General features: G+C 27.3%; 5 protein-coding genes across 6 annotated transcripts in view; all 5 read left to right on the top strand.

The window, feature by feature from the left end:
- LOC113389719 (E3 ubiquitin-protein ligase sina-like) overlaps window positions 1-12287 on the top strand; it is a 15088-nt gene extending 2801 nt beyond the window's left edge. Inside the window, exons 2-5 of the mRNA XM_026626733.1 lie at window positions 5449-5751; window positions 5829-5948; window positions 7933-8019; window positions 11365-12287. Of these exons, the coding sequence (XP_026482518.1) occupies window positions 5449-5751; window positions 5829-5948; window positions 7933-8019; window positions 11365-12287 (1433 nt within the window). The remainder of the gene's footprint in view (window positions 1-5448; window positions 5752-5828; window positions 5949-7932; window positions 8020-11364) is intronic.
- A 14711-nt stretch (window positions 12288-26998) lies between these two features.
- Window positions 26999-27813, top strand: LOC113389361. The gene is made up of 3 exons (XM_026626413.1): window positions 26999-27138; window positions 27200-27412; window positions 27479-27813. The coding sequence occupies exons 1-3, from the start codon at window positions 27087-27089 to the stop codon at window positions 27697-27699; spliced, it is 486 nt and encodes a 161-aa protein (XP_026482198.1). The 5' UTR covers window positions 26999-27086; the 3' UTR covers window positions 27700-27813.
- Window positions 27814-29709: 1896 nt separating this feature from the next.
- Window positions 29710-45526, top strand: LOC113389155 (translation initiation factor IF-2, mitochondrial-like). 2 transcript variants are annotated; one of them, XM_026626208.1, is made up of 13 exons: window positions 29710-29833; window positions 30113-30203; window positions 30770-30901; window positions 33369-33542; window positions 33654-33840; window positions 35910-36107; window positions 37322-37371; window positions 39555-39769; window positions 39835-40045; window positions 42234-42338; window positions 44159-44514; window positions 44731-44879; window positions 45270-45526. In XM_026626208.1, exons 1-13 carry the CDS (start codon window positions 29802-29804, stop codon window positions 45500-45502), a joined length of 2133 nt encoding a protein of 710 aa, XP_026481993.1. In that variant the 5' UTR covers window positions 29710-29801; the 3' UTR covers window positions 45503-45526. The 2 variants fall into 2 exon arrangements, with proteins under 2 accessions (XP_026481993.1, XP_026481994.1); XM_026626209.1 differs by having other exon boundaries at window positions 33369-33518.
- Window positions 45527-46296: 770 nt separating this feature from the next.
- LOC113389320 (UPF0454 protein C12orf49 homolog) lies at window positions 46297-47147 on the top strand. The gene is made up of 3 exons (XM_026626366.1): window positions 46297-46442; window positions 46514-46664; window positions 46731-47147. Exons 1-3 carry the CDS (start codon window positions 46341-46343, stop codon window positions 47054-47056), a joined length of 579 nt encoding a protein of 192 aa, XP_026482151.1. The 5' UTR covers window positions 46297-46340; the 3' UTR covers window positions 47057-47147.
- Window positions 47148-54983: 7836 nt separating this feature from the next.
- Window positions 54984-95242, top strand: LOC113389720 (probable G-protein coupled receptor Mth-like 1). Its single transcript, XM_026626734.1, has 9 exons — window positions 54984-55611; window positions 61905-62117; window positions 62188-62431; window positions 62493-62681; window positions 68469-68547; window positions 92696-92892; window positions 94247-94385; window positions 94603-94774; window positions 95060-95242. Exons 1-9 carry the CDS (start codon window positions 54997-54999, stop codon window positions 95240-95242), a joined length of 2031 nt encoding a protein of 676 aa, XP_026482519.1. The 5' UTR covers window positions 54984-54996.
- Window positions 95243-144179: the final 48937 nt, after the last annotated feature.

Below are 144179 nucleotides of genomic sequence, written 5' to 3' on the forward strand. Positions count from 1 at the left end.
ACTCGTACTGCTTTAACTGCATAAAGACGAAACATCAAAGCGCGTAACCGCCGCGTCGCCGTCTAACGCGTAAACATTGGTACGGAACCTATAGGAATGCAACAAAATTTATACTTATTGTTAAAATCTCTATAAAATATCTGATACTCTGATGTGCATATGTCTAATGATTATTTTTGACCGCCAAATGGCATTTTTTTTTACTTTTTTTACTAGATCTCCGAAACCGCTAGACCTGCTTTCATGAAAATTTTATCAATTCTTCATCTTGTCAATACAAGTAAAATGTTTTTGAATTATTAAAATCGAACGCTCCGTTCTTTTAAAAACTGAGTTACCGTTTTTGGCACTTTTTGCACCGTGTCTTCGGAACGGCTAGACCTGCCTCCACCAAAAACTAATCAGCACATCTCCTTATCAATACGAATCGAATGGTTTTGAATTATGCAAATTGCTTCATCCGTGTTCCCCAAATCGTCGACGAAAATTTGTATCCGCAAACACATACATACACGCACACACACACATACATACATCCATTTTTCTAAGGTATGCAAAAATGTTCAGAAGGTCTTGAAACGTAAAGATATATAAAAATTTTCATTTTCGATTTTTTTGCGATTACTATAAATTGCCTTACGGGAAATTAAAAATGTCAATTCCATACATGTATCTTTATTTATATTTAAAAACCTCCAATTTCATTTATACGTATAGATAAAAGAATTAATTAAAATTTGTTTATACCACCCAGAATTTCTTATATCAACTTTTACCAACAAACATGAGCTGATAATCATCCTTTGCAGAAATTTGTTTGTCCCACCATTATCTCGTGTATCGGTTTCCGACAACAAAAAAACATAAACACGAGACGATAATTATCGTTTTTAATTTTAAATCTAGAATTACAATTGATAACTCTTTTCTTTATCTGCTTGTATTATTTCATTAAGACATCAGACCATTGTGCAGTTGGCGATGTTTTGGAATTTGTTGAAATAACATCCCATGCACAAAACTTGTAAAAATACGGTTGACAACAGGATGTTTAGTATAAAGACAATATGGAGATATTTGCTTGTTGATTGTTTTTGAATTTGGCAAAAATTTTCCATTATTTCCAACATGGTAGTATAGGTAGAATTAGTGGTAGGGGTGGTAGTGGTTTCAATGGTTATAGGCAGTTTGTAAGAATATCTTCGAGGCATTAGTGAATCAGTTACTCTAGTGGAAGGTTGTCCAAATGGAGTATGTATACGGTTAGTGAGTTGAATAATTTTTTTTTCTACTTTTATATTTTTTTGGTTGTGAATTAAATTAATACTTTGTTAAGAATAGTGTTACATTTCTTTTTCATCGTTTTTACGTTTTATTTTTAATTTTGCTTTATTAATTTTTACTAATTTTAATGTGTGTCGTTACACTTTAGAAGTCGTTTTGGGTTTGTATCTTTCCTATTTTATTTTATTAATTTTTTTCTAATTTATGGCGTAAATAAATTCTTATTGTCTGAAATTGTTTTTTAGATTTTCTGAAAATGTTTTAAACTGTCGAAAACATTTTCAGATAGTCTACAATATGTTCAGAGAATTTGAAATACCTTTTCGGACATTTTAAATCAATTTCGGACATTTTGAAACGCTTTTTCGGGCACTTTATAACAATTTCGGACATTTTGAATTAGTTTCCGACATTTTGAAACACTTTCCGACATTTTGAAACACGTTCCGACATTTTGAAACGCTTTCAAAAGAGTTGGAAATAATTTCAGACTGTTTGAAATACATTTTCGGGCATTTTGAAACGCCTTTTCGGACATTTTAAATTAGTTTCGGACATTTTAAATTAGTTTCGGACCTTTTGTATTAGTTTTGGACATTTTGAATTGGTGTCGGACATTTTGTAACAATTTCGGACATTTTGAAACACGTTCCGGCGTTTTGAAACGCTTTCAAAAGAGTTGGAAACAATTTCAGACTGTTGGAAATACTTTCAGAATTTTGGAAAGGTTTTCAAAAGAGTTGGAAACATTTTCGGACTGTTCGAAACGCCTTCGGACATTTTGAATTAGTTTCGGACATTTTGTATTAGTTTCGGGCATTCTGAATTAGTGTCGGACATTTTGAATAAGTTTCGGACATTTTGAATAAGTTTCGGACATTTTGAATAAGTTTCAGACATTTTGAAATAATTTATGACGTTTTGAATAAGTTTCGGACATTTTGAAACACTTTCCGACATTTTGAAACACGTTCCGACATTTTGAAACGCTTTCAAAAGAGTTGGAAATAATTTCAGACTGTTAGAAACACTTTCGGACATTTTGAAATGTTTTCAAAAGACTTTGATACATTTTCGGGCATTTTGAAACGCCTTTTCGGACATTTTAAATTAGTTTCGGACATTTTGAATTAGTTTCGGACATTTTGTATTAGTTTTGGACATTTTGACTCAAAAAAAAAAAAAACAGTTTGAATTATCTTCGGACATTTTGAAACGCCTTTTCGGCCATTTTGCATTAGTTTCGAACATTTTGAAACATTTTCAAAAGAGCTGGAAACATTTTCGGACTGTTCGAAACGGTTTCCGACATTTTGAAACGCTTTCCGACATTTTGAAACTGTTTTCGGACATTTTGAAACATCTTCGGACATTTTGATTTTAGAAGTCATTTCGCGCTTGTGTCTTTCCTATTTTATTTTATTCATTTCTTTTTAATTTGACTGACATTTCTTTTAAGACTGACATGGAGTAATTCTTATTGTCTGAAGTTGCTTTAAACAGTCGAAAATATTCTTATATTTTGAAATATTTACGCTTTAACGCTTATAGACGCTTTAAAACATCTTTGGATATTTTCGTACATTTTGAAACATTTTCGGTCATTTTGTAACGCTTTCAGACATAATGACTCAAATGTTTGAATTATTTTTGGACATCTTGAATTACATTCGGACATCTTGAATTGCTTTCGCATATTTTGATTTGCTTTCGGACATTTTGAATTGCTTTCGGAAATTTTGAATTGCTTTCGGATACTTTGAATTAATTTCGGACGTTTTGAATTAATTTCGGACGTTTTGAATTAATTTCGGACATTTTGAATTAATTTCGGACATTTTGAATTAATTTCGGACATTTTGAATTAATTTCGGACATTTTGAATTATTTTCCGACACTTTGAATTATTTTCCGACACTTTGAAATAGTTTTGTACATTTTCAAACGCTTTTTCGGACATTTTGAATTAGTTTCGGACATTTTGAATAAGTTTCTCAGACATTTTGAAAGGGTTTCCGACATTTTGAAGCAGTTTCCGACATTTTGAAGTAGTTTCAGACATTTTGAAACGCTTTCAAAAGAGTTGGAAACATTTTCGGACTGTTCGAAACGCCTTCGGACATTTTGAAACACTTTCCGATATTTTGAAATAGTTTCGTACATTTCAAAACATTTTTGGACATTTTGAAATGTTTTCAAAAGACTTTGTTACATTTTCGGACATCTTGAAATGCCTCTTCGGACATTTTGAATTAATTTCGGACATTTTGAAAATCACTCTCGGACATTTTGAAACGCCTTTTTGGATATTCTGAAACAGTTTCGGAGATTTTGAAACAGTTTCGGACATTTTGAAACTGTTTTGGACACTTTGAAACTGTTTTGGACACTTTGAAACTGTTTTGGACACTTTGAAACTGTTTCGGACACTTTGAAACTGTTGCGGACATTTTTGAAACACTTTCGGACCTTTTGATTCGTATTTAAAAGACTTTGAAACATTATCAGACGTTTTGAAACGCTTTCGGACATTTTGTAACGATTTCGGACATTTTGTAACGATTTCGGACATTTTGACTCAAAAAACAGTTTGAATTATTTTCGGACATTTTGAAACGCCTTTTCGGATATTTTGAATTAGTTTCAGAGATTTTGAATAAGTTTCTCGGACATTTTGAAACAGTTTCGGACATTTTGTTTTGTTTTCAAAAGAGTTTGAAACGTTTTCTGGCATTTTGTAACGATTTGACTTGAAAAAAAAACAGTTTGAATTATTTTCAGACATTTTGAAATGCCTTTTCGGACATTTTGAATTAGTTTCGGACATTTTGCAACAGGTTTCGGATATTTTGAAACAATTTCGGACATTTTGATACATTTTCGGACATTTTGTAACCGTTTTGGACATTTTGTAACCGTTTTGGACATTTTGTAACCGTTTTGGACATTTTGTAACCGTTTTGGACATTTTGTAACCGTTTTGGACATTTTGTAACCGTTTTGGACATTTTGTAATCGTTTTGGACATTTTGTAACCGTTTCGGACATTTTGTAACTGTTTTTGTACTGTTTGACATGTTTTTAGACAATCTGATACATTTTTCATATGGTTTGAAAAATTTTCAAGGCTGTTTGAAAAAGTTTCAAGGCAGTCTGAGACTTTTCAGGCTGTCTCAGACGTTTTCCAGCTGTCTTAGACGTTTTCAGGCAGTCTGAGATGTTTTTAGTCAGTGTGAGACGTTTTTAGTCAGTCTGAGATATTTTTAGTTAGTCTGAGACGTTTTTAGCCAGTCTGAACGTTTTCAGGCTGCCTGAATAACTTTTGACTGTCTGAATGTCTTTCCTTGGCTTTTATGAATGGATTTTAGACTGACTGAATGGATTTTAGACTGACTAAATATCTTTTAGACTGTTTGAATGGATTCTAGCTTGTTCGAATGAGTTTGAGATTGTGTATGTCTGACTTTCTTATTTTTGGAACGTTTGTCTAAGCTTTGGACTGTCCGAATAAGTTTTAGACGGTCTGAAAATGTTATTGATTATTTTAAATATGTAGAAACTTAGGCAGTAAGTCCAAAACTTAGATAGAAGACAGTCAAAAACTTCGATAGAAGACAGTCTAAGTCTCGTCTAAGTCAAAAACTTAGACGAGACAACCCAAAACTTAGACAAAACAGTCTGAAACTGTCTTGAAACATTTCGGTGTAAATGTCTGGTCAAGTTTCTAGATTGTCTGGATAGGTTTCTACATTGTATGGACTCGTTTCTGGATAGTCTGGACAGTTTCCTGGATTATCTGGAGGAGTTCAGATATTGTATAGGTAGTTTTTTTTAAGTTAGGCCATGTTTCTAAATATCTAGACTGATTTCTAAACGTTGTAAATGGTTTTAAGTTAGTCTCTAAACGTTTTAAATTGTTTAGCCTGGGTTTCCACGGGTAGTAGTTCGTTACCTGTGGAGATTGGATTGATTTATAAATTTCTAAAAGAGGGGTAAAAAGTCTCGGCATCTGTCTAGATGCCTAGGCATATTTCTAAATGTTTAGGCATATTTCTAAATGTCTAGGCTGGTGCTTAAATGTTCTGAATCGTCTAAGACTATAGACTATAAACGTTCTAATTTGTTTTAAAATGTTCTGTTTCAAACTCTGTTTTCTCTCAACAGAGCTAGCTTCGAGAAGAGAGGGGCGATTGTACATGCTCCGTAGACGAGCCCGCGAATTAGCACGCTCAGTAAATGATATGACGGATTCGCCTGAAGACCACGATGATTCCATCGGGTTTTTGCTCCATCACGATTACGTAGATGTACCAACAGCCATCATGAGCCAAAGTGCTTTGGAGGAAATCAACGCGAATTTTCGAACCGCCGGCGACGATATCTTCATCGACACCGTGCTAAGTATCGGCGATTTTCCGGACAGAATTTCGACTGATATTGTGGCCTATACATCACTTACTCGCGAAGGTTCGTCATCGGCACCAGGTAAATCGATACAAGATAAACTATTGAGTTTTAAATATTTTATTTTTATCAATTTTCAGAGAGGTCGTCGAGACCTGAGAGTAGAGCAGCTTCGCCAGGACGTGTTAGAAGATTGAGACGGAGGAGAAATTTGTATAACCACATGGTCGGGAATAGAGTTCGATTGCCGCCGACTCCAGGTGAATAAATTTTAATCGGCATCCAATTCTGGGGTTTTTCATCCGAACTAGGGAATGCAATACCGGTATACCGGTATACCGAATTACCGGTAAACCGTCCGATTTTTCGACGGTATTTTTGGTGTTTTTACATTAGCGCTATTTGATACATAATACATTAAAGTTTAAATTTTTCGGAACAAATGTATCTTTAAATTCCATAATCGCATAAACAGCTATATCTTCAAGTGATTCTATAAGATAAACAAATGTCAAATATTATCTCAACTCGTCATTAAACTGAATATTTATTGCTTTCCAAAGGGCTTCATATCGTGTTACAATAAATAGAATTGGACTGATAGATAATGATGTTTGTTTCATCTTATGCAAAAATGTTAAGTGATATTTTCGTCAAAATATTTTATATCATACAGATTACCCCTGCGTAATCTTTATTTTTTTTCTAACTTTATAAATAATAATCATGATAATTACTAAATATTTTTGCTTCTTATTACAATTATAAAATATTATTTTTCGAAAACGTTTCGAAGTTTAAAAATACTATAGAAGACAACAATTACAGTAGCTTATTATTTATATCGACAAAGTATTCGATCTTAAATTTGTGTAAAAAATATTTTATTAAAATATTGGAGAATATGCTAATTTAACACATCGGATACAGACAATAAAGTTTATTATAATAATGCAATATGATCTTTTATGAGTTTTTGATCTTTCTTACTCATAAGTTTGTTTTTGATGAAAAGTACCTAATATACTCGATAGTGACAATGAATTAATTAAATTGGATATAATTTTGTTAAATTATTATTTAAAAACATAAACTTATTGTTTTATTTTGTTGTTTAGTTGAATATAGTTGTAGTTGTGTATACATTTTTTTATATTTGTACTAGTAACTTTCAATTTTGTTTACGTTTGTTTAAGATAATAAAAATACCGGTAATTTACCGGTATTCCGGTTTTAAAATAAAAAATTACCGAAATACCCGTATTGAAATTTTACATCGGTATTACAAAAAATGAAACAAACATCATTATCCATCAGTCCAATTCTATTTATTGTAACACGATATGAAGTCCTTAGCAAAGCAATAAATATTCAGTTTAATGACGAGTTGAGATAATATTTGACATTTGTTTATCTTATAGAATCACTTGAAGATAGAGCTGTTTATGCGATTATGGAATTTAAAGATAAAGTTGTTCCGAGAAATTTAGACTTTAGTGTATTGTGTATCAAATAGCGTTTATGTAAAAATCCTGAAAATACCGATATTTTTGGAATAAATACCGGTAAAAATACCGCCGAAAAATCGGACGGTTTTCCGGTAATTCGGTATACCGGTATTGCATTCCCTAGATACAAACTTATTAAGGCGTGCACATATAAATTAGCCAGCTCTTTCAATAGCTTATAAATTCAGCTTATAAATAAACTTCCACTCAATATCCTAAACTTAGACAGCAAAAAAATCCATGCTTTCCTAGTTAAACTTTTTTTAAAGAATTTGCTTTTTATAACATTACTGAATTTTCTCAATTTGATTTCATAAACTATTTTCTTGCATAATCCTCATACTTTATCTATGTGGTCTGAGCATTTGATCGCCTGTACAACCATGTTTTTTTTATTGCTATTTTATTAATTTAAATTTTTTACGGTTTTAATGAGTATAAGTTTCAACCTTGTGCAAGAATTTTGAGCTTAACTCGTGTCAAATAGACTTTAATATGATGAACATTGTTTTTAATGTTCGAATGCTTTTTTTCAGCTCTTTTTTTCAGAAGCGAAATTCGTGCATCTACTATGATTATTATAAAATTACTATCCTTTTAATATTAACTGCGAATAAGCTTGACAAGAGCTTGAAATAATATCTATTATTATGGATTACGATTTGCTTATGAATAAATAAATAAATAAATCCATACTTGAGTTTATCATCAGTCTAATCATGATGTTTTTTTGCAGAGCCTCCAACGAGTGTGTCGCCGAACATCAGTGCTGAAAATGATTCTCAGGAGGAGGAAATCATTATTCGCAGCGATGGGACTCTTGGTAATAATTTATCTTTATTTATGTAGTATAAGTTCAACCAACCGTAGATCTAAGGAAGCGTCCATTAGTCACGTGATCGATTTTTCATGGATTTTTGGACTCCCCCCCTTGGTGATTCGTGGTGATATTTATATTGAAAATGAACAATATGCTTCACGATTTCGGTGACGTGCACACGTATAAAGTCACGCACACCAAGTATAGAGATATCGTCGAGAGCGAATGACGAATCATTGGTCACTCGACCTTGCCGTAACTCACTTCCGTTACATTTGTACGGATTTACACCCTAGCTGCGCCTAAAGAAGATCTACTTTAAAAAATTTATTTTAGATTTTTATGCTATTACTATAACATGACCTGCGTGAAGTTATAACTTGGTGTGGCTAGTGTTAGAAGTATCGAGGCAAAAGATCGATATTGAGTACTTTAAAAAGTATCTAATCAAAATATCGATGCCAAAAAAATATCGTGGCGAAAGTATCGATAGTACTCAATATCGAATCTTGAGTACTTTTCATAAAAATCAAACATAAGTGCAAGAAAGATCTAAAACTCATTAAATATCATATCACAATATTAGAATGAATTGTATTGCTTGTATCTGATGTGTTAAATCAGAATCATTTTCAACATTGTAAAATTTTAACAGTAATTTTTCAATACTAATTTCAAATTCTATAATTTTTCAAGAAAAAGACTAGTTATAATAGTTGAGTATTTTTGATTAAAACAATATAATAGTCTGATACTATATTCAAAAAGCAATACTTTTTAAGTATTTTTAAGTACAATAATATTTTTATTATTTTTAAGTAAAATAATATTTTATAATTGTTGAATATTTTTATATAAATAATTTTAGCGAGCATGCAATATGAAGCTCTTTGGAAAGCAATAAACATTCAGTTTAATGACGGTCAAGACACTTGTAGAGAAACATCCCTTCGGAGCGATGGTATTTAAAGTATAAATGATTCCGAGAAACTCAAACCCATATGTTTGCATGTTGATATTCAAAAATTTCAATAGATGAGTATTTTGCGTAAAAAAAGAATCAAAATATTATTATTTCAAATAATAATTCTCATCCAATTTAATATATTAGTATTTTGTGTAAAAAAGAAACGAAATATAATTATTTCAAATAATAGCACTCAACCATTTCAATATATTAATATTTTGCGTAAAAAAGAATCGAAATATATTATTTCGAATAATAATACTCATCCATTTCAATATATTAATATTTTGCGTACAAAAGAATCGAAATATAATAAACGCAAAATACTAATATATTGAAATTGATGAATATTATTATTTGAAATAATTATATTGCGATTCTTTTTTGCGTAAAATATTAATATATTGGAATTGGTGAGCATGATTATTTGAAATAATCATACTTCGATTATTGAATATGTTTTTATAAAACATTTAAGGTACTTTAAAAAGCCATTTCATTTTACATAAGAGTAATAAATAAACATCTTTATTTATTAGTGTGGTCATATTCATTTTGGGTTTTTGAGCAATAAATTCTGAGACTAATGACCCTTCGGGATCATTTTTTGACACTTCTTTGAATAATTATGACCACCTAGAGGGACTATTGCTTTGCATTTGGCAATGAGTGGTGTCAATAGTTGGTCGATGAGTGGTGTTCATAGACTACGCTGTCGATTCTTTTTGAGTACTATCGACGAAAAGGCAAATAGATCGAGCTAAAAAATCGATACCAAAAGTACTCACTAGGGTTTATACAAAAACCGACATTTCAGAAAACCGGTTTTCGAATTTTAATTTTGCCAGAAAACCGGTTAAAACCGAATTTTATATAGAAAATAAATTTTTGCTGGAATATTCTGTTAATAACAAAAATTTATCCACAAATTTAGTGCGATTTTAAGCAGTATTTGATTGAAATTATTTATTGTTAATTTTTATGGATAGTAAACAAAATTATTTTAATTTTAATTAGTAGATAAAAAAATAATAGTTTATATGGATTAAATAATTTTGAAAATAATTATTCGTTATTCATGCATTATTTTAACATATAAGAATGTAAATATTTCTATGATAGTGAAAGGAAAGTTTTCGAATAAATGAAACAATTTAAAATAAAACAAAAAACATTTATTAAATTAAAAAAAATATTAGATATTATCATTGATAATATCCTTGATAATATCAATTTTAGTTTCAAAAACTAAATAATATAATAATAAAAAATAAACAAATTTTAAAAATCCTAATTATTTTTTTGTTTGATAAAATGTGATTTCAAAAATATTTAATTATCTTCGATTTCCTTTACTAGTCTATTCATCTATAGTTATAGAAAAATTTTGTCCTTTATTTTTCATATAGTTTAATTCATTTACAGTTTCATGTTTTATAGATTCGTAAAAGTTGTTAATAAGTTTCAAAACCCTAGAATTATTCTGTGGTAAGCAATAATTCGGTTTTTGTAATGACTCTCTTATAAACGAGCTATTTGTTATGCAATTAATTGATGGTCCATCTAATACAGCGAGCTTTGACACTATTTCTTCTAAACTAGTTTTTTTCACAAAATTAAAAATACGTGGTTGTGTACATGTTTGTAAAGTCGAGCGGGCATCCGACAATTTTTTTCGTTTTTTTATCGTGTACTGTTTTCAAATGATTATGTAAATTGCTTGTGCTTGATCCTTTGCAAGAAAGCATTTTATGGCAATAAATACAACGCGCTTTTTCTTTGTCTACTTTTTTGAAATAATTCCACACGTCTGACATTTTGGACTACAAAAATATAAATAGTTTAAATAATAATATATTTTTTATAATAATAAAATATGTTATCTACTAACATTTTGTATTATATCTGTATCAAATATCGATCAATGGCACTGAACACTGAATGCTGAACTTATAAACTGCACATAAAGAAACAAGAAGTCCTTCGATCTGAATTAATACAAACACTCGTATAAACATTAGAATTAATATATACATTAGCCAAAAGATAACACAAAACCTTTCTGGGAACCATAGCAGACTGATAAGATTCCAAACGCTTTTGAACCGATATGATTCCAAGAATCAAAACGCTGCATCGCATTTTATATTAGGCTATATTTGTCATTTTCCATTTATACAGTAAAAACCGACTTTTTTTTTAATAAAAAACCGCTTTTCGAATTTCATAAATTTCGTCAAAAAACCGGTTTTTAAAACCGGTTTTTGAAAACCGACAAACCCTAGTACTCACTATCGACCGCAAAGTATCGATATTTACTCAGTACTCGATATTTTGTTCTAACACTAGGTGTGGCCTGTTCAAACTATCTTTTCCTTTAGGTTTGTCGGAGGAACCAGAGGTTGTTGATCGGCCTCCAGAAGTAGAAGAAGCAGCCGACATCGAAGTCGTGCAGCAGCCGCCAGCTTCCGGCAGCAGCAGCCCCGGGCCAATCAGATCCGGCCATTACCGCCAGCACGAGCAAAACAGCAGCAGATTGAGCTCATCCAGGTTAAACCACAGTTTATTAAACATCCTACTTTGCCCAGTTTGCTGGGAGTACATAACCCCGCCGATAAACCAATGCAAAATGGGTCATTTGATTTGCGCTTCTTGCAAAGGGCGTCTCATGACCTGCCCAACTTGCCGCAGCAGTTTCGCTGCCAAACGCAATTTGGCCATGGAAAAAGTTGCCAATAAGTTGATGTTTCCTTGTACCAACGACCAGTCGGGATGTAGGGAAAATTTTAGATATAAATACAAGGCCGATCACGAGGCCAATTGTGTGCACAGATTATACAAATGTGTCTTGCAGGCTGGAAGTTGCTCCTGGACTGGAAAGTACGCGGACATCTTCCCGCACTCTTCTGCATCGCATAGCGATTTAATACTAAAAAGTCACAAATTTTATGTCATGTATAAATATGCTGACGAGCGTAGATCTAACGATTGGATAATCTGTGCTCACAAAGAGATTTTCCATTTGAATTTCGCTGTTAACAGAAACCGTGATAGGATTTATGGCACGGTGCACTTTTTGGGCCCAAAGAGACGTGCCAGCGAATTTATTTACACCATTAGAGCCAGTAGCGAAATTGCTAATGTTAACAGAGTTTTCGAATACTCTAGAACCACTCATGATGATCACACTATAGTTCATTCTTTTCATGCCCTCGATGACTGTTTTGTAATTCCGATAAATACTATTCGTTTGTTTGGACACGCTCCTGAAGTTCGATTCGATATCGAAATAAAGAAAAAATGATTTGGTGAAATATATTTTCTGATAATAAAAAGTTCTAATAAAGTAAAAGTTCTAATAATATTGCATTTGTTTTGCACGATTTATGAATATATAGTTTTTTCTTATTTATCATTAAAATGCTCTAGAGCAGCCCCTTATGCTCATAAATCGATATTTAATATTCATTTTGCATGGTTTAATAGAATTTTTATAGTTTGTTGTTCTAAACGATAAGCCTAAAGTTACTGAAACTTTGTAATTTTCAGGCAAGTTATTACATTCTTAGACAATCTGGAACATTTTCGAACCAAATACAACATTTTCAGACAACTTACGGAATTATCAAAGAAAACACATGATTTTCAAACCAAATGTAACGTTTTTGAACAATATACAATTTTTTCAGACAGTTATAAAGCTTTCAGACAATCTGGAACATTTTCGGCAGTTGTTTTTGGACAATATACATTTTTTAGGCAGTTTATAACGTTTTCGGACAGTTTAAAACATTTTTCAACAATTCCCAACGTTTTCAGACGGGTTACAACATTTTTAGAGAAATCTGGAACATGTTTAGATAGGTTACAATATTTTTAAACAATTCCCAACGTTTTCAGACTGTTTACAACTTATTCAGCCAATATGGAACATTTTCAGATTGTTTACAACGTTTTCAGACAAGTTAGAATATTTTCAGACAGTTTAAAACATTTTCAGACAGGTTACAATATTTTTAAACAATTCCCAACGTTTTCAGACAGTTTACAACTTTTTCAGTCAATATGGAAGATTTTCAGACTGTTTACAACTTTTTCAGACAAGTTAGAACATTTTCAGACAAGCTAGAATATTTTCAGACAGGTTTCAATATTTTTAAAAAATCCCTAACGTTTTCAGACTGTTTACAACGTTTTCAGACAAGTTAGAACATTTTCAGACAAGCTAGAATATTTTCAGACAGGTTACAATATTTTTAAACAATTCCCAACGTTTTCAGACAGTTTACAACTTTTTCAGCCAATATGGAAGATTTTCAGACTGTTTACAACGTTTTCAGACAAGTTATAACATTTTCACACAGTTTACTATATTTTTAAACAATTCTCATCGTTTTCAAATTGTTTACAACTTTTTCAGACTGTTCACAACGTTTTCAGACTGTTTACAACTTTTTCAGCTAATATAGAACATTTTCAGACAAGTTAGAACGTTTTCAGACAAGTTAGAACATTTTCAGACAGGTTGCAATATTTTCAGACTGATTAAAAATAAAATATAACTATATTAACTTGCAACGTTTTCAAACTATCTACAATGTTTTCAGACAGGTTACAACGTTTTGAGACGGGTTAGAACATTTGCAGACATTTTAAAACATTTGATTTTGCAACATTTTTATTTGATTCTGCCACATTATTTGAGAGGAGTTGAAACATTTTCAGCTTAGTTAAACCAAACATTTTCAGCCTAGTTAAACCAAACATTTTCAGAAGATTTAGAGAATTCTCAGGCAAGTTACAACGTTTTCATTTCATTTTACAACATTTTCATTTGACCTTGCAACATTTTCGTTCGACTTTAAACTTTTCATTTGACCTTGCAACATTTGCCTTCGATTCTAAAACATTCAGATTTATTTTGCAACATTTTTCTCCGATTCTGCTACATTTTCATTCCACTTTGCAATATTGTCTTTCGACTTTGCCACATTTTCTTTCGACTTTGCAAGATTTTCATGCGACTTTTCAACATTTCCTTAATTGTTCTTCTAGATTAGATTCTTAAAAATTAGGTTTTTATATATTAGGTTCCTATAGAGTAGATTATCGTAAATTATGTTCTTATAGATTAGGTTCCTATAGAGTAGATTCTTATAAATTAGCTTTTTACAGATTTTTATAACTAGTTTATAATTAATTTGTTGACAATCTTTCGCAACAACAAAAATGCCCTAATGAAACTCATAATGCCCCTACTAATAAAATATTTAGAATAAATAATACTATATATACTATATAATCTTAATCTTAATTTTTTCAAAATTTCTTATCATACTTTATTACGAACTTTAGATTCAATTTAATTAATATATTAATTTTAATTTTACTTAAGTTAATCTAGGTATAGGTATGCTTTATAGTTATTTAAGACTTTATTGCAACCCGATTGACTATTAATCTTCTTTAATTATTAAAATATTAATATTATAAATATATATTACAATTTATTATCACGGAAACTTAGAGAGAATATAATTAAGTGCCTTAAATTCCAATTTGGAACGAAACTTTTCAAAATTTTGATATCACCCATTTTTTTTACATTTAAATTCTTTAAGGGGCTACCACTATTTTTTCTTGGGATTTCTTTAGGTTAAATGTACCCTCTAATGAATTTATTTAGTAATATAGTTAATAATTAATATAATTAGTATTTAAAATATTTTGGGACTGTTTGCATCATTTGCCGACGATTTGCCACGCTTTTAGACGTGTGTTTACACGTGTTTAGGCGTGTTGATACGTTTAATGCGTTTTGACACGTTTTTAGACGTGTTGACACGTTTTTTAGGGGTGTTTACGCGTTTTATAGACGTGTTGACACGTCTTTAGCTGTGTTGACACGTTTTTAGACGTGTTTACATGGTTTTGCACGTGTTGCAACATGCTTCTAGACGTGTTGCAACATTCTTATAGACGGGTTGATAGGTTTCAAGGCGTGTTGATACGTTTTTAGACGTGTTGCAACATTTTCGGACAGCTTCAGACATTCCAAAGTGCTCCGACTAACTAACTCGTTATTTGTCTTAAAGTATCTTTAGATTAATTCTATACATTAGTGAATTTATTGAGCAATATAAGTATTATAGTTATAACTGGTTTATAATTAATTTGTTGACAATCTTTTGCAACAAAACTTCCTAAATGAAACTCGTACTGCCCTCAATAATAAAATGTTTAGAATAAATAATACTATATATACTATATAATCTTAATCTTATTTTTTTCAAAATTTCTTATACGTATTATCAACTTTAGATTAAATTTAAGTAATATATTAATTTTAATTTTACTTAAGTTAATCTAGGTATAGGTATGCTTAGTTTATAACTGGGCCAATTTTCGGTTATTTAAGACCTTATTGCAACCCTATTGACTATTAATCTTTTTTAATTATTAAAATATTTATTTTTAAATGAATATAACAGAAACCTAGAGAGAATATAATTAAGTGCCTTAAATTCCAATTTGGAACGAAACTTTTCAAAATTTTGATATCACCCATTTTTTACATTTAACACTATTTTTCTTGTTTTTTTTTAGGTTAAATGTACCCTCTAATGAATTTATTTAGTAATATAGTAAATATAATTAATATAATTAATATTTAAAATATTTTGGAACTGTTTGCAGCATTTACCGACAATTTGCCACGCTTTTAGACGCGTTTACACGTTATTATGTACGTGCTGACACGTTTTTAGACGTGTTGACACGTTTTTAGGAGTGTTGACACGCTTTTAGACTCATCGACACATTTTTAGGCGTGTTGACACGTTTTTATGTACGTGTTAACACGTTTTTATGTACGTGTTGACACGTTTTTATGTACTTTTTGACACGCTTTTAGGCGTGTTGATACGTTTCAATGCCTGTTGACACGTTTTTTGACGTGTTGCAACATTTTCGGACTGCTTCAGACGTTTCAAGTGCTCCGACCAACTAACTCGTTATTTGTCTTAAAGTATCTTAAGATTAATTATAAACATTACTGAATTCATTGAACAATATAAGTATTATAGTTAGCATCCAAAATGATTTTGGATGATGTGCAACATATGGATTTTACGACATTTCTAGACGAGTCGCAATATTCCTAGACGGGTTGCGACATTTCTAAAACAACTGACGAGACGTTTTTGGACGACATTTCATTTACAATTTACTATTCTATTAAGGTATCTTATGTTATTATGTTATTATAGTAAGGTAATTATTGTAATGTAATTTATTATATTTTTAAACAAGTGTGACATTTTTGAACGAGTTACTACATTATTCTATGAAACGTTACAGTTTTTGACAGGTTGCATTTCTAGACTAGTTTCGGCATTTCTACACTAGTTTTGACATTTCTAAACGAGTTTCGACATTTCTAGACGAGTTGCCACATTTCCACATTTCTAGACTTGTTTCGATATTTCTAGACGAGTTTTGATATTTTTAAACGAGTTTTAATATTTTTAGACGAATTGCAACATTTCTAGATAAGTTTCGACATTTTTAGACGACTTGCAACATTTCTATATAAGTTTCGACATTTTTAGACGACTTGCAACATTTCTAGATAAGTTTCGACATTTTTAGATTTTCTGTAATATTTCCAGATAAGTTTCGACATTTTCAGACGAGTTTCAACATTTTTAGGCAGTTTACAACATTTTCGGACAGCTTCAGGATATTTAAAACTTCTAAAGACAATTTGAGACGTTTCACTAAATTTCTAGACATGTTGCGACATTTTTACACAAGACAAGTTTCTAAATTTTTAAAACAAGTTTCTAAATTTTTAAAACATGTTTCTCATTTTTAAGACGATTTTTGGCATAAGACAAGTTTTGGCATATTTAGACGACTTGCATTATTTCTAGATAAGTTTCGACATTTTTAAGACAAGTTTCGACATATTGGACATTTTGACATTTTCAAGACAAGTTTTGACATTTTCAAGACAAGTTTTGACATTTTCAAGACAAGTTTTGACATTTTAAGACAAGTTTCGACATTTTTAAGACTTGTTTCGACATTTCTAGACGAGTTTCGACATTTTTAAACGAGTTGCATTATTTCTAGATAAGTTTCGACATATTTAGACTACTTGCAACATTTCTAGATAAGTATCGACATTTTCAGACTATTTGCAACATTTCTAGATAAGTTTAGACATTTCTAGATGAGTTTCTACATTTTCAAGACAAGTTTCGACATTTTTGGATAAGTTTCGGCATTTTTAAGATAAGTTTCGACAATTTTAAGACAAGTTTTGACATATTTAGACTACTTGTAACATTTCTAGATAAGTTTCGACATTTTAGACAATTTACAACATAGTTGACAATTTAATATGTTTCCGGGCAGCTTCAGACTTTTTAGGACAAGTTCGGACATCTTTAGACTTTTTAAACTTCAAGACCTTTTTAGATAACTTACGACATTTCCAGACGAATTTTCAATTTGTTATTTTGTTAAAGTAGTTTAGATAGTTTGGTAGTTTAAGGTTTGTTTTGGAGAATTGCATTCACTTTTATTAGTAATATAATTATTATAATTACCATTTAAAATATTGTTAGATAAGGTTCGAAATTCTTTGGTAAGTTGCGACACTTTTAGATCTTTCGATTAGATGAGTTTCAACACTTTTGGACGAGTTGCAACATTTTTAGATAGTTTATAACATTTTAGGATAGCGTCAAAAGTTTTAAGAGAACTTAAGACATCGTAAGACATGTAAAGACAATTTATTGACATTTTTGAACAACTACGTTCATTTAAAATAAAATACTATACATTATTTTTTTTAAGGTATCTTTAGGTTAATTGTATGCATTAAAGAATTTCATTAGTGATATAAATATTGTAACTAGCATTTAAAATATGTTCGGACAAGTTTATTCTTGCAACACTTTCAGACAAGTTTCTACATATTTAGACAAGTTTCCAAACTTTTGGGCAAGTTTCGAAACTTTTTTTAGACTTTATGAGACATTTTAGGACAACTTACGACATTTTCAGACAATTTACTATACATTATTTTAGTTAAGGTATTTTTGGATTAATTATATTCATTATAGAATTTTATTAGTAATATATTTATTATAACTAGCATTTAAGATATGTTCGGACAAGTTTATTCTTGCGACTCTATCAGACAAGTTTCTACATATTTAGACAAGTTTCCAAACTTTTGGGCAAGTTTCGAAACTTTTTTTTAGACTTTTTGAGACGTTTTTAGACAACTTACGATATTCTCAAAAAATTTATTATACATTATTTTACTTAAGGTATCTTTAGGTTAATTGTATTCATTATAGAATTTCATTAGTAATATAATTATTATAACTAGCATTTAAAATATGTTCGGACAAGTTTATTCTTGCCACACTATCAGACAAGTTTCTACATATTTAGACAAGTTTCCAAACTTTTGGGCAAGTTTCGAAACTTTTTTTAGACTACTTTAGACGTTTTTGGACAACTTACGACATTTTCAAAAAAAATTACTATGCATTATTTTAGTTAAGGTATCTTTAGGTTAATTGTATTTATTTTAGAATTTCATTAGTAATATAATTATTATAACTAGCATTTAAAATATGTTCGGACAAGTTTATTCTGGCGACACTATCAGACAAGTTTCTACATATTTAGACAAGTTTTCAAACTTTTGGGCAAGTTTCGAAACTTTTTTTTAGACTTTTTGAAACGTTTTTGGACAACTTACGACATTTTCAAAAAAAATTACTATGCATTATTTTAGTTAAGGTATCTTTAGGTTAATTGTATTTATTTTAGAATTTCATTAGTAATATAATTATTATAACTAGCATTTAAAATATGTTCGGACAAGTTTATTCTGGCGACACTATCAGACAAGTTTCTACATATTTAGACAAGTTTTCAAACTTTTGGGCAAGTTTCGAAACTTTTTTTTAGACTTTTTGAAACGTTTTTGGACAACTTACGACATTCTCAAAAAATTTATTATACATTATTTTAGTTAAGGTATTTTTGGATTAATTATATTCATTAATGATATAATATTAGTAATATAATTATTATAACTAGAATTTAAGATATGTTCGGACAAGTTTATTCTTGCGGCATTTTTTAACAAGTTTCTACATATTTAGACAAGTTTCCAAACTTTTGGGCAAGTTTGGAAACTTTTTTTTAGACTACTTTAGACGTTTTTGGACAACTTACGATATTCTCAAAATTATTTATTATACATAATTTTACTTAACGTATCTTTAGGCTAATTGTATTCATTATAGAATTTCATTAGTAATATAATTATTATAACTAGCATTTAAAATATGTTCGGACAAGTTTATTCTTGCGACACTATCAGACAAGTTTCTACATATTTAGACAAGTTTCCAAACTTTTGGGCAAGTTTCGAAACTTTTTTAGACTACTTAAGACGTTTTTGGACAACTTACGATATTCTCAAAAAATTTATTATACATTATTTTACTTAAGGTATCTTTAGGTTAATTTTATTCATTATAGAATTTCATTAGTAATATAATTATTATAACTAGAATTTAAGATATGTTCGGACAAGTTTATTCTTGCGACACTATCAGACAAGTTTCTACATATTTAGACAAGTTTCCAAACTTTTGGGCAAGTTTCGACACCTTTTTTTAGACTTTTTGAGACGTTTTTGGACAACTAACGTTATTCTCAAAAAAAATTTATTATATATTATTTTACTTGAGGTAGCTTTAGGTTAATTGTATGCATTATTGGCGTTAGTTTAGTAATATAAATATTATAATTAACATTTAAACTATTATTAGTAAAGTTTTGACGTTTTTGGGCAAGTTGCGACATTTTTAGACTGTTTATAATATTTTAGGATAGTTTCTTAAGGTTTAAGACAACTTAAGACATCTAAAGTCAATATGAGACGTTTTTGGGCAATTAACGACTTTCCCTACAATTTTCAATTTATTATTTTACTTATGGTGATTTTGCTTAAGATGTTTAGGTTAATTGAATTAATGAATTAAGAATTAGTTTTATTAGCAATATAATTAATATAATTAGCATTTAATATTCTGTTAGACCAAGTTTAGATATTTTTAGTAAAGTTACGAGATTTTTGGGCAAGTTGCGAGATTTTTGGGCAAGTTACGAGATTTTTAAGCATGTTACTACATTTCTAGACGAGTTAGGCAGGATTCGACATTTTTTGTATAGTTACGACATTTTTTGGGCAAGTTGCTACAATTTTATACAAGTTTCGTCATTTTTGGTCGAGTTTCCTCATTTTTGGGCAAGTTTCGTCATTTTTGGGAAAGTTTCAAGATTTTTAGTCGGGGTGCGATATTTTTTGAAGAGTTATGACATTTGTTGACAAGTTGCGACACTTTTTAACAATTTACAATAGGTATTTTCAAAACAACTTACAATTTTTCATGTTAACTTATGATATATATTTTCTAAACAATTTGAACATATTTTTTTCAAGACAAACTTACTTTTTTCCAAAACAACTTTCAACATTTTTCCATGATTACTTGTAATATTTTTCCATGACAACTTGTAATATTTTTCAATGACAACTTGTAATATTTTTCAATGACAACTTGTAATATTTTTCAATGACAACTTGTAATATTTGTTCCTGACAACTCACAATATATTTTTAAAATAACTTACAATAAAATTCAAGAAAAACTCACAATATTTCCAAGAGAAGCTTACAATATATTTCAGAACACACATACAATATTTCCTAGACTTACAATATATTTCAGGACAACTTACAATATATTTTCAAGACAATTCACAATTGTTTGATAACAACTTACAATATATAAACTCGAGACATTTTACATTATATTTTCAAGACAATTTAAAATATAATAGTTTTTCAACACAACTTACAATATATATTTTCTGGGAAACTTACAATATGTTTTTTGTGGGCAATTTAACATATATGTTCAAAACACACCTACAATACATTTTCAAGACAATTTACAATATTTTTCCAAGATAACTTAAAACATACTTTTTCAAGACAACTTACAATATATATATATATAAGACAAACTTACAATAAATATTCTCAAGAGAACTCACAATATATTTTTTTACGAAATACTTGAAGAAATCTTTCATTATATAATTTCAAGACAAATTACAATATACTTTCAAAACAACTTACAATAATATCAAGAAAACTTACTATAATTTCAAGACAAACTTACGATATATATTTCCAAAACAACCTGCAATAGATATTTTCAAGAAAAACTTACAATAATTCAAAACAACCTACAATATTTTCTCATGACAACTTATAATACTTTTTTTAAGAAAATTTACAATATATATTAAAAACGACTTACAATATATATATTCCAGACAATTTACAATTTATTTTCATGTCAAATTTACCATATATTTTCATGACAAACTTACAATATTTTTTAAACTAAACTTACAATATTTTTTATTACAAACTTAAAATATTTTTCAGGCAAGTTACAATATATATTTTAACACAAATTACAATATATTCTAAAGACAACTTACAATATATATTCACAAGACAATTTACAATATATATCTTAACATACTTTTTCAAAACAACTTACAATATATATTTACAAGACAATTTACAATAAATTTTCATAAACTTACAATATTTTTTATGACAAACTTAAAATATGTTCATGACAATTTACCACATATATTTTTAAAACTACTTACAATATATTTTCTCAAGACAAACTTACACTATATAATTTCTAAAGAACTTACAATATTTTTTATGACAAAGTTAAAAAAAAATAACTTAGTTGCCAGACAAACTTACAATATAATTTTAAAACAATTCAAAATAATAATATGTTTAAAGCATCTTACAATAATTTAAAACATTTTACAATATATTCTCAAGACAACTTACAATATTTTTTTAAGACAACTTACTATTCTTTTTCAAGACAACTTGAATTATTTCTTCAAGACAACTTACAATATGTTCTCAAAATAAACTTACAATATATATTTTTCCAAATCAATTTACAATATATTTTTTCAAACAGCTGAAAACAAACAATTTCAAAGAATTCATAATTAATAATTTTTTAATGTTAATCTCTAGGTTTAACGTACTTATTAATTAAGTTAGATTAATAATCATATAATTATTTATAATTCTAATTAAAATTTAAGAAAAAACTTACTATGTCTATCGGCTGTCATTTTATTTTAGTTATTACTAGTTTATTCTAGTTATGAAAAAAAATTTACTTTTATATTTATAAGCATTAGTTATAAATTTAATATATAAGTTTGAAAATTTATTTTACTTTACTAAATGTTTCCATATTGTTTTTCAAAAACAAATCAATTCTTTATTTATAAATATTTAAACGTTTCGGTGATGCTGTATGTACCCTTCTTCAGGAAGAAAAAAATATTCAATTTATTTTACAAGAAAAAAAATTACATATATATATATATATATTAATTTAAATATTTATTTATTAGAAAAAAATCTTTAACAAGTATTCAATATACAAATTTGTTTATTTATACAGTTAATTATTTACTAATTTATCTATTCATTCTTTTATGTATTAATTTATTTACTGATATATTTATTTATTTTATATTTTATACTGTATTAATTTATTTTATTAGTTTATTTATGCATTAATTTATTTATTCATTTATTTATATATTACGTAAGAAATATGAAACTGATGTAACGTAATATTTACACAAATGTTACGTCAATGGCTTGTAAAAATCTTACGTAAGATATAGTGGTTTTTGTTACATATATGTTACATATAAATTTCAAAATTTGGAAAAAATCCTGATTTTTAATACTTCTGAATTTTTTTACAATTCTGATGATAGATTTATGTAGAATTGTACGCATTATTAATTTTAATTTATTTATGAATTAACTTGTTTATTTATTCATTCATGTATTACGTAAGAAATATGAAACTTGCATTACGTAACACGATGTTACCTAATATTTACATAAATGTTACGTCATTGTCCTGCAAAAATGTTACGTAAGATTTTGTGGATTCTGTTACATATATGTTACACATAAATTTCAAAATTACTCTTACTACTTTTTGGAAAAAAAACTGATTTTTTAAACTTCTGAATTTTTTTTTACAATTCTGATAATAGATTTATGTAGAATGGTATGCATTATTAATTTTTATTAATTTATTTATTTGTTCATTTATTTATTTATTTATTAATCTTTTCACTTATACATTTATATACATTTACTCAAATTATTTATTTATTTATGTATCCATTTATTTACTGATTTTTTTATTTATTATCTTGTCAACAAAATATTGAATAACTTGAAATATTTATTTTATCAAGTATTTTGTATAAACAATTAGTTTTTTTTTTATTTAAAAAATGTTTGGATTGAACAAAATAATATTTTTACTTGTAATTTTGATTTATGAATTTATTCTTCGTTTTTGATAATAACAAAATACCTGATGATGGAGCATGTGTAGTTCCGAAATGTCGTAATTGTTAATTTTTTTTTAATATATATATATATATATATATATATATATATATATATATATATTGTACTCTTATTATATAAAAATTTTATGTGATGGCGAAAATGTCAGGGACATATTTTTGCATAAAGACTTTATTTGTTTGTAGATATTAAAATAAATATAAATAATATAATCTTAATTTAGCTAATATATATATATATATATATATATATATATTAGATTTTTATATTAAATATATAGCTTTGTAATTAGCTTTTCTATATTTTATATAATATATAATAAAATACATACATACATATATATATATATATATATATATATAGTGAATAATTATATGAAATTATATTAATGTTATTATTAATTAGCATAATATGAAAAACCTTATGAAAATTATAAAAAAAATATAAAATTTGTGAAAAATCAACCAAATATTTCAATTTTTGAACAGAAGGAAAGGAGATGTTTTTTTACAGGACACCCAGACAGGAAATTAACCAAGTACAAGTCATTTTATTTATATAAAATCAATTGATATATGTATATATCAATATATACTTTTATAAATCCAATTCCCATACAAACTGAGACATCTAGTATATATATAATCATGTATAAATCAATATATACATTTATATATCCAATTCCCATACAAACCGAGCCAGCTAGTATATATATAATCATGTATAAATCAATATATACATTTATATATCCAATTCCCATACAAACTAAGGCAGTTAGTATATATATAACCATGTGTAAATCAATATATACATTTATATATCCAATTCCCATACAAACTAAGGCAGTTAGTATATATATAACCATGTATAAATCGATATATACATTTATACATCCAATTCCCATACAAACCGAGACAGATAGTATATATATAATCATGTATAAATCAATATATACATTTATATATCCAATTCCCATACAATATGGGACAGCTAGTATATATATAATTATGTATAAATCAATATATAAATGTATATATCCATTTTTCTAATATGCTGACCCCATATATAAATGCCTAGTAGTGTATAAATCAATATATAAATGTATATATCCATTTCTCTAATATGCTGACCCCATATATAAATGCCTAGTAGTGTATAAATCAATATATAAATGTATATATCCATTTTTCTAATATGCTGACCCCATATATAAATGCCTAGTAGTGTATAAATCAATATATAAATGTATAAATCCATTTTTCTAATATGCTGACCCCATATATAAATGCCTAGTAGTGTATAAATCAATATATAAATGTATATATCCTTTTTTTTAATATACAGATCCCATATATAAATGCCAAATCGTGTATAAATCAATATATAAATGTATAAATTCATTTTTCTAATATACAGATCCCATATATAAATGGCAAATCGTGTATAAATCGATATATAAATGTATATATCCATTTTTCTAATATACTGACCCCATATATAAATGCCTAGTAGTGTATAAGTCGATATATACATTTATATATCCAATTCCCATACAATCTGGGACAGCTAGTATATATATATGAGTCGTTGAGAACTGTCAAACGTTTGCCGACGGTGGCGCCATCTAACACAGAACCACATGAACCCGGTAGTCACTACGTAGTTCCTCACGATTTGGGAACAATTTAACATAGAGGCGCTGCATGCAATCTCTTTAGAAATGTAGGAATCTTAGTGGATTCCAATTGGATTCTTTTATACGCTATTAGATATACAAATTCAAAATCGTTTTATTCAAAACTTTTCTATCGGAATGTATATATTTGTTTTAAAGGAAATGTTCTAAATTTTATCTAGTTTCACCCCATCTAACTAATAAAAGGTAGGTTCATATGAAATTTTTGAGTTATTTGACAAAAACTAAAAATGTCCCGAATTTTCTATTTGTTGCTAAAGAATGAAAAATCTATTTATGGTCCCGGATTAGGAAAACTATCAATACATATTTTTTTATCTTTTTATTTATTTATTTATTTATTTATATATTATTTTCAAAACTCAGTCAGACAGGGGTATCTGGTATGAGAGATTATGAAACAATTTTCTTATTTTATATATACATATCATTTGGCTATTTCATTATACTGCAATATAATATTTATTATAATTAAAATATCTATTCAATCTTCAATTTCCTTATAATATTTTTTTATTTTTCTTTTATACATACATTTATATATACTAATTTCTTCTATAAAGAGTCCATATATAAATTTATAATTTTGTATAAATCAATATATATTTATATATATATATATATATATATATATATATATATATATATATTTATATATATATACGGTTTTCTTATAGAAAGTGTTTATATTTAAATGTATAAACATGTATAAATCAATGTTTACATTTATATATACTAAAATCTTTTATACCAAGATTATATATAAATTTATAAAGGTGTATAAATCAATATATACGTTTATATATACTAATTTATAATCGTGTATAAATCAATATATACACTTATATATACTAATTTCTTCTATAAAGAGTCCATATATAAATTTATAATCGTGTGTAAATTAATATATACATTTATATATACTCATTTTTCATAACACAAGTGCATATATAAATTTATAATCATGTATAAATCAATATATATATATCTATATATACTAATTTCCCTTATAAAGAGTCCAGATATAAATTTATAATCGTGTATAAATCAATGTATACATTTATATATACTAATTTCTCTTATAAAGAGTTCATATATAAATTTCTACATGTGAATAAATTAATATATACATTTTTATATACTAATTTCTCATATAACTAGTTCATATATAAATTTATAAACGTGTATAAATCAATATATACATTTATATATACTAACTTCTCTTATACCAAGTTTATATATAACGTGTATAAATCAATATATACATTTATAAATACTAATTTCTCCTATACAGAGTTCATATATAAATTTATAATCGTGTATAATTCAATATATACATTTATATATACTAATTTCTCCTGTGAAGAGTCCATATATAAATTTATAAACGTGTATAAATCAATATGTACATTTATATATTCTAATTTCTCCTATAAAGAGTCCAAATATAAATTTATAAACGTGTATAAATCAATATATGCATTTATATATACTAATTTCTCCTATAAAGAGTCCAAATATAAATTTATAAACTTGTATAAATCAATATATACATTTATAAACACTAATTTTTCTTATACCAAGTTTATATATAAATTTCTACATGTGTATTCTTATATATATACATTCATATATACAAATTTCAATTACCCTGGGTTCAATTTAAATTTCAAAAATCGCGCCCACCAACCGGCGCTAACTTCACTACCGTTATCTAGTAGCAATCGCCTGAACTACGTCACCAACTGTCAATTTGAAACGAACTGACATTTCAGCTTCTGTATTTTATTTAATTGCATTTTATTTTTCGACATTAATTGTGCAGCATTTAAACAAGCAACATGGCCAGGAACTTAGAAGCCACCAACAGATTTAGCAGACAACTGGAAAATGGTAAGTCTATTGTAATATTTAACTTTTGTGTAAGGATGCTCCAAGCTTTTGGCATTTGCAGAAGGTGCACGTTCTGGCAAAGCCTTCTTGACCCCTAAAAAAATCACAGGGGCTTTATCTGAGGTGCAGAATACACTCAATAAGAAGTTTACACCCTTGAAACCAAATCTGCTGAACAGCCCTAAAGTACCACTAACAAAGGTCATAAAAACAGAACCTAAGGAAACCCTGTCACCTGTTTATGATGAAGTCTACCATGAAGTACCCTTTATAGGTAGTAAATGATACATGTTAAATTTGATTTTTAGTTTATTTTGATAACCTATGTTGTTTTATCCAGATGATTACATCGACTTGTACCCTGGCGGTCTCGCAAAGTTAACAGAAAAGCTGGTGGAAAGTCTTGATTATCGACCACCTACACCAGAACCAGAATGTGGTGACGATTCAGGTTTTGATTTTGTTGACGATTTGCCTGTGGATGATTTACCTGGTGCCTTTGATGATTTAGATGATCATCCTGATTTCGAGCCGATGTATATTGGAGATTTTAGTTTTTAAGTGCTTTTATTGAAATGTTTTATTTTTATTTTTAATATAAAACTATGTGTACTTTGAAAATGTTTTATATATAAGTTATTTTAATATATTGTGTAAAATCTGTAAAACGTAATACAAGACGTAATTACTAATATGTGACTTTGTTTTAATATAAATATTTAATATAAATAAATGTTAATATTGATTTATACACATTTATAAATATATATATCCACTTGTGTTGTGAGAAATGAGTATATATAAATTTATATATTGATTTATACATAATTATAAATTAATATATGTACACTTTATATGAAAAAACTATATATATATATATATATATATATATATATAAATGTATATATTGATTTATACAAATGTATATATATATATATATTATATATATATATACATTTGTATAAATCAATATATACAATCAATCTATATAATATATATATATATATATATATATATATAAGAGAAGTTAGTATATATAAATGTATATATTGATTTATAAACGTTTATAAATTTATATATGAACTTGTTATATGAGAAATTAGTACATATAAATGTATATAATGATTTATATACGTTTATAAATTTACATATAAACTTTTAAGATAAGAAATTAGTATATATAATTGTATATATTGATTTATACAAATTAATAAATTTATATATAAACTTGGGATAAGAGAAATTAGTATATATAAATGTATATATTGATTTATAAGAACTTGGTATAAGAAAAATTAGCATATATACTTTTATATATATATATATATATATATATATATAGATTTACACACATTTATAAATATATATATATATATATATATATATATAAACCTGGTATAAAAGAAATTAGTATATATAAATGTATATATTATATTATTATTATATATAAATTTATATGAGAAGTTAGTATATATTGTTTTATATGTTATATATAAACTATGTATGTATATAGCGATTTATACACGTTATATATAAACTTGGTATAAAAGAAATTAGTTATTATATAAATGTATATATGGATTTATACACATTTATAATTTTATATATATAAACTTGGTATAAGAGAAATTAGTATTTATAAATGTATATATTGATTTATACATGTTTATACATTTATATATATGAACTTGGTATAAGAAAAATTAGTATATATAAATGTATAAATCAATTTATACACGTTTATAAATTTATATATAAACTTAGTATAAGAGAAAATTAGTATATATATATATTTATATATATTTATATATATATATATATATATATATATACATTGATTTATACACATTTATAAATTTATATATAAACTTGGTACAATAGAAATTAGTATATATAAATGTATATATTGATTTATACACATAAATTATTGTTCTAATCTTTCTAAACATGAATTAACATTTAAGTAATTTATTATTAATATTTTATGTAACTTGTTTATACTGATAGAAGAAAAATTAGTATATATAAATGTATATATCGATTTATACACGTTTATAAATTTATATATAAACTTAGTATAAAAGAAAATTAGTATATATATATTTATATATATATATATATAAATATATATATATATATATATATATATATATATATATATATTGATTTATACACATTTATAAATTTATATATAAACTTGGTACAAGAGAAATTAGTATATATAAGTGTAAATATTGGTTTATACATGTTTATAAATTTATATATAAACTCTTTATATAAGGAAACAGTATATTTAATGTATATATTGATTTATACACATAAATTATTGTTCCAATCTTTCTAAACATGGATTAACATTGAAGTAATTCATTATTAATAATATAAGCAATTTATATTTATTAAAAAATAATTCTTGTACATGTAGATAACAATAATAATAAAATACATATATAAAATATTTATATAAATTAATTTCAAACTTTCCGCTCTATTTCAATTACAAATTCTCACTACTGAGAGCGCGACGATCAAACGTCAAAACTTTAACCTCAAAAAAGCATGTCTTATATTGTGTAATAATGTTAAAGTAATATATATTTAATATAAAATATTAATAATGTATTAATTTAAATTGTTTATATAATAATATAGATGTGAATAAAATGGCTATAGTGTTACGTTTGGGAATGCTGAGGTAATAAAATATTTATATCATATTTAATATATATTAACAAAGTCTAATAGTTGTACATAATATTAATAAAAATCATGAATTTATTAAAGAAAATATGATAAAATTCATACGTTTTGGCTTGGGATTGTAGCCTTTATTTAGTGGAACTACATTTAATTTAAAAACTAATATATGTAACCATAAAGTTTGAACAATTGCAAGTAAAAAGTACTTACATTTTGTATATATATATATATATATATATATATATATGTATGTATATATAATTGTTGTTTACAGGATTGGACAAAGTCCGAGGAAAGTTTGTGCATTCCAAACGTTTTTCACAGGACCCACTTCGTATAAACGTAGAAAAACATCAGAAGAAAGAGTAAGGATAATTTATAATCTATATATTGTCTATTGTTATCTTTGTATCGATTAGTAATATAAGATCTTAGAACCAGATAACTTCTAGATATACTTTCTTCAATTATATATTATTTGTATATTTTTTCTACAATTTAGTGATAAATTTGAGTTTGATGATTTATTTCGTTATTGATCAGTGAGCAGTCTATCATATCTTCTTAGTATATTTCTAATAGTTGTTTGACGACATTTTGGATTGGGTTGTCCTGCTGTTTTTTCATACTTCTGTTTAAAGACAATTTGTCTGTAGATTTTGCTGGAGTCTTCTTGAGTAAATCAATCATGGAATACTACTTAAAGTCGTCCAAGTCTTTTTAATTTGTATACATAAATATTAAGCTGCATTATCTATTCTTTTCTGTAATTAAAATTTAATTGTATTTGCAGTTTTAAAAATATTCAATATTTATAAATTTATATTTGAACTATTATATATACAGTATTTATTATTCTTAATAATGATAATTTGGTTATATATACATATATATATATATATATATATATATATATATGTATATATTTTAGAAATCTCCAAAATTAATAGAATATTCACCGAAATCTAAATTAAAGAAAGATGGGCCAACAATAGACATATGGAGAAATATGACAATAAATGATTTAGCAAAAAGCATGGGCAAAGATTTAGAACAAGTTCAGGTAAACAGCTCTTTATATATATATATATATATATATATATATATATATATATACTGTATAATTTTAAATTAAATCTTAAACACACTTATCAATAAAAAAAACATGTAATTCTTGAAGAGTTTATACTAAAATCTATATGTTTTGCCTATAATCCTAGTCTTTAAATTTACCAAATCAATTGCTTAGACTGTGCTTTAATATATATTGGTGAAACTAGCCAAAATTTAATAAACTATTTCAAAAATATTGAACAAGATACAACTATGTTTGCTCTGAAACAATTTAAAACTTTTTTAACCAGACTATTCTTTATTCTGAAGAATAAATTTCTTATTTTGAAGAATGACGTTTTGCAGAAGGTTTTTTCATTCAATTACATAAAAATAGACCGGGATTTGCACCTTGTGTCCTGGGTTTTTCTAAAAGCAGTATTTGTACCGGATTTAGATCTTTTGTCCCGGATTCTGCATATTTTCGAAATATGGAGAAAACCCCAAAATCCAGAAACGCAAAAATTTAAAAAAAGCCAAAAATCTAGAATACCAAAGAATATAGAAACCCAACATCTAAAAAATTCGAAAATCCAGAAAATAACAGAAAAATTCAAGAAAACGCAAAAATCTGCAGAAACGCAGAAATGTCAACAATCCAGGAAACTAAAAATTCAGAAACTCAAAAAATCCATGAGCCTAAATATCCGAAGACCTAAAAATTCAGAAACTTTAAAATCCAAAAACTAAAAAATCAAGAAACTCAAAAATCCAGAAACTTAAAAATTCAGAAACTTAAAAATCCAGAAACCTAAAAATCCCGAAATGTAAAAATCCAGAAACTCAAAAACTCAGAAACGCAAAAAATTAGAAACCTAAAAATCCAGAAACCTAAAGATCCAAAAACCTAAAAATCTAGAAACCTAAAAATCCAGAAACCTAATAATCCAGAAAATCAAAAAGTCCAGAAACTCAAAAATTCAGAAATCTAGAAACTTGAAAATACAGAAACCGAAAAATCCAGAACCTTCAAAAATTCAGAAACTCAAAAATCCAGAAACTCAAGAAATCCAGAAACCTAAATCCAGAAACTCTAAAATCCAGAAACTTTAAAATCAAGAAACTCAAAAATCCAGAAACATAAAAATCGAGAAACTTCAAAAATCCAGGAACAAAACCCAAAATCTCTAAAAATCCAGAAACCTAAAAATGCAAAATCCTAAAATCCAGAAACTTTAAAAATCTAGAAACTAAAGATCCAGAAACTCAAAAATTCAGAAATCCAGAAACTTGAAAATCCAGAAAAACAGAAACTCCAAAACCCAGACACCTAAAAACCCAGAAACTCAAAAATGCAGAAAGACAAAAATACAGAAACCAAAAAATCCAGACACGTCAAAATCCAAAAACTCCAAAATCCAGAAAATTTCAAAATCCAGGAACTTCAAAATCCAGAAACTCTAAAATCCAGAAACCTAAAAATCCAGAAACTTTGAAAATCTAGAAACCTAAAAATACAGAAACTTAAAAATATAGAAACTCAAAAATACAGAAACTCAGAAATACAGAAACTCAAAAAGTCCAGAAACTTAAAAAATCCAGAAACATCAAAATCAAGGAACTTCAGAAACTCCAGAAACTCAAAATCAAGAAACTCAAAAATCCAAAAACTCAATAATCCAGAAACTTTAAAATCCAAAAACCAGAAATATATATTTTTTAAAATGCTATAAAGAAACTACTAAATATTTTGTAAATTAAAATAAGCAAAATAATTTAAAAATTAAGCAAAAACCAAAGAACTATATATTTTAAGAACGAAATTAAAAAAAAAACATTATGTATTATAAATGTATATATGTATATATATATATATATATATATATATATATATATATATATTAGGGTGGTCCTTAAAATAGTCATTTTTGAATTTCCTTGCTCCCAGGGACTCAAATGGTTTCAAATAGATAAAAAAACAATTCTCTGAAAGTTTTAGCTCTTAATATTATCGTTTAGATAGAGCGCAATTCAATCAAAGTTTTGTATGGAAATAGCATAGAAAAATTTTCAAAAATTTAAAAAATGTTTTTTAGATGTAATTTAGCGAACAAATGAATGAATAAAACTCATTCATTTGTCGCTAAGTTATACCTAAAACATTTTTTTTAAATTTTCAAAAATTTTTCCATGCTCTTCTCATACAAACTTTGATTGAATTGCGCTCTATCTAAACGTTAATATTAAGAGCTAAAACTTTCAGACAATTGTTTTTTATCTATTTGGAACCATTTGAGCCCCTGGGAGCAAGGAAATTCGAAAATGACCATTTTAAGGACCACCCTAATATATATATATATATATATATATATAATATGTATATATTATTATCTGATGGAGGATCCAGAATATTTAGAAGATAATTTATTTAATGAATCGAATTTTTAATCATTTTAAATGCCCTTAAAATATTTCAGGAAATAGGTTTATACGTCGAAGGCTTACAAGACATACATAAGAATTTTAGGCTTGACAATCCAAAAATCACAAAAGAAATTGTTTCTAAAGCTGGTTTCAAATCTAGAATTGTGCCGGTGCCCCAGACGAGCACACACACTGAAGAAAAAGTAAGCAGGACACCAACCATCATAGTAATTTATTCTATATACTTTTATATTGTGATGCTGAATGGGATGTTTCACTCGATGATGCATTCCAATATCGACAACTAGGTAACTTTTTGTGGTGCATTTTTTATTTAGGTACGTGATGTCTTCCCAAGACCTCCTTTAGCACCAGACGATCCTTTGTTAAAACCTCGTCCTCCTGTTGTGACTGTAATGGGACACGTCGACCATGGTAAAACAAGTCTTCTGGATGCTTTGAGAGGCACCAGTGTTGCTGCAGGTGAAGCTGGTGGCATCACTCAACACATTGGAGCCTTTACAGGTAAAAAAAACAACAGACAATTATTTTATTGACTCCCAAGTAAGAATTCACTAGTGGTGTATGGCATCGTGCCTTAAGGCAAATTGCTGGTACTTCCCGAACCGTAATGAAATATTCGAAAAATTTTAAACGTTTTCAAATATATTATTACAAATACTGTAACTTTCATTATTTTTGCTATCTTGTTATATCTGAATTTTATGGCGGGCCGCACGTAATTTATATATATATACTAGCTGACCCGGCGAACGTTCAGCCACAGGAAATATTTTTAGAAAATCATTAGTAAAAGAAATGACTAACTAATTCTGAATGTATAAATATGTGGTATATAAATAAAAGGGGCAGCTAACACAAATTACATTGATAATTTACCCACTACAAAGCTAAAATACTAACATACATATTTGAATTAGCTTATTGCATAGCGAAACGAGTGAGATTTCAATAACTCTGAAAAAAAAAATCAGTTTTCTCTCAAAAACAGTTTTATTTTCAGATTATAATATTAAATTTCTAATTTTTTTGCTAGAATTGCTCTTTCTGCAAGACATTCAAAAACTATGTACTTCTAATGCACATCGGGAAATATATGTACGGTAGGATAAGCCTGCAAATCAGATGGTTTTATCGGAGGTAACCATTTCGTTGCCAATATCTAAGAATTGTTTTTAAAATATTGCAGCGAATAGAACGGATAAATTTAAACTTTTTTATAAGCTCAGAAAAATCTTCATCAAATTTCTATTAAAAACATTCACAAAAAAGGCGATAATAGTTAATCGATAATTGATCCATTACCGAGCTAAATAAAAAATGACTACTAAAATGATTATTATAAAATAATGAAAATTTGGAGTTGTATGTAGTTTTCTAATCCGCATTAGGAAAATTAAAATAAAGAATAAAATTTAAAAATAAAATTACGTTCGTACAACCCACGATAAAAATAAATTGCTTTTTCTTTTAATAAAACTGAAGGCTTTTTCATAAACTCAAAAGTCTGAACTAAAATTAAGTCAAAAGATTTGTTGACTGAGCGCGGAAATAATGTAATTGCAACAAAATTAAAAATTGCCACAAGAATCACATCTAAAAACTGGCATTTTGTAGCATTTTTTCTGAATGAATGAATTATTATCCAGCGACTTTTCTTTTGTGGACCTGGGTAATTGTTTGCACCCATACGTACTTCCAAAAATATAATTTATCATAATTTGATTTGGGTTTTTTTTTCAAAAGCAAAAATTTCTTAGGGTTGACATGAGATTTATAAAAAAAATGCGATATTTACTGACAAAATACATTTTCTAAATTTGTATTATTTTGCATGGTAAATGGCGAAGAAAACATTTACATGGGAGCAGCTGTTTTGTTAGCTTTGAGTATTTGGAATCACAATAAAAATTTGTTCACATTTTCATTTTCTAAAAATGAAATGTGAAACACAAGATAGTGCAAAAGATATTATTCTTTATTACCAAAATGACGAAAGTACTACAATTGTTTTTTCATATCCAAAAATAAAGATTTAAAGCTTCTCAATTTTTCTTACAATATTGTTAAGCTAATATTTAAATTAATATTTATTTTATTAGGAAATGCTATTTCTGCGAACAAGAGTTTTTACCAGTATTTGACTGATATCAAAATTAGCCTTTACAACTGTATTTGATATAATATCTAGAAAAATAATCTGTAGTCGAGAGATGCTTGGCGGGCTTAGACTGTGCTTAGCCTGGATAATTTTATCAATTTTCAATCCAAAATTACAAAAATTCTTTATGGAAAATAAAAAAAGATGTAATAATTTTTTATCCACACACACACACACATCCATTTAGTTTCTGAGGTATGCCCCTTATATTAGGTTGTCAAATATCTCCCTTCCGCCTTTTTGCTATTGGTTTATAATACAAAAAGGCGGAAGGGAGATATTTGACAACCTAATAAATGTTCAGAAACGTTCAAAACGTCGAGAAATGCAAACATTTTCATTTTCGATTTTCGGCCCATTACTAGAACTACCCTACGGAAAGTTAATAATTTGTTCTCTGTCCTTTACCCAGTGGCTCTGGACCACAAAGACCCTTCATCGAAGGAACTGGAGTGCGTCACCTTCCTGGACACGCCAGGACATGCGGCTTTCGGGGCTATGCGTGCAAGAGGCGCGAACGTGACGGATTTAATCGTCCTGGTGGTTGCAGCCGATGATAGTGTTATGGCACAGACGAAGGAGGTCATTGCTTTGGCTAAAGAAGCTGATGGTATGGTATGGACAGATGATGACTAGTAGGGAATGCAATACCGGTATACCGAATTACCGGTAAACCGCCCGATTTTTCGGCGGTATTTTTACCGTTATTTACCCCAAAAATACGGGTATTTTCGGTATATTTACATAAGCGCTATTTGATACATAATGCACTAAAGTTTAATTATCTCGGAACAAATTTATCTTTAAATTCCATAATCGCATAAACAGCTATACCTTCAAGTGATTCTATATGATAAACAAATGTCAAATATTATCTCAACTCGTCATTAAACTGAATATTTATTGCTTTCCAAAGGGCTTCATATCGTGTTACAATAAATAGAATTGGACTGATAGATAATGATATTGTAAAAATGTAACGGTTTTTTAAGTGATATTTGCGCCAAAATATTTTATATCATACAGATTACCCCTGCGTAATCTTTATTTTTTTCTAACTTTATACATAATAATTATGATAATTACGAAATATTTTTGCTTCTTATTACAATTATAAAATATTATTTTTCGAAAACGTTTCGAAGTTTGAAAATACTACAGAAGCATCACAATGTGATAAATAATAATACTCAACAATTATAGTAACTTATTATTTATCTCGACAAAATATCGGATCTTAAATTAGTGTAGAATTTTTTTTTTAAATATTGGAGATTATGCTGATTTAACACATCGGACAATACAGTTTATTATAATAATCTAATATGATCTTTTATGAGTTTTTGGTCTTTCCTACTCATAAGTTTGTTTTTGGTGAAAAGTATTCAATATACTCGATAGCGATAATGAATTAATTAAATTGCATATACTTTTGTTAAATTATTATTTAAAAAAAATAAACTTATTGTTTTATTTTATTGTTTTTATTGTTTAGTTAAATATAGTTGTAGTTGTATATACATTTTTTTTATATTTGTACTAGTAACTTTCAATTTTGTTTGCGTTTGTTTAAGATAATAAAAATACCGGTAATTTACCGGTATTCCGGTTTTAAAAGGAAAAATTGCCGAAATACCGGTATTGAAATTTTCCATCGGTATTGCATTCCCTAATGACTAGTATTTTTTTTTTTAATTTCAATAATTATTACAACTTTTAAATAATTAACATCTAGTAATATTGATAAATAATAAAAATAGTAAAATGGATCTGAGATTATAAGAAGTTTACTGGACAATATGTAATTTTATTTTTGTTTTTCAGTTCCTCTGATAGTTGCCATCAATAAGATTGATAAGCCGAATGCTGATGTTGTGAGTAATAAATTGATTTTGTTTTTAGTCTAAGCAACCAACGTAGAATCAATTTGAGCTCTATTGCTATTATATAAAGTTCATATTAAATCACAAGCACTCACTGTATACTCCTCCTAAACGATTATTCGGATTTTGATAAATCTTTCTGAAGTTTGTTAGGAAATTTTCTAGTATGTATGTGATTATAAAACACTGGGATGTATGTGCAATATTGTAGAAATAAATGGAAAAAAATGCAGAAAACGACATGTCATTGTTCGCATTGAAAACAAATGAAAACTATCATCTGCCAAAAATTTCAGTTTACTTATGAACCTAGACAATGTTAGAATATGTATAATAAATTTATGATTATGAATAAGAAAAATGAAATGTCACATTATTATTATTATATGTTGGCAGATTGAATGATACACATATGAACAGGATATGACAAATTAATTCACTTAAAATATGAAATTAAGTATTAATTAGGACCAGTTCTATCTTTAGGTAGGCCGACCTTAGGACGCGTCCATTAATTATATTTATATTTATACTAGATGACCAGACAGACGTTGTCCTGTACCCATGTCCATAATTTTTTAATTTAATACTAATATTTACCGTTTACTTAAAAATAATAATTATTGTTTTTTAAATTACTCTTCACGCCAAAATGCATATACATTTATAATATGAGCGATGTTAAATGTAGAACTGCTTTAAATAAAATGATGAATCTCAATTCCCACACTAATATTGGAAATTGAAGTATTTTAAACGGTATAACATAACCATAACCATAACCATATCATAACACTGGTACTTCATGTTGGATTAAATTAATTTAATTGTTTATTATTTATGATATCCAAAATTGCATCTTAAACTTCTCCTAATCGATATCGTGAGGGCCGAATTGTATGTATTAATCTTTACTTTCCCATTTGTTGTTATAAAGTGATTTTTTTTCGAATTTTAAAAATATTGTGAAAAGATTAGTAAAAGATGCAAAGAAATTATATATTGAAAAAAAAAACTATATTGAAAATTTAATATCCGAATCTTGTGTTGGCGCCCCCTAAGGCGTGCGCTCGTATTTTTCGCAAGTGTCGCATTAAAGGTAGAACCGGCCCTGATTAATTTCATAATTTCATATTTTAAGTGAATTAATTTTTCATATCCTGTTCATATGTGTATCATTCAATCTGCCATACGTATACTGTATCTTATATTATTTTAATTTCTGGCACATCTCATCTGTTTTTTAGCAATAATAATGTAGACATTTCATTTTTCTTATTCATCATAAATTTATTATACATATTCTAATATTGTCTAGGCTCATAAATAAATTGAAATTTTTGGCAGATGATAGTTTTCATTTGTTTTCAATGCAAACAATGACATGTTGTTTTTTGCTATTTTTTTCATTTATTTCTATAATATTGCACATACATCCCAGGACTTCATAATCACATATATCTTATAAAATTTTCTTAACAAACTTCAGAAAGATTTATCAAATCCGCATAATCGTTTAGAAGGACTATACAGTGGGTGCTTGTAATTTAATATGAACTTTATATAATAGCAATAAAACTCAAATTGATTCTACGCTTTAGTTAGAAAACATTTGTATGTAAAAAAAGGCTGTTTTTAGGTTCTTCCTGGCAATTATTCGATTTTTTCTCGGCGTAAGAACCATCCTTGGACATCAACGAGCATTTTAAAAAAAGAATTGGCCAAATCGGTCTAGTCGTTTTTGAGTTATGCGCTTACCAACACATTTTGCGATTCATTTTTATATATAAGATTTATATTTATATTTTTATTTATATTTATATTTATAGGCAAAAAATCACGAAAAATCTCGCGGAGGAGGAAAGTGTCTAGTAAGATATCACGTTTGTTTACTTCTCATCTGAACTTTTGAATGAAATCCAAACATTTTCAAAAAAAAAAAAAAAAAAATTGTACGATTTTTTTCGTAAATTCGAAAAATTCGTGTAAAAAATTTTACGTAACTAAAAAGCAGTGCAAATTATTTTCACTTTTAAACTTGAGTGTAAGATTAGCCTATTTCCAAAATTTCATGCAAATTGGAGCACAGTAATAAAGTTCAGAGGTTTCACCCTTTTTTCCTCATCATCTACTGCTGTAGTCTTAGCAACCAATATGTCATTATTTTGTTTTAGGAGCGTGTCAAGAGAGACCTGCTAGCCCACGGTGTAAATTTAGAAGGCATGGGCGGCGAAGTACAATGGGTTCCAATTTCTGCAACCAAAGGAACCGGTCTTGATGAACTTGTCGAAGCCCTCAGTGTTCAGGCACAAATCATGGGCCTGAAATCCGATTACACAGGACCTGTCGAAGGATGGGTGATCGAAACTCGAACCGACGAACACAAAGGGTAATACCAAACTTAATAATTAAACTAAAATTTAATTTTTTTACCAATGTGTCCTTTATCTTTAGGAAATTGGCGACAGCTCTGGTGACCAGAGGAACTCTTAGGCGTGGTAATATTTTAGTTTCCGGGTTGACAAGTTGTCGTGTTCGGGCTTTGTATGATCACCATGGTGATCAGGTGACGCACATTCCTGCAGGCCCCGGAATTCCGGTGGAAGTCGCTGGTTGGCGAGATTTGCCTAAGGCTGGTGATCAGATGATCGAAGTCGAATCGGAGGTAAGAAGGAACTAGTGGTGTATGGCATCGTGCCTTAAGGCAAATTGCTGGAACTTCCCCTACCGTAACGAAATATTCGAGAAATTTTAAACGTGGTATTGCAAATACTGTAAATCTCATTATTTTTGCTATCTTTTGTTATATCTGAGTAAAGCAAATGTAAATCACAAAATCAAACTATCTCCAGAACATTAACAATCGTCATTTCATTACGAATTCAATTTTAAAAAAATGTTTAGTTGCCTAATTTATACAAAATTGAAACAGTGCTCGCTATAGTCACAGTCTAAACGCATTTGCAAATAATTCTGTGCGACATTTTCACTTATACTGTGCTTAACTTGGCTGCATTTTCACATTTCTCAATAGTTTTCACAAAATTGGAAAACTGCTCCAGTTTATAAGCAGTCTAAACGCACTTGGGTAAACATTTGTACCAGAGCGGCGCTTAGACTGTGCTTAGCCTGGGTAATTTTTTGAATTTTTAATCCAAAATTACAAAAATATTCTATGGAAAATAAAAAAAGATGTAATAATTTTTTATTCTCAAAAGCAATTGTTTTGTCAATACAAGCAGAAAGTTTTTTAGATCATTCAAATCGGACGCTTAGTTCACTCAGAAACTGCCGTTTTTTGCACATTTAGCTCTGTATCTCCGAAATGGCGGAACCTGCCTTTGCCAAAAACTAATCACATCTTCTCCCAATCATTACAAATTGAATGTTTTTTAGATCATTCAAATTCGATACACCGTTTTTTCACAAACTCGATTTCTATTTTCTGCACTCTTTGCTCCATATCTCCTTAACGGCTGGACCTGCCTTTGCCAAAAACTAATCAGCACATCTCCCTATCAATAGGGATCGAATGTTTTTTAAACCATTCAAATCGGTTGATTCGTGCGCCCGAAAACGTGGACGAAAAAAAACACACACACATCCATTTTTTCTGAGGTATGCCAAAATGTTCAGAAACCTTCAAAACGTCGAGAAATGCAAAAAATTTCATTTTCGATTTTTGGTCCATTACTATAACTACCCTACGGGAAGTTAAAAAAGTCAATAGTAAAAAGTTTGATGGGATTTTTATATTTTTTTATTTCTAAAATCTTTATATTTACTTCACTAGAATCTTATCATATCTTCATTTGGAATATATTCTTGAATTGGCATTTTATCAATACATCAATTCATGTAATGTAATTAATTTAAATGGATTTGAAATGAATTGACTTACATTGACGCACACAGAGATTCAAATAAGATTTATTATAGGAAAATAAGATAAAGTGATAGTACTGCATTTTTCTGATGACACATACACACAAATTTCATTCGTGAAAAAATCAACTTTCAGAAAATAATTTTTATTTCCATCTGTGTAATAAATATTTTCGAATTAATCACAAATCAAACTCAATAAACAAATTATAAAATAAATCAAGTTATTAAATGTAATCGTATTATTGTTATTGACGGTAATTTACCGCTGTTTATATCCATATAAACTGATTCTAAAATTCATCACATTTTCGATGATAAATGTATTTATGATTTATAATTTGACCAATTAAATGTGATTGACGATAATACTCGTGTAAAACCCTGACAATTTGCAATTTAAAAAAATAATTTGCAATTTTTACTTAATATCATATTTGAAAGCAAAAATCTGATATCATTACATCGCAATATCACAGTATCCCTATGGTTGCGAGACCAAAGCTCGTACCCTAGCGCCACGGATCTAACTTTGCCAAATCTTAACATAAATAAACCGGTTTTTTTTTGTACAAAAACTCTTGAAGAAACTAAACATATAAAAAACCAACTAAAGTAATTTTTTGTTAATAGTTGGATATTAGAAAACAAAACCAGTAGAAGTCATTTCTAATCGTGAAATTTTTCAACATTCTTTTGATTTTTGATGTTATTGCAGCAATCTAAAGGTTCTTTTTTAACTCGACATCATATTTAAAAGTAAAAATCAGACACACACTCATCAATTTTTTCTGAGGTATGTCCCTTAAAATGTTCAGAAACCTTCAAAACGTCGAGAAAAAATGTTTATTTTTGATTTTCGGCCCATTACTATAATTACCCTACGGGAAGTTAATAACGAAATTGGACCAGCTTTTTTTTTACCAAGGACTATTATAAATTACCTAAACTATTTTTGGCGTTTTCAGAAAATGGCTTCGTCTGTGCTTCATTATAGAGAGAATATTGTGCAGCAAACTGTGATACAACAAAGTCAAAGTATTATTGAGGCGAAGGCCAAGGCTCACGAAGAGGTACCACCATTTTTTTTATTATTTATTTATTCATTTGATATAATTCGTACATACTGTATTTCAGTCAGACAATTGTTCTGGTATGAGAGATCACAGCAATTATAAAATAATAAATCTAAATTTTATGTAACAGACTTACATTAAGACATCTATATATTTTTTTTATTATTGACCATATTATATATATATATAATATATATATATATATATATTGTATTGAAATTGTTTTAGTTTTAAATTTATAAAAAAGTATTCCTATAAAAAGTCAAGTGTAAAACAGGCCTTACAATCCTAAAGCCGCCATCACACTCTACCGGCGCCATGTAAAGTCATAATCAACCGTCCATATACAAAATGTCAAGTGTTGATACGGCCTTATGCTAAGGCGTGTAACACACTATGCAATTTTAGAAAAAAACTAGTGGGGTGGGTGGCATCGTGCCTTAAGGCAAATTGCTGGAACTTTCCGTACCGTAACGAAATGTTCGAGGAATATTGAATGTTTTCAAATAGATAATTATAAATATAGTAACATTGTCTAATATTTATAAGAATTATATAAACTGAATTGCAAAGTTGAAATTATTTGTTTAAGTTATATTAGAACTTTAGTCAGAATAAAAATAAAGTCTGAATTATTTTCGATATACAAAAAAAACTAAAAAAAAAAAAAAATCAAAATCAATTATTTTGTTAACACAAGCAGAAAGTTCTTTGAATCAATTGAATCGGGCGCTTAGTTCTCTCAAAAACTGCCATTTTTTGTACATTTAGCTCTGTATCTCCGAAATGGCTGGGCCTGCCTTTGCCAAAAGCTAATAAACGCTTCTCCCAATCATTACTAATTGAATGTTTTTTAGATCATTCAAATCGGATGCTCCGTTCTCTCAAAAACTCGATTTCTATTTTCTGCACTCTTTGCTCCTTATCTCCGTAACTGCTGGACCTGCCTTTGCCAAAAACTAATCATCACATCTCCTTATCAAAAGGAATCGAATGTTTTTTAAACCATTCAAATCGGTTGATCCGTACGCCCGAAAACGTGGGCGAAAATTTGTATCCATACATACATACACACACACACACACACGCATCCATTTTTTCTGAAGTATGCCAAAATGTTCAGAAACCTTCAAAACGTCGAGAAATGTAAAAATTTTCAATTCCGATTTTCGGCCCATTACAATAACTTACCCTACTAGAAGTTAAAAATATTTTAAAAGGTGTACATATATACTAGCTGGTCCGGCAAACGTTGTTTAGTCACAAAAATATTTCTAGAACACTTTATATATAGTATAGTATATATAAGTATTTATAGTACATATGAAACATTTTAGAAAAGAAAATTACTAAATGGGAACAATTTATCAAGAAAATGAGCAAAACTACATTTATTTATTAAATAATTTATAACTTTTAAAATATTTGTAATATTTAAAAGGTGTCTTTGGGAAATTTGTGAAAAATCAAATAATAAACAGCATTGTCTAACAATACAAGATAATTTTCACTTATTACTATTATATACACATATATACACAGAACGCTTGCGCACATACATGCGTACTTATACTTAATTGTAATTAATATTTTTACAGAACAGAAGTAATATAGTGTTTAAAGTAAGGAATTTTATCTCATTTGTTTCATTTATTTCTTATGTAATTTTTTAATTTAATTTTGAAATTGTTTTGGTTTATCATTGTCTTTAGTTCGTCCGGTAGTTTATTGTAAATGTAAAGGTTGCTTGTACTTTTCAGAGGACTTGCAAGTCCTTTACTCATTTTACAGTACACTACATTTATTTTTTTCCCCAGGTTTACAAAGCAGAAAGAGAAGCCCGACGCAAAAAAGGGTTCTTCAAAAATCGCCGAACCGGCCCTAGGCCCAAAGAGTACGTCGACGACAAAAGTGGCCCCCCAAGTGTCTCTATTATCATCAAAGGGGACGTCCATGGATCAGTAGAGGCTATTTTAGATGTCCTGGACACTTATCACCATGAAGACGATTGTATTTTGGATTTGGTTCATTATGGAGTCGGAGATGTTACTGAGAATGATGTCGTTGCTGCCAAGACTTTCAATTCTGTTATTTATGCTTTTAATGTTAAAGTTAAGGAGCACCTTAACATACCGGGGAATGTTAAAGTGAAGCATTTCGATATAATTTATAGGTAAATAGAAAATGTATTAGAGTTCATCGTAATTTTGGTTTTATAGATATCTCATGTGTTCTCGCGAATTTAAAGAAACTTTGCTTTTTATTATTATATTCCAAGCTTTTCCCATAGGCTTTGTTTCGATTATAAACTCTAAAACCTTGCAAAGTTTTATCAGAATCTTTGTTGAAGCCAGTAGCAGCTTGTAATTTTGTTTTTTTCAATTTCCAGGTTAGTCGATGATCTCAAAGAAGAAATATCTAACAAACTGCCATTAAAACCTGTCGAAGAGATTATTGGAGAGGCAACAGTTCTGCAGACATTTGCAATAAACGAAGGCAAGCACAAAGTTACAGTAATGGGTTGCAGATGCACGCAAGGTAAAGATAATAATAAATAATTCGTCAAAACTAATTGCCATCGAATGTAAAGTTTCTACGCGGTTTTGAAATAATTTCTCACCTTTTGCACAACCTCTGGATTAGATTAAATATTTTAAGACTAAAAGTGGCCGAATCGGTGCAGCCGTTTTCGAGATTCAGCTAATCTTACATAATTTTGAGCTCCATATATATATATATATATATATATATATATATATATATATATAGATAGATATATATATATACATACTAGATATATATATATACATACTATATATATATATATATAATATATATATATATATATATATATGTATATATACATATATATATATATATATATATATATATATATATATATTTTAATTACAATTATCTATTTCCCAGGTTCATTAAAGAAAAGTTCACTGTATCGTCTGGAACGAGACGGTGAAGTAATCCATCAGGGTAAATTAGTGTCCATGAGACACGTCAAGACAGAGGTGGACACCATAAAAAAGGACATTGAGTGCGGTTTGAGGTTCGAAGACCAGAGTATTGAAATTAAGCAAGGTGATCGTGTAGTATGCTATAAGGTTAATCATGTACCACAATTCACTGAATGGAATCCAGGGTTTTAGTAGAATAACTATTAGTATTATAATTAGGAGATAAATTTGTAAATTAATAAAATGATTTTTATTAACAAACGGAAATGATTTCAATGAAAATTCGCCTAGATATACCTAAAATATTATAGGCTTATGGGTAGTGGTTTAATTATATAAATTTATTGAAGTTTGCAAGGTGCTTTTAAGGCATACACAGTATTAGTTTGTTTAGCAAATAAATACTTTGCATTATTTTATATCATTATAACACCCTACAGCAACTCTACATATTTATAAATTAATTTATTGATTTCTACGTCTATTATTTAGGCATATCGAAAAGTTTATGCATTTTGCCTTAAGGCAAAAAGCCTAAGAAATCTAATAAACCAAGAATTTTAAAAGTTACATTTCAAATTTAAAAATGCCGCCAACTATTTATCAACTGTCACCTATCTTTTTGCCAACTTCACACCAGTTCTGCGTCCATTTGGCTGTCAAGTTGACAGTTGACCACAAGAAGCTGCGCTTTGCATTTTTAATAATGATTAACCAAACAAAAATAATTATGCATTAAATTTATAAAACATTTGTCAAAAATGTAATGAATATGTTACTTGTAAACGCTTATTTAAACCAAGTAAATCTGAAAATGTATATATTACATTTCAAATTTAAAAATGCCGCCAACTATTCATCAACTTTCACCTATCTTTTTGCCAACTTCACACTACTCGTGTGTCCATTCCTCCTGTCAAGTTGACAGTTGATCACAAGAAGCTGCGTCGTTGCATTTTTAATAATGATTAACCAAACAAAATTAATCGTGCATTAAATTTATAAAACATTTGTCAAAAATGTAATAAATATGTTTCTTGTAAACCTCTTAAGGTTTCTGCGTCGACGACTAGTTTTAGGAATCATATTCGCATTTTCTTTGATCTACTGTGTTGTCAATTTAGTACAAGAGGTTAGGAGAATAGAATTGTAAAATTTACCTTGGTTTGTGGTTCTTGTTTATGTGGTTGTTTTTGATTTTAGCCAGGAGCTACCAGTAATGTCGATGTTGAAATTAAAAGACAGTATCCGTTTGTATGGAGAGTTGATGAGGTGATCAATTCCAATTCTTCTGACTTGTCGTTGGTTTGTAGAAATTCTGTACAAGGGCGATATCTTATAGTGGATGATAGAGGTAAGATAATAGACATATACATATATATATATATATATATATACCCATGTGTCATTTATCCCCCAGGTGTGGTTTGCCAGCGTTCAGATCTACTCCCAAACAACTGCTGCGCCTCAGGGCTCCAGTACAACTGTGAGTCCTGCAACAAGAACCACTGCTGTGCAATATACGAATTTTGTGTATCCTGCTGCCTTCGTCCCGAAAAGAAACAAATCCTGGAAAAGATCTTCCAGAAGGCTTCGGATCGTCACAGTGCAGTATTAGCTTCGGTTAGAGATCAGTATGAATTGTGTCTCACCAAATGCAGGACCAGTTCATCGAGTGTGAAATTTGAGAATACTTATCGTAATCCAAGGTTGAAACATTGTTATGCTGATGAGGAATTGAGTTAGGAGGAGGAGGATAGAGGTTTTAGATAACATGCTATGTACCAAATTTATATTTTATCTAGTTTTAAGGACAGATTATGACAGTTTTATATACTCAGAGTAATAAATATATATTGCATCTATATATATTTTATAATTTACATGTTTATATATATTATATATATATATATATATATATATATATATAAATGAAGCATGAAGTTTTTTTAGAGGTGAAATATATATATATATATATATATATATATATATATATATATATATAGTTCTTGAGCATCCTTCCAATAATTAAACAAATTTATTAAAGAAAAATGTGAAAACTAATTTATCTAACACATAGTTATATAACAAGATTTTATTTAATAATTAAATATTAAATTAGAATAAATGAAAAGATTTATAAAACTTAAACCAAGTCTCAAAACGTTTGCTACTATAAAAAAGACATTTTTTTATTAATTTTATTTAATTATTAGATGATGCCCAAGAATACTTATATATATATATATATATATATATATATATAATGTTAATTATGAACAATACAACACTCAGATTTTGAACGCACACTTTATTTGGTAATTGCAAACGTTTCGAGACCATGGTATGCCTCATCTTCAGTGTAATTTCAAAAACAATAACCTATATATTACACATTTTTTAATATTTCATTTAAATTACATTTAATTTTTGAAAATACAAAAAACACCAACTATCACTTACAGAGCTTGACATAGCACTAAAACATGTGAAATATTTTAAACAAATGTGGCGATATCAAGCAGGCTGGTTTTGATTTGTAAAAAACAATGGAACATGTCATGTATATTTTAGGATATCGAAATATTTTCATAGTTAATAAATTTATATTTTTTTTATTATGTTGGGAGTTTCTAATTTTATTTATTATCATAACATCACTACTCCCACATTGGTGACTCACGACGATGGAGATGAAGACAAAAAAAAGGAGTTTTATTTTTCGAAGATTTAAGAAAAATTGATTTTGACGCAGCACCATAATCACTGGTCTTCAGTGACGACCTATACGGTATGTCCAGTCCAATCCATCATAGTTAACGCACTTACTATCTGGATCAGACTTCCGAGGTTACTCATTTGGTATACCCAGACCTCAGTGTTTATTGCTGACAGAAAAAATAATTTGGAGCCTGAACTTTTCATTGGAATGCAATTCAACCTCTCTTTCTCTGTTAACTCAATAAATCGTCTTATAATGCTACCTCCCATTATCGGTGACAACGACGAATCAAAACAAAATTTGACATAATTTATTGGATTCCACAATTTTGGACTCTTATGTCAAAGAAACCAATGATCCTGATTTGGATAAAGAGCCAACTTCTTTCTCTGATCGGAACTCATCAGATACGAATGCAACGCTTGCAGAAATGGAAACTGTACCCATAAATTATGCATTCTAAACATTAAGTTATTCTGATATAACTAATACCCATTAGATCGAGAACATTATGCAGAATATGGAGTTGATGGCAGGTCAAATCACCACATACGGTGGATCTGCTGACGAAACATGGAAATTGGTAATTGACCAGTATTACAACACTGGTCTGCTATAATCTGCTTTCCCACCACATTTTTATAACGTGTTTCCCTGTATTTTTTTTTAAACTGTGAGATCAACACTGGGCAGGGAGTGTGTGGCGATATCAAGCAGGCTGGTTTTGATTTGTAAAAAACAATGGAACATGTCATGTATATTTTAGGATATCGAAATATTTTCATAGTTAATAAATTTATATTTTTTTTATTATGTTGGGAGTTTCTAATTTTATTTATTATCATAACATCACTACTCCCACACAAATCTTAAGTATCGAGATGAAGAGACAGGATGGGTATTATTATAATGTAAATAAATGGATTTTCAAAAATTAAATATAATTTAAATAAAATATTAAAGAATGTGTAGTATATAAGTAACTGTTTTGAAATTACACTGAAGATGAGGCATACCATGGTCTCGAAACGTCTGTAATTACCAAATAAAGTGTGTGTTAAAAATCTGAGTGTTGTGTTGTTCATATTTAACATTTAATATATATATATATATATATATATATATTGTTTTTTTATTAATTATTAATCCAATAAATTAAAAAACAATTCGTTTCTATTACGACGTTTCGGAACTAGATACGTTCCATAATTTTTTTCTCTCAAAAACATTTTTTTATATATACTAACAATATTGATGAATACTTTGATTATTACAGAGAATGTTATAAAACTTATAAAAAAAAGGATTTATTTACATTTTAATAAAAAAAAATAATAATAATATTAGAAATTGAAAAACAAAAATTATTATTTACCTGCAATTTTCATCTATAAATTTATATAATTAATTATCTTATGTTAATTAATTATAGCAGGTAAATAATGTTTGCTTTTGAATTTGTAATATTTTTTAATACAAATTTTCTTTAAGGCAAAATGTACATAATTTATAATTTGTTTTGGCATTCTATTATCATAAATATATATATTCATCAATATTGTTTCACATTTATAAAAAATCGGTTTTGACTGAAAAACCTGATGATGAAACTTATCGAGTTTCGAAACGTCGCAATTAAACATCCACAAAACAACTTATTGTTTTTTTAACTTCCCGTGGTGTAGTTATAGTAATAGGCCGAAAATCGAAAATGAAATTTTTTGCGTTTCTCGACGTTTTGAAGGTTTCTGAACATTTTGGCATACCTTAGAAAAAATGAATGTATGTGTGTGTGTGTGTGCGGATACAAATTTTCGTCGACGATTTCGGGAACACGGATGAAGCGATTTGAATAATTCAAAAAACATTCGATTTGTATTGATAAGGAGACGTGCTAATTAGTTTTTGGCGGAGGCAGGTCTAGCCGTTCCGAAGATACGAGGCAAAAAGTGCCAAAAACGGTAACTCAGTTTTTAAGAGAACGGATCGTCCGATTTGAATAATTCAAAAAATATTTTATTTGTATTAGCTGAGTGAAGAACTGTTCAAATTTTTGAAAAGGCAGGTGTAACGACTTTGAAGATATGGAGAAAAAAGTAAAAAAATGAGCCATTTGGCGGTCAAAAATGAATATTAGGCATATGCACATCAAATAATTAGATATTTTATAGAGACTTTAACAATAAGTATAAATTTTGTTTATATTTCTATGGGTTACGTACCAATTTTGACGCGTTAGACGGCGACGCGGCGCTTACGCGCTTCGATATTTCGTCTTTATGCAGTTAAAGCAGTACGATTGCTTTGATAAAAAGTTCAGAATTTCGAAAATATAATAGTCAAAATAAATGATTTAAGATAGAATTATTTAAGATGATTTAATATGGTTCGAAATTCTATTAAAAGTTTCAAATCAATGATCAACTTTTATTGATCATTATTGATTATTTTTAATTAACGGGAAGTTTCAGCAATTCGCCTTAAGGCACGATGCCTTAATTGCCTTAAGACAGAATTCCACTTACAGCTAGTTTACATTTGATTTGCTCAGATATAAAAAGATAGCAAAAATAATGAAAGTTACTGTATTTGTTATTAATGTTTAAAATTTCTCGAATATTTCATTACGGTACGGGAAGTTCCAGCAATTTGCCTTAAGGCACGATGCCATACACCACTAGTTTATATTTATCTAATTTAAATTAACCGCTCTTGCCATCTACTCGACAACAACCAAACTTTCCTTCAGCAAAGACTCGAACTCTCAGCGCACCTGAACCAACTCATCGACTTCTTTGCAACTTTACCAAACGAAAACGACACCTAAATTTTGCCAATAAAACCTAAACCAATTAAAAAACATATTACCATATATCCATTACCATATACCAATACCATTTACCATTTTTCTACCTACAAAAATACCGTTAATTCAGTGGTGGGGCTAAAACATCTGCCTTGAAGAAGAGAGGGGCTAACGTTCTTGCTGGCCTCATAGGAACATGAAACCTCTTTTAATGTTAGTTTGAAATAAAATACGGAAACGTGCACATGGTAAAGACGAATTTTGTACGAAATATTATAAAATGATTAATAAATAGTTTTTTTTAGTTATTTTGTTAGTTATATAATAGTGCGGTGAAAGTTTGCAAAAAGTAGTGCAGAGTTTGTGTTAAATTTTGAGGTCAAAGTGGATGGTTGATGGAAGTGGATATATAGTTATTTATTTTATATATAAAAGTGGGTTTTATTTTATTTTTAAAAGTGTATATGAGTGTTTTTATTTAATTTTGGGTAAGCAAAAGTGTTGTGGTATTTAAAATTAATTTTATAAATTAATTTGCGGTGTTAAAAGTGCAGAGTTAATTTTTTTTTATTTATATATATAGTCTCTCAGACAGAGGTGTCTGGTATGAGACATTATGAAAAACAGTTTTCATATTTTATATATACATTTCATTTGACTATTTCATTAATATAATATCTATTATAATTAAAATATCTATATATTTAACTCTCCAGTCTTCCTTGTCTTCAATTTCCTTATAATAATATGAATTTTCATTTGAACTGTTTTAAATACTTTCAAATTTTTTAAATATTTCAAATTTTTTCAAATTTAGATGAATTGATATGAATTTGCATTTGGATTTGATTAAAAGGTCTTGTCCTTTTAATTTTGTATTTAATGAAAATATTTTTATTCTTTTTGGTATTTGTTTTATAAAACCATAAAAATATTTTTAGGCAAAAGTGTTGTGGTATTTAAAAATCAATTTTATAAATTAATTTGAGGTCTTAAAAGTGCAAAGTTAATATTATTATTATTTTTTTTTATTTATATATATACATTATTTTCATATTTCAGTCAGGCAGAGGTGCCTGGTATGAGAGATTATGAAAAACAGTTTTCATATTTTATATATTCATCTCATTTTACTATTTCATTAATATAATATCTATTATAATTAAAAAATAATTTTGATATAATTCTTCAGTCTTCTTTGTCTTCAATTTCCTTATAATAATATGAATTTGCATTTGAACTATTTTAAATATTTTTTTCAAATTTTGATGAATTGATATGAATTTGCATTTGGATTTGATTAAAAGGTCTTGTCCTTTTAATTTTGTACCGAATTTTTAATGAAAATATTTTTATCCTTTTTGGTATTTGTTTCATAAGACCATAAAAATATTTTAGGCATTTAACTTTACTTCAGCATATCAAAAAAATTGCTTATTAATTTTAATTAATTAATTTTAAATTTGGTGCTGTAAATATATTTATCTTGAATATCTTAATTTATTATTATTATTATTACTTTTAGTTTTTTATCTTGAATATTTTAATTCTTCTAATTATTAGTTTTTGTTTGTTCATTCAGCCCAAAATAATATTTTAATCGTTTGCAAAAAACGTGCAAAAATTATTTTGCCCTGTAAATATTTTTTACTGATTGTCTTTTAGACTAATTAATTTAATTTGTGGTTCAAATTATTTTGGTTTTGTACATATTTTTTTCAATCGTTTGTACTGTAAATATTTTTACTGGTTATTTTGTCTTTGACTAATTAATTTAATTCGTATTTCAAATTATTTTTGTTTTGTACTTATTTTTTTTAATCGTTTACAAAAAACGCGCAAAAATTATTTTGTACTGTAAATACTTTTTACTGATCATTTTGTCTTTTAATTTTAAATTTATTAGAATTTAATTTGTGGTTAAAATTATTTTTGTTTTGTACATATTTTTTTTAATAGTTTACAAAAAAACGTGCAAAAATTATTTTTGTTCTGTAAATATTTGTTAAAGCCTAAATCCTGATCATTTTTTGTCTTTTACAAATTAAAAATAATTAATTTAATTTGTTGTTCATTTTAATTAAAATTAGTTTTGTACATATTTTTATTTTTAATATTATCTTGAGATTTAATTATTTCAGTAAACCCAAAATTTTTTTTAAAACTTTTGTGATTTAAAGAAAAAACGTGTAAAGGCTTTTTATTCGTGTTAAATTTTAAATAAAATTATTTTAATGCTACTGTAAAATTTCAAGTTGCAAAAGCTTTATATTTGAGATATTTATTTTATTTATTTATTTATTATTTAATTTTAATTTTGTTAGATTTTTTTGCAAATTTTTTCACATATTTATATATTGATTAAAAAAAATTAATAATTATGAAAGCTATATAATAATTTAGACAGTTTTGATTTAAAAAAAGTTGCAATAATTGATTTCTGGCCCAAAAAGTTAAAAAAAATGTAATAATGTAGTTTTTAAAATATAGTTGAATGCACGTTTTTTCGTGAATATTTCAGAAATATTTAATAAATTTGAGAAAACATGTTGTTACTTGAAATTTTAATACTTTTATCTTTTTACGGAGAATTGAAAAAAGAACAAAAATATTATAAAATTGATTTGTGGCTTAAAAAGTCTAAAAAATGTACAATGATGTAGTTTTAAAAATATTGTTGAATGCGTATTTTTCCATAAGTATTTTATAAATATTTATCAAATTTTAGAACACTTATTACTTAAAATTTTAATATTTTTATCTTTTTATCCGTGCATTATTATATCTCGTGTAACTTTTAAACCGTTTGCCTAATTTAATTAAAATATTTGGCAAATTCGTACAAAATTAAATAATCTATAATATTTTTTAACATCATGATGCCCTAAAGCAACTCGGTATACTTTAAAAATGCAATTGAACATAAACAACTTATATAACAGTATTCAATCCCGTTTTGTTCCCAAATGCAATTTATCTAAGCATTTATTTACTATAACCCTTGTAACTTTTTAACAGTTCGTTTTATATAAATAAAATATTTGATAATTTTGTACAAAATTAAATAATCTACAATATTTTCTAACATTATAACGCTCTACAGCAACTCGGTATACTTTAAAAATGTAATTGAATATAAACAATATATATGAGTATTCAATCACGTTTTGTTCTCGAATTGGCATGAAATTCATTCATGCATTTGTTTGTTATAACTCTTGTAACTTTCAAACCGTTTGTCCAATTTAATTAAAATATTTGGCAAATTTAATCAAAATTAAATAATCTATAATATTTTCTAACATTATAATGCCCTAAAGCAATTAGATTATTTATTATAGATTAGATAACAGTATTCAATCACGGTTTGTTTCCAAATGCAATTTATCTAAGCATTTATTTACTATAACCCTTGTAACTTTTTAACGGTTCGTTTTATATAAATAAAATATTTGACAAATTTGTACAAAATTAAATAAACTATAATATTTTCTAACATTATAATGCCTTATAGCAACTCGGTATATTTAAAAATTGCATTTGAATATAAAACAATTATCTAGGCTCTTGTAGACGTTGTATATAATATTTTATCCTCTAAAAAGTCTATTTCTAAATCTAAAAGTCTTAATAATATAATCTTAGACGAACTTGTAGATTATTAGATAATCTAGTTTTAGATTATTTGTTAATCTGAAATTTTATCTAACATTAAAACTATCTTCAACCACCCTAAATATTTTTTAAAATTTATGCAAACAATCTAAATTTTTTCTCACTTTTTGTATTTAATTATGTAATTTGCCAATTTGAAATTAAATCTTAATACAATCTTAGATAAAATTATAGATTATTAGATTATCTAAAATTTTATTTAATATTAAAGTTATATTCAACTACTGTAAATATTTTTAAATAGTATTCCAAGAAAACGACAATGGTCGTCATATTTAGACTTAATGGTCAACATTTTTCCTGAAAAATCATATTTGCTCTTACAATTTTTACTGGTCCTAAATCCTTTGTGAATACTTCATCAACACCAATTTTCCTTTCAGGATTTTCAAGAAAAACCAAAACAAACTTTAGTGCTTTGACTTTAGTGATATAAACTACATGTGACTTTACAGTGCAAACCTTCCCATGTAAAACCCGAAAATGCGTCTTCTTCCAATCCTGGTTCTAATATTCCTGCACCAATCCTGGTCAAAACGTCTACCAACAGTTGTAGTGCAAAAATGCTGTCGTCTTGGGGAAATGTTACAACAATTAGATCCATCAAATCTGGCCAACTCCGAAGACGACTTACAATGTATTCCTGGTCTCGGGGAAAACTGGTTACCTCAAATCTATGCACCAGCCCGAAAAGTCTTCCTCAATAGTAAAATTATCCCTAGCAATTGGCAATTGAAGGAACTCAGTAGGCCCTTTTGTGGGTTCGGGATTAAACCAAAATTAGTTCACCTGGCTGTTCCTTATCTGAATTACTACATGTTGGCAAATGGGAGTCTTTTTGTAGAAGAGCACCATGTTTTGTATGACCCGAAGGATTTTTGTATCGATAAATTGTCTGCCATGGTTTGTGACCTGGACAGTCAGGCTGGTGCCAATGTTACTGAACAGGTTGAGGCCTATATCGATGCCAGGTTGGTGAATAAAAAGAAAATTAAAATCAGGAAGTGTTGTGGTGAAGGTGGTGCTTATAGTAGAGACAATGCTACTTGTGTGGTTGTCCAGGGTGCTTTGGGGCAATCTAGGAGTTTCGATGTACAGGTAATAAATCTTATGTAACTTTTTTTTTATTTGCCTAAAATATTTATTTATTTTATTACCAACCAAAATAATATGCATTTTTAAGGCAATATTCTGGGTGTAAATGTATTTAAAAGATTATCTTCTATGAGATATCTCTTTTTTTTTAAATTTTTTGACATTTTATTTGAGATCGTAACTTCGAGTAGGATATTCCGCGCTTAATTCTTTTAGATATTTGTTTGGGTGACCTGGTAATTTTTCGTGCTATTTTTGCTCCTTTCTTTTATCATTTCATTAATAGTTTCTATTTTTAAATATTTATGTAGAGTGTCATTTGTAATATACCAGGGATTGCGCTCTTCGTATTATTTTTATATTTGAATTGCCTGCGCACGCCCATAGCTCAATGCCGTATGTCCAGATTGAGATAATTATTGTTTTATATAAATGGAGTTTTGATGTAACTTTTGAACGGTTTGTTTGATATAAATGGAATATTCTGGAAATTTGTGCAAAATTAAATTGTGTATAATTTGTTTTAACATTATAAAGCCCTACAGCAACTCGGTATACTTTAAAATCGCTTTTGAAAGTGGACTATTGATTCCATGACTGGCTTGAAAACTTAATTGGTTGTTAGGACATTTATATATTACATCTCTTGTAACTTTTAAACGGTTTGTCGAATTTAAATAGAATATTTGGTAAATTCATACAAAGTTAAATTGTCTATATTGCTTTATTATAGTGCCCTAGAGCAACTCGGTATACTTTAAAATTGCATCTGAATGCAAACTATGCAATCCAGAAACGCAATAGGGCTTGAGGACATTTATTCATCTCATGCAACTTTTAAACGATTTGTTCAAAATAAATGAAATATTCGACAAATTATACAAAATTAAATTACCTACAATATTTCTTAACATTATAATGCTCTACAGCAACTCGGTATACTTTAAAATATAAACAAAGCTATTTAAATCAGAAAATTAATCAAAACTCGATTAAAGTGCAATCATTTTTTAAATTGTTGATAGCGAAGTAGGATTTAATGCTCATGTTCAATTGCATTTTTAAGGTATGCCGAATTGCTGTACAGCATTATAATGTGAGAAAATATTATATAATATTTAATTTTGTACAAATTTGTCAAATATTTCAGGTATTTTACACGAACGGTTTAGGAGTTACATGAAATAAAAAAAACGACTGCATCAATGTTATTTCAAAATGATGGTCTTTCAAAAGCGATTTTAAAGTATATTATAATGTTAGAAAATATTATAGATTATTTAATTTTATAAAAGTTCATTTAATTTTTATTAATATTACATATGCGGTTATAAAATAAATATATAACAATCAAATTAATTTAACCATTAAGTTTCTGCGAATAGTATTATATTTGTCGCAATAGCAATAGCAATATATATATATATATATATATATATATATATATATATATACATATATATATACATATATATATATATATATATATATCAAAGAAATTTAATCGCTAAATAGAATTCCATGTCGTGGCATTTTTCGTCAGAATTATTTATAAAATATTCTTATTTTGTTTATATTATCGATATCGAATACGAAACGATTAATATATTATATATATATATATATATATATATATTAAATATTTTCATTCCGATTTGAATTAAATTGAAAATACAACTGCTGAGAACTAAAATGTTTAATAAAACTGTATCTATATCTGGTGGGTGTTGTATCTTTAAAACTATTCGTCTTAAAGACATAAAATATTTGACAAATTTGTACAAAATTAAATAATCTTTAATATTTTCTAACATTATAACGATCTACAACAACTCGGTATACTTTAAAATATTAATTGAAAATAGATATAAATCTAAACACCTACCCAGGATTTCAATAAGTGAATTTATGCATCTATTTATCATATCTCTTGTAACTTTTGAACCGTTTGTCCAAAATAAATAAAATATTCGGCAAATTTGTTCAAAATTAAATAATCTTTAATATTTTCTAACATTATAACGATCTACAACAACTCGGTATACTTTAAAATATTAATTGAAAATAGATATAAATCTAAACACCTACCCAGGATTTCAATAAGTGAATTTATGCATCTATTTATCATATCTCTTGTAACTTTTGAACCGTTTGTCCAAAATAAATAAAATATTCGGCAAATTTGTTCAAAATTAAATAATCTTTAATATTTTCTAATATTACAACGATCTACAGCAACTCGGTATACTTTAAAATATTATTTGAAAATAGATATAAATCTAAACACCTACCCAGGATTTCAATAAGTGAATTCATGCATCTATTTATCATATCTCTTGTAACTTTTGAACCGTTTGTCCAAAATAAATGAAATATTCGGCAAATTTGTTCAAAATTAAATAATCTTTAATATTTTCTAATATTACAACGATCTACAGCAACTCGATATACTTTAAAATCGACATTGAAAGTAACTTATGTATATATTAAAATAGTTACAAGCTTCACAACTATTAGTATTATTATTAGAGCTAGTAGTAGTTTAACTTCAAAAAAAAAAAATGGGCAGTTAGTTAAATTTATTATCCAATTTTTATGATTTACTATTTATTATCCAATTTTCATAATTTAATATTTATTATCCAATTTTCCCGGGGAATTCCTAATTTCCATACACGAAAATCTACTCCGGTGATGTAATTAAATTAGGCAAAGTTTCGACATTAAATTTAATACTAAAATTGCACTCTGGGGATTCCATTAAAATTTTAGCAAAACTGCAGTTTAATTTCTGGCAAGAGAATGTAATGATGGAATTTGGAAATTGGGAAATTAAATAGTTTTTTTTTTTTTTTTTTTTTTTGGCCTCGCTTACTCGAGCATTTAGCCACCTACATTATTCTATACAATCATATACAATCTTCAATTTTATACTATCTTCTTCTTCATATAATCCTATTCTTCTTCTATACTTCTTAACTAACTTATCTTCATTCTTCTTTTACTATCATCTCACTTCATCTTCTAACCACTATTTCTTCTTTCTTCTATACTTCTCATTACTTCTTACTTCAATTCATTTTTAAATTCTACTTATCTAATTTTTATACATTTTGATTTTACATACATATTTTATTAGTACAATTTATAATTCTATTATTATTCCAACTAGTTAATATTATTTTTCAAATTCTGGCCGGAGATTCGAACTCGGAACCTCCAGCATGTGAATCGGGAACGCTACTCTTGAGCTAATCCCGCCACTAAATAGTTTATATAAGAGTCTTAGACTGTGTTTATAAAAGGAAACTGGGTTGGAACCTCTAATTGTTGCGAAAGGGTTTTGATGAGGTACTTTGTTCATGGTATTTGGATTTTTTGGGAAATTTTGTATGAAAAGTTACAAATTTTAGTATTCACTATGAAAGTATATATATTCAGAAATGATATAGTAAAATTACAGATTTCTTGTGCATGCAGTTTGTCCTGAAGAGCTCCTTAAATATAACTTTTGTTTTGTGTCTCATAGTATCAAATCAATTTTGATGAGTTGCATTTAATGCCTAAAGAAGTATCTACTTCAAAATTTCAAGTATTTTCTTTTGCAAAATTATTTAAAGGCATGAATAGAATAAATATAATAAGGTTTTGTCAAAGAAATATGATTTATGCTAATGAATTCGTTCGCCAAAAGTCAAAAGTTGCTTATTCGAGTCACGTACTGGTAAATGAGACATTGTCGAGTTGGAAAAGTAATAAAAATTTATTTTAAAATAGGATATGATGGGTTTTAAATAGTTTAAACCAGACGTCATTAAAATTTACATATTTCGTAATTAAATTTAGTATATAAAAGTATTAAAAAAATAGTTATGTATGTGGAATTAATAGTTGTTTGGGTGACGACACTTGGGTGCAAAGTTGCTTATTATTTAAAAATGAAATTGAATTGGTAAAATTTTAGTATTGGGTATTTAAAGCACATATTGGGGAATAACATATTAAAGTTACAACCATCTACTACAATTCTTATGTCCTTACGAGCTTCTTAAAAATGACTTTGTAAACTATACTATGAAAAAGGAATTACTTCGAGGCCGAGTGTAGTACATATTTTGATGAAATTACTAATTATTCCTAAAACATGATAAAATTTTAAATTTTAGAATTTATTATTTATCAATATATATTAAATAATAACATTAAAATTGTGCTTTTCTAGTACATACTTTAGCATTTTTACGAGCTCCTTAAAAACAGTACTTTATAAAGTTAATAATTCGAAAAATGTTCACCCAAGTTTCTTTTAAAATTTTTAAATAAAATTACCACTTCAACTTTTTTCCACTTCAACTAATTACCTAAAATTACCTGTTTGGCGGATTATTTTAAAAAGATTTTTATCTGTCAGGTAACACCTATTAGGACAGGCGCCTAAAAACAGATGGGCCTGGAATACCTGAAAATCAGGTAGCAGGTGCTATAAAATTTTTGGTAAAAGGCAAATAAATTTGCCTTTGAACCATATTTAGCCGCAAGTTGTAAAATTCCAACGTTTCCTATATAGTTTACTATTAATTTTCTGAAGAAGTTTATTTTCACCAGTTTTTGTTAACAAAAATGACATATTAAATGAGCTCTTCAGGTCAAACTATATGTGCTAGAAATCTATAATTTTAATATATCATTCCTGAATATATATACTTGGATAACAAATACTAAAATCAATGACTTTTAATACAAAAATTACAAAAAGATCTTAATAATTTAAATGAAGTACCTAAAACTCATCAAAATTAAATCGTTATTCTGCGCCAAAATGTGATATTCAAGGAACTCTGCAGGACAATCTACATGCACTAGAAATATACAATTTGAATATAATATTCTCAGATATATATACTATGACAGTGAGTACTAAAGTCAATATCTTTACATGCAAAATTTTCAAGAAATTACTAAAAATATGAATAAAGTAAAACTGCTCTGTACCTATTAGAGGTACATATTTTAGTACTACGCCCCCATTTCCACATTTTTATGTTTTCAAAAGAAACGGCTTGACCGATCTGTACACAAAATTTATAGTTCATAGTCGGCATACATATGTATCGAATGGTGTTTAAATTATTAATATCCGTTAACTCGTTCTTGAGTAATCTTATTTGGAATTTACAGCATCTATAAGCAAGTACTTTAGTTTGATGCGCATTTTTCGTAGTTCGTATTTTTTCGGCAAAACTTACAGTTTGGTGTAAGTTTTTCGATATTATAAAGAAACGGCTTGACCAATCTGTACATAAAATTCACAGCTAGTAGTCGGCATCCAGGTACATAGAATAAAATTTAATTTAATAAAATCCGTCAACTCGTTATCGAGTAATCTTATTTGAAATTTACAATATCTGTGGGCAAGTACTTTAGCTTGATGTGCATTTTTGACAGTTTATTTTTTTTAAAGAAACGGCTTGACCGATATGTACATAAATTTGACAGTTAATAGTCAACATTCATATGTATCGAATACTTTTTAAATTATTAAAATCCAACGACTCAGTTTCGAGTAATCTTATTCGGAATTTACAAAATCTAACACTCAAGAGTCATACAAGTACTTTTGTCCATGTGTATTTTCCTAAATTAAAAAGAAACGGCTTGACCGATCTGCATACAACATTTATAGTTCATAGACAACATCCATATGTATCGTATGGTTTTTAAATTATTAAAATCCATCAAGTCAGTTTCGAGTAATCTTATTCGAAATTTACATTATCAGACGTATTAGCGTCGGCAAAACTTATAGTTTCATGTAAGTTTTTCAATGTTATGAAGAAACGGCTTGACCGATCTGTACGCAAAATTTATAGTTAATAGTCAACATCCAGGTGCATCGAATAGTGTTTAAATTATTAATATCCAGTATTCGTTCTTAAGTAATCTTATTTGAATTTTACAGTATCCGTTGGCAAGTAGTTAAGTTTGGTGTGCATTTGTTGACGTTTGTATTTTTTTTTAAAAGAAACGGCTTGAATGATCTGTACACAAACTTGACAGTTAATAGTCAACATCCATGTGCATCGATTGATGTTTAATTCACTAACATCCTTTCACTATTTAGCGAGTAATCCTAATTAGAGTTTACCATATTCTACCATGTTTGCTTGTTTGAGGTACACTTTTCGCCTTTTGTATTTATTACTACAAAACGTCTGGACCGATTTTGACACAAAACTCATAACATATATTAATTCTTCTCATTATCTCTCATTCTCATTAATCCTTTATTTTTTCAGCTGGAAGACCCTTCAAACACAACAGTATCCTTCGTCTCAAGTTTCCCAACGTGCAAAATAGGACACGCAGGCTTTGCCATCAATGCTTTACCTTCAAATATTGTAAGGGTGCAAAAGGACGGGTCCTTATTCATCGAAACAAGCCCTTCGGATTCGACAACACTGCTGCCGTCGGCCTTTTGCATCGAGAGAGCATTGCCGCATAATTTCCAGGTAAGTAAAGAATGATGACCACTGGGCTTCCACCGCCCTACAATTTGTTTAACGTTGATTTTACGTACAGGAGTTGCAGAAACGTCTTCAACCTGATACTGCTTTGACGTACAATGATGTCAGTGATGGAAATACGATGACGGATCCTGAAATCAGGACCAAGATCACCTCCAGGGATTTGTCGGAGATGAACAATGTCAACCTGCAGGAGGATTTGCAGAAAGTGCATGTGTTTTCTTGTATCGGGGATATTCCTATTGTGAAGACGCCTGTTGATACTTACGACGAACTTAGATACACACTTTATCCGATAAGTGAGTGCCAAATAGGCAACCATTTACCAATTTTTGCAACTTATGCAATTTTTCCCCTCAGGTTTGGCTCTAAGTGTGATTTTTCTTCTGGCAACTTTGGCGGTTGGTTTTTTGGTGCCAGGGAACCACCATGCTTTACATTGGAGGTGCCAAACTTATTACGTAACTTGCCTTTTATTTGGTGACACCCTTTTGGCAGTCAGCCAATTGGCTGGAAGAGATTTGGACGCCAAAGTTTGCGTAACCATAGGTAAGTGATAGATAATTTTTTTGGTTTTTAGTCATTTTTTCTCCTAAACATTTTTTATAGATTTTGGACGTAGATTTAATTTGGTGTAAATAATAGATTAAACTCGAGTGTATAGTGGTGTCATTTTTTTTAACAAGTTCGACTCTGGTATTTTTGTCGTAGAATTTCTCTGGATTTGTTTATCAAAACAATCTTTAATTAAACCAATTATAATTAGCTGTAGCTATTTTAACAATTCGATAAAGTCACGAACAATATTTGAACTTTGTTCCAATAGAATTTTGTCACGTACGTTACTAAATTAGTAACCAGAGGATCAAATTTCTAATTATTTTCTCTTATTAATTATTCTAAAGTTAATATAAACTAATTTTAATTCTCGAGTTTATTATAATGTAAATAACAGATTTTTACCCATGAGCAATATTTCAATTTTATATTTTACTCAGAACTACTTTAGCAATTTGGCCATGTGCAAAAAATTAACTGTTCTTCAGCAAATTCGCAGAAACAATTATAAAGAACACAAAAGTCGATGATGTGTTCTTTTATATTATTTTTGGCGAACCGGACATAAAATCTGCTATATTTGTTTTGCAACATTTAATTTCTTTAAAAATAAAATTAAAAGTGGAAGACTTTATAGTGAATTCGTAGAAAATTATGAAAGTGAAATTTCACACTCGAATGTGAGTAATGGGAAAAAATACATCATTAGTATTTTTGTAATTATTTTATGAAACTGTAAATTAAATTTAAAATTTGAATAGTGTACTTCATATGTATTTAAAATGACTTACACCTATTTCTTAATTTTAAAAATTGGCACCGCCAAACCCCAAAATCATTTTATCTCAGAAGTTTTTTTTTAAATTTTCAAGATTTATGAACTAATGTTATTAACAGATTTAATAATGTGGACAATCGAATTTTGCATTATTAAAATTTTAAAGTGAATTAAGAACTAGAGAAATATTTAGAACCCACTTTAAATAATAAAATTCTCATTTTAATCAAAACAATTTTAAACAACTTAGGATCATCAAAAAAAATGTTACAAACAAACCTTTTCATGCAAAATTTAACTTCCAGTATGGTGAGTTATAGAATAGCAAAAAATATTTTTACGTTTCAAAGGTTTCTGAACATTTTGGCAAAAAATGGATGTATGTGTTCGGATACAAATTTTCATCGACGATTTGAATGATTTAGAAACATTTTCTGAAAACTCACAAACTTTATATGAAAGCACCCTTTTTAAGTTAGATAGGGTGAAGCTAGATGAAATTAGAAAATTCGGGACATTTTTTAAAATGATTTTTTTAAACATTTGAATTTTCGGTACGGGAAGTTCCAGCAATTTGCCTCAAGACACGAAGCCATGCACCACCAGTTTAAATTTAATTTATATATTATAGAACGTATTTTAATTTTTTTTTTATCGTTTTTACTTACACCTAGTTTTTTATACTGGACCTGATTTTTGCCACAACTGTCGGTGTGAATGTGAAAGAATTCCAAACACGATCGACTTTCGACATTAAAAATTATTCGACGTATGTTCTCTTATTTCGCAATTTCTTCCACGATGGAAATACCTATCGTGCCTTTCTCGGATATTGAAGAAATATTAAAAGAGCAGAAAATGATGCTAGAAAAACTAGAACACTGAGCGTAGTAAAAAAATTATATTATCTTATATTAAGATAGTCCTATAAATTCTCTAATATATTAACTGGTGCAGAACAAAATTAATGACGATCTGTTTTATATTTAACATTTAACTACTTCTCAAGAGTCTTCAGCAATATCATGATGTTTTTAAGTGCCATTTGATTAGTATGAATGTATGTCATCAGTACATTTGCATGTTTTCATTTCACACACGAATAAATCCCAAGATGAAATTAAGTAGAACGCAAAAAAATAATTACTAATTTATTACCGGAGGATATGTTTATGTTTTAGCAGAAAAAATCAGTCGAGTCATTCTGAATCGTTTGGCACCGAATCGGTTCCGCCGATTTGGTAATTTTAAATAGTGGGGCGCATGGCATTGTGCCTTAAGGCAAATTGCTGGAACTTCCCGTACCGTAATTAAAAATTCGAGGAATGAAAATAATCAATTGTTTTGAATAATTTCAAATAGATTATTTATTACATACTGCAAACTTATAAGTGCTTTTTAAATTGTGCGACGAGCGTATTTTATGAACAACTTATGAATACGTTTATAAGAGTCCTTTTTTTAATTTGATTTTTTTGATAATTTAGATTTTTTTTCAAAATTTTGGCATTTTTTTAAAAGTTTGGAATTTTTTGGGGTTTAAAAAAACGATTTTTCCAAATATTTTGAGAATTTTGAAATTTTTGAAAATATTTTTTTGAAATTATCGAAATATTCTCAAATTATTGTAAGAAATCTTTTTTTTAAAATTATTCAAAATTTAGTTTTTTTTGAAAATGATGAAAAATTTCGAAATATATCGAGTACATTTGTTTAAACCATATAAATAATCTTCATAATTAAAAATCTTGGTACGGAACCCAAAATAAATTATACAAAATGTGTACACATTATTAAAATCTCTATAAAATATCTGATAATTTGATGTACATATGTCCAATAACCATTTTTGACCGCCAAATGGCATTTTTTAACTTATTTTCATTGAGAGTCCATAACCGCTAGACCTGCCTTCTTAAAAATTTAATCAGTTCTTCGTATTAAAATATTTTTTGAATTATTAAAATCGGACGGTCCGTTCTCTTAAAAACTGAGTCATCGTTTTCGGCCTTTTTTGTCTCGTATCTTCGGAACGTTTAGACCTGCCTTCGCCAAAAACTAATCAGCACGTCTCCTTATCAATACGAATCGAATGTTTTTTGAATTATTCAAATCGGTTGATCGGTGTTTCCAAAATCGTCGACGAAAATCTGTATCCGCTCACACACACATACACATCCATTTTTTCTAAGGTATGCCAAAATATTCAGAAACCTTTGAAACTTAAAGATATATAAAAATTTTCATTTTCGATTTTTTTGCGATTACTATGACTTACCCTACGGAAAGTTAATATAGTCTCTAATATATAAAAATTTACAAGTATTTTTGTTTGGCATTTTGACGTACATTTCGCGGAGTTTGAATTTATTATAAAGAAACGGCTTGGCAGATCTTCATATAAAATTGTTAGGCATTAGTTAACATTCATGTGCATCGAATGTACTACAACTTTTATTCATAAAAAATCTCGAAAATTTAGTTTTATCATTTTTGGTATTTATATTTTCTAAAAAGAAACGGCTGGACCGATTTTGACAAAAATTTAACCGCTCGAGCTATGATATACTACGATCATAGTTAACACTTTAAGGAATAAAATTTCATTATTTTTTTTAACAGATTTTTAAATTATGTTTGTTTAAAAATTGATGAAAGCGTGAAAATTATATTGATATTTTAGTAAATCTGACATTATATTTTTTTATAATTATAAGAAGGAAACGGCTTGATAGATTATTACACAAATATATTGTTTTTTTATTGATGTTATGGCCTATTACTAGACTTTGTTAATACACACACACACACACACACACACACACACACATATATATATATATATATATATATATATATATATATATAATTTACTCTCAAGAAAGGTTCATTGTCCCAAAAAAGCCAAGAATTTTCATTGCAGTCATAAAACATGTTCACTTCACACAATTCAGGTTTTTTTGTTTGCTAAAGATTTATATTTTTCTATTTACATGGAGTAGGTGTGAAGTGGTCATTCGTAGGAAAGTACAAACATTTTATTTGATTTTATTGAAATTTTTGGGTTGGGCCTAAAATGGACAAATAAATCGCCCACATGTTGAAAAGATCAATAAACTAGGTGTATCTTTGGATACCAAAATGTATCTTTTTCCCTGCTATTTTAGCTGCAGCTTATTTCCTTATCCAAAGTTCAATGTTCAGTTAATGCCCTCCTTGTCAGTTGTGTTATTTATATGTTACGTTATTATTACGTAACGGAACTTTTCATTGTTCGACATTTTGTGTTAAAATTACATTTTACAATTTACTGTTTTCCATTCGTCACATAATGATGAACTCCAGGAACTAGAAAATACCGCAAAAATATGACAATAATAAGATGATAGTGACGACGACCACATCAATTTGTTCCGCCATAAAGAAATGTTTTTTTTTGGAAACTAAAACATTATTTCTGTTACTTTCCATTTTTTTAACAAAATGAATCTTGTTACCAAATTCTGGAACAATTTCCTACCAGTCACGATATAAATTTTTACCATAATTCTGTTTCCAATTTTTCTGGGTCAATTTTCTGTCACGATATAAATTTTTAGCAATAATTCTGGGACAATCTAATTCTGGGTCAATTTCTGGTGCAAGTCATGACATGATGTTGTCCAAATGTCTATAATTATTTTCACATGGGAAAAGTAATGGCAATTCCGAAAATAAACTTTGGAATGGATTTAAAAACAATAACAATCGCATTATATACACACCGTAAACAAAAACAAACAATGGGGATAGAGGGAGAGCTGGTGGAAAGTTTGCTGAGAACAAAAATTATCTGGGTCGAAAACAAATTGTTTTGATATGAAACATTATAAATGTTTTATTGCCGCCGATTCTAGTATGCTAAATACAGTATTTTCCTATTAGAAGTGTAAAAAAGAGGAAGATTTTTATTAATAAATTCAACCATTCTATGCGTATGAATGTTAATTAGTATCTCGCAGTTTTGTGCAAAGATCGGTCGAGCCGTTTCTTTTTAATAAATCTAAATTTAGAAAAGTGTACCTCAGGCGTGATTAAAAATGTTCCACCTTCTAATATACTAGATAATAGGTTTTATAATTAAAATTAATAAAAAATGAGTTGATGTATTTGAATAAATTAAAAAACATTCGATGCGTATAAATGTTAATTAGTATCTTACAGTTTTGTGCAAAGATTGGTCAAGCCGTTTCTTTGTAATAAATACAAACGTCGAAAAATGTACTTTCAAAAAAATACTTCCAAATTCTAATATACTGATGAAGTAACTGTCTTCTATGATATTGTTTTTGGTCGAAATGTCTTTAATTATTTAAAATAGCGTTAAATAACAGTCTGAGAGATAATGATGTACCGCGTTATAACACTTATAACGCGGAAGTCATAACGGCGGTTATTTGCCGTTAACGCCAGTGTCATTAAATTGACATTATTTTTACATTTTTGGACACGTTTCAAATGCATTTTTAAAAATATAAATGATAAAATATATAAATATATAATAATAAATATATAAATAATAAAGATTAGTGTTAGTTTCAGATATATATTCTATATTTGCAAAAAACTGAAGATGCAATGTGCCTTTTGTTCTAAATTATTACTTAAATCATATTTGTAGGGTATTAACATATAATATGAAACTAAAATGTATAAAAATTATTTTGTACTAAATTTTAAGCCCATTATATTTCTAATTCTTCAGATCATTTAAAGAAAAATAATTAAAATTAATTTAAATAAATCATAAACTAAGTACTAATGATAAAAAACAAAAAAACTTGGTGGAAAATATTAAAAACTTTATGAAAAATCTGATATTTTGATTTGCATAGGTAGATTTTTTTTGGACACCACAGCAGTTTTTGCTTATGTATATATATATATATATATATATATATATTTGTATATGTATATGTATAATTTTTTTTATTATTTTAATAATTTTTATTTTTTTGCAGCAATTTTGATGCACTTTTTCTTCCTGGCTGCATTTTTTTGGCTGAACACAATGTGTTTTAATATTTGGTGGACATTCCGGTAAGTCAACAATTTTTTTATTAATTTATATATATATATATATATACATATAAATGAACATATTATCATTTTTATTTTGAACATATTATCATATTTCTGTACATTATTATATTTTTTACAATTCAATTCATTATTTAAGAAAAATCTATTTTCTTTTCCTAAACATATTGTTTGCAAAAATCTCATCAAGATCATGTTTCTTGACAGATGTCCTGAAGATGGAACGTACCTAGTTCCGAAACGTCGACAATAAACAAATAATTAAATAAAGAAATTGTTTTTTTAAAAACTTTTCTTGTTTTTTATTTTGTATTATTTTTGGATTCTTGTTCGAAACTCTACAAAAAATACATATAAATATACATTAATTAGTTTATTATTAAATAACAAGATCTAGGACGATTTTCTATATTTATTTAAATAACTCCGAAATTATTAATCGAATTTTAATATAGTGTTAAACAATATTTAAGATAAATAAATTATGTAAATTTTTATCTAACACACCAAGTACCTACAACAACTACAAGAGCCCTTAATTAATAATTAAAACATTCCTAAATCCACTACTGGTCAATATAGCGAATAGTATAATTGCGCAGCAAGATCCAGGACGCTTTTCTATATTTATTTAAATAACTCCGAAATTATTAATCGAATTTTAATATAGTGTTAGACGATATTTAAGATAAATAAATAATCTAAATTTTTGTCTAACATTATAAGTACCTACAACAGCTACAAAAGCCCTTAAATAATAATTAAAACACTCCTAAATCCACTACTGGTCAATATAGCGAATAGTATAATCGCGAAGCAAAATCCAGGACGCTTGTTATATTTATTTAAATACCTCCTAAATTAGAAATCGAATCCTTATATAGTGTTAGACGATATTTTAGATAAATAAATTATGTAAATTTTTGTCTAACACTCCAAGCACCTACAACAACTACAAAGGTCCTAAAATAATACCTAAAATACACCTAAAAATACACTAAAATAATACCTAACTACGTCTAAAATAATACCTAAAAATACACTAAATGCGCCTCTGCCAAATCGAATAAATCTACTGTCCCTCAGTGCACGTGCACTTCTAGCAAGTTTTATATAACAGTATATATTTAAATTTCACTGAATATTATCTGAGTATAAATTACCTTGTAGGATTTCTAAAGAAATGTTAATCTATTCGAATAAAAACTATCAGATGACTTAAATAATATTATTCCTACTCGAGTTTCAGCTGATGATAACGGTTTTGTTCGAATAAACAAACATTGGACACTTTAAAACTATGATATGGGATAGAAAAATTATATATACATATATATGATATATATAAATGTAGGAGAGACCGGAGTCACGCGGTACATTTGAAAAAATTTTTTAGGACAAAATTCAGCAAAATGTGAAAGATATACCCGAAATGTCTCAGTTTACAAATCTTGATATTCAAAGTTTTTTTCTAGACGATTTTGTTCTCAGAGTTTTAAATTTTTAAATAAGAAATTATAGATAATTTTATTAGCTTTCTAACGATATATAACACTGTTAAAAAAATATAAAAAAATTATAACAAAATAAATATATTTAAACCAAAGCGTTGAAGCTACAACATGGACGCCTTACCAAGATTTTAATGTCAAAGTTTGAGGAATTATTTTTACATAATTTTGTTCTAACATTTGCAAATTGTTATACACAGATTTACAGATAATTTTATATACTTTCCAACGATACATCATGATATATAACACTATTGTTATATTTTAAAAATGTTTAACAAAATAATCGTAGATATAAAAAATGCAACCGATACAACTATGTTTTACGGTATGATTGGTTTTTGGTAAAATCAGCCGGGCAGTTTCGTCGTAATTAATTTTCCTTTATACCAAATACTCCTTACAATCTCTATATTATCTCAATTTTTTTTCTAAGAATTAATCTCCACGTGTCTTGGAATAGATGAGAATTTCAGTGAAAGTCAATATTGACAGTTAGGAACAACACGTGGGTACTGATATAAATATTTTGTTTTTGATAACGGAATTTTTTTTTTCAATTTTAATCTCTAGAAGAAGATTCTTGAATAAATATTAAAAGATTAACAGGACTCATTTTGAAAGAGATAATACGATTTAGGAGCTTAGGGTTTAGGATTCCGTACCAAGTACTGTTAATGCAAGAAAATTATTTGTCATATACATTTTTATGTATTTGCTCTGATAACTTTCTTAATAATTGTTTAATCCTTTAAATATATAAATAATAAATTAAATTTAAATAAATTACTAATAAATTATCTAAAACTTTATCTAACACTGAAGTTATGTATAACCACTGTAAATATTTTTAAAATTTATTTAAACAATCTGTTGTTTGCAAGGACATTTTTCTACGTTAGTCTCAATATTTCTGTAAAACCTAATGATATATAAAAACAATCTTAGACAAACTTTTAACTTTAAATTATCTAAAGCTTTCTCTATCACTATAATTACCTACAACTATTACAAGTGCCCTTAAAATGCCTTCAAAAACTACGCCTCTGCATTTTGTGTGCAAGACAGAGCCTTCATTTCATACTTGAAGTTTAATAAATCTTTTCATTTACCAAGTACAATGTAAAGCATTCATTTAAATATATAAAATTTGCAAAATGAAAGCTTCAACTGTTTTATAAAATGCATAATAATATTACTTGTTCATTATATTAAACAATCTGCTAAATGTTTTCTTTCAATTTTCTAAAAACATTTTCTTATAAATAGAAACTGATATTGAACAAACACCTTTTAGAAGAATTGATGGATTACTTAGTCTGTCGGTTCAGATTCTATAAATAAAATTTTATAGAACGAAAAATAAAACTGGTAAATATTTGTGTTAGGAAATGATGAAATTATATGTACCGAAAATTAGAGTCTTTCCGAAGCTATTTATAGCCAAAAAAAATCTTAAAATAACTCATTTTTTTAGGTACGACAAATTGTTAGGAAAATTTTAATCGAAAATAAATTTTTAAAATTGTTTACAGTGGTTTTAGATAAATTTAGTGTTAGATAAAGTTTTAGATAATTTATTTGTCTAAAATTTTGCCAAAGACCGTATTAACATTCTTCTATTAGTTTAATAATTATTTGCACAAATGCAGATTCGCTTTAAGACTACAATCACATATATAATAATCCTCTTGAGCAGTGGCGCATTATTTTTGTTTTAAATTATTTTTAAGGGCATTTAGCATGGTTGTAGATAATTATAATGTTAGATAAAGTTTTTGATAACTTATTTATCTAAAACTTTGCCAAAGACCGTATCAAGATTCCTCTATTGGTTTAATAATTATTCGAAAAAATATGAAAAAAGTGCAGTTTTGCTCTAGGACTTACAATCATATATGATAATCCTCATGAACAGTGGCGGATGAAATTCGTTTTAAATTATTTTTAAGGGCATTTAGCGTGGTTGTAGGTAATTATAATGTTAGTAAATATTTAGATAATTCATTTATCTAAAATATTGCCGAAGACTGTATTAAGATTCCGCTATTGGTTTAATAATTAATTAAATAAATGTGAAAAAAGTGCAGATTCGCTTTAAGACTACAATCACATATATAATAATCCTCTTGAGCAGTGGCGGATTAAATTCGTTTTAATTTTTTTTAAGGTCATTTAGCGTGGTTGTAGATAATTTTAATGTTAGATAAAGTTTTAGACAATTTATTTATCTAAAATATTGCCAAAGACTGTATGAAGATTCCTCTATTAGTTTAATAATTATTTGCACAAATGTGAAAGAAGTGCAGTTTTGCTCTAAGACTACCGTCATATATAAAAATCCTCTTGAGCAGTGGTGCATTAAATTTGTTTTAAATTATTTTTGAGGGCATTTGAAGTGGTCGTAGATAATTTTAGTGTTAGATAAAGTTTTAGGCAATTTGTTTATCTAGAACTTTCCCAAAGGTCATATAGAAATATAATGAATAATAACACAGTTATTGGAACAACAATATAAAATGTATTTTTAACAGTCGGGATTTTACTAATTTTCAAATATTTTTCAAGGCCTTCCTGGTGTTTGCAGATATTTTAAATGTTAGATAAAAATATATATAATTTGTCTATCTAAACATTTGTCTAATAAAATATTCAAATGTTGTTAATAGTTCAAGAAATATTTAAATAAATTTGAAAAAAAAACTGCTACTCCAAAGTATCAAAATCACAAGACAGAAATACCGAATTTTCAAAATTGTTTTAAGGACATTTGCAATATCTGTAGATAATATTAATATTAGATAAAAATGTAGATAATTTAACAACATTAAATTTATCCTTAGACCACAAATATCTTACAACAAAATTTTTCAAAATTCTGAACCAAAAACGCAACAAAGTACTTTTCCCCACTTTCATCCAAATCCGGTCTAATTTCACCCAAATCCGGGCCGATTTTCATGTACCAAACACACAAATTTATTAAATCCCTCTCTGTAGATATTTTTAAATCCCTGTCTGTCCAGTATTATATTTTTTTCAATTGATTTTTTTAATTTAACACAAAGAAAACGTGTTGTATCAATGTGAACGCGGATCAAGTTCGCTTCCGTTCGAATTGAATAGAAATTGTATGGCCGAAGGATTTTTATTTTCAATTCATTCAATTATATATACAATGTTGATTTAAATTCTTGCTTTTGGTTAAATAGAATATTAAATTAAAGTTTTAATAAATACAATTAGTAATCTGTCGTACATAGGCTGTAGACATGGATAAATAAACAGAAGTATATTTTAGATATAAATCCTACAAAAACATGTATATAGCTCTAAATTAATGTTCTATTTTTATATAACTAACGACATCATCATTATTATGATGACAATTTATAAAATTGGCACAATCAGCACATTTTTGTTGAAATTATACAATCAGGTCGTTATAAATAATTTTTAGTCATTAACTAGTGATGCATGGCATCGTGCATTAAGGCAAATTGCTGGAACTTCCCGCATCGAAAATTAAATTTTTGTAAAAAGTTTAAAAAACTTTAAAAAAGTTAAGTTACAAGAGTTCCAGTAAATAATTGCACAAATGTACTAAATCCTCTTATTTCTTGACTGTACTTTTACCGTGGAGACTTGCCAATAGGCCCAATTTCCATTAAAAATCTATGTTTCTGGGTAAATATAATGTAATCGGATAAATATGTAGGCAAGTCCATCAGCAAAACTAGTTTTTTGCAAACGTGGAATGCGTTTAAATGGCCTTTGCGAAACATATGGACGGCGGCTAAATGCAAAAGTGGCCAAAGTTAGGCCCGTGGGGTAAAAAACTACATAAACCATATTTTAAAAGTGCTTCTCGTACCTTGTTTGAGGTTATACTGAAATTAACTATGTGGTTTGCCCACAAAATATACCCTTTACGCGGGTTTGTAATACCCGTTACGCTGAGGTGTCTAAAGAAGTTTTACTTCAAAAACTTTAGATCGTATTTTGATCGCTTGTTGGGTATCGTTTGAAAGGTCTTGACGAGTAGAATTCGATTTTCACAAAAAAATTATTATATTGTAATAAAACTGTTACTACATTTTATGGCAAAAAATATCAAAATGTTAAAACTTATTGATTTTTTTTAAATAATTTAGGCATAAAAATAACTAAAGTGATTTGCTCACACTTTTTACAAGTTTGTATCTAAAGAAGTTTTACTTCTATTATTTTTTTCGTCATGTGGGGTATCATTTGAAAGGTCCTTGGTAATAGAGTACGAATACTGAAATAAGTTTCCAAATTTCCAAATTATATTTTGAAAAATATATTCGTATTGGTGTCATGCCTTAAATGATTCAACTATACATAACTATATAAATTTGTAGCCTATTTTACCGTGCAATTTTTTTATTAATGTTTTACACATAAAATATGCTGTTAAAATAAGTTCAATCAAAATAAACTAAATTTATTTCTTAAATGCAATTTTAACCATTTTTGTACATTGTACTGTTTTGCCTGTGTTACAAAGCCCATCTTTTCTTATTGATGCACTCCACATAAAATACGTTTTCCTTTAAAACAGTATTAATAATAATTAATTCTCAGCAAATTTTTACCAAATTTGAGTCTTAGTATGTAATTTATGGTCCAGTATGTTCTGGCCCTTGGTTTTTTGGTGTTTGGCCTTCAAGGGCCAATTAAAGCGTCAATAATGTTCGCTAGATAGATTTCGCTGTGTACAAGTTGTTCATTGCAACAAACGATGCAACTAATCTGCAACTGAATGCAAACTATCGAGAAACTATAGAAATGTATATATATATATATATATATATATATATATATATATATATATATATAATTTAGTGCAGAGCTATGATCGCCAGGTACTCGGTTCGATCTCACGCTCGAGATTACTTGATAATAATTTTATGCACTTATGCATTTATTTATTATAACTATTGTAACTTTTAAATAATTTGTCTAAAATAAATGAAATATTCGACAAATTTGTACAAAATTAAATCATCTACAATATTTTCTAACATCATACAGCTCTACAGCAACTCGTTCTACTCTGATACAAATATTTTATGCTGGAAAATTTATTTTTCACAGTTTTCATACGTATAAATGTATGATACAAGTCTAATATTGGTAGGAGTTTTGTAAAAGTATTACTACATCGGAAAATAACTCAGTAGATATTAATATTTTTTGTTTTATAATAAATGTATATATTTAAATATAAAATGCACAGATTACAGCTTTTTAGTATAAATGGAATATTTAAAAAAAAAACTTTCTTGAACTTGTTGTATATCATGTGTATCGTAAATGTGTTAAAAAAATAAGTTAAACCAGTTTAAGAAGTAATCAATTTAATTTTAAGGTTGTAAGGGAAATTGTTAATTTTACTATTTATAGTTATACTGGATACATTTGGAAATAATATACTAAAATTAAAATTCTAGTATAAATAGTATGAATAAGGAAAATTATTTACTTTGCGCTTGCACTATGAGAATCTAATAGAGTTCGATACTTTTTGTTAAGAAATTTTTGATATATTGATTTGTGGACAAAAAATTGTTAATTTTAGTATTTGTTGTTACAGTAGACATATTAAAGAATATTATACTGAAGTTACAAAATGCTAGTATAAATAAATATGTATAAGGAAAATTAATTACTTTGCGCTTGCACTATGAGAATCCAAGAGCGTTCGATACTTTTTGTCACGGAATTTCTTATATATTTATTTGTGGACAAAAAAATGTTAATTTTCGTATTTGTTGTTATAGTAGACACATTATGGAATATTATACTAAAGTTACAAAATTCTAGTATAAATAGTATGTATAGGGAAAATTATTTACTATGCGCTTGCACTATAAGAATCCAAAAGCGTTCGATACTTTTTGTTAAGAAATTTCTTATATATTGATTTGTGGACAAAAAATTATTAATTTTCGTATTTGTTGTTATAGTAGACATATTAAAGAATATTATACTAAAATTACAAAATTTCAGTACAGATGGTATGTATAGGGAAAATTATTTACTTTAATTTTACACTATGACAATCAAGAGCGATAGGATTTTTTTTGGGAAATTTTTATTTATATGTTGAATTTTGAACAAAAAATTGTTGATTTTAGTATTTGTTGTTAAAGTAGATACATACATAAATAACATACACAAATTACAAAAATCTAGTACATCAAAATTAGTCTTGATAAAATTATTTTCTATTGAAACTCAAAAATTTGTTCAAAATTATTTGTGTAACGTTTTGATCTTTTAATTTTTTTCCCATCGTTCAAAACCTACTAAAATCGATGTAAACGATTCCCAAAATCCTTTGTGAATTTGTTTTTATTCACAAGAAAGATTTTCTGAGAATTACATCCCATTTAACAATATAAATTTGTTCCGCTTAGTTATTTTGCGAGGAGCAAAAAATCCTTTGTACCAATTTTTTTCGCAAAAAGGTAACGGCGGTGCCTTTAAGTTAAAAAAAAATCTAAAATACCTAGAAACTGTTTTTATTTACTTGTTATATTATTTATAACAGTATAATCTAAAATTTGATTGACCAAAAATACTTGCCATTTGCTTTTATTTGTTACGTTATTTATAATTTTATAATCCAGATTTTGTTGAAAGTCAAAATTCAATTTCTACAAAAGCCAAAACTTTTCTGTTATTTTTAAAATCCGAAACTTTCATCAAATTTCCAAAATCATTCTAAATTTTTATGTCTCAATTATGATGTAATAAGGAATTTCTAGATGGTGTTGGTAAAAACCTTTTAAACTCATAAATATTTATCACCTATCGGTTTTTTCATTGGGATATTAAAATTTAAGGTTTTTTTGGCAAAAGCACTTACCCAAAGTGTTGAAAATAACACGTTATAAAATTTTATAGCCTAGCACAAAGATTTTTGACGAAACTTCACTGAAATTCGTTTAGAAAAAAATCCTTTCGGCGAACATTACCTACCCCTCGAAGAATATTTTCTCGTTTTTTTAAAAAGTTTTTTTTTAAAGTATACCGAGATGCTGTAGGGCACTATGATGTTAGAAAATATTATAGATAATTTAATTTTGTATAAATTTGTCAAATACACCATTTACGTATCACTTTTAGTTTAATTGTTATACATTATACAATAAAAATGTACTTTTAGAATGTCACTAAAAGAATAATTGGCGCGCCCTTAGGACACACAAAGTTTTAGACCTCCAGAGCTTTTTTGCACAAATATAAGCATTTTATATTTAGATTTTTACAAATTCCATTCTGATAACAATTGCAACCATTACAACTAGAATATTTTTCTTTTACCATCCTTTAACAATACATCTATGAGGGCCTAAACCCTGAAAGGGACCCTAAAAATATTATTGTGTTTTTTTCCGATTCATTGATGATTGGCATTTGGACGGAAAGACCCAAGTAATTGAATAGAAATGGAAAGACCAGTCGGCTTTTGAAAAAATCTGTCAATTGGGTATAAAATCCATATGCCCATATAAATATAGAGACGAGATTTTATTTTGGCCAGCTGTACGAGTATCTATTTGTTATAACTTTTGTAACTTTTAAACAGTTTGTCTAATATAAATACAATGTTTACCAAATTTGTACAAAATTAAGTTGTCTATAATTCATTCTAATATCAAAAAACTCTACCGTAACACTGTATACCCAAAAAATGACTTGTAATAACGTGCTCGACGATTTTAATATAATAGGTATAATCTGATACGAGTAGATAAAATATTTTTTTAAAAATATTCTGTTTCTACTAGAATGCTGTAATTTCAATAAGTTACTTCTGAATATATATACTTTGAAGAGAATTACTAAAATTTATAAGTTTTCTTTCAAAATTTAAAATAATCATACTTATTTTTTAAAAGCACCAGTTTAAAATTTCCTAGAATATTCAGCAAGGAAAAAAGAAGCATACAAACATTATTTCTAGGGTAAACTATTTGTACTAAAATCTCGTAATTTTAGTATTTTGTACCTCAATGTATCTACTGTAGCAGAAAATACTAAAAATGTCCAGTTTTTCACAATAATTTGTGGAAATAGCCTTAAATAATAATAATACAGAAATTGATATTTAAAAATTATTCCGTATGTAATTTGAGTATTAGTTTTTTTTTCAGATAAAATTGTTATTAGAAGAGTATTGTAAAAAATATTTAAGAGAAATAATTGTTTTTATGCAAAGTTTACGAGAAATTATCTAAAATAAATATAGTTGTGTCCTCGTGGCACATGTTCATTGTATTATATTATAATCGTATTAACATAATTTTTCCACGATTTTTTTAAAAAAGAAACATTAGTAGTAGAAAGCTGTAATTTTAGTATGATATTATTCAATGTATATATAAAAATATTAAATTTAAAAATTTATATGCTTTTATATAAATATTACGAGAAATTATTAAAAAAGTACAAAAATGTAGGTACCCTTGATACGTACCGCACATTTGATTTGAAATATTTTTTCAACAATTTTTTGAAAATAGGAACTTTAGTAGCAGGAAGCTGTAATTTTAGTATGATATTATTCAATGTATATATAAAAATACTGAATATAAATAATTATACAATTTTATACAAATTTTACGAGTAACTATGAAAAAAGCACAAAAATGTAGGTACCCTTGATACGTACTGCACATTCGATTTGAATTATGTTTTCAACAATTTTTTTAAAACGGAAACTTTAGTAGTAGAAATCTGTAATTTTAGTACGCCATACTCCAATGTATATAAAAAATACTAAATATGAAAAGTTATATGCTTTTATACAAATTTTGCGAGAAATTATTCAAAAAGTACAAAAATGTAGGTACCCTTGATACGTACCTGCACATTCGATTTGAATTATTTGTTCAAAAATTTTTTTTAAAATAGGAACTTTAGTAGCAAAAAGTTGTAATTTTAGTATGTCATACTCCAATGTATATATAAAAATACTAAATATAAAAAGTTATATGCTTTCATACAAATTTTACGAGAAATTATTAAAAAGTACAAAAATGTGGGTACCTTTGATACGTACCGCACATTCGATTTGAATTATTTTTTCAACATTTTTTTTAAAATAGGAACTTTAGTAGTAGATAGATGTAAATTTAGTATGTCATACTCCAATGTATATATAAAAATACTAAATATAAAAAGTGATATGCTTTTATACAAATTTTACGAGAAATTATTTAAAAAGTACAAAAATGTAGGTACCCTTTATACGTAGCACATTTGATTTAAAATATTTTTTCAACATTTTTTTTTATATAGAAGCTTTATTTGCAGAAAGTTGGAATTTTAGTATGTCATACTCCGATGTATATATAAAAATACAGAATATAAATAATTATACAATTTTATACAAATTTTGCGAGAAATTGTTAGAAAAAAGTACAAAGATGAAGGTACCCTTGATACGTACTGCACATTCGATTTGAATTATGTTTTCAACAATTTTTTTAAAATAGAAACTTTAGTAGCAGAAAGCTGTAATTTTAGTATGATATTCTCCAATGTATATACAAAAATATTGAATATAAATGATTATACATTTTTATACAAATATTACGAGAAATTGACAAAAAAATACAAACATGAAATAATCCTATTCAGATATGTGTCTTCACCACATCGAGATAAATCAAACCGTTATCTTCCCTTGTCGCCAGATTAAATTGTTTCCTAGACAATTATATATATATATATATATATATATATATATATATATATATAAATGTATAAATATATTATATTCGATTTCGATCTGTCAGAGATTTTGTTGTTTACGAGATGGAACAGCATTGATATCTCTAAACGCCCGCATACTAAAATTACACAAAGAAATGGATAAATTTATCTAGGAATATATATACATCTACATATATTTGTTGAGTTTGTTCAAAATTTAATCGTCTACAATATCTCCAAACAACACAAACACCTACAAATAATTTTGAAAAATTATTTTGGAAAATAGTCCCACGCGTCAAATTATACGAACAATTTAATGCATTTTTGAAAAAATAATTTTGTTATAAAGTATGTCAGAGAACTCATCAATTTTAGTATTTGCTATTATAGTATACACTCTGAGGAACAACATACCCAATTTACAGCATTCTAGTACAAATAGTTTGTCTTAAAATTATTTTTTTCCAGCCTCCTTTTTCCCATACTAAATTTTGTACTATATGTTAAACATTCCAAGCGTTTTCCTGTGAAACAATTAAAATTATATAAACTAAGGCTTAAAATTCAACAATTTTAGTATTTGTTGTTATAGTAGACACTCTGAGGAATAACATACTCAAATTACAATATTCTAGTACAAACACAATATTTAAAAAAATATATATGTACACCCATCTGACGCGACAAAGAATTTTTTGCACTTTTTTGAAAAAATATTTTTTTAATAAAGTATGTACAAAAACTCATCAATTTTAATATTTGCTATTATAATGGACACTCTGAGGAACGACATACTCAATTTACAGCATTCTACAAATAGTTTGTTTTAAAATTATTTTTTTCCAGGCTCCTTTTGCCCATACTAATTTTTGTCAAACATTCCAAGTGTTTTCTTGTGGACGTTTTCTTGAAACAATTTAAATTATATAAACTAAGGCTTAAAATTCATCAATTTTAATATTTGTTGTTATAGTAGACACTCTGAGAAACAACATACTAAAATTACAATATTTTAGTACAAACAGAATATTTAAAAAAAAAATTCTCTACACCCATTTGATGCGACGAAGAATTTCTTGCATTTTTTTTATTTATTTATTTTTTAATAGAGTATGTTGAAAAAGTCATCGATTTTAGTATTTACTGTCATAGTAGGCACTCTGTAATCCTTGTACAAACAGCATCTTTAGAAAAAAAAAATTTATCTTATCATAAATTTACTTTTATGAAGATGTGAACACGCCTGACAAAAGAACAACAACAAGGTTTTTAGTATATTTATATCTCGAAATTGTCTTTAATCCTTCTTACCGATCAATAAACAACATCTTACAACATGTTGTAATCTGATATTTTTCTCCTAAACGAATTAATCCAGCAACTACAACAAAAGATAACAAAATCTTTATTCCTTCTCAGTCTCTTTGTATGGTAAATATAAAAGCATCTTCTTTATAAAGAATTTCTTCTACACATTTGTATGGAAGTGTGTGTGTGTGTGTGTGTGTGTGTGGATACTTGTAATGTGTAATGGACCGTACATAGATATAACAGATGGAAAAAGCATTGGAGGAAAATACCCGGTCTGTAGATTTTTTTTTAAAAAAAAAACAATAGCATTTTGTTACCCAACACTTATAATAAAGTAATAAAGTATAATATAGTTTTTGAAAAATTCTTGAGGGCGCACCGTTTGTATTACAATCTTGAAAATTTACACAGTCCTTCCTCAATATGTTATTTACGACAAAAAATACTAAAATCAAGAAATTTTTTCTACCAACACTAGTTATAAATATTCTGTAACAAAATCTGTAATACTCGTGATGATTCTAATTTGTATTACGTTTACCTAATAACGTTTTTGAAAAATTCTTAACGTCGCACCGATTGTATTACACTTTTGAAATTTTACCAAGCCATTTCTCAAGATGTATTTTACGACAAAAAATTCTAAAATAAATAAATTTTTTCATCCAACATCAGTTATAAAATATTTTTTGAATAAAACTACACTCGTGATGAATTTAATTTGTATTACGTGTACCTAATAATGATTTTGAAAAATTGTTGAGGTCGCACCGTTTGTATTACAATCTTAAAATGTGTATAAGTTTATCCCCAAAATATATACTACTACAACAAATATCAAAATATAAAATTTTTGTTATACAACACTAGTTAGAAAATATTTTATAAATAAACTCATACTAAGTCATACTCATAAAAACATAAATAATGTTTTTAAAAAATTAAAAAAAAATGCACCGTTTGTATTACAATGTTGTAATTTCGTGTAGTCATTCTTTATTATGTCTATCATGACAACAAATACTAAAATTGTCAATTTTTAACATACAACACTAGCTGTAAAGCATTTTTCAATGAAACTCACATACGCCACAAAATCTACAATAATATATTAATGTGTTCAAAAAATTTTTCTTGGTCGCACCGTATGTATTACAAGCAAGTAATTTGATCAACTTTTTTTTAAATCAATAAATACTAAAAACAAGTAATATGTTAAAAAAATAATTTATCCCCTTTTTTTAAAAAAAAATGCAACCTCCTCCCAAATGGTTTTTCTGATTTGAGTACTCCCAAGCTTTAGATATTGAATTTGTTCATTAGCAACAATAAAGATATTCCATATATTTTTTTTGGATAAAGATTTTCCAAAGTCGACCTTAGTTTATCATCTTGTCCATCAATGCTATGAACATGATCGTATCGCATTTTTACAAACTTTCTCTTGGTGAAGCTGGATATATATATCTTGCAACTTGTAAGGCGATGGTTCACCTTGACCATACCCCACCAATGTCTTATTATTTTATACAACATACAATATCAGAAGACACCGAAGATAAAGATAAATCAAGATAAAATTTACCAAAAAAATTAGAATTGTTTACAAGAATATTTTGGGTCAAAACTGCTACTGTCTTACTAAAACAACTCGAAGAGGATATATTAATAGAAAATTCGGGTCATTTTTTGGTTTTTGTCAAGTAACTCAAAAATTTCATACGAAAGCACCATTTTTTAGTTAGATAGGGTGAAACTAGATGAAATTTACTAAATTTTCTTATGAACACTTTTATACACTCCGATATAAAAGTTTTGAATAAAAACCAAGAAATCCATTATTATTTCCTTTACCCAAGGTTTCTCTAACCTGTTTCTCCCTTAACCAAAAATAAAACCACGTCTCAATAAATCGTAATTTTAATCATCCGGTCCCAAAATACATTAACACGTATAAAAGTATATTTAAAACCAAAACTTAAAAAAAAACCTGTTAAAAGCCTCTCAATGAAACAGACGGACAATTATCTAGGATCATAAAAAAAATAATAGGCGACAGATATATTTTTAAATCCGGGATGAACTTTTTCTGTTTCAAGATATTAGACTATGTTTACAAACAGATTTAGATTTAAAATAGTTTTACATCGAGTTAAAACACAGGTGTAAAATATATAGAAATAGTAGGGATAATTGGTATTACAGGAATTTAGAGATTCATACAAAAAATTATTTAAAATTAAGTATCATTTGTTTTCAAATAAAATTTTTATGCATGGAATCAATTTTCTGGTTTTACAAAGAGTAATTCAGCAATTTTTCATAAAAATGCAAATAACTTGAAAATTTCTAAGAAAACTCATCGATTTTAGTATTTGTTATCATAGTAGACACATTAAAGTATAACATACTAAAATTACAACATTCTAAAACTTCCACAAACTTCACAATAAATTTCTAAAATTGTACTTCTTCAATATTTTCATTATTATTACAGTTGGACGTACTTCCTTCAAGAAAATGCATATAACTTGAAAATTTCTGAGAAAACTTTTCAATTTTAGTATTTGTCATCATAGTAGACATATGGACGTATAACATACTAAATTTGCAACACTCTAAAATATGTACACAATTTACAATAAATTTTAAAACTTTACTTCTTCAGCGTTTTCACATATTAATACTATTTGACGTACTTGTTCCATAGAAATGCAATGAAAAGTTAGAGGTACTTTTGTCAAGAAAATGCAAATATCTAGGAAATTTCTAAGAAAACTCATCGATTTTAGTATTTGTTATTATAGTAGACACATTAAAGTATAACATACTAAATTTACAACATTATAAAACTTCCACAAACTTCACAATAAATTTCTAAAATTGTACTTCTTTTATTTTTATTATTATTACAGTTGGACGTACTTTCTTCAAGAAAATGCAAATAACTTGAAAGTTTCTGAGAAAACTTATCGATTTTAGTATTTGTAATCATAGTAGACATATTGACGTATAATATACTAAATTTGCAATATTCTAACACATGTACACAATTTACAATAAATTTTAAAACTTCACTTCTTCAGCGTTTTCATATACTAATACAATTGAATGTACTTGTTCCATAAAAATTAGACGTGCTTTCTTCAAGAAAATGCAAATATCTTGAAAATTTCTGAGAACACTTTTCAATTTTTGTATCAGTTATCGTAAAAGACATATTAAACTATATACTAAATTTACAACATTCTAAAATATATACAAGAATATATATTAATTTATGAAACTTTACTTGTTGATCACATCCAAATGTATTCTTTTAGACTTTGGGGTACTTTTGTCATAAAAGTGCAAATATCTTGAAAATTTCTGAGAAAACTCATTGATTTTAGTATTTGTTATCATAGTAGACACATTAAAGTATAACATACTAAATTTGCAACATTCTAAAATATATACACGAATTTATATTAATTTTTGAAACTTTACTTGTTGATAGTATCACATCCAAATGTATTCTTTTAGACTTTGGGGTACTTTTGTCATAAAAGTGCAAATGTCTTGAAAATTTCTGAGAAAACTCATTGATTTTAGTGTTTGTTATCATAGTAGACACATTAAAGTATAACATACTAAATTTGCAACATTCTAAAACATATACACGAATTTATATTAATTTCTAAAACCTTACTTGTTTATAGTATCACATTGAAATGCAATACTTTAGACTTGGATTTAAAATTCTCATTTGTTTTCAAATAAAATTTGTATGTTCGGAACCAATTTGCTGGTTTTATAAAGTAATTTAGCAATATATGATGTGTAATATAAAGTGATAAATATGTATAAAACTAAAATAGAATCACACATATTATTTATCATTATTGTTATTATCGATATTAAATCGATACGATTCGAATGAACGACTTTACATTATGTCGAGTCGACCTATTATTCTTATTTGTAAGAAGAGAAACGTAATTAATAGGAGAGCTGGGTTGTTTTACTCATTTTTAAATATTCAACAGATAATCCGGCATTCAATGTAGTTCAATTTATTTTATTGGCCATTAAATTTAGGAAATTTTACTTATTTCTAATCTTAAATTAATAGTTTAGAATTTAGTATTGATCAAGATAGTCAAGTATTTTAAGAAATAAATTATTGACCTTAAATTTTTACCCTCTTTTAATAATTTAGTATTGATCAAGGCAGTCAAGTAATTTCACAAATAAATTATTGACGTTAAATTTTTATCCTCTTTTAGTACTACATATTCATGATTTTTTTCCCAAAAATATAGATGATGATATAATAGAAGTACAGTAAAGTTCCCTATTCTCTAAAAATAGAGAATAGAGTCATTATATGCTTCTCAGTAGAATTGTCTTTTATCTAGAAAGTCAGTAGAGTTCCTTTTTTCTAAAAATATCAGTATTCGCTCGTCAGTAGAGTTTCCTATTTTTTTTTTTTTTTAATGACAGATTTTTTTTGTCAGTAGAGTTTATTTTTTTCTAAAAATGAGAGAATTTTCTCGTCAATAGAGACGAGAGTTTCATTTTTTGAGTTCCTTTTATATTTGTCAATAAATCCAGGAATATTAAAATGTAATTTATAAAATTTAAAAAAGTTTTTCCTCTGGTTTTGAAGAATTTCAATTAATTTCTCTGATTTTTCAATTTTGAAGTTAAAAATTTTAGAGAGCACTTGGAGATTAGATTTTTTGATCCCGAAGATAAAAATTTAAGGGAGCAATTAAAGTTTATTTTAAAGATTATTTTAAAACTTTGTAACCAGCTCTCTGTCTATTCACAAACATATCTCGGCAGCTTTTTTGTTTTTTAGCTCTCGAGTTACAATGCACTCTATTTTATTACTCTATGAAATGATGCATGCTTTATATACATATATATTTAAAAATATTTATATATATACATATATATATATATATATATATATATATGTATATTTAAATATATATACATACAACTTTCTATTAGCATCCTGTACCTAAGAAAAATAAATAAACTCAGGACGTGCAATTAAAAGTTAAGACTTAAAAAGGATGTGCTAATTATAAAATATATAGTAATTGTTCCAGTTTATAATTAATGGATTTAGAAATATATAACTGCTACTAACAACTATGAAAAGTCATAAATGATATAAATTAATTTGAAAAATAAAAATAATGCAAGAAAAAAGTCCCAAGAAATAGGCTTTCTTGGTTACTAAAAAATCGCTGCAGTTTTTTGTCAGTTTTTCAGGCTTGTAACTTCTTTTAGACTAATTATAAACAAAAATAATCATAAATAAATATTTTTAAAAATTTTATCTAGTTTTCGAATGTGAAAACAAATTTTGAAAATTTGCGTCGAGACAAAAGTTACATTAAAAATACTGAAAAAAGGTACGCTAATACAAAAAATACTGTTTAATCAATAAACTGTTTAATCAAAAATACTGTTTAATCAATTTACTGTTTAATCAAATACTTGTCAATTTTTGGGGCTGTAACTTCTTTATTATTAATTATAGGCAAAAATGTTCATTAATAAATATTTTTACAAATTTTATCTTATTTCTGACTGTGAAAACTAATTTTGAAAATTTGCCCAAGGAAAAAAGTTGTAGTAAAAATACTGAAAAAAAATGCACAAAAACCATATATACGTTTTCATTAATTTTTGGGCTTGTAGCATTTTTCAAAAAAAAATATAAGAAAAAATATGCGCAATTAAATTTTGTTCGTACCAACAAATACTAAAATTGTCAATTTTGCAACAATAATATTAATTACAAATAAATTTTCCAATCTAAATAATTTTTCTTACTAACGTTTGCATTGTTTGCATCTCCAGGATATACAATAATTATTTCCTTATCAAATAATTATTTCCCCCTTTTCTTTAATAATAATAATAGTAACTGTATCTTCTTTCTTATTAATTTTAGGGAAAAATGTTCATTAATAAATATTTTTACAAATTTTATCTAGTTTTCGAATGTAAAAACTAATTTTGAAAATTTGCTCAAGGAAAAAAATTGTAGTAAAAATACTAGAAAAAATGCGCAAAAACAGTAGCCATACGTTTTCATCAATTTTTGTACTTGTAGCATTTTTCAAAAAAAAATATAAGAAAAAATATCCGTAAATGAATTTTGTGAGTACCAACAAATACTAAAGTTGACAAATTTGCAACAAGAATATTAATAACAAATAAATTTTCTAATTTAAATAATTTTTCTTACTACCCAGGATATGCAATAATTATTTCCTCCTCAAAGTCATCTCCTTTAATAATAATAATAGTAATAATGATTATGATGAAGTAGAACAAATTTGAATAATTGCATGAATCGTTTCGAATAATTTTCCATTTTCCAGATGTAACGGAAATTGCAATTGCAATTTGCAATTGCAACTTCTCCATCTGTGGGAAGACCATAGTGTGGGATATTATAATTTAATTTTTTTTTGTATATGAATCTTTTGTCTTATTGAATTGAAGATGAGCCCACGTTGAATTTATTATGCAAATAGGTGTCATTGGTAATTTTTTGATGTGGTGAAAACTTTATTTGCATTAGATGACGATGTCTTTCCAGTAGAAGACGTTTGGAGATATAAGTTTTTCATTTAGCTTAGATTTGCTATAAATATTCCCAATACCAGTGGCAAAAAATATTTACTAGATTAGTTTACCTACTAGTGTGTGTAATATAATTTAGCTGTATCATGTGCCCGATGTCAAATCAGGTCAAAAAACATCTGTTCGTCCGTCTGTCCGTCTGTCTGTTTGTCTGTTTTTGCCGGCGGCTCATATGTAAATCACCTCGAATGCATTTCATAAACGCCCACCAGTAAAATATACGATGACAACTTGCCAATTATTTTTAATATTGAGGTACATCCACACAAAAATGGAGGGAAATATAGTGAATTAGGTGCTAGTGGCATTTTGCCTTGAGGCAAGTTTAATGAAACTATCTGTAAAACAATATAGGTAGAAGTAAAGTTTTAGAAATTTCTTATAATTTGTGTATTTGTTTTAGAATGTTGTAAATTTAGTATGTTATACTTTAATATGTCTTTAATATGATATCAAATACTAAAATCGATGAGTGTTCTTAGAAATTTTCAAGATATTTGCATTTTTGTGACAAAAGTACCTCCAAGTCTAACAATGTAAGAATGCATTTTCATGTGAAAGAAATTTCTTGTAATTTGGTTATTTAATTTAGAATGTTGCAAATTTAGTATGTTATACTTGAATATGTCTACTATGATATCAAATACTAAAATCGATGAGTGTTCTTAGAAATTTTTAATTTTTTTTTTTTTAAGTTTTCTTAAACATTTTCTAGATATTTGCATTTTCTTGAAGAAAGTACGTCTAATTTTTCATGCAATTTTATTGAAACAAGTCCAATTGTATTAATATATGAAAACGCTGAAGAAGTAAAGTTTTAAAATTTATTATAATTTGTGTATTCGTGTTTGAATGTTGTAAATTTAGTATAATATAGTATAATATACCTACTATGACCACAAATACTAAAATCGATAAGTTTTCTTAAAAATTTTTAAGATATTTGTATTTTTATGAAAAAAGTACCACTTCCAAGTCTAAGAATGAATTTTGATCCAATTGTATACATAAAAACATTAAGTAAAGTTTTAAAATTTATTGTAAATTGTGTAGATGTGTTAGAATATTGCAAATTTAGTATGCTATATTTTAATGTGTCTACTATGATAACAAATTCTAAAATCGATGAGCGTTCTTAGAAATTTTTAAAGATTTCTGCATTTTTATGATAGAAGTGCGCCGATTTGTATTGGAATATGAAAATACTCCAGAAGTCAATTTTTAGAAATTTCTTGTAATTTAGATATTTAATTTAAAATCTTGTAATTTTAGTATATTATGCTTTGATATGTCTACTATGATAACATATACTAAAATCGATGAGTTTTCTCAGAAACTTTCAAGATATTTGTATTTTTATGAAAAAAGTACCTCTAAGTCTAACAATGTAAGAATGCATTTTCATGTGATAGAAATTTCTTGTAATTTGGATATTTAATTTAGAATGTTGCATTTATAGTATGTTATGCTCTAATATGTCTACTTTGATGATAAATACTAAAATCGATGAGTTTTTTTTAGAAATTTTCAAGATATCTGCATTTTTATGATAGAAGTACGCCGAATTGTATTGGGATATGAAAATGCTCCAGAAGTCAATTTTTAGAAAATTCTTGTAATTTGGGTATGCAATTCAGAATGTTGTAACTGTAATATGTTATACTTTAATATGTTTACTATAATAACAAATGCTAAAAGTGGCAAGTTTTCTCAGAATTTTTCAAAATATCTCCATTTTTATGATAGAAGTACGCCGAATTGTATTGGGATATGAAAATGCTCCAGAAGTCAATTTTTAGAAAATTCTTGTAATTTGGGTATGCAATTCAGAATGTTGTAACTGTAATATGTTATACTTTAATATGTTTACTATAATAACAAATGCTAAAAGTGGCAAGTTTTCTCAGAATTTTTCAAAATATCTCCATTTTTATGATAGAAGTACGCCGAATTGTATTGGGATATGAAAATGCTCCAGAAGTCAATTTTTAGAAAATTCTTGTAATTTGGGTATTTAATTTAAAATGTTGTAAATTTAGAATGTTTTACTTCAATATGTCTACCATAAGTACAAATAATAAAATCGATGAGTTCTCTTAGAAATTTTCAAGATATTGCATTTTTTATGAAAAAAGTACCTGCAAGTCTATAAATGCATTTTATACAATAAGCAAGTCAAGTTTTAGAAATTAATATAAATTTGTGCATATGTTTTAGAACATTGTAAATTTAGTATGTGGTACTTTGATATCTCTACTATGATGACAAATACTAAAACTAATAAGTTTTCTTACAAATTTTCGAGATATTTCCATTTTTCAAAATTTGGACCTATTCCCTAAAACTGAGGTCACCAACTTGTTTTCTGAATTATTTTTGTATTTCAATTAACTTTTTATAATTCCCAATTAGTCGTCGAATTAAAATTCTAAAATTAGATTGTAGATTTGTATGTGGATGCACCACAATGATGGTGCCAAGTTAACACGTTCTGAAATTGAGGAATGCACCTCCAAAAATAACCTCCAAGCGGTGAATTCACACAATTCTGGAACAAACAACAAGTACAACATAGTTGTTGTATATAGATAGACGAAGGGACGAATTATTTACAAACATCTCCAGAAGAATATATATTTATATATATATATATATATATATATATATATATATATAAATTTCAAGACTAATCTTTCAAGTTTTCACAGAATGTTCTAGGATATTTGCGTTCTCCTACGTACGTCCAAAAAAAAAGTACGTCCAATTGTTATAATATATGAAAAAGTTAAAGAAGTCAAGTTTTAAAAATTTATTATAATTTGTGTATTCGTGATAGAAAGTTGTAAATTTAGTATGTTATGCTTTAATATGTCTACTATGATAGCAAATACTAAAATCGAAGAGTTTTCTTATAAATTTTCAAGATATTTGCATTTTTATGAAAAAAGTACCCCCAAGTCTAAGAATGTATTTTGATTTAATACAATACAGAAGTAACGTTTTAGAAATTTATTATATTTTTTCTATTTGTTGCAAAGTGTTGTAATTGTAATATGTTATACCTCAATATGTCTACTATGATAGCAAATACTAAAATCGATAAGTTTTCTTAGAATTTTTTAAGATATTTTCATTTTTATGCAAAAAGTACGTCCAATTGTTATAATATATGAAAACGCTAAAAAAGTCAAGTTTGAAAAATTAATTATAATCTGTGTTTTTGTTGTAGAATGTTTTAATTATAATATGTTATGCCTCATTACGTTCACTATGATAGCAAATACTAAAATCGATGAGTTTTCTTGGAAATTTTTAAGATATTTGCATTTTTATGAAAAAAAGTATGCCCTATTATGAATGCATTTTAACAAGTAGAGTTTTAGAAATTAATATAAATTTTAGTATACGTTTTAGAATTTGCAATGTTTAGTATGTTATACTTTATTATGTCTACTATGATAACAAATACTAAAATCGATGAGTTTTCTTAGAAATTTTCAAGACATTTACATTTTATTTTATTTATGAAAAAAGTACCACCAGCAAGTCTAAGAATGAATTTTGATCCAATTGTATACAAGTAAAGTTTTAGAAAATAATATAAATTTTTGTATACGTTTTAGAATTTGCAATATTTAGTATGTTATACTTTATTGTGTCTACTATGACCACAAATACTAAAATCGATGAGCTTTCTTAGAAATTTTCAAGATATTTACATTTTTATGAAAAAAGTACCATCTCCGAGTCTAAGAATGAATTTTGATCCAATTGTATATATGAAAACGTTAAGAAGTAAAGTTTTAAAATTTATTGCAAATTGTATAGATGTGTTAGAATGTTGTAATTTCAGTATATTATACTTTAATATGTCTACTATGATAACAAATACTAAAATCGATGAGTTTTCTTAGAAATTTTCAAGATATTTACATTTTTATGAAAAAAGTACCACCAGCAAGTCTAAGAATGAATTTTGATCCAATTGTACATATGAAAACGCTAAAGAAGTAAAGTTTTAGAAATTTCTTATAATTTGTGTATTTGTCTTAAAACGTTGTATTTGTAGTATATTATACTTTAATATGTCTACTATGATAACAAATACTAAAATCGATGAGTTTTCTTAGAAATTTTCAAGATATTTGCAATTTAATGACAAAATAATCCTAAGTCTAAAAAAATACATTTGGATGTGATACTATCAACAAGTAAAGTTTTAGAAATTAATATAAATTCGTGCATATGTTTTAGAATGTTGTAAATTTAGTATACTATAGTTTAATATGTCTTTTACGATAACTGATACTAAAATTGAAAAGTTTTCTCAGAAATTTTCAAAATATCTGAATTTTTATGATAGAAGTACGCCGAATTATATTGGAATATGAAAATACTCCAGAAGTCAATTTTTAGAAATTTCTTGTAATTTAGGTATTCAACTTAGAATGTTGTAACTGTAATATGTTAGACTTTAATATGTCTACTATGACAACAAATACTAAAATCGATGAGTCTTCTAAGAAATTTTCAAGATATATGCATTGCTTCACCAAATTCAATTCTCTATTGAACCGAATTCAATTATCTATTGAACCAAACAGTATCTGGTGTCTAATCTTTTGATGATTCTCTTAATGATTTGCATCAAAGCATTTTCGCTAATGTTTTATTTATAAACTGTGCTTTATTATCATCTTGCATCCGAACCCGGTAGTAAATACCGAATAGTTGGCCAGATGACAGAATTGAGATTATGCCAATTAATTCTTGCAATGTTAATGTACCAGACCAGAAACCGAGGTAAACGAACTCCTCAGGGCGACTAATTAAGGATAGAAATAGACTCTTTAACTAAATTAAATTTAAATTTATCCATCAATATTTTTCCCTTTATTCATGTCTTTTACTTTCAGGGATTTCCGTCCAAGTTCCCTAGAAAAGGGCCAAGAATCCTGTCGTCTGAGGGCCTATGCGGCCTATGCCTGGGGCGGCCCTTTATTGATAGCAGGTTGTGCAGCCCTGTTAGACAATGTTCCTGATTCTTCATCAGGATCTGGTGGCCCATCAGTTCTTAGGCCCAAATTTGGAGAGGAGAGGTGCTGGTTTTCTGGTAAGATGACAAAAATTTGGAAGATAAAATATTAAATAAAAATTACGATGTCTACAGTAATCAACCAATGCAGAATATAAACTTCTTGGGTGTATTTTTACAGAGATAACATTGTATATAACCTTGATCTGGTATTTCGTCAGAAATATTTATCAGCAGATCTGGAATAACTGTTTATTTATTTCATCTATTATTTTATATATTATACATATTTTACATATTTCTATTAATTTAGGGAATAATTTTAGACACTAATTTTATTTGTACCCAATTTTGGGAAACTTGACACACTTTTTTTGGTGGCAAGCAATTCTATTGATATAGTTAAATGTCTTCTACTATTTCGTTATTTTTTGTCTAAATTCTGCGTATTACTAAGAAATCCACATTTTACCAGTATTGGTATTTAAACTTTTTCTTCTGTATCTCTTCTCTTAATGATTCTAAATTTACTTTTGGCAATCTTTCTTCAAATGTTTGTACAATTCCAATATTGCAAAATTAATTGGGTTTAATACTTGGCCTGACATTATTTTCTACAAATTGTTGATTTAAATTTAATTTGTACCAAATATTAGGGCCAATACTATTTCTAGTTCTTGTACTTCAACTTTAGGCACAAAATCCATCAATTTTACCTTTTTTAACCAAGCAGTGATAACAAATTCAATTTTAAGTAAAATAAAAATAATTATATTAGGAAAAATACATATCATATTCGTAATCAGCTCTTCGAGCCCATTCATTTGATATGTCACATGCAAAAAGTTGCCAGTTGCCTTTAGGCAAGTTGCCAGTTTCTTACTCGATATTGACTTATTGAGATATTAACTTTTTTTAAACAAAACTTGGTCAAGATTGAATTTCTGTATTTTGATGAGCTCTTCAGGACGTACCGTTTGTACAACAAACGGGAAATTTGAGTATGTTTTTCGTCAACGTGTTTACTATGACAGCAAATACTAAAATCGATGAGTTTTCTTTTGATATTTTGAGATATTAATTTTTTTATGAGTTTATTTCTTGAACATTCAAATCCAGATTTATAAATTTTACTGATGGAAAAACATTTAACAGTATTTTATAAAAAAAATTATATTTTGAGATATAAAGAACCAGCCAGCATGGCTCTTTTCTTATATGATAAAATTATGACAAAATCGATATCATATTCGTAATCAGCTTTTCGAGCTCTTTTCATTGATATGTCACATGCAAAAAGTTGTTCGAGATTTGCCTATCGACAAGTTGCCACTTTCTTACTACAAGAACCTTCTAAGATCTTTTTCTTCAACCAGCAGTGCCACATCCAATTTTCTATCTACAAAATTAACTAAACCAATTTTTTATTTAGGTGATTTGGAAATCCTGACCTACTTCTACGGACCAATTGGACTGCTCCTCTTCGTCAACTTGTTGCTATTCACATCAACAGCAAGACAACTCACCTGTGGTCTTTGGAAACGAGAAGAAGTAAAATCCACCACAGAAAGGTAACAAAATTACGAAAAAAAGTTATCATATTTGTAATCAGCTCGACGAGACCTTTCATTTGATATGTCACATGCAAAAAGTTGTTCGAGATTTGCCTTTAGGCAAGTTGCTATTTTTTCACTCAAAATACAGTACCACCCAGCTTAACAATTTTCACGATTTACCAAGTTGAATGCAACCAGAATTGGGGTTAATGATTCAATTTTTATTTTCCAGGGCTGCTCTTGGAAGGGTTTGTATGAAACTGGTGGTCGTCATGGGTGTGACTTGGATTGCAGATGTCATATCTTGGGGCGTTGGAGGGCCACATTATATCTGGTACGCTACTGATCTAATCAACGCCTTGCAGGGAGTCTTGATCTTCATTGTTGTCGGTTGTCAACCACAGGTAAATAAATGGATAAAAGACTGGTGGTATAGCTATAACCATACAATTTTTTATAGCTACCCATTTTTGATAAAAACTAATGATGGTATCGTTTTGTGCTCTTCGAGCTCTTTCATTTGATATGTCACATGCAAAAGGTTGTTCGAGATTAACCTGTAGGCAAGTTGCCAAATTTTCCTTTAACCTTGAGAAGTTTAAGTATAAATATGGAGTCATAACTTTTTTTGGTATTCCAGGACTCCTCATCAGTTTCCATGCAAATTTACTAATCTTTTTCTGTCTTAGGTTTGGGCAGCCCTAAAAAGGCTCTACGCAGACCACTGTTGCCACAGGACAACGAGCAACCCGAATGCCCCACAACATTCTTCCAGTTCTGTTGGAGGCCTACCATCAATTGGAGACTCTGTCACACACAATACCACAGCTAATGTTACCACAAATAAAATACCAATGGAGACTGTTTGTTAAAACATAAGAAGAATCATGGTAAACAATGGATGATGGTACAGTTTCTACGATACCATTGTTTTGGTGGTGCAAGTCAGGAATTGATGGATTTCTGGTAAAGTTGTAGACGGAAGTACTGATGAGTATGTCTAAAAGGATTAAATTAATTTGTTTAAGGTTGAAAGAAAATTGTTGCTTAAGACCAACTTTTTGGATATGGGTAATAGTCATATTTCTAGTAAAATATTGATGCAAACGGCTTGAACTTTTTATAATGATAAAATGAGGCAAAACCGAAGGCAAATTTGTAATCAGCTCTTCAAGCCCTTTCATTTGATATGTCACATGCAAAAAGTTGTTCCAGATTTGCCTTTAGGCAAGTTGCCAATTTTTCACTCAAAATCAACTTAACCAGCCAGCATAGCATTTGCCTTATATGGCCTAATTAAGGAAAACAAATATCATATTCGTATTCAGCTCGTCGAGCCCTTTCAATTGATATGTCACATGCAAAAAGTTGTTCGAGATTTGCCTTGAGGCAAGTTGCCAATTTTTCACTCAAAATAAACAACCAGCCTGCATAGCATTTTCTTTATATGACAAAATAAGGAAAAGCAGATGTCATATTCGTAATCAGCTCGTCGAGCCCTTTCATTTGATATGTCACATGCAAAAAGTTGTTCGAGATTTGCCTTTAGGCAAGTTGCAAAATTTTCAATTGATATATAGTACCACCCAGCATAACTATTTCCTTATATGGTAAAATTAAGGAAAAACAGATATCATATTCGTAATCAGCTCGTCGAGCCCTTTCATTTGATATGTCACATGCAAAAAGTTGTTCTAGATTTGCCTATAGGCAAGTTGCCAATTTTTCACTCAAAATAAACAACCAGCCAGCATAGCATTTTCTTTATATGACAAAATAAGGAAAAACAGATGTCATATTCGTAATCAGCTCGTCGAGCCCTTTTATTTGATATGTCACATGCAAAAAGTTGTTCGAGATTTGCCTTGAGGCAAGTTGCTAATTTTTCACTCAAAATAAACAACCAGCCAAACCATCGGTTTTTCCTTTCATTTTCTTTATATGATAAAATTACGGAAAATAAATTTTATATTCGTAATCAGCTCGTCGAGCCCTTTCATTTGATATATCACATGCAAAAAGTTGTTCGAGATTTGCCTTCAGGCAAGTTGCAAAATTTTCACTTGATATACAGTATCAACCAGCTTAACTATTTGCTTATATAGTAAAATTTCCCAAATATCTTGAAATTATATAATTTTTTAGTTGTATTTATAAGTTTAGTTTATTATTTTGATAAAATCGACTTTTAGTATTTAAAAATATTAAATTTAAGTTTTATTCTAATTAAAACTACTAAGTTTTAATTAAACAAGGACTGCGTATACTACTTTTATAAAATGATACCTTTTTTCGCAAAAAAGGATTGATTATTAATAATTAGAACAATTTATTATTTTTGTTAATAGTATTTATTTTGTCCTAGTTTAGTATTTTAATTCCCACAAAAGTATTATTTAAAATTAATTGTACATTCTAAATTTTTGTATATATTATAATTTGATTCAAAAATATTGATTTTGGTTTGAAAAAAAAAGATTTGAAAAAAATTGTTTTAGAAGCCCTACATTGTCATAATTTTAAGTTTTTGGAAGTACCAAGTACGTTTAGGTTTATTGTAAGTCAAAAATTTCAAATGACGAGTTAAAATTTATAAGTAATAAAAAATTTAGTGATAATAATAAATTTAATCAATATTTTATTTATTTACCAGTTTACCAATAGTTCTATTTATCTATAAATCAATAATAATGATTTGTAATGATCTTTTTTGACCAACAAATAGGAATTTCTTTAGTTTTTTCTCTGAATTTCCGAAACCATTGGACCTGCCTTCCCAAAAATGTGGTAAATTTTTTATTTTATCAATACGAATAAAATGCTTTTTAAATTTTTCTAATCGGATGCTCCGTTCTCTCTAAAACTGGATTTCCATTTTCTTCACTTTCTGCTCTGTATCTCCAAAACCGCTGAACCTGCCTTTCCAAAAATGTAATATATTTTTCATTACATCAATACAAGCAAAATGTTTTTTGAATTTCTCAAGTCGGATGCTCCGTTCTCTCAAAAACTGAATTCCTATTTTCCACACTTTTTTCTCTATATCTCCAAAACCGCTGGGCCTGCCTCTCTCAAATTTTGTTCAAATTTTTATTTTAATAATACGAGTAAAATGTTCTTTGAATCATTCAAATCGGATGCTCAATTCCATCAAAAACTCTCAAAATCAATAATATTTATTTGTAAAACTATTTTTGGACACCTAATTGCATTTTTCTCACTTTTTTCTATGTATCTCTGAAACCGCTAGACCTGCCTTTCCAAAAATGTAATGAATTCTTCATTACATCAATACAAGTAAAATGTTTTTTGAATCATTCAAATCGGATGCTCTGTACTCTCAAAATCAATAATAATTTTTTGTAATATTGTTTTTTGAACACCTAACTGCATTCTTTTACTTTTTCCTCTGTATCTCCAAAACCTCTGGACGTGCATTTCTAAAAATGTGATCAATTCTTCGTTACATCATTACAAGTAAAATGTTTTTTGAATTTTTCTAATCGGATGCTCCGTTCTCTAAAAATCAATAATAATTATTTGTAACATCTTGTTTGACCACCATATTGCAGTTTTTTAAATTTTTGCTCTGTATCTCCGAAACTACTAAACCTGCCTTTCCAAAAATGTGATTAGTTCTTTATTTCATCAATACGAGTAAAATGTTTTTTGAATTTTTCTAATCGGATGCTCCATTCTCTCAAAAACTCTCAGAATCAATATTATTTTTTTGTAACTTCTTTTTTGACCACCAAATTGCATTTTTTTTACTTTTTCCTCTGTATCTCCGAAATCTCTAGATCTGCATTTTCAAAAATGTAATCAATTCTTCATTACATCAATACAAGTACAAAGTTTTTTGAATTTTTCAAATCGCATGCTCCGTTCTCTCAAAAACTGAGTTTTTATTTTGCTCCGTGCCTCCGAAAACCGGGTCTTACCTTTGCCAAAAACTAAACACAAGTGGAAATCGATTTTTTTTGTAATCACTTAGGATTTATAAATGTTTTCCTTAGAATTCCTGCTTTAAATTAACCAAATTTCTTTCTTATAATATTTTATTACACTCTTAATTTATTTTATTATTATATTGTATTAAATTTTAACTCGTTGTTTGAATTTGTTGTTTAAATTAGTGTAAATTAATGTTAAAAAATGTTGCTAAATGGCATTGTGATTTTAGTATCGTATAAATGGAATTTTCTTAAATCAATCTTTTAATCGGTTTATTAATTTTGGTCATAGTGCCTTTTAAAACAATAACTAGCTAAAATTTGATTTATATGTGAATTTATATTTACAACTATTTATACAAAATTTAATTCATTAGACTGAATGGAATATTTGCTAATTGTTATACAAAATATTTTTATTGGAGTGACTGAATGCAAAGAAAATTGTTTTTGGGACTGATTATTAATTATTTATAGTTAGGATTTAATATTTTATAAAGAACATACAAGAAGTATTTTAATTAAAATCAAATAAATAACATTTTACTAAATAAATTTATCACAAATTCTTCACAAAAAGTCTTGTCTAATTTTAATTTCAATTATATATGTACCTTGCTTTATTTTTAATTACTCCTATTAATGTTATGACTGCTAAAAATGTGTATTTTTTTATTATTATTAATAATGAATAAGTATTTTTCTTTATCATTATCAGAATGTTTGTACAAACAAGTTACCCATGAGAAATGTTTAAATGTTCAATGTTATCGATAAATGAAGATTTTTGTGTAGTTTTAATGACAAAGATTTATATGTAATATTAAGATATACTGAATGATTAATTTATTTAATAAAGAACAGTAATTGATAATAGACAGTGATTTTGTCATTGATATCATATGTATATATATATATATATATATATATAATACGAATAATAGTTTTTTGCAGACAATAATAAGCTCAAAAATTTAACTCATTTTTCTAAACCAATAATTACAGGCGAAAGTATTTGTGAATGGACAAAACATCTTTGTTCTAAGTTCATAACTTCTGTAGTGGAAATTATTACAAAAACATAAAAAGATGATTGATGCACTTGCAATAATGCAAAAATAATAAAACCTGGTAAAGTATAAGTATGTAGTAGAAGTAAAAGTTGTGCAAATAGCATTTTCATCACAGGATTGCTTTTCGGAGGAGATGAAGGAAAAGTATTTCATTCTCCAAGCATAATCAATAATAGCAATATAATAAATAACTCCTTACCTTTTGCAGGAATCTTTTAGAAGTCAGTTCGTAGAACCAGTCAAAGTGTTTGAGGCACTTTTATATTTTATTTGTCTTTTTTTACTAAAAGACAAATTAGTTTGAAGTATAATAGTATCTGCTGTATTTATAAAGATAAGATGGTGTAATCGCCCATGGCAGAAATTGCATAAATAATCATAAAGTAATTCCTTCAAGAAAATAAATGTATATATATATATATATATATACATATATATATATATATATATATATATATATGTTACATATTCTTATACTTATTTGGAGTTAATCGACTGTAAGTTATCTAGACTTTTCTTTCTAAATATCCAAAAATACATAATTTAAACATCTAGTAAAGATGATTTGTAATCTATATATACTAATAAACAAGTATATATTTATATTAATGATACAAATTGAAATTGAATGAACATTAATGGACATGTAGGTTATCAAAGGATATTCTTTATAAATATCCAAAAATCATAAATGATTTAATCAAATATATATATGTATGTATATATATATGTGTGTGTATATATATATACATATATATATATACATATATATATATATATATATATATATATACTACATATTCTTATATTTATTTGGAGGATTGTTGATTGAGTGTAGGTTATCTAGATTTTTCTTCCTAAATATCCAAAAACCGTAAATGATTTAACCAAAATACCTTAACTACACAACCAGTAAACATGTTTTGATTGTTATATACTACTAAACAAGTATATATTTATATATTAACAATAAAAATTAAAATTGAATGAGCATTCATCGGCTTGTAGGTGATCAAAAGATATTCTCCTTAACTATCCAAAAATACTAAATGATTTAACAAAAATACGTTAAATGCACATCCAGTAAACATTTTTTGATTGATTTATATTAATAAACAAGTCTATATTTACATTTTGATGATAAAAATTGAATCTGAACATACGTTACCGGTCATGTAGGTTAGGTGAAATATTCTTCAAAATATCCAAAAATCCTGAGCAATTTCATCATATATTCAACTAAATTCCTAATGATTGTTGACTTAAACATACTTAATCATCTGTGTATAAACAAATTACACAAATTTAAAACATTTGTACATTTTAAATGACTGTTAACTAAGTGGAAACTGTCAATTTGAATTTGATTTCAAACAACTTACAGAAAACTGTCAACTTTACTAGTATTTATTATACGCATAATTGATTATTCAAAATTATATTTAATATCGATATTATTATATTTTTTAAGCAAATTTAATAATTATCACTTGTGACTGTCAACTGGATGAGAACTGTCATCTTCAAAATGGCTGACACTTGAGTGAAAACTGTCAGCGTTAATATTTATTAATAAAATATTATTTTTGTTATTTGTTGTCGAATTTATCAGTTATTATCATAATTATTAGTTATTTATTAATGTATAAATAATTAATTATGCATTAATTTATAATATAAAAAAATAATGAGTGAAACCTGTCAACTCACGTGACAACTTCAGACTGAACTGTCAACTATTAATAATAACTTTATTATTATTTATTATTATAAAATTATATTTATAACTCATCACTGCACTTATAATTCATAACTACATCAAAAATTTACTTTTAAATTTCATATTTGTCATTAAATTTATAATTTACCATTTACAATTTATATTTGGCGCCCAAGAACTGTCAATTTTATTTAACGCGAAGTTGGTCACACCCGCATGCGCTCATTTCGCCGTCGGCTTTCATTGTGTGAGTATCGTAAAACCGCGTACGTCGTGTATTTAATTTTATATGTATTTTATTTTGTGAATGTGTGTTTAAATCGTGACTAAAAGGTGCTCCGAGGGTGCTACATGGCAGGGACCCCCAGGATGGCTTCGGAAACGGTGGATTAAGGTAGGATTTTAGAGATTTTTGAGGATTTTTTTCGGCGGCGTCTTTGTGCAAATTCGCCATGCGGTTTTTGCAGGTTCGGTAAAAATTGATTTTAAGAGCGAATATTGTTTAAATTTGTTATTGATATGGGTAAATGATATTGGGGGTATATTGTTTAATGGATTTTGTGTAGAATTTTTTTGGATGGGTTGTAAAAATTTTTTTATAAGCCCTTTAGAATTGTGTTCGACAGGCTTCCATTTTCTTTGGGGTTTTCGATGGATCGTAATGTGAGCACGATGTTTTAAATATTTAATAATGATACAAATTATTTAAAAAATATTTTTATTATTAAAGTATATATATTTCAGAATAACATACTGAAATTTCAAATCGTTATTCCAAACCGTGCGTTCTGACGAGCTTCCCAAAACGTACATTTGCAAAACAGCACTAATTGGTCTTGAACTTCTGTAGGTACTGACGAAATTAATTCAAAAGTTGGAAAATTTGTTAAAAATGTTTTTGTTTTTTATTTTTATTATCAAAGTATACATATTGCAGAATAACATACTACAATTTCAAGTCATTATTCCAAACCGTGCATGTTGACGAGCTTCTCAAAACATACATTTACAAAACAGCACTAATGTCATGTACTTTGGTACGTACTGACGAAATTAATTCGATAATTGGAAAATTTGTTGAAAAACATATTTTTTAATTTTTTATTATGAAAGTATAGATATTACAGAATGACATACTAAAATTTCCAGTCATTATTCCAAAACGTGCGTCCTAGAGAGCTTCTTAAAATATACCTTTACAAAACTGCACTAATTGGTCTTGTACTTATGTACGTACCGACTAATTAATTTGATAATTGGGAAATTTGTTAAAAATGTATTTGTTTTTTATTTTTAGTATTAAAGTATATATATTTTAGAGTAACATACTAAAATTTCAAGTCATTATTCTAAACCGTGCGTCCTGACGAGCTTCCCAAAACTTGCATTTACAAAACAGCACTAATTTGTCAAGTATCTTTGTAGGTACTGACAAATTTTGATCGATAATTTGAAAATTTGTTAGAAAATATATTTTTAAAAAAAAATATTTTCAAAGTATACATATTACAGAATGACATACTAAAATTTCAACTCAATATTCCAAACCGTGCGTCCTGACGAGCTTCTCAAAACTTACATGTACAAAACAGCACTAATTGGTCTTGTACCGCTGTACGTACTGACAAATTAATTTGATATTTGGTAAATTTGTTAGAAAAAGTATTTTTTAATTTTTTTTGTATTAAAGTATACATATTACAGAATAACATATTAAAATTTCAAACAATTATTCCAAACCGTGCATTCTGGAGAGCTTCTCAAAACATACATGTACAAAACAGCACTAATTGGTCTTGTACCTTTGTACGTACTGACAAAATTAATTCGATTTTTGGAAAATTTGTTAGAAAACATATTTTTTTGAAGTAAAACTTCTTTAGGCGCGATATGGGTGTAAAAATTTTTAGGCGCGACACGGGTGTAAATCCGTACAAATGCAACGAAAATGCCAACGTGTAGTTGAACACTACGACGCCGTAAGCGCTGATGTCGCGAGTATCCACTCATATCGCGTCATGTCATGCGTAAGTCGAGCGCTAAACCCTATATGAACTTGCATTAATTGAATCACGTTTTTTTTACAAAAGAAGAGGTTGCTGTATTATGTCCTCATGGAATAAGACTTTTCTTAGAGAATAAATGTGCCATGGAATATAATAAATTTATATTGAATCTCGTTGAAGACAAAATAATATCTACTGCCACGGATATTTATGTAGGTTGCCATGCGACAGATCAACAATCATACATTCGTCAGCAGTTTCACAAAAATCGGTTATTGATACCGGGGCTTTGCTGTATGAAATAATTTTAGTTCTGAATAAATTTTACATAATAACAACTAATATTGATGTAAGTGATGGCTTAGCTAATGGTTGTGTGGGAAAATTAGTGTACATAGAACGTGGCGATAATGATGAACTTCTACGTTTATGGTTTGAATTTCCCGGTAAGATAGGTAACAAAATTAGGAAGAAAGCTTCACATCATATTCAAACTCTTAATATCAGTAGGACAGCTGTGCCGATGCTCAAGAGATCTTATTATTATTGATGTTATATGATTATTAAAAGATGATTTTTAAAATTCAAATATGATGTTTTTTTTATTTTTATCTTAATTGCCTACTCATACAATATTAAAAGTTTTACTTCAATCGCGTGTGATCCTTACGCGCACTCTTTTTAATTTTCATTATTAAAGTATACATGTTTCATAAGAACATACTAAAATTTCATGTCATTATTTTAAACAGTGCAGTCTGACGAGCTTCTCAAAACTAACTTGTACATTTCAGCACTGATTGGTCTTGAATCTCAGCACGTACTGACAAATTTTGATCGATACTTGGAAAATTTGTTAGGAAATTTTTTTTTTAATTTTTATTATCAAAGTATACATATTTGAGAATAACATACTAAACTTTCAAGTCACTATTCCAAACCGTGCGTCCTGACGAGCTCCTCAAAACTTACTTGTACAAAACAGCACTAATTTGTCAGGTACTTATGTACGTACTGACAAATTTTAATCGATAATTGGAAAATTTGTTAGAAAACACATTTGTTTATATTTTTAGTATTAAAGTATATATGTTACAGAATGACATACTAAAATTTCAAGTCATTATTCCGAACCGTGCGTCCTTACGAGCTTCTCAAAACTTACTTATACAAAACTGCACTAATTGGTCTTGTACTTATGTACATACTGACTAATTTATTCGATAATTTGAAAATTTATTACAAAACATATTTTTTAAAAATTTTATTATCAAAGTATACATATTTGAGAATAACATATTAAAATTTCAAGTCAATATTCCAAACCGTGCGGCCTGACGAGCTTCTTAAAACATAAATTTATAATACAGTCTTGCTAAAATAACTTAAATTTTTTGAAGTGCTTGTTGTATTTTTACCAAATATTTTTTAAATGTATTTATTTATATATTTTTGAGTTTTAGGATTTTATAAAGTCTTACTTAAAGCAATTAGAATCTTACAAGCACTTTTATAAGCCTATGAGGTTTTCTTTTTAAAATAAATAAGTTGCAGTTTTTATCAATTGGATTCTTATAAGTATTTTTGTTTTTGTGATTTAATATTTGGAGTCTTCCAATTAGATTCTATTTTTTGTTTTATAGCGAAGGAAATGCCATTATGCATCCAAGACTAGGTTATTTGTCTGAGTATGTCAGACTCCTCTTTGCTCTTGCCTGTGGTCTCCACGGAAACCGCCGTTAGGCATTACTTTGTGGGGGGAGGATCTAGAATGTTATCATTCTTGCACTGATTTTATACTTATCTCTTAAGGGGCACCCCTAGTGTGAAATTTTCAAAGAATCGAATTTTCAATTTTTCCATATTTCGATAGGGTTTACCTTTAAAAATAACATAACAAAATTTTAAATCGATATCTTAAATAGTTTTTGAGTCACAGCCATTTAAAGAGTATATATATAAAATATAGTATAACGATAATTTTATCTTTAAACAGCATTTTCCGAATTTGCTGCAGTGATTACTCAAAACAAATGATCCGATCACTATCAATTTTTTTACATGTTCTATATATAGTTCTCCGTAAAATCCGTACTATCGGTTTTTTGATCGGATCAAAAATCGAATTTTGGCAGGCCAAAAACGACCAAAATTTTGGGTAAAATTCGACGTTTTTTTAAAACGTTGCCATATTGTCGATTTTTGATTTTTTTTCTTTATCGTAGGTCATTGTACAGACAATATTATCTAGTTTAACGTGTTTTTTTTTTAAATTTCATCCGCGTAGAAGGCTGCAATCACTCCAGCAGTGGAGGACCTTTTTTCGTCGCGCCGTTGGAGATCGACGATAACTTAAAAAATATTTAATATTTTATTTCAAAAATTTTACTGTGTATTCTCAAGACATGTATAAATATGCTCTCAAAATTTTAAATAGATCGATTCACTAGTTTTTATTATTTTTTTAATTCCCACAAATGATCTTTTTTTGGGTTGTCACACTAGGTGTGCTTCTTAAATGAGCGAAGTCCCATTAGGTGTGTGTTTTTATGTGAGCCTAATTTGACTTTTTCAAAAATTCTGGGCCACCAGTTGCGAATTAATCTTCACCATCCATCAAACACTCCCCAAGCACAATATCTTCAACTCCAACTGCTCCACAAGTACAAAACTTCTGCTCCAGCCAACTATCATCCAACAACAATATCCATAACAAAACGCAATAAAACTCGCAGTCGTCGTCGACACCAAACTAAACTAAAACTGAAACTAAAATTCTGTCACAACAATGTTAATACAACCTCATCCCCAATTTCATCCCTTAATTTCTGCTCCTCTACTTTTCCTGCTCCGTTGATCTCTCTTTGAATGACCTGCGACCTGGCAAACTTTTCCTATCAAAACTAGATACGGAAGGAAATACACCACCAGTAGAAATAAGAAAATAGGGAAATAGGGAAATATTCTCATCGTCTTAGTCGAGAAAATACGCGAAAAGTTGATAAGAACCCTAAAATACGATAAAATTGGGGGTATAATTGTAATTAACGCTACTTGAAGGAACAGAAGTTGGATGGAGAGAACGGATCAGAAGTGGGATTAGTAAGAGCAACTTTTTTTAAAATATGGAATCATGTTCATAATTATATATATACTAGCAAACCCGACGAACTCCGTTTCGCCACCAGATGGTTTCGTGAGAAAGATGAAGAATTTTTTTGTTTGTTTTATATTTGAAAAGGAAATTTTTTTTTATTACACAATAGGAATTAATTTATATCGATTACAAAAATGAAGTGTTTTTTAGTTGAACTTCTCTAAGTGAATAAAAGTAAATCCGCAAATTATCCGTTTCATGGAAGTGCTCTTTGGTAAACCACATTTTTTGTTTTTTGGTCTGACGTTAACACAAACAAAGCGGGTGGTTTTCCAACTCGTGAACAGGCAACGTATAACTGCCCATGTGATAGGTAATGATTTTCTAAATAATCTGTTTGAAATTTATCCCGCAAACACTAAGCGATCGGCTTGTTAGTTGTCATTGCAAACGCAAGGCGAACTGGAAATTGCAATCTCGCATTAAGGCACGATGCCATGCACACTTATTTTCTTAGCTATAAACCTTGCGAAGCTCGAGACTTTTCCAACGAATGCAAAATTGTCGAAATCGGTTCTTGCGTTCTGGAGTTATATCGTCAGGAAGGAACCCCCAACTTAATTTTATATATATATATATATATATATATATATATATATATGTAGATATATGTAAATAATCTATTTGAAATTATTTAAAACAATTGTTGATTATTTTTATTACTCGAATTTTTAATTACGGTGCATGAAGTTCCAGCAATTTGCATTAGGACACGATGCCATGCACCACTAATTTTCTTAGCTATAAACCTTGCTGAGCTTTGCGAGACCTTTCCAACGAATGCAAAATTGTCGAAATCGGTTCGTGCGTTCTGGAGTTATTTCGTCAGGAAGGAAAACCCGACTTATTTTTATATATATATATATAGAAGATAATCTATTCGAAATTATTCAAAACAGTTATTGATTATTTTTATTACTCGAATTTTTAATTACGGTGCGTGAAGTTTCAGCAGCTTGCATTAAGGCACGATGCCATGCACAACTAATTTTCTTAGCTACAAACCTTGCGGAGCCCGAGACCTTTCCAACGAATGCAAAATTGTCGAAATCGGTTCGTGCGTTCTGGAGTTATTTCGTCAGGAAGGAAAACCCGACTTATTTTTATATATATATATATAGAAGATAATCTATTCGAAATTATTCAAAACAGTTATTGATTATTTTTATTACTCGAATTTTTAATTACGGTGCGTGAAGTTTCAGCAGCTTGCATTAAGGCACGATGCCATGCACAACTAATTTTCTTAGCTACAAACCTTGCGGAGCCCGAGACCTTTCCAACGAATGCAAAATTGTCGAAATCGGTTCGTGCGTTCTGGAGTTATTTCGTCAGGAAGGAAAACCCGACTTATTTATATATATATATATATATATATATACGTATATAAATATATATATATATATTTATTTATATATATATTTATATATACTAGATAACCCAGCAGACTTTGTCCTGTACCCACATCTACATTTTTTTAATATCCTATACTAATATGTACCGTTCAGTTAAAAATAATAATTATTGTTTACTACTGATTACTATTAACACCAATATATAAGTGATGTTAAATGTAGAACTGCTTCAAATAAAATGATGATTATCATTTCCCACAGTTAACACTTTAATTATCCCTTTAACAAATATTAAAATATGTTATTAAATTGTATATTAAAAATTATACACTGCAATTTATAGAACAAATTTATTTCCAATAGCTCAATTTATTTTAATGCCAAAGTTTATACAATATTTTTAGTCACACCTGTAGATGTGGATGTATAAATGAATGATTTTTTGTTTATTCACGACTGAAACATTGATTTTACAAATTTATCACACGAAAAATCATCGTCTGCCTTTGTGATTTATAGCATAAGATACACGTGTTGAAAATTGAAGTCCTTTAATAGGTTTAGCAAATTCAGAAAGAATTATATAGCAAGGTACAATATCACCTTGGATTTTTCTACCCAAAATAAGTGCTTCAATAATGTTGCCTATAATTTTTATAATTTCGTACCATATTTTAACTGGCTTTTAGTATTTTCAATATCTAAATTACATTTTTTTCACTAATAATTCAATAAACATCATTAATTAAGTTTAAATTTGAAGTGAATTAATTTGTCAAAATCCTTTTCGCATGTGCTCTATTTCAACCTACGATCAACAAAATTATTGCTGTAAATAGAGAGGAAAAAAGCGTGTGCCCTGCGAATTTTTTTTACTGTGCTCCAATTTGCATGAAATTTTGGAAGTAGGTTCATCTTACTCTCAAGTTCAAAAGTAAAAATATTTAGACTCCTTTGCCACTTCCCAGGTGGTTGACATCCCTTTTCATTGGTGTTATTGTATTTTTTTTTCGAAATAACGTCGGATATCGATAAAAGAATTAACGAAACTAATTATAAGAATGTTTCACAATGTTTTTCAAAATGCAAATACTTTTAAAGTTACTGGTTACTGAAAATTCGTTTCTTTTTGATGCTTTTCATAGTTTTTTTTGCAAATATTGAATATGAATCACAAAGGCAGGCAGACGGTGAATTTTTGTGTGATAAATTTGGAAAACTTTTGGCATTAAATTAAATTGGACCATTGGAAATAAATTTGTTCAATCAATTGTAATATATATTTCTAAAGTAGTATTTTATTGAACATATTTTAATATTTGTTTGTATGATGCTTTCACGTGGCTGATTTGAATTTCCCAGTATAATTGTAAAAAGTTAAGTGCGGGTTCCAGAATCTCATCATTTTATTTAAAACAGTTATACATTTAAGATCACCCATATGTGTGGATGTATATACATTTTGGTATAGACTGTAGTGTAAAAAAACATAATAATTTTTAACTAATTGGTAAATATCAGTATAAGTTATTGAAAAAATTGGAACTTTTGAATTGTAGACATGGGTACAGGACAACGTCTGTCGGGTCATCTAGTATATATATATATATATATATTAATATATTTATCTCCATGTATGTTGTATATTTCTCCTTACATAATCCCTATTTGTTCGTCGTCAAGAAGTTTGCTGGAAACTTAAAAGGTCCCTTTTGTCCTAATATTAAGTTCTCGGCAGAGAAGATATGAGGGCCCTATCTTAATTATGACATATCTACTAACCGATATAACTTTGTGATTGGCAAACAAAAGTCCACCAGGACTACGATGATGAACCCTTTAGGGAAAAAAATAAGAATCAGATATCCTAAAACCAGAAAGGAAGGAAATCATCGTAATGGAATCATAGTGGAATTATACAGGACGTACCTTAGATAATAGATAAATTACTAATTCGTGGGCCAATATTAACTAGGAATGTTTATATATTAAGGTACAAATGGTTGTAATGTATAAACAATACATCTACTATGCTCTGGACATTTAATCTGAAATAAGAAGTCTCAAGAAAGTATATTTTTGTTTTTTATTCCTGAAAAATATTTTTACAATTTAAATGAAATTATCTGCAATCTGAAAATTTTACTCGTAGTCGAAGTATAACTATTTGTTTTCTACACATTTTAATGAAATTTTGCTGAAATTAAGAACATTAAGAGAAGGCTCATTTGTTGCATTAATTTTTGCCATTTGTTCTGCTTTTTTGTTAATTTTGTGGTTTTGTTTGAAATTAGATAGAGGTTTTAAATAACAAGGTTTCATAACAATTTATTATTTTATACAACTTGTCAGAATTTAAAAAGAAACGAAAGAACTACTTCTATTTTTAATTTTTGTTAATTTTTACCATTTTTTGGACGCTTATTTTAGATTTCATAGTTCCTTTTTTAGACTTTTTAGTTCTTTTTTAAAATCTTTCTTTTCTATCAGCTTTGTTAGTCCTTTCTAGAATGAATTGTTTTCACTAAAATTTTTGGAAGTTTTTTTTAGGAGTATTAAATGAAATTATGTTCTATTCATACCATAAATTTTCTAAATAATTCCACTCTTGTCTTTAATAACAACAAATCCGTGTGTTATATGGGAAAACAGGCATAACAAATAAGTTTGACTACAAGTTCTTGAAGGGTAAGATATATACTCGTATATGTATATATATGTATATATATATATATATATATATATATATAAATATATACACCCATATATTACATTTTGCAAAGTTCAACTTTTGTTGAACTGTCCGCCGTTTGTAATGATGGCAAATGTCAGGTTTGCTAAAAAAGGTAAATAAAAAAAAGAAGAGTCTTGGGAAGTCTAGAAGAGTCTTGGGAAGTCTAGAAGAGTCTTGGGACGTCTAGAAGAGTCTTGGGACGTCTAGAAGAGTCTTGGGACGTCTAGAAGGGCCTTGGGACGTCTAGAAGGGCCTTGGGACGTCTAGAAGGGCCTTGGGACGTCTAGAAGGGCCTTGGGACGTCTAGAAGGGCCTTGGGACGTCTAGAAGGGCCTTGGGACGTCTAGAAGGGCCTTGGGACGTCTAGAAGGGCCTTGGGACGTCTCGAAGGGCCTTGGGATGTCTCGAAGGGCCTTGGGATGTCTCGAAGGGCCTTGGAACGTCTAGAAGGGCCTTGGAAAGTGTAGAAGGGCATTGGAAAGTCTAGAAGGGCCTTGGGACGTCTCGAAGGGCCTTGGGACGTCTCGAAGGGCCTTGGGACGTCTCGAAGTGTCTTGGAATGTCTCGAAGGGTCTTGGGATGTCTCGAAGGGTCTTGGGATGTCTCGAAGGGTCTTGGGATGTCTCGAAGGGTCTTGGGATGTCTCGAAGGGTCTTGGTATGTCTCGAAGGGTCTTGGGATGTCTCGAAGAGTCTTGGGATGTCTCGAAGAGTCTTGGGATGTCTCGAAGAGTCTTGGGATGTCTCAAAGAGTCTTGGGATGTCTTGAAGAGTATTGAGAAATCTAGAAGAGCCTTGGGAGGTCTACAAAGGTCTTCGAAAATTTAAGAAACTTATTCAGATGAATCTTTGGAAATATAGAAAAGTCAATTAGAAGAGTCTTTGAAAGTATAGAAAAGTTATTTAGAAGTGTCTCTGTAAATATAGAAAAGTTATTAAGAAAAGTCTTCGAAAATCTAAAAAAGTCTGTGGAAATCTTCTAAAGTCTTCAGAGCGTCTAGAAAGGTCTTTGGAACGTCTAGAAAAGTCTTTGGAATTCCAGAACAGTCTTTGGAACATCTAGAAAAGTCTTTGGAAATCTGGAAGAGTCTTTGGAGTTCCATGAAGGTCATTGGAAGTCTATAAAAGTCTTTGAAAATTTAGAAAAGTTTTTTGAAATTTAGAATTTTTTTTGTAAATTTAGAAAAGTCTTTGGAAATTTAGAAAAGTCTTTGGAAATTTAGAAAAGTCTTTGTAAATTTAGAAAAGTCTTTGGAAATTTAGAAAAGTCTTTGGAAATTTAGAAAAGTCTTTGGAAATTTAGAAAAGTCTTTGGAAATTTAGAAAAGTTTTTGAAATTAAGAAAACTTTTTGGAAATTTAAAAAAGTCTTTGGAAATTTAAAAAAGTTTTTGGAAATTTAAAAAAGTTTGGAAATTTAAAAAAGTCTTTGGAAATTAAAAAAAGTCTTTGGAAATTTAAAAAAGTCTTTGGAAATTTAGAAAAGTCTTTGGAAATTTAGAAAAGTCTTTGGAAATTTAGAAAAGTCTTTGGAAATTTAGAAAAGTCTTTGGAAATTTAGAAATGTTTTTGAAAATTCAGAATTTTTTTTGGAAATTTAGATTTTTTTTGAAAATCTAGAAAAGTCTATGGGAATCCAGAAAAGTTTTTGGATCTAGAAAAGTCTTTGGAATATCTGAAAAAGTCTGGAGGTTTAGAAAAGTCTATGGAGGTCTAGGAAAGTCTTTGGAGGTCTAGAAATGTCTTTGGAAGTCTAGAAGTCTTCTATTATCTTGAAATGTCCTAGAAAATCCAGAAAAGTCAAGTCTTTAGAAATCTAGAAAAGTCATATCTTTAGAAATCTAGAAAAGACAAGGCTTTAGAAATCTAGAGAAGCCAAGTCTTTAGAAATCTAGAAAAGTCAAGTCTTTGAAAATCTAGAAAAGCCAAGTCTTTAGAAATCTAGAAAAGACAAGTTTTTGAAAATCTAGAATAGTCAAGTCTTTGAAAATCTAGAAAAGCCTTTGAAAATCTAGAATAGTCAAGCCTTCGAAAACCTAGAAAAGTCGTATAAAATACAGAATGCATTAGTTAAATCCATATTTTTAAATGCTCAAACTTTCACATTTACTATCACTGCATGTCTGATGATATACGACTATTTTCGTTCCCTCGTTCGCGCAGATTCTGACGAAACCCCCCCCCCCCCCGTCTCATTTTCTTACCCCACACTATCATCCCCTTACCACCCTTTGCCGATTTCCCTAGATTTCCCTGTTTTCCTGTTCCTCGTGATTAATTTGAAAAGCTCTCCTCCAGTCGGCCAAGTCGTCGGCGAAATAGAAATTATTGGCAACGAACGAACGCCGAACGCCGAAAGTTGGCTCTGTAGAGGAGACGAGCGACCGACTCTATAACTCTCTCCTCTCTCCTCTATTCAGGTGGATTAGGCAGGAGTATGAGATAGGATCCCGACGTTGGGGAGGACAAAGACAGACGTACATGTAAACAGACAGGTGAGGTAAATAAGTGGCCGATGCTGCTTAGGGTAAGAGAGGGTAGTAAAGGACTTATTTTGTAATTGTGGATCAAATACTACATAACGATCTAAGAATCGATACTGTCCAGGAGGTAGTGAAAAACAGAAGTGGAATTTATCACGACAAGATTATCAGCCACATTAACCCCACATTACTTCCCGTATTACAAGCATCACATATTAGAAGATTGAAGAAGAAGCATCCCTTCGATCTAGTGCATTAAAATGGAGTAACCCACTGGGGTGATCTCCGTCATGTCATATATATTCTTCTATATATATAAAAATAAGTCGGGTTTTCCTTCCTGACGAAATAACTCCAGAACGCACGAACCGATTTCGACAATTTTGCTGCATTCGTTGGAAAGGTCTCGGGCTCCGCAAGGTTTATAGCTAAGAAAATTAGTGGTGCATAGCATCGTGCCTTAAAGCAAATTGCTAGAACTTCACGCACTGTAATTAAAAATTCGAGTAATGACATTAGCTAGAATTATTAGAATTATGTTAGGTTAAGTCAACGAGCAACTCTTGCCGCAAAGAATAATGATGTACACGCACTGAATTTCACCATTCAATCAAAAATTGCTGGCGATTTGGTGACATACCAATGATTCCGACTGGTCTTCGTTTGACTTCAAACGATTGCAATTTCCAAGCGTTCGCAATTACAAGTCGCAAGGCCAATGCGTCTTAGTGTTTGCGGAATAAATTTCAAATAGATTATTTAGAAAATCATTGTTTTTCACACGGGCAGTTATACGTTGCCTGTTCACGAGTTGAAAAACCATCCGCTTTGTTAGTGTTAACGTCAGACCAAAAAACAAAAAATGTGGTTTACCAAAGTGCACTTCAATGAAACGGATAATTTGCGGATTCACTTTCATTTACTTAGAGAAGTTCAACTAAAAAACTCTTCATTTTTGTAATCGAAATAAATTCATTACTGTTGTGCAATAAAATCAAATTTTTCCTTTTCAAATATAAAACAAACAAAAATTTCTTCATCTTTCTCACGAAACCATCTGGTGGCGAAACGGAGTTCGTCGGGTTTGCTAGTATATATATAGAATTCCAGTACTGTTACTGGACTTCTAATAATCATCACAATAGCTTATAGATTTTTTTTTCTGATTGCTATTTAACTATTGTAAAAAAAAATGTGGATCAGAAATGTCTTTCGTGGTTCAAGGTCTTTGTTGGATGAGGATTTTAAATTTTGATTTGGCAAAGTGGAACGAGCAGTTTTTAAAATAGTTTGAAGTTCTCCAAAATGTTCATGCACTTTCCATATTTTTTGTACAAGTTTTTTCTTTTAGATTGTCTACGATTTTTGTAGATTTTCTAGGAATTTTGTACACTTACACAAATTTGCTTAGGATTTCACGTACTATTTTGAATATATATGATTTTATTAGGATTCAACAAGATTTTTTTTTCTTGAAGATGATGGGTTAAGTATTAAGGAGTAAGTTGTGTCTTTTGTCGATTAAGACCTGGGTTTTGCTTTTACTTTTTTATTTATCATGACTTTTCACTTTCTGGATTTATTTAATTTCTTGTATTTTTTGCAACTTTGTCATTATATATATATACATATATATATATATATATATATATATATATATATCTGTTTACTAGTTTTTTGCATTTCAATATCTTGCATTGTCCAGATAAGGATGAAATTTTTGAACTCGTTAAATTTTTATATTTTTAAACTCAAAGGGATTTTATATGAATTGTTATTCGTCTTTAGGTTTAACATGGCTTTTTATTTCTGAAATTATCCTAGTCTGGATTTTTCAGAACTAGTTTCGATTTTTCAGGACTTGTCTGGATTTTCTAAGTTTTTTACTTTAATACTAATAAATAAAGTAAATTTGTTATGTATTTATCATGACTGTCTTATATTTGCTATGACTCTTTTTTTAAATTGTCTTCTTTACTATTTTTGAGATTTTCATGACTTATTTATATTTTTCATGACCTTTTTTAAAGTTTTTATGACTGTCTTATATATTTCGTAACTTTTTTTTTAGATTTCCTCAAGTTTTTTTTATAGATACCCTTACTTTTTTGTAGATTTTTTACAACTTTTATTTAGATTTTTTAAAACTTATCTAGCCCACTTATTTTTATTTTTGTAGATTTTTTCGGCTATTTTTTCAGACTTTTAGGGTTTTTTTTCTAGCTCTATCATTACTTTCTTTACTTTTATGACTATCTGTACGATTTGACACATTTTTTCTAAATGTTAAGGAATTTATTTTTAATTTTTGTGATTTTTTTCTAGATTTCTACGACTCTCCTAGACTTTCTCAACTCTTCTGCATCTTCTGCAAGCTCTTCAGATCTTCATCTTCAGTTCTACAACTCTTCTGAATTTTCTACAACTTCTCCAGATCTTTTGGAACTTCTCTTCTTAGATCTTCTGAAACTTCTCCAGATCTCTTGGAACTTCTCCAGATCTTTTGGAACTCTCTCCAGATCTTCAGAAACTACTTCTTCAGATCTCCTGAAACTTTCTATTCTGACTATCAAATTTTCTTCTAACATTTTTTCAAAATTTTCAAATTTTTATTAGATACTTTTTATTTATAATATTATATTTTTGACTCTTTCTTAAGATTATTTGACTTCTTTTCCTGACTCTTTGACTGCTTATTATGACTCTTTTTATAGATTACAGAAAACCTATTTTTTTGTAGATTTCCTATGACTCTTTTTCTAGTTTCCTATGATTTTTGTTCTTGACAATCGACTCTTATTTCTAGACTATTTCTCTAGACTTATTTGTAGACTATTTTTCTAGACTTATTTCTAGACTATTTTTCTAGACTTATTTCTAGATTCTGACTCATCTTTCCTAAATTTTTTGTAACTCTTATTTCTAGATTTTTGTGATCTATTTCCTAGATTTTTTGTGACTTTGTTCTATATTTTTCGTGACTTTATTCTATATTTTTGTGAAACTTAGACTATTTGTGACACTTTCAATGAATTTTCTGAATGTTCAATGACTTTACTGCACTTTGACTATTTAATTAAGACTTCACAATGACTATTTTAAATGTTCCATAGTTAATCTTGCTTAAATTTTTATTTATATGCTTTAAAGTTTTTTGAGACTTCAGCAAATTTTTAAACTTCCCAACTTCTTTTTTTATTAAATTTGTTAGTGATTTTATTTGCCTTAGATTCATATTCAGGATTTTTATATAATTTTTAGTCTCATAATTTTTCAGCTTAAATCTATATATCAATATATATTTATATATTAAATGTTAAATATGAACAATGCAGCACTTAGATTTTTAACACACACTTTATTTGGTAATTACAGACGTTTCGAGACCATGGTATACCTCATCTTCAGTATAATTTCAAAATCAGTTACCTATATACTACACATTCTTTAATATTTTAATTAAATTACATTTAATTTTTGAAAATACACAAAACAACAACTATCACTTGCAAAGCTTGACACAGTACTAAAACATGCGAAATATTTTAAACAAATCTTAAGTATCGATTTAGAGAGACAAGATGGGTATTATTATAATGTACACAAATGGAGTGCGCGATCGCATACTGAAATCAACTAATGGAAAAACAGATTAATTTGTTGAAGAGAATAAGATAAATGAAAAAAAAAAAATATAAATTATTAATGATGTTTTTTTTAAGAGTCATGTAAAATATTTGTGTCGGTTCTCAATTAAATGTAATTTAAATAAAATATTAAAGAATGTGTCGAAGATGAGGCATACCATGGGCTCGAAACGTCTGTAATTACCAAATAAAGTGTGTGTTAAAAATCCGAGTGTTGTATTGTTCATAATTAACATGTAATATTCGTTCTACTCAGATCACAAAATTCTATATTATAATTATAATTTTATATATGTACATATCTCTTTTACCCCGTCATCCCCTACGTTCGTCTATCACAGAGCAACCGAGTCGAATGAGAGTAGTGTGAGAGCTGGTGGAAGAAAGAGTGGTGGGTGGGTGTGGAGTCGTATGCATAATTAGCTTTAAAAGTTTCTGTATCGCGTGTAATTTGTTACTGCTTGTTGGTTCTCGGCTCACTCGGAATTATATACTGCTGTTTGAATATTCTCCACATACTCATTTGTAGGGATATATAGAAATATATATATATATATATATATATATATATATATATATATATACAATAAATATAGCATGAGATGAAGAAAACTGAGTTCAGAAGTTTCGTACAAGGTAAACAGATTGGATATTAAATAATGATTTTTTATATTTTTGCCCTGAGCAATTTTTCTTGTAGAATATTTTGGTCTAATAATAGATCCCCAGATCTCTTGGAACTTCACCAGATCATTTGGAACTTCACCAGATCATTTGGAACTTCACCAGATCATTTGGAACTTCACCAGATCATTTGGTACTTCTCCAGATCATTTGGAACGTCTCCAAATCTTTCGAAACGTCTTTCTATGACTTGTATGACATATTTTACATAACTTTTTTTTTCAAACTTTTTGTATGATTTTTTCCACATTCATTTCAGTTTAAATTCTGATTGGACACTAACTTTATTTTCGACTTTTTTTAAGATTGTTTGACTCTTTTGCTAGATTTTTTATGATTCTTTTTATAGATTAAAAATGTTCAGATCCATTTTTGAATACTTCAATCCAAATTTTGAATACTTCAATCCAATTTTTTGATCCATAACTTTCCTACTTTTTTTAGCATTTTCTAAAGCTCAAGACAATTTTTATCATCATATTGCGCAATTCCCTTCATTTTTTTAACAATTTCACACTTTAATACATTTATTAAAAATTTGATCCATTTTGTGAATAGTCTCCTTTTTATATATAAGGTTTTTCCAAAATTTTATCGTTTTTTAGGATTTCGCCTATTTTCTTTTTAAATTTCTATTTAAAGATTATTTAGATTTGTTTATGAATTCTTGGATTTGTTTAAATTAATACATTATTTTATTTAAATTTTCAACATTTTCTATTCAATTTTGTATTCATTTTGTTACATTTTGATTCATTTTATGACACTGAACATTTTTTTTAATGATGTTCAATTTTTTTAGCATTTTGATTTACTTTTCTCCATTTTTACCCATTTCTTAATATTTTCATCATTTGTAAATTGTTTTTTGTTAACAATTTCTTCAATTTGTTCAATTATTTTTCCGATGGACTTCATATATAAAATTAATACTTTGCAAAATATTTGCAAAAATTTGTGACAGTATCTTCTAACAATGAGCTATTACATTTCATTCATCAAGTTTTAAATGCAAAAATATCTCGTAAACTAATAAATTCATACAAAAATGTATAAATACATAATTTGTAGTAAATTTATCAAGCTACAAATTTGCCATACAACATTTTGCAATAAATTCAATATTTTGTTAAATATTAACAAAAATCTGAGATATTTTCTAGAATAAATATAATCCAATTATGCTTCCGTTTTCAATTTCTTGTAAAGTATTGATTTTAGGGAAAATGTGTTTTTGCAAAATTTGTAGAGAATTTCATAGGCTTCAAACTTGTCTTGGGGTATTTTTCTCTAAATTCAACATTTTGCAAAATATTTACAAAAAACTCAAACTAAATTACATTTAGATTTTTAACATTTTCGTATTCATTTGTTACATTTTTATTCATTTTTTTGACACTGATAATTATTTTTTAACGATTTTCCTCAGTTTTTTTTTAGCATTTTGATTTACTTTTCTCCATTTTTACCCATTTTTTAATATTTTGATCATTTGTGAATTGTTTTTCCTTACAATTTTTTTTTTCAAATTGTTCAATTATTTTTCCATAAGACTTTATAATTATTTTTTTTTAAAAATTGTTTAATTCGCACGACAATTTTTTTAATTTTATATTTATTTTTGTAATATTTCAATCATTTTTTTCCACATAAGTATGTTACGTAACACAGCATTATAACTGATATTTTTGTTTAGATTGCAATTTTTTGGTACTAACAGATTTGAACTATCAAAACTTCATATATGTATAGTTTTATATATTCCAATGACACAATAAAATATCAATATCAAATATATTTTATCTATTTTTCATATGGAAATAGTTGGAATCACATTCAAACTTTATTATACCAAAATCAGAATAGACATCTGAAATAAATCATTCGGAAATATAAAAGTCCAGAGAAGAATACTTTAAAAACATAAAATTTCATGATATTTTTATGGTTTAAAAGATTTTCTGCAGTTTCTGCAAAATGAATTGAATTATACTTGAAAAAATCTTTACTTCAAATCATACCAGAGCTTTTACTATTCATAAAACAAATTTATTCGTGCATTTATTTATTATATCTCTTGTAACTTTTAAACAATTTGTCTAATATTAAACACATTTGCATAAAATTACAACAAACTTATTTCAACATACAAAAATCAATGATATTTTTTATTTATCATATTATTACCATTTTTGTCATCAGCTCTCCGTCTACTAATAATTCGTCTAATAAGCAAAATCCCTAGTACTACAATTTTTTTTAAATGTTTTAAAACAGTTTTATTCACTTTGCTCTTCGATGTATTTTATATATATTTTATATATAAATATAAAAGTCAATTCTATTAAATTTGTTCTCGTAAAATTTTATCGACCGATTTTATTACAAACAATAAAATATAAATAAAAATCGAAATATTTATTTTGAGAGGAATTATTACAACAAGCTGTTGGGATAAAAATTAAAATTATTAAAGGAAAAACTTGGAAAACCTGGGAAAAAATTAATAAAGTTGGGTAAATGGGTTTTTGTTGGATTTACACGAATACTGAGGGTCGAAAGATAATATAAAAATTAATAAGAGTTATAAATTCATGTTTGTTTTTTACCGAATTTTGAAAATTGTCAACATTAGAAAATTGTGGATATGAAATTTTTATCATTAATTATAATAATATATTTGTATTTAAATCACTATTAAATTTTGCCATTTTTTAAAGTTATCTATTTTTATTATTATTGTTATTTGGAATTAGTTTTATATTTGTAATTTTTTATATAACTTATAATGCTAAATTAAATACTGGGCTGAAAAATTAAAACAATTTATCATTTTCTTTGAAACTTGCACATATTTTATTTATATTATTTTTATTTAAATATTTATTGTTTATAATAAATAATTATTAATTATTTATTCATATACTTCTTGGGAATTTATAAATTTCTGAAATGAATCTCAATAAAATACCAATTTTGTAATATATATACTTTATTAAGAATATAAACAAAAATCATTCATAAAATTTAACAATATCTTACAGTTGCATGATATAAAGTTTATTACATTGTTTATTGTTAATTATTTATTTAATATGTGAAAATATTCATTTTTTGTTTTATATATATATATATATATAAATATATACATATATATAATATATATATATATATATATATATATATATATATATTTACTCTTAATTTTATTAAATTTTTGAGCAAAATTTGTAAAATTTGCTATATACTAATTTTAATTAGAAATGAGTTAAAAATAAATTAAGAAAAAAGTAAATTTTCTAATTAAGTATGAAATAATTGGAAATAAATTGATTATACAAAATTAGAATTTTTTTTAGATATTATAGAATTAGTTAAAAATAAATTAAAAAATCAAATTAAGTAAATTTTGTAACTAAAAATGACTTATAAGTAAATTAATAAATCTTAATAAAATTAGTAAATTTTCTCAATTGATGAAAATAATTAAATATAAATTAGAAATCACAATAAGTAAATTTTCTAATTAAATAAGAGTTAGAAATAAATTTTAAATACAAAATGAGTAATTTTTTTAGTTATTGAAATAACAAATTAACTTAACAAATCAAATTAAGTAAATTTTTTAACTAATGATAAATGATTTATTGTTATTTAGAGTTAAAAACAATTTAGATAATAAAATTAAGTAAACTTTCTATTTAATAAGAAAATGAGTTAAAACAATTTAAAAAATAAAATTGAGTAAATTTGGTATTTAATAAAAAAAATGGATTTAAAACAATTTAAAAAATTAATTGAAATTAAGTTAATTCAAAAAATTATTTACTAAATAACTGTTAAAAATAATTTTAATAATTTGGGAAAAAATCAATTCAATTCAAATTCAATGTTATAAAATAATTATTTAATAAAAAATGAATTAAAAAATAAAATCAGATACATTTTTAATTATTATAAAAACATTTTAATTAATATTAAAACTTTGTTACATATTTATATTAATTCTATTTCATTATATATATATATATATATATATATATATTATAATTTACAAAATATGAATATTTTCACATTCGACAAATTTTTCTTGCATTTTCATAGGTACAATAATTTATTGGAAGATAATATTTATTATTTTAATTATTTTTATTAATAACATTACAAGTAGATGTGTATATAACTAGTTTGATTTTTTGGCTTTATAAAAAAAATATTTAAACTTTTGTTTAAGTATAATAAATAATTGTTTACTGAATTATTTATTATTTTTATGAATTTTGCACTGGAAAGGAAAAATAATTCTCTTGTTCAGATGGGTTTTAAAATTGTTGATGCTAATTTTCTGGGAAATTATTGATATTAGGACAAAATATGTAGAAACAAAATTTGTTGGAAATTTAATAAACTACAACTTTGTCTCTAACCATTTTGCTCCAAATTCAAAAATTTACAAAATATTTGCAAAAAACCCAAGTACAATGTTTTCAAAAATCATTTATTATCTGAACTAAATTTCCATTTCCAATAGATATGTATATCATATAACCGGTTAATAAGATTCTGATATGATTGAGGGAAGATTAAGGTGTATAAGGGTCTTATCGTTATTAGAATATAATACAAGAGCCGATATCAAATGAGTATGCGCGGAAGCTATTGAAGGATTTACTTCGTATGAGGAGGAATGGATGAATAGATTAGTTGCTAATTGGCAATATATTAATACTATGTTGTGTTTGTAGAGATATGTACATATTAACAGTATATTGATATTGATATATATATATATATATATATATATATATATATATACATATATGATTAAAATTTTGACGGAAAATCCAGACGGCAATAATTTCATCTCCATTTCATCAATGCTATTTTATTATTTTACATTTGTAGTTTATTTAAAACAGTAAATCTTACACAACTAATTTAGATTATTATTATAATATTTATTTATTTATTTATTTATTAAATATTTTTATTTACTAAAATTTACAAAACATTTTCGCCTAGCTTGTTTATTTTTTTTACAAAGATATGTACAACAGAATTTTTGTGAAACTGGTTTTTAATTTTGAAAATGGGAAACCTGCATGGAAATAATTATTTTTAAATTAATTTGATAAAAAAGTTATAAAGTTAAAAATTTGATAAAGGTTATAAAATTTATGAAAATATATTGAGAATGTAATACAGATTCTTGTATTCAAAAAAATTTAAGTTTGATTTATATTTTGATTCAAAATTTTGAGAATTTTGCAAAATGTGTATAGGGTTTTTTTTTTTAGATTTTTATCTGATTAGAAATAAATTTATTTTAAAGAAATTAATATGAAAAATTATAATAAAATTTATGAAAATGAATTATAATTTGAGTTTTGCAAAATGTGCTTATGGGTTTCTTTAGATTTTTATCTGTTTAGAAATAAATTTATTTTAAATAAATAATTAAATTAATAAATTAACAAAAGAAACATGATCATTTTTTTTAAATGATTTGAAAATTTAGCATAATGATATCTTAATGGGAAATGAAGTTTTTATTAATTTTGAGACTCAAAATATTTAAAGAATTTTCCAAATTTGCTTCAGGTTTTTTTATATTCATTTTGACTACGATTATTATATTCACTATAATAATTTTTAATTTATAAATATTATTTACAAAATTTATTAGAGAATAGTGTATGAATGTAAAATTAGAATTTAATAAAGTATGTTGTGTGTTTTTGAACAATTCATTTTTTATTTATATTTAAGTCCCAAATTTCTATTTATTATTTAATTGAAATTATTTTTAATTGAAAGTTGTTATACGATCGCAAACTTTGGTTCAAAATTATGAAATTTATTCGAAAATTACCACATTTTAATCTTTTTAATGAAACAAATATTTAAAAATGATTAAATATTTTTTTAATTCAATGATTGAGGAGTTTTAAACTATTAATAAAAATAGAACAACTGACCTTTCAAATTTTTTTAAACTAGATTGAAATAAGTAGTAAAAAAATTAAAAAAAAATTAAAGCATTAAATTCATATTTATTTTGCAAAAAATTCTCAATTGTGTATATTTTTTTCAACAAAATTTATATTTAAATGCAGGTTTTCCATTTTTCTCGTTTTTAATAACTCACATATTTTATTAACAATTATTATTATAATTAATTTAATTTTAAAATTATTTCTAACTTAAATTTTATTTTGGCACCTATCACAATATTTTATTATTTACGATTTTGCAGACCACTAATTTATATATATATATATATATATATATATATATTTTAGTGGTCTGTGATATAAGCCTAATATTAGGCAAATTTTATTTGTAATTTTTAAATGTATAAATAATATTTATAAAAAACAAAAGAAATTGAAACATCATTTTTAATATTGAATTGATAATAAATCTTTGGAAATTTGGTCTCAACTCTTCACTATTTTTTTAGACCCCATAAGTCTTTTAAGAAATAATTTATTTAGCGAGCTCTTCAGGACGTACACACATGCAATTTTAGTATGTTACTTCTCAATATGTGTACTTTAGTAAAAGATAGTAAAATTTGTAAGTTTTCTCACAAAATTTTAAAATATTTTTAACTAACCATAAAGAGTGCAATGTTATACATTTAACTTTGATCACATAAATCTTTTAAGAAATAATTTATTTAGCGAGCTCTTCAGGACGTACACACATGCAATTTTAGTATGTTACTTCTTAATATGTGTACTTTAGTAAAAAATAGTAAAATTTGTAAGTTTTCTCACAAAATTTTAAAATATATTTTCCTAACCATAAAAAGTGCAATGTTATACATTTAACTTTGAACACATAAGTCTTTTAAGAAATAATTTATTTAGCGAGCTCTTCAGGACGTACACACATGCAATTTTAGTATGTTACTTCCTAATATGTGTACTTTAGTAAAAAATAGTAAAATTTGTAAGTTTTCTCACAAAATTTTAAAATATTTTTAACTAACCATAAAAAGTGCATTGTTATAAATTTAACTTTGAGCACATAAGTGTTTTAAGAAATAATTTATTTAGCGAGCTCTTCAGGACGCACATATATGCAATTTTAGTATCTTACTTAAGATGTGTACTTTAGTAAAAAATAGTAAAATTTGTAAGTTTTCTCACAAAATTTTAAAATATTTTTAACTAACCATAAAAAGTGCAATGTTATACAATTCACTTTGATCACATAAGTGTTTTGAGAAATAATTTATTTAGCGAGCTCTTCAGGACGTACACACATGCAATTTTAGTATCTTACTTAATATGTGTACATTAGTAAAAAATAGTAAAATTTACAAGTTTTCTCACAAAATTTTAAATATTTTTAACTAACCATAAAAAGTGCAATGTTATACATTTAACTTTGAACACATAAGTCTTTTAAGAAATAATTTATTTAGCGAGCTCTTCAGGACGTACACACATGCAATTTTAGTATGTTCCTTTTTAATATGTATACTTTAGTAAAAAATAATAAAAGCAACTATAAATAAATTTTCTAGAAAAACTTAAAGTACTCCATTTTTTTTGTTATAAATTTAGCACTGATGATGAAACTAATCTAGGTCTCGAAACGTCTGTAACTTACAAATTTATTTTAACAAACTTTGTGCAAAAATAAACGACTGCACTTCATACATTTTTGATCAAAATAACAAAATAACAAAATTTTACTTTAAATATTGTTAATTTTTATTTTATATTATTATTTTATCAAATTTCCCATATCCCAATAGTGCGAGGGCCGGTACCAAATTCCCAAACAATTTTTCCCACCAAACTAAATATTTTATTTAAATATAAATTTATTTTATTATCGTTCTTTTTCCAACTAAAAAGTGTATCGTTATCGATATGATAGAATATATAATTATTTTTATATATTTTGAATTTTTACATACAGTGTTAATGATATTGTTGATATGGTGGTTGGTGGTTGCTTTTGATGTTGATGGTTCGTTGGTTACGTAACGACTTCTTGAAGTCGTTTGGCCGGAACGTTTGTGGACTTCTTGGGTCAGTTGACCTGGAAATAGATAAAAATTGGTTAAAATGGGTAAAATAGATTAAAATGGGAAACATAGATTAAAATAGATGTATCTATCTTTATCAACTCTTGAAATGATGGAATTTTTACAAAATGAAAATTTGGACTTGGGTGTATGTAAGTGAAAATAACAATGTGAACTTCGTTCGTCTCTATCGACACATCTTATCTCTAATCACTCGTTTATTGTCTCTAATTGCACTCTCTACAATTTTCATCTTTATTTGTCTCATTAACAAAATTCAAAATTCGTCTAAATCTGTCAAATTTCGTTGAAAGCTATGAATTTTTTATTGCAACTCACAGTTTTTGGTCGAAAAATGACAGTTTCTGGTTGAAAGTTGACAGTTCTGGTTGAAAATAAGTATTTTTTGTTGAAAACTAGCATATTTGGTTTGGAAATTTGCAGTTTTGGTTGAAAATTAACAGTTTACGTTGAACACTAGCATTTTTGGTTAAATATCGGCATTTTTGGTTAAAAATTGTCATTTTTGGCTAAAAAATAGCATTTTTGCATTTTGCAATTTGCATCTTTGGTTAAGAATTTGCATTATTGGTTAAAAATTGACGTCTTGGTTTCAAAATTGAATTTTTTTGTTGGAAATTGACATTTTTGATTAAAAATTTACATTATTTAGTTGAAAAATTTACATTTTTGGTTTCAAAATTTACATTTTCTGTTAAAAATTGTCATTTTTGATTAAAAATTAGCATTTTTGATTAAAAATTAGCATCTTTGATTAAAAATTAGCATCTTTGATTAAAAATTAGCATTTTTGATTAAAAATTAGCATTTTTGATTAAAAATTGACATTTATGGTTGAAAATTGTCTTTTTTTGGATTGAAAATTGACAATTTTTTTTATTAAAAATTGACATTTTTTGTTAAACATTGACATTTATGGTTAAACATTGACATTTATGGTTAAAAATTAAGTTTTTGACTGAAAATCGATAGTTTTTGGTTTGATGAAAATTAACATTTTTGAATTTGAAAATAGACATTTTTGGTTAAAAATTAACATTTTTGGAAAAATTAACATTTTTGGTTAAAATTTTGCTTTTTTGGTTAAAAATTAGCATTGCTGGTTGAAAATTAGCATTTTTGGTTAAAAATTGTCTGTTTTTGGTTGAAAATTAGCATTTTTGATTTGAAAATCGACATTTTTGATTAAAAATTGACATTTTTGATTAAAAATTAGCATTTATGGTTGAAAATTGACAGTTTTTGGTTTGATGAAACTTAACATTTTTAAATTTGAAAATTGGAATTTTTTGTTGGAAACTAGCATTTTTGATTAAAAGTTAGCATTTCTGTTTAAAAATTAGCATTTTTGGTTAAAAATTAGCATTTTTGGTTCACAAGTACTAATAAACATAGATCTAAAACAATTAATTGATAAGTGATTCAGATCATTTAGTTTGATAAACATTAATCGAATTATTAGCAAACAATTAATTACATCTAAAAAACTTGTAATATATATATATATATATATATATATATATATATATATATATATTTCAATATTTATTTACCATTAATATTTGTAGTAGTTTCTGTCCAATGATATCTCCTTCCTGGAAAAGCTGCAAAAATAATTAAAAAAATTAAAAAAATTAAAAAAACATAAATTTTTCATATATTATTTTTTTAATATAATTTTCTTACTTGTGGTAGAAGCCTTGTGGGTTGTATGATGCGATGGCGATTTTGTTGCCAGTTTTATTTCTGAAATAAAATATGGAAAACTATTTTATTGGAAAACATATACTACACAAAATTGTTATTGTTAATACAAGATTCTAGTATTGACGCATTATATTTATTTTTCAAAATGTCGTTTTAAACAGAATTTTGATCCGTGACGATTATTTTATATGACGCATATTTTTATAACACTCAAAAAAACTTCAAAAAAAAACTTACATCACACTCCCATCGCAAAAAAGTCAAATCATATTTATTTCCTCACCTTTATTTTTAAAAGAGAAAACGAGACCGAGGGAAAAACCTTTGACAGAAATAAGGGAAAGGACACGTATCCTTTAATATATTTTGCGTATCCTTAATAATGTATGTCCCGTGTGTATGTTTCACTTTTTTTATATTTTAAATAAAAAAGACTTGTGTGATTTCGTCGGTACGTGAGGAATAAAAAATGGAAAAAAGGCGACGATTGGGTTCGTTTGCTAAAAACCACATTCGAGGAAGAATTACACCTACATTCGGGGTTTTGAGGATTTTTTAAAATTTCTCCAAAATAATTTCATCCATAAATTGTGCTTTTTGAATAAAACATTAAAAAAAATATAAACAATTAATAGAGAGCTCTGACAATGTCACATAAGAGACTATAGATAATTCATATAGAATAATTAGAATTACTAAAATTGTATGGAGCAAAGATGTTCTATTATGGCGATATCTGTTTTCAAAAATCGGTTTTTTGGCGAAAATTATGGAATTCGAAAACCGGTTTTTATTGAAAAAAGTCGGTTTTTACTGTATAAATGGATAATGACAAATATAGCCAAATATAAAAGATAGATGAAAGCGTTTTGATTCTTGAAATCAAATCGTTTCAATAGCATTTGATATCTTATCAGTCTGCAATGGTTTCCAGAAAGGTTTTGTATATATAAATTTAGATTTTTATACCAGTGTGTATATATTAATTTAAATCAGTGTGACTTCTTCTTGAAGAAGTAACATTCTCTACTCAAACTTAAAAAAAAGAGTTTTAAACCCTAGAAGCCACAAATTAAAAAACTTAGAATTATTACATCAGGCTTTAAAAACAATTAAGCATAATTTGATCGCAAGTATTAGAGTATTTTCTATTTCAGAAAATTTTGTTAGAAACAATAAAAGTTATGTCTAAGTAGCAATTCGATAGACGTTCCCAATTTTTTTAAATCATATTTCATTAAACAAACAACAATTAGAATATTTAAAATTAATTAATTAAAATTGCTTGGAACAGAAATAAAAGTTTACCTTAATTGTTTTTAAAACTAAAATTGATATTAACAAGTATCTATCAACATGTATCTAATATATTTTTATTGTTTTTTCATTTAATGAATTTTTAACTTCCCGTAGGGTAAGTTATAGTAATCGTCCAAAAATCGAAATCAAAAATTTTTACATTTCTCGACGTTTTGAAGGTTTTTGAACATTTTGGCATACTTCAGAAAAAATGGATGTGTGTGTGTGTGTGTGTGTGTGTGTGTGTGTGTTTTGTATGTCCGCTTTTTTTCGTCCACGTTTTCGGGCGCACGGATCAACCGATTTGAATGGTTTAAAAAACATTCGATTCCTATTGATAGGGAGATGTGCTGATTAGTTTTTGGCAAAGGCAGGTCCAGCCGTTACGGAGATATGGAGCAAAGAGTGCAAAAAATTGAAAGCGAGTTTTTGAGAGAACGGAACAACCGATTTGAATGGTTTAAAAAACATTCGATTCCTATTAATAGGGAGATGTGCTGATTAGTTTTTGGCAAAGGTAGGCCCAGAGGTTTCGGAGATACAGAGCTAAATTTAAAAAAAATGGCAGTTTTTGAGAGAACTAAGCGTCCGATTAAAATGATTCAAAGAACTTTCTGCTTGTTTCAACAAAATAATTGATTTTGGAAAAAAAAATTTTTGTTTTAATTTTTTTTTCAAAAATTTTTTTTTGTAATTTTGGACTAAAAATTCAAAAAATCACCCAGGCTAAGCACAGTCTAAGCGCCACTCTGGTACAAATGCTTACGCAAGTGCGTTTAGACTGTTTGTGTACTGGAGCACTTTTCCAATTTTGTGAAAATTATTGAAAAATGTGAAAATGCCGCCAATCTGAGCACAGTATAAGTGAAAATGTCGCACAGAATTATTTGCAAATGCGTTTAGACTGTGACTATGCAGGAGCACTTTTTCAATTTTGTGTAAATTTGGCAACTTTTTTTTTTTTTTGAATTTGATTCGAAATGAAATGACGATTGTTAATGTTCTGGAGATGATAAATTGATTTATTTATAATTAACTTTCCATAGGGTAAGTAATCGCAAAAAAATCGAAAATGAAAATTTTTATATATCTTCGCGTTTCAGAGGTTTCTGAATATGTTGGCATACCTTGGAGAAAATTGATGTATGTGTGTGTGTGTGTGTGTGTGCGTGCATGTGTGTGTGTTCGGATACAAATTTTCGTCGACGATTTCGGGAACACGGATGAAGCAATTTGAATAATTCAAAAAACATTCGATTCGTATTGATAAGGAGACGTGCTGATTAGTTTTTGTCAAAGGCAGGTCTAGCCGTTCCGAAGATATGGGGCAAAAAGGGCCAAAAAAGGTAACTCAGTTTTTAAGAGAACGGAGCGTCCGATTTGTATAGTTCAAAAAACATTTTACTTGTATTAACAAGATGAAGATTTGATCAAATTTTCATGAAGATAGGTCTAGCGGTTTCGGAGATCTAGTAAAAAAAACTAAAAAAAAATAACATATGGCGGTCAACAATAATCATTAGACATTAGACATATGCATATCAAATTATCAGATATTTTATTGAGATTTTAACAATAAGTATAAGTTTTGTTTACATTCCTATGGGTTCCGTACTAATGTTTTTCCGTTAGACAGCGACGCGGCGCTTACGCGCTTTATTTTTTGTCTCTATGCAGTTAAAGAAGTACGATTGCTTTGAAAAAAAGTTCAGATCTTCCAAAATATGTCAAAATGAAGATAACATTTTTTCCAGAAAAAATTTTTATAAAAAAAATTGTTTAAAAATTTTTTTTAAAAAAAATTTTTTTTTCAAAAAAAAGTAATTTTTCGTCCAATTTAAAATTTCCAAAAAATCTTATTTTTTCGAAGTAAAATTTTTTCAAAAATGTTAATCGTTTTTAAAAAAATAATAATTTTTGGCACGGGAAGTTCCAGCAATTTGCCTTAAGGCACGATGCCTTAATTGCCTTAAGACAGAATTTCACTTACAGCTAGTTTTTATTTAAAAATGCATTATTTTTATTTATTTGAAAACTTTCCTTTCACTATCATAAAAATATTTTCATTCTTATATGTGAAAATGATGCATGAATAACGAATAATTATTTTCAAAGTTATTTAATCAAGATAAACTATTATTTTTTAGTTCTACTAATTAAAATTAAAATATTTTTTTTTACTATATATAAAATTGAACAATAAATAAATTCAGTCAAATACTATTCTAAATTACACTAAATTTGCGGATAAATTATAAAATATTCGAGCAAAAATTTATTTTCTTTATAAAATTCCAAAACCGGTTTTTTAATGAAATTAAAATTTGTAAAACGGTTTTCTGAAATGTCGGTTTTTGTATAAACCCTAACTGCGATATCATATTTTCAATTATTTAATTTCGAGCTGAAGTATTTTTTTGATATATGTCCTGTCTAAGTTGTAAAAGATTTTATTTCGTCTGGCAAAAGAAATAATATTTCTCTATTCTATATTTTTATATTTTACGATTACAATTTCGAAAATAGATGGAATAAACGTAGAGAAAGCATTTTGAGGACATAATCAAGATTGATGCTTTCAGTTTTATCATACTTATTAATAGACGGAGAGCCAGTGACAAATTTACACACCAAAAAAATAATCCATAGTAAAAAGAAAATAATCCAACTAGTTAAAAACCTGGTTAAAATAATTTTAGGGTCATTTGAATTTATTCATAAATTTATACTTTGATAAAAATAGTTTTTTACCTCAATAATAATTTTTTCAGTCGATTTTCTAAAAATAATGGGATATAGTCCCATTGACTCACAAAATCTTTATAAACAACCTTTGAGATGATGTTGGATTTTTTTATTCTTCTACTAAATATATTACTATTACCCTTAATTATGTGTAAATTGTTTACTCTAGTTCTTATTTATTTTATAAATATTTTTGGTGCTTATTTTACTATAAATTGTTAACTTTGTTCGTAATCTTTTACTTGTTTTCTATTTTATATTATCAAACTATTAATTGCTATAGAGATATGACTTTTTAAAGGCTTTAATCATGTTTTTGGTGCTAATTAATTATTTAAATTTGTTTTTTTTTTTCGTGACTCACATAAATTAGCCAAGTTAAGCACAGTATAAGTGAAAATGTCGCACAGAATTGTTTGCAAATGCGTTTAGACTGTGACTATACGGGAGCACTTTTTCCAATTTTGTGCAAATTAGGCAACTATTTTTTTGAAATTGAATTCGAAATGAAATGACGATTGTTAATGTTCTGGAGATAAATTGATTTATGAGTTACATTTGATTTGCTCAGATATAATAAGATAGCAAAAATAATGAAAGTTACAGTATTTGTAATAATATATTTGAAAACGTTTAAAATTTCTCGAATATTTCATTACGTTACGGCCAATTCCAGCAAATTGCCTTAAGGCACGATGTCATACACCACTAGTTTTTTTTTCTACCAGCTGTCTGCCTATTTTAGTGTCTTTGATGAAAAACTTTGCGATTCGCTTTTATTTCAACTCATTCTGAAAAATAAATATGCTAATGAAGAGATTTCTTCAGTCTGAGGAATTGATTGATTATTTTTATTAAGATTTTGATGTTTTTTTTATTTTGACTGATCGATTTGGATCGGTTTCAATGAATAAATGACTGGGTAATATTTGGGTAATATATATATATATATATATATATATATATATATATATATATATATACTACTACTACTTGTTGATACTAGTTTAATAAATTCTTCATCTTCATATATATATATATATATATATATATATATATATATACTACTACTACTACTACTTGTTGATACTAGTTTAATAAATTCTTCATCTTCATATATATATATATATATATATATATATATATATATATATATATATATATATACTACTACTACTACTACTTGTTGATACTAGTTTAATAAATTCTTCATCTTTTCTAAATAAATATAAAGGTATTATTTCTTTACCATTTTTAGGCAGTTTAACTTATTTTTTGAGAAAGATATTTTCTGAAGAAGGTTTTCTTTTAGTTTTCAAATTTGAAAATACTTTAAATTCTTTGTATACTTCTTTTAAACAAAAAACACCACATAATAGAATTGTTTGCTCCGTTTACAAAGTGAATTGTAATGATTGTGAAAAATTCTATATTGGAGAGAGTTTACAATATATATCTAAGAGAACGGTTCAACATAATTATAATTCAAAAAATAAAAATCAATACAAAACAATGCTTTCAGACCATATGCAAAACTTTAAACACACTTTTGATTTAAACAATCTCATTATTTATATATATTGAACAAAATGTTAACCTAAGAAGGTTTGCTGAATCTCTTTTCATTTTTTTAAATTCATAATGTGTAAATAAGAGAAGTTCTTCTTTTTTGCTTTTTGACAGCTATCAAAATTTAATTAATGTATGTAAGTCTGATTTTTTTAAATATTTATATATAAATGTTTGTCGTTTATTTATTTTTGTGAATTTTTTACCATAAACTCGAACTGTGGCCTCCGAATGTCCCAAAGAATTGGTGCAAACACAACTGTAGGTCCCCAAATCTTTTCTTCCAAGTCTTCTGACAACCAAAATCATTTTGGATTGATATTGGGATATCCTTTGCTCGGTTATTGAATGATCGACTCTGAAAAAAATTAATAAAAATTTATATAGAAAAGATCTAATAATTATGTTAATGCTTTCTTCACTTAAGGGGCACAACTAGTGTAACCGCCTAAAAAAGGGTGATTTTTGGGAATTTATATTAAAAAAACTACTTCATCAATCATTTCAAAATTTTGGGAATGTATTTACACATGTTTTAAGAATACATAGTAAAATTTTTGAAGAAAAAAATTAAATATTTTTCAAGTTATCGTCGATCTCCAACGGCGCGACAAAAAAACCCTTCACTGCTGCAGTGATTCCGGCCTTCTACGTGGATAAAATATAAAAAAAAATTTTTTGTTAAACTAGATATTGATATTATCTGTAAAATGACCTACGATAAAGAAAAATAATCAAAAATTGACAAAATGACGGCGTTTTTTAAAAAAAGTCGAATTTTACCCAAAATTTTGGTCATTTTTGGACTGCCAAAATTCGATTTTTGATCCGATCAAAAAATCGATAGTTCATTATACGGAGAACTATATATAGAACATGTAAAAAAAATTGATAGTGATCGGATCATTTGTTTTTGAGTAATCGTTGCAGCAAATTCGGAAAATGCTGTTTCGAGAAAAACGCGTTTGAAGATTAATTGATCGTTGTACTATATACTATATATACACTCTTTGAATGGCTGTAACTCAAAAACTATTTAAGATATCGATTTGAAATTTTGGTATGTTATTTTTAAAGGTATAACCTATCGAAATATGGAAAAATTTAAAATTCGATTTTTTGAAAATTTCACACTAGTTGTGCTCCTTAATCACGATAAAGTAATTTAAAATAATGAAAGCAAACTTATTCCAGAAATTTCGATTATTTTTTATAAGAATTATGAAAAATCTTATTAATAATCTTGTGATACATTTTCTTACAATAATATGCGATTATAAATATTTTTTATATATTAATTTCTTTTCAAATTATTTGAATATTTATCATTATTTTCAGGATCCAAAAATTACGCAGATGCAGATCACTACTCCACCATACAAAGTAAGTGATAATTTTTATTTACTAAAACTAAAAGATTATTTGATACAATACTTGCAACTTGTTCAATAAGGTTTTTGTGTATAAATAAACCTACTAAATATCATATTATATTCACTCCAAATCATTCAATATTTGACGTATGAGCCACCCTTCATTGTTTCATTTTAAATTAGGCTTCTACAAAAAAATTTAAATTGTTAATGTGAAGTTTCTACTCGGTTTTGAATTTTAATTTAATTTCTCATTTTTCCCACAATCTCTGGATTAGTACAAATATTCCAAGACTGAAAGTGGCCAAATCGGTTCAGCGGTTTCTGAGTTTGAACATTCATAACAGCTCTATTTTGTCGAGCTCTATTTTTATAGATATATATAGAGACAGAGAGACAAGAGAGAGAGAGAGAGAGAGAGAGAGAGCAAGAGAGAGAGAGAGAGAGAGAGAGCAAGAGAGAGAGAGAGAGAGAGAGAGAGCAAGAGAGAGAGAGAGAAGAGAGAGAGAGATAGAGAGAGAGCGAGAGAGAGAGAGAGAGAGATAGAGAGCGAGAGAGAGAGAGAGATAGAGAGCTAGATAGATAGATAGAGATAGAGAGATATATATATATATATATATCTATATATATATATATATATTTATATATATATATATATATATATATATATATATATATATTATTCGATCATAAATGAAAATTCAACCATCCAGTTCACAGTGTTCGATCTCTAAATTAGTTTTATTATATAAATTGAGTGTGTTTTTTGAGCAATTCTTCTAATTAAGTGAAATAACACAATTATTTTACGAGTACAGTAAATTTTAATCAAACAAATAACATATGAACTATATATTATAATCATCCTTTATCAGAAATTTCAATCTACGACCTTCAAAACAATCAAATTTTAAACAAATATTCGTTTCCCCGATGGAGAGACTAGCCAGACTAATTTTTTTTCATAAAACTTTTTTTCATCAAATCGCTCATATTTCACGAAATAAATCCCGAGACGAAAATTTGTAAATAGTCTTCGAGTTTCAACATATGATGCCTTCTGATCCTTTTGAGAACAAATCTGCGAACATTAACGCGACTTATCTTCATTTCGAAATTCTTTTGGATGGATAGTAATTTCACAAAATCTTTTTTATAATAATAAAATATATTTATTTATATATAGACTAGCTGACCTGACAAACGTTGTTTTGCTAAGTAAGGTATATTTAAAACAATTTCTAGAGAATCAAAAATATTAATACTTCAAGTGTATAAGAGTGTGTTGTCTGAATGCTATATACAAAAATTTTACAAAATCATTACATTTGTAACTAATGCTAAAAAACTACCAACGAAAGAAAATACTTTTATTATGGATTTTCAATGATTTGCGTTTATCTCCCGATAGCAAAGTCATAATAATCAAGGCTACAGCTGGTTATACATCTTTTTCCCTCTACTTTCAAATATTGTTGTTAAACAATGCTTTATTTTATTGTTTTTGACACATCGGTGGAGCATATTTTTGAATTCTGGAAAATTATAACTGGAAAAATATTATTCGACAAAATGCCTCTTTGATCGATACCAAATTTAGGTTCTGGATTTAAATAATATAAATAAAAAATAATATAACCTAAAAAATGTTTTACAAATACCAATGAGTATATAATTATACAAATGAGATCTTTCAGAGCACCGTGTTTGAGAAAAATATGCCAAAAAGTGCATTTTCATATTAACATATCAAAAAAGTTGATAATGTTGAGTTTGTAGTAACACTTGCGGCCCTATTACAAGATTTTACTGAATTGCAAATTTATAGCTGTTTTTGTAAGAAACATGTGTGATTTTATATTTTTATAATTTAGCACACAAATTAAGAAATAACATACTAAAATTTTGTAACTCTAATATAACGTTTTATATTTTTATGTATTTTTCAAAATACTCATCAAACCGTGGACTTGCAACTATTGCAAGAGTTTATTTGTTTACAAAATTGCACAGTTACAGCTTTTTTTTGTTAGGTACATGTGTGATTTTATATTTTTATAATTGAGTATATATATTAGGTAATAACATACTAAAATTTCATAGCTCTAGTATAATACTATATATTTTTAAAACATTTTTCAAAAGTACTTCTCATATCATATCCAACCGTCGATTCGCAACTAATAAAAATAGAGTATGCAAGTGTGCATTGCAATTTTTTATTTTTCTTTTATTAGAAAAATATTTGATTTTATATTTTTATAATTCAGTACACATAATAAGAAATAACATACTATAATTTCATAACTGTATTACAACGCTTTATATTTTTAAAATATATTTTAAGCCGTCAATTTGTTTACGTCAAAACGTTTTACAAAACCTACTTACTACAATTTAATCATGAATAAATAATATAAAAACATACTATTAAACGTAATCGAACATCATCTGTCAAAAACGTTTGACATTTGACGTATTAGCCACCGTTCTACAAAAATTTTCAAATTAAAAATGTAAAGTTTCTACGCGATTTTGAAATAATATCTCACCTTTCCGACAACCTGCTGATTAGCACAAATTTTTCAAGACTAGGACTGGCCAAATCGGTTCAGCCGTTTTCGAGTGTTTAGCAGATAATTTTATCGAGAGCTCCATTTTTATATATAATATATATATATATATATATATATATATATATGAGTTAGATTTTTATTACAATAATAATAATTATTAATTATGGTTAATATATATATATTTCAATTATCCAATGTAGAGAGTTGTTTCTATGTGGGCAGTTTGGGCAATATGTGGGCGGAATATATGTAGGTGTGTTTATTTTTGGAATCAAATGAAAATATAACTTAGTTATGTAGTTATTGTATTTATCTTGTTGGTTTGATGAGAAAAGTTGTTGTAGAAATTCTGTGGTACATAATGTTTGATTAATTTATCAGCTATGTTAGGGGATTGGTTTTTCTTCTAACAGTTATATATACACTCCGATATAAAAGTTTTGAATAAAACGACTTGGAATTCGATATTTCATTAATTAGCACAATAATTAGAAATTTTAGGTTTACCTTTTTAGGTTTTTGTCAAGTATTTGAAAGCACCTTTTTTTTAATTTAGATAGGGTGAAACCAGATAAAATTTACAACATTTTCTAGGGAACACTTTTATACACTTCGATATAAAAGTTTTGAATAAAACGACTTTGAAATCGAAATTTTGATAAATGCAATGGAAAATTTGGGACATTTGTTTACATTTCTTCAAATTTTGTATCAAAAACACCATTTTTCATTAGTCCAACAGAAACTTGATAAAATCTACTACAACATAAAAAACTAATGCAGATAATTTAGTGATTCAAAATATAATTCTAATAACATTTTTAATTTGCCACTGAATAAAGATACTCTCCAATTTTCTCTAAGTTCATCGAGAATATACTTTCTACATGTATAAATTTCAAGGATCTGGAGAAATAGTTAATAATGCAAGTTTATGCTATATTAAAAGTCAGTTAATATATTTTTAAAGTTAATTTATTATTACCGATTGTGTTATTTTATGTTTTCTATATGAGTATGCAAATTAATGTTGCATTTTTAGTGAAAGAGTTAAAATAACAAATAGTACGTACCACAGTTCGATGGCAAATTGAAAGTATTATATAAAGGACTTTTTGAATTTCTGAAATATCTCAAAGCGTTCTCGAGATATTGCATTTTTAAACATTTTGCAGGATCCATATTGATTTTTTAGACCCATATAAAACTTATAAAATTTGCAAAGTGTAAAAATGCAATTTTGTAAAAACTATTGTAGATATTTTGGTGATTCAAAAAGTTGTTCTAGTAACATTTTTAATTTGCCATCGAATAGTAATACTCTCGATTTCCAATTTTCAATAGTTTATCAAGAATATATTTTATACATAAATAAATCTTCAAGTTTGGTGAAATAGTTAACAATGCAAGCCCATAGTATGTATCTTTATAATTAATTAATATATTTTTAAGGATGTTATTCATTACCGATTGTGTTATTTGAGGCTTTCTATATGAGTATGCAAATTAATGTTGTACTTTTAGTGAAAGAGTTAAAACAGCAAATTGTTATTAACACAGTTCGATGGCAAATTGAAAGTATTATATAACCGACTTTTTGAATTTCTAAATTATCTCAAAGCGTTCTCGAGATATTGCATTTTCAAACATTTTGATTTTGCAGGATCTATATTGATTTTTATGCAACTTATAAAATTTGCAAAGTGTAAAAATGCAATTTTATAAAAAGTATTGCAGATATTTTGTTGATTCAAAAAGTTGTTCTAAGAACATTTTTAATTTGCCATCGAATAGTAATACCCTAGATATAGATTACAAATTTGATTTGAATCGACAAATTTGATTTAACTATCAACATAACCTTGCTTTAAATTTGAACAAATTCCAATCAAGATTTTTAAAGTAACACAGTGACTTTAACTTTAACCAAATATTTCGTTATTTATTGCCGAGTCAGACTCGTGTACCTCCAACTACTATCCGTCGACCACATTTCTCTCATACCGAAAGCAAAAGAAAAAAATAAAGATTTAAGAAGAAAAACTTACATAAATCTCTTTCAAAAAATTTGTCAACCTCACTCTTCGCCTTCGCTTGCAATCTATCGTTGCGAATGTCGGAGGCGGTGGATGGAGGCTAAATTGGAGGCGAAATTGGAGGTTGAGATGTAGTAGTAGATGGCGAAACGGTAATCCATCTCCAGCAAGGTGGAAATAAAAGTTGAAAGAAAAGCCACCGGAGAAAAGATTTTGAGATTTTAAAAAATAAGAGGATATTGAAATTCGTAATGTTTGCCCTATTGGCGAGTTGCATATTAAAACTCTAAGCGCAAGTGGTATTTTTTATTGAGGCAACTTGCATAAACTTTGCGACATGTGTATATAATTCACCTAATGTTTAATTACTTTAAATCAACCGATTTAAAATAAATATTTGTTTACAAAAATAAATATTATAACCACTCCTTCTTAGTTAGATAGGGTAAAACTAGATAAAATTAACAATATTTTATAGGGAACACTTTTATACACTACGATATAAAATTTTTGAATGAAACGACTTTGAATTCGATATATTATTCTTCAGTAGCAATAAATAGAATAGAATTCGGGTCATTTTTTTGGTTTTAGTCACATAACTCAGAAATTTCATATAAAAGTACCCTTTTTCAGTTAGATTTGGTGAAACTAGATAAAATTTACAACATTTCCTAGGGAACACTTTTATACACTCCGATATAAAAGTTTTGAATAAAACGACTTTGAATTCGATGATATTTTTGTTTTTACTTTTGTAAAGGTAATATTTCCACAATTTGTCATACTGATATATCATTCTAAATTGTATTAACTTACATATTTTAATTTTACATGATATAGTATATGAATTATTTTGATGAAATTTTCTGTAGAGCAAAATCATTAAAAACAAATTTTATGTTTATCACATTTATCCAGTTTTTTTATATATTGTAAACTTCCTGGATGTTTTATATAAAAGCATTACTACAACTATTGCTACATTATAGTTTCTCATTCATCAGTTTTGGCTTCATTATATTATACCTATACACAAGTAATAATTGTTTATGCAATTTGATATATAGTTGAAAATAGCATGAAATATAATCATAATTTTGAAAGGATAAATTCTATTGACATTTTTCTTTTTTTTTTTAATATATATATTCTTATATATTTGATTTTTGCTGTACATTATAAAATTCATGAAATATAGGGAAATAGAATTTGTAAATTTAATCAATCTTACCAATAAGTCAACATTATAGATGAGGAAATAGTAAATATGACTTCTTAAAATATCAGTTATTAAAATTTGGAGCAATATGCATTATTAATATTCCATTTTTTTAGTAATAAATAAAAAATTTGGGACCTTTTTTGGTTTTTGTCAAATAACTCAAACATTTCATATGGAACCACCCCTTTTCAATTAGATAGGGTGAAACTAGATAAAATTTACTATATTTCAGTGGAAACAGTTATATGCATACCGATATAAGTTTTGAAAAAAACGTCTTTGAATTCGATATTTCATTCTTAAGCAATAAATATAGAAAATTCGGGACATTTTTTTGGTTTTTGCCAAATAAATCAAAAATTTCATATGAAACTACCCCTTTTCAGTTACATATGGAAAACTATATAAAATTTACAACATTTCCCTGGTAACACTTTTATACACTCCTTTATAAAAGTTTTGAATAAAACGACTTTGAATTCGATATTTCATTTTTTCAAACTTATGCGCAGGTGATCGGAAACACGTTGTACTTAATTGGGTGTAGACTGAATGTAAAGGAGTTGTACATATGATAATATTATTTGTTTTGGTACAAATGTTATATACTGATGCTGGCTAAGTCGCTGTGACCCAGAGTCGATTCAGAATGACATGAAATGTCATAATAACAAATTGGACTTTCTGGCAAATATATACAATCCAACCTAAATAAACTCTATTTTTCCATCCCTGCTCTACCAAAGATTTACTACCAGGGGCCAAACAGTGCACAGTGCAAAGAGCAAACAAAGTGCAAGATATAAAAGTGTTGAATAAAACGACTTTGAATTCGATATTTTATTCTTTCAAACCTATTTGCAGGTGATCGGAAGCACGTTGTACTTAATTGGCAGTAGACTGAATGTAGAGGAGTTGTACATATGGCATTATTCTTTTTTGGTGCAAATGGTACTACTGATGCTGACTAGCTCGCTTTGAACCAAATAATGTATACAAACACACACACATACACACATAAAATTTGATCTCGTTCGGTTTAGAATGACAAGAAACTTCATAAAGTTAGCAAATTGGACTTTGTGACAAATATCTTTATACACAATCGTACCTAAAGATACTATATTTTTCCATCCCTGCTCTACCAAAGATTTACTACCAGGGGCCAAACAGTGCACAGTGCAAAGAGCACACAGCTCAGATCACGTGACCCTTGAATCCTCCTCCCACAAACTTCTTCGTCCTCCACCCTAAGTCCTCCGTCCTCCTTTATTCCTAATATGTCGCGTCCTCCATTGTCGCCTCTGTGGCGGTCACAAAGCGCCCCATTCGGCCCCAATGATGCATAAATCTTAGCCCTCTCGAACACACGCGGCGGACGACTATGGAGGACGGTGGAGGACGAAGGAGATATGCCCTTTGGCGGTTAACCGCCACCGGCGAAATTCTATGAGGTGAAGGTGCAATCATTGCACCTTGTGTTGGAATCAAAGGGAATCGATGGATGGCATTCTGGGTAAATGAGATATCTCGGTGATTATTTTTCTCAATGTACTAACAAGAGTATGTGTGTATTTTTTGTATCTCTTGTAACTTTTGAACGGTTTGTGTGATATAAATTTGATATTATACAAATTTGTACAAAATTAAATTGTCTATAATTGTGTCTAACATTGTAAAACCCTACAGCAACTCGGTATACCTTAAAATTGAACTAAAAAGTAGAAAATTACTGATTTTTTGTCAACATCATTTAGGCTTTTGTTTTAAATATCTCTTGTAACTTTTAAACGGTTTGTCTAATTTAAACAAAATATTCAGCAGATTTGTACGAAATTAAATTAGGTTTAATCTTATCTAACATTATAAGACTCTACAGCAACTAGGTATACTTCAAAAATTAATCTAAAATTAGATTATTATTTTGAATTTGTAGACTAACTATTATTTTTTACTTATATGAGTAAACGAGTTTATGCATCTATTTATTAGATCTCTTGTAACTTTTAAACGGTTTGCCTAATTTAAATGAAGTATTTGAAAAATTTATACAAAATTAAACTGTTTATAATTTTGTGTAACATTATAAAACTCTACAGCAACTCGGTATACCTTAAAATCTAATCTAAAAGTTATAATTTTGAGCTTGTGAACAAACTGTAATTTTCCAGGAGCAAACGTGTTAATGCATTTATTTATTAGATCTCTTGTAACTTTCAAATTGTTTATCTAATTTAAAAATATTTGAAAAAATTATACAAAATTGCATTTTTCATAATTTTGTATAACATTATAAAACTGTACAGCAACTCGGTATACTTTAAAATTTTATTTGAAACTATATATAAATCTAAACACTAACCCAGGATTTCAGTAAATGAATTTATGCATCTATTATCATATCTCTTGTAACTTTTGAACCATTTGTCCAAAATAAATGAAATATTTGGCAAATTTGTTCAAAATTAAATAATCTTTAATATTTTCTATTATTATAACGTTCTACAGCAACCCGGTATACTTTAAAATTTAATCTAAAAGTTGATTATTATTTTGAGCTTGTAAACAAACTGTAATTTTCCTTGAGTGCGTTTATGTATTTATTTATTAGATCTCTTGTAACTTTTAAACGGTTTGCCTAATTTAAATGAAATATATGAAAAATTTATACAATATTAAATTGTTTATAATTTTGTGTAACATTATATTAACATAAAACTCTACAGCAACTCGGAATACTTTAAAATTACTTGTAAATATGAACTTATATATACTTTAAAATTAATATGAGATAATTCTACACATAGTGTGATAAAATGTTCTTTCTACGGACTGTGGTATATTTTTAAATTGTGATTTTAAAGTATACCGAGTTGCTGTGGAGCGTTAAAATGTTGCACAATATTGTAGACTATATAATTTTATAAAAATTTATCAAATATTTCATTTAAATTTGACAAACCGTTTAAAAGTTATAAAAAATATTTAATTAATAAATACATGATAGTATAAAATGTATCTATCACAATATTATAAAGAATGAAATATCAAATTCAAAGTCGTTTTATTCAAAACTTTTATATCGGAGTGTATAAAAGTTTTCCCCTGGAAATGTTGTAAATTTTATCTAGTTTCATCCTATATAACGAAAAAGGGATGGTTTCATATGAAATTTTTGAGTTATTTGACAAAAACCAAAAAACATCCCGAATTTCTAATTATTATGCTAAATAATTTAATATCAAATTCAAAGGCGTTTTATTCAAAACTTTTATATCGGAGTGTTTAAATGGGTTTCCTAGGAAACGTAGTAAATTTTATCTAGTTTTACCTTATCTAACTGAAAAGGAAGAGGTAGTTCCATATAAAATTATTGAGTTATTTGATAAAAACCACAAAAATGTCGCAAATTCTATTCTATTTATATTGCTAAAGAATGAAATATCGAATTCAAAGTCGTTTTATTCAAAACTTTTATATAAGAGTGTATGAAAGTGTTAACAAGGAATTGTTTATATTTTAATTTATCAATTAACAAAATTTATTAAAAAGTTGTCAATTATTACTAAGATGATGTATGTATTTTTTTCAAAAAATCCCGATCAACATAAATCTTAAGATTTCGTAATAAATCGTGGAGTCCGTAATGAAAAAAGTTATTGAGAGAAAGTCCAATATATCATAGAACATTCTCTCTTCTCTCTGTTTGGTTTGATAGGTTTCATTAGGAAGTTTCAAAAAAGTTTCGTTTTTGAAATGACAGAAATATAATCATAAAAGAAAGTTTTTGTGAATAGAAAATGTTTTGTTATTTATAACGATGCGGTTTTAATTAAAAATGGAGAAAAAATAAGGTGGAGTGGGACATGGATTTATATTTATGCAATTTGTCTTTAGGCCTTCACACCTTTTTCTATTTTTATAATGCAATCCATCAAACGTACCTACTTTAACTAATTTTATGTCCAGTTTTATTAGTTTTTTTCCCCAGGAAAAGTCATAATTCAAAAAAACGCACACTCGCCTCGCCATTATTTCCGAACGTTTTAATTATAAGTTAGTTCTCAACGTCCGTTATTTACATTAACGAATTGAACTTTTTTCATAATCATTTGAAAAACGGTGGAGGACTATGGAGGTATAGCCAGGAGGTCATTTTAACCAGGTTCAAAAGGTTGAAATCGCAGTGAAAATATATATATATATATGCAAATATAAATGCTCGGATGTAATTAAAACTATGTTTTAAATTAATTTTTTGCGATTTTTTGCACGTACGGTGGAGGAGATGGAATCAAGTTCATTATGGAAATTAGATAAAATGAGAGCTGAATGAAACGTTTTAGACTAATTTATTTTATATATATATATATATATATATATAATTATAGCTAAGATATT

Source organism: Ctenocephalides felis, unplaced genomic scaffold, assembly GCF_003426905.1.
Source record: "Ctenocephalides felis isolate EL2017-DRISC unplaced genomic scaffold, ASM342690v1 CF-g0.4_SCAFFOLD_03573, whole genome shotgun sequence".
NCBI classification, from domain to species: Eukaryota; Metazoa; Arthropoda; class Insecta; order Siphonaptera; family Pulicidae; genus Ctenocephalides; species Ctenocephalides felis.

What these genes read in the sequence shown, in the direction of transcription:
- LOC113389361 (XM_026626413.1), top strand. Translation starts at nt 27,087, where the DNA reads ATGGCCAGGAACTTAGAAGCCACCAACAGATTTAGCAGACAACTGGAA. An exon ending in TAGCAGACAACTGGAAAATG is followed by an intron (nt 27,139 to 27,199) that starts GTAAGTCTATTG and finishes TGGCATTTGCAG; the next exon opens with AAGGTGCACGTTCTGGCAAA. An exon ending in CCATGAAGTACCCTTTATAG is followed by an intron (nt 27,413 to 27,478) that starts GTAGTAAATGAT and finishes TGTTTTATCCAG; the next exon opens with ATGATTACATCGACTTGTAC.
- LOC113389155 (XM_026626208.1), top strand. Translation starts at nt 29,802, where the DNA reads ATGGCTATAGTGTTACGTTTGGGAATGCTGAG. An exon ending in TTACGTTTGGGAATGCTGAG is followed by an intron (nt 29,834 to 30,112) that starts GTAATAAAATAT and finishes TGTTGTTTACAG; the next exon opens with GATTGGACAAAGTCCGAGGA. An exon ending in TGATCGAAGTCGAATCGGAG is followed by an intron (nt 40,046 to 42,233) that starts GTAAGAAGGAAC and finishes TGGCGTTTTCAG; the next exon opens with AAAATGGCTTCGTCTGTGCT.
- LOC113389320 (XM_026626366.1), top strand. Translation starts at nt 46,341, where the DNA reads ATGTTTCTTGTAAACCTCTTAAGGTTTCTGCGTCGACGACTAGTTTTA. An exon ending in TTGTCAATTTAGTACAAGAG is followed by an intron (nt 46,443 to 46,513) that starts GTTAGGAGAATA and finishes TTTTGATTTTAG; the next exon opens with CCAGGAGCTACCAGTAATGT. An exon ending in TCTTATAGTGGATGATAGAG is followed by an intron (nt 46,665 to 46,730) that starts GTAAGATAATAG and finishes TTTATCCCCCAG; the next exon opens with GTGTGGTTTGCCAGCGTTCA.
- LOC113389720 (XM_026626734.1), top strand. Translation starts at nt 54,997, where the DNA reads ATGCGTCTTCTTCCAATCCTGGTTCTAATATTCCTGCACCAATCCTGG. An exon ending in CTAGGAGTTTCGATGTACAG is followed by an intron (nt 55,612 to 61,904) that starts GTAATAAATCTT and finishes TTATTTTTTCAG; the next exon opens with CTGGAAGACCCTTCAAACAC. An exon ending in GTAAAATCCACCACAGAAAG is followed by an intron (nt 94,386 to 94,602) that starts GTAACAAAATTA and finishes TTTATTTTCCAG; the next exon opens with GGCTGCTCTTGGAAGGGTTT.